At 34.1% G+C, this 144,179-nt stretch overlaps 2 protein-coding genes and 1 pseudogene across 2 annotated transcripts; 1 reads left to right on the forward strand and 2 right to left on the reverse strand.

Annotated features, from left to right (window-relative positions):
- Positions 1-8,539: 8,539 nt before the first annotated feature.
- LOC149533190 (putative beta-1,3-galactosyltransferase 8) lies at positions 8,540-65,016 on the forward strand (annotated as a pseudogene).
- Positions 65,017-66,552: 1,536 nt separating this feature from the next.
- LOC149533191 (purple acid phosphatase 2-like) lies at positions 66,553-94,230 on the reverse strand. Its single transcript, XM_089804916.1, has 8 exons — positions 93,561-94,230; positions 93,240-93,440; positions 92,609-92,720; positions 80,989-81,212; positions 68,331-68,469; positions 67,538-67,758; positions 67,218-67,339; positions 66,553-67,048 (listed from the first exon to the last, which is right to left on the reverse strand). The coding sequence occupies exons 1-8, from the start codon at positions 93,732-93,734 to the stop codon at positions 66,853-66,855; spliced, it is 1,389 nt and encodes a 462-aa protein (XP_089661042.1). The 5' UTR covers positions 93,735-94,230; the 3' UTR covers positions 66,553-66,852.
- Positions 94,231-112,453: 18,223 nt separating this feature from the next.
- LOC149533192 (germin-like protein 9-3) lies at positions 112,454-113,077 on the reverse strand. Its single transcript, XM_089804877.1, has one exon. It carries the CDS (start codon positions 113,075-113,077, stop codon positions 112,454-112,456), a length of 624 nt encoding a protein of 207 aa, XP_089661003.1.
- Positions 113,078-144,179: the final 31,102 nt, after the last annotated feature.

Raw genomic sequence — 144,179 nt, forward strand, 5'->3', positions numbered from 1 at the left:
TCGACGAAGCCCTTAGGGCCAATAGGTGTCCAAAAAGTGGGCCAAGGGGCTTCATTCAAACCCCCCCAGGGCCACCCAAATTATCCCCTAGGGGGCTTCAAATAAATCCCCTCCATTTGAAACCTCTCCAAGGGCTTCATTTGAAGGTTCCAAAATTAGAATTTTTACCAACTCACTAAAATTTTTGTCAATTTTTTCCCTTTTGAGGGCTTAAAGAAGGCTAAACATGTCCATATTCTGAAACTAAATATAGAAAATTGATGTACTCTAAATAAGCTTTCCAATGACTATATTTTTAGTATATATTGTGTTTATCATGATGTTTTATTTTTAGTTTTATTAAATATAAGTTGTTTGGCAATTTCACAAATCTCAATTAAAATTTTTAGGAAAAATAGAAAATGAGAAACTAGTTTTTTTTTTAAATATGTCCATCAAAGATATGTGTGTTACCTTTCTAGAAAATCAAAAAAAAAATCATTTTGATCAATACAAATCAAATTATAAATTCATAAAACATAACCTATGTCTAAATTATCATTAGCATCACTTTGCCACTAATTAAAATCTATAATTTTAAAAATGTCAATTTTCATATAAATCACTTTTCAAAGGAGATGGACAAATAGACTTCAAATGAATTTTTTTTTAAATATTAAAAAACATTGTTGGAAACTAGAAAGAAAATTCTAAAAATCACTAATTTACACCATGCTCAAATTCTTTACACTTTTTTAGTAAATATGCATCTGAAAATGAAGTTTGTTTTAAAGATATCTATTTCTGTGTCAAATTTGGCCAAAAAGTGAGAATCATTACTATGCCCTGACTCAACCCATACTTCTATCAGCAAGAAACTTGGATGGGAAAGCAAAAATGAACTGGTCAATCCCAGGTAGAAATAACTTTGAAACTCTGGCCAAACTCTATGAGATTTGGGGTACAGAGATAATGAAAGCACAGAAAGAAGATAGTAAAACCTCATCAAGAACAATTATTGGCCCAGAAAAGGAACTCCAAACACACCACATCAAATAGCTTGTGGAATCAAATAATGAGCAAGGAGAGTTGGTAGACTATGCACAAGAAGAATAAAGCCAAGATGCCTAACCCTAGAAAAATGGAGGGATACGACCTAGGCAATTCAATGCAAATTAAGGGAGGCAAGATTGTGTCTCAACACCACAAGAACAAATATGCTGATCAATTTCCAAAATATGATGAACCATACATCCATTCCACTAGGGAATCCTTCCTTACATTGATCCCAACTCTGACCATAGACCCATCTTTTAGAGATGTCAGTTAGAACCAAAGTAACAACACCCAACTCGTTGCATAGGGAGCTTCAATCAAGGAAACATCAAAATAATAGGTATCATACTTCACAAAGATAAAACACACACAAATAGAGAAGCATAGATGTGTAAATATTGTAGCACCCCAAAAATGTCATTAGAAAGTAAGGGAAAACTCAAAATACTTCTCAGAAACAAAACCTAACCACTTAGGCAAACCCTAGCACCTCCTTTCATTAATCAAATAGTAGATTTGGAACCTAGTCTCAACCCAATTTTAGAGATCATAGTCCTAAAAAAATTGAGCCCTAAAATCATCCCTAAAGCCAACTCAATCCCTTTAAGAGAAAAATGTAATATGCAAAAAATTTAAGGATCTACTGATCCACAACTTCTCCATTAGGTATGCAAGCCCAATGTTTACATCCCTCTACATAGGCTAGGAGCCCACCCTCTAGATCCCCAAAAGAAACAAGAATTTTGGGCAAACAAAATCACTCCCATAGACCAAGCCCTTAACAACTCTCAACCTACAGAACTCAGGGATACCATGAGATGAAAAGGGACCGAGTAAATAATGCCAAGAGAAGATGTATCAATAGTGCTTTACTAATGATCCATATGGGATTTTTATGTTTAGCCATAATTTCATTAAAATTTGACTCCCATTTACATAAATTTATTGGAAAACCTTTATTAAAATAGTAATAAATGAAAATAAAATCATCCCTAATATTTTTGTTCTTGCAGTGAATATGTAAGAATCTATTAGTCATGGTAGATATACTTACTTGCTCCCCACATAATTCTTATAACCATCTTATGAGTTTGGTGCAACTTTGGCTTCTAGGCCACTCCAATATGTATAGAGCACATGTTCTTGGCACTCCATCCATCTTCTATTAACTCAAAGTAATATCAATGACCAAATGACATTATGGGAACATGCCCATGAGGGACATACCAAAACTAACACAGAGATTAATAAGAAAGAAAATAGAGAAGAACAAAATAGAAGGAAGAGCTACGAAGACACTTTGAAAGGGACAGTTAAAGAAAAATTCCCAAACAATGTTAGAAAAATCATCACGTAGCTGGAAACTAAAATAACACAATAGATAAATAAGCTCTCTAGTAGAGGGGAAGGAAGAAATAGAGGAACTTTTAGACATAATGGACACCAACGTAATTTCCAATAGGATACAAGAAGATGGTACTACAAGGAAAGAGTAAACAACAAAATGTACATAATGGAAAGAATAAGGTTCCAAAGAGAGTTAAATATAGTAATCGAACCAGCAAACAAAAAAATACTAGAAAATGATAATCTACTCTTAGAAGCACATAAAAAAAGAATTAAAAATATGGAACCCAAGGAGGCTATGAATCAGACAAAGACTACACCCAAATAGAGAAATTGGATATGAAAAGGTCTAATGTAGCTTGTAGTCACACAACATCCATAGAAGATCAGAAAAAAAAAAGAAAATCTACCACCAAAAAAAGCAAAAGATCACAAAGATAATAGCACAACCACTCTAGATTCAACAAAAAGTGGGGAAAAGAAAGCAGAGAGTGAAATACCCCCTGCAACTTTAGAACATTGGAAACATATAACAATTAGAAAAAGAGAAAAAGAAAGGAAATCTTACAAATTATGGCAAACTCCAACAAATGGGAAAGATCCCTTTGAAGCGAGCACCTCATAACTAAACAACAAAAAGGATAAAATCATAGGAAAATACAAGAACAATCTAACACTGATTGAGGTTGAAACCTTTCCGAGAAGGTTCAACATGGAAAGTCATAGAGAAACATAGATCTGCAAAGAGGAAGATAATAAGGAAACAAATGAAACAAACATCACATGTATAGCTGGGAAGAGTTCAGAGTTCATGACCCACAAGAACAAAATAAGGAACAAAGAAAGTTAGAGAGTAACATAGTACAAAGAGAACAACATAAAGAAATAGATATTGAGAAGAATGACCTAAGTGACCAACTACTTAAATCATTTAGACAAGAGGAAGAAGACAATGTAGATGAGTCAATTGTAGACAACCTCAAAAATGAAAAAGGGCATATGGACATATTAGGAATAGAGGAAACCTCATAAGGGATAGCTGAACTAAGATATTGTAAACAAATGAAAAATGGGGTAGGAAATATAATGTTGAATTTAGAGCTACAAGAGGGAAAGAAGGGAACCAAACGAAAATTAAAGATATCCTAAATGTATGGAAGGGGAAGTTCCTTCCCACAACACAACAAAGATAACTACGTGGAATGTTAGGGGACTAAATGCCCCTAACAAGAAGCATTTATTTAAGTGCAACTTAACACTTTTTGAGTCAGAGTTAATCTTAATACATGAAACTAAACTAAATAAAGAAGGGGAAAGGTTCAGCAAAAAACTCCAACTTAGGAAATCAGATATGGTAGAATCATTAGGAACTTCAAGGGGCATCGGGATAATTGGGGATCCAAGGAAGATATATTATAGTAGAATGATAGAAACAAACAATTGGATGTGAGGAAGAATCCAAAATTTTAGAAATAACATCCAACTTATTATCATCAATGTCTATGGCCTAATTCCAAAAATAGAAAGGAAAGCAGTATGGAATGAAATCAACACATCTATGGGGAGCTATCAAACAACCAAAATATGTATAGGAGGGGATTTCAATGTTCTATTACATCAAGAAGAAAAAATTGGAGGTTCACAGATAATATCTCTAATTTAATGACTAATTTTAGAGAATGGTTCATAAAGGATAATTTAATTGATATACCTTTGACAAATGGATTATATACGTGGAATGACATAAGATTAGGATTTACCCATATAGTACAGAGATTTGATAGATTATTTTTTAAGGGAGATCTAAGCAATTTTAATTACGCAATGCACTCTTCAATAATCCCCAATGCTAGATCAAACCATTTTCTAGTGAGTTTAGAGATAGAGGAACATATTAAACCCTCAAGAAATCCATTTAAATGTCAAAAGATGTGATTCTTAGATGAAAACTTCAAGGGAAATATTATGAAATGCTAGACAAAAGGTAAATATAAAGGATCAAAGATATTATGTTTTGTATCTAAACTTAAACACTTAAAAGAACAAATATTAAGATGGAATAGAAGTCACTTTAACAACATTTTCAAATAAAAAATAGATAATGAAGAAGAAATTAAGAAACTTAATGAAGAATTAATTAAACATGGAATGGACAATGAAATAATTAACAAATAAAAGGAGCTTTGAGCAAGACTAGAAAACATACTAGCAAAAGAAGAAATCTATTGGAAACAAAAATCTTAGGAAAATTGGTTAACAAAAGGAGGCCAAAACACTAAATCTTTTCATAATAGTACTGTAAACAACATAACTATGAACATAATTTCAAAATTTAAAAAAAAATCAAAGGGGATACAATAGAAGACCCAAGACAAATAACAGACATATTTTTTAACTACTTCACAAACATTTTTAACAATTATGAAAGCTCTAATATCTTCACCCAAAATTCAATGAGAAGAACCACCCCAAAGCTTATAACTAAAGAGGACAACAAACAGTTAAATAAAGGCAAGTAAGACATATATAAAGGGGGGAAAACTAATTTGGGAGCCTCAAAGAGTAAAACTAATTTGGGAGCCTCAAAGAGCAAAAAATACATTGTTAATTTAAGGGGATATGAACTAATTATTAACTCACAGAGATGGGACAGGATAGACATTCCTCTTAACTTATGCTAGGACAAGACATGCCTCCCCAAGGTAGGTATGTTCCTCTCAAAAACAACACAAAAATGAAGCCTTATGGCTAATAGGTTCACTAAATTAATTTTTGAGGGACCCTCCAAGTGTGCACAATGCAAGTCAAATTTTGAAACAGAAGAGCACTTGTTATTCCGATGTTCTTTTACTAGATCATGCTAGCAATGACTATGTAAGAACCTTAACTGGTCTTTGGCTCTCCCTAAAAAACCTATGGAATCACTTCAATAGTTGGCCCAAACATGGAAACTGCAAAATATACAGTAGCCTTTGGAAGATTTCACCCTCTATCCTCATAGGAAATATGGACTTGGAAAAAAATTGAAGAATTTTTCAAAACAAAGAAATGACCTTACCATCCCTACTCAACAAAATGGAAACAGACATTTAATAGAAGTATAAAATAACATCCTAAGAAACTCAATTAAAGAAGAAGCAACATTTGAAGACTGGGATGGAAAGACAAATAAGAATTGGAGTTACCTCATAAATCCTCCTCAAACTTACTCCAAGTCAAACAAACAAGCCATATTAGACTGTAAATAGGAGCCTCCTCCAATAGGCTAGTTAAAGCTAAACTTTGACGAAGCATCAAGAGGTAACCCAAGAAATGCATGACTTAGGTACATTATCCACTCAGATAGAGACAAATGGATGGCTAAATGAGCTAAACCACAAGTGAAAATGTCAAATAACATAGTGGAACTAGAATCTTTGATGGAAAGATTAAACCTAAGTACAAAACTAGGCATAAAAAAATCATCGAAGGAGACTCTCAAGTAATATCAAATGCAATTAGAACAAGAAACTTACTCCAAACTAAAAAATCAACTCTAAACTCAAATATGCACTAACAATTATAGACAAGTTTGAGGCAATCAAGATTTAAAACATTTATCAGAGGGGAATAAAGAGGCAGACAACTTAGCTATTAAGGGAGTTGGTGGTGAAGACCTTAAAATTAATAACAATATATAATCCTCAACTTAAATATCCAAATAGGTAGCAACGAGTAATTTCCCTAAGCCAGGGCTCAAACTATATCCATCAACTCTCAAACTCAACTAACAGTAAACCATATATGCCTTAGATTACAAATGCAAAGAAAAAGTGGACAATCTATACATTTAAAACCCCCATACAAACAATAGGCACATCATACGAATACTGTTAACCAATATTAGATATAGATTAAATTCCCAAGTGGTACTAATAAGAAATCATCTACCTTTAACCTTACTATCACAACTATCATATCCCTTCTTTCAGCCTTGCATAGCCAACTCTCCATGTCGAGACATATATCTAAAAAAAATTGGTAACATAATATGTGAAATATCAATATAAAGGACTTTATAAATTCAAGTTATGCAAAATTTGATCCAATTTGATGAGTGGTAAGGTGGATTTGGAAAGAACAACACATGGCTTAGGATTAATTTTTCTATATATGTGAATAATTAGGTAGAAATCATGATGAGTTTCAAATTCTAGCTTTCATTTTGTGTGTGTCCTTTAAGATGGATTCAAGCTCAATATACTTTAATATCAGTAAATTAATTCTTGAAAGTCCTTTCACCAGACGTTGTAATAAACAAATCTTATGGATATAGAATTAAAAGGTAACCAATAGACTTCTATTAATACTTATCACAGACTCTTGAAACAACCTACCTGCAAGAGATAGTAATTCAAAAATTAAGTATTGGAAAATGAATATAGTGGGTCAATTCCATAGTCAAGTTCATTTATTGGTCTTTTAAGTTCACACTCATATTTCCATATAGTGGTGTTCTACTCCCTTACCCATCCAATGGATAAGTTCTTAATCTTATTCTTCTTACATGCCTAAGTATTATCATTGTTTAGAAATTATACCTTAAAGGCACTCATTTATCATGACATGACAAGTGCTACTAGATACACATTAATAAATTTTACAAGCTTAATAGTCAAATTCCCTAGTACCTATATTTATGGATGGAACCATTCCTCCATTATAATTGCTCCTCTAATGTTTTAACACATAGCATCAAATGGCACCAATTATGTCCCACTCAATTAGATAATAGTGAGAGGGTGAATGAATTAAATCAACTAATATTTAATTTTAAAATTTAAAATAAATATGAAAAAGTTATAACTACATGTCTTCTCTTATTATTGGAAGCATTATCAATATAGAAACTAACACAATGCATAGTAGCAACAAATAAAATGAGTCTGATGAATACTAAATATGATGAATAGAATGATTTGTTGGATAGTCAAGTGGCACTTTTTTATTTCGAAATATTTTTTTAAAAATATAGATTATTTATTGCAAACTAGATCTCTAAGACAACTATTTATTATAGTTATAAAAAATTATTTTTTTAATTTTCAAAATAGATTGGTTTAAAAATATTAAAACATGTAGAAAAATTAAAATAAAACTTAATTTTTCTATACTTCAACTTAATAGAATACAAGTACATTTATGTGCTTCAAAATAACTATTTTTACACTATAATCATGCATATTAAATCATTGACAAGTCTATAGCTATTAATATATAATTATATTATGACATATTATCAAAATAACTTAAAATCAAATTGAAATGATTTTGCATTTACTAAACTTTGTTCTAGATATAAGATAATTTTTTATAACATGACTATTATTTTCATAGTAGCTTCACTTTTACCGATTTTTTTAATTAAAAAACATGATTATTGTTTTCAATTTGAATTAGTAAAATATTAAAATATTATATTGAAAACATTTTTATGTTATGTCATATTAAAAAAGACTAAATTGATAAATAATTAAATTTATCATTATATTTTTTATAAGACTTTTTATGTCTTCAAAGTTGATAAGAAAAATTGTACTATTATTATTATTTCTAAATATAATTATATGAACTCTTTTGAACTCTAATTAATCTATTTTTCATTTTCTTAAACTTTCTAGTATATGTCAATAATTAAAATGAGTCCCAAATATGACGTTAAAAAATTATCTATAAATAATCAAAATGAAAACACAATAACATTAGTCATAGATTACAGAAGACCACCATTTAATAATCTATATCATTATACAAACATAAGTTTGCAGGTTCCATCGAATAAATTATCTCCGAGCCATAATCTTCCGCACTACCATTCTCTTTCCCATTATTTTTACCATTTCAGTCGTTTTCTATTCTAAGCGGCCAGTCGAGCTCCCATTATCTCTTACAAACAATAATAAAACATTGGTCCAACCTCTCAAAACTCTAAACATTTGTCATCTTTCAATTTCCTAGTTACAGAAAGCAGCATGTCCACAAAAATTGGCCACCTTTCTGAATTAAATAAATATATCTGCCATAAATGTACGTAGTATTGACGTAACTGGTCTTAACGTAATGACTAATAATTTAGTATTTAAATGTCGTTCTATTTGCATTCTTATTGTCACGCGTTATGCATGGCTGTAGCGTTGTTGGAACATTTGTTGCAGTTGCATTTGTGTGTAAATTATTTAGGCGTGGGTATGGAGAGATGAAGAATAATATTCAAGTAAAGGTGGAGATTGTGAAGGCAAAGACTAATGTAATAAACTTGGATTTTATTTTGGATGTTCATAAGTATTGAAATTGAATTCAGGTCTCCGTAATGAAACCTCAACATTTTAACCAATTAACTTCAACGTCCTTTTATACATCAAGCCATGATTTTGTTTGACAATTGATGGAAATGTATGAAAGAAGAGAGCCTTCACTTTTGACAGAAATCTGAATAATGTTACGGAAAAAGAGATAAGGATCTTGATAAATGTGATGGGTTTCATCTTGTGGATATATGCTAGGTACTGAACGATGGAGAATGATGAAGTGGTACAAAAATGTATTTAAGATAAGCTTGTGTTACTTTCAATATTATATAAAATTTAGAAAATTTAGTTATGAATAATAAAAAATATACATTATTAATTAAAATTATTATAAATATGGGTGAACAATTTATGTAATAAGAGAATACTATTGTTACACAAATCAAAATTTGAAGAGTTCAGTTAGAAAAAGAGTCAAAAAAGTCAAAAAAAAAAAAAAAAATCAATATTATAAACTACAAGGATAGTAAATTGTAAAAATCTTCCTTTCTTTTTTCTTGTTTCTCACCTCTGCCTTGCTCCAAGACGTTCCCTCTCCCCTTCTTCTTGGTAATGGGGCCTCCTCTGTGAGACCTTGGTAATGTGTCTTGCCTTTCCCTCCTCAACTTAGTGTAGATTGTAGGTTAGGCTTCCCATCCTTTGTGTGGAAGCCCCTCTCCCACCTCCCCACCCACCTTGCTTCTTTCTATGGTTTCAGAATTTGTTGGTCTTTCCTTGGCTGTGCCCCTTTTGGATGCCAAACTATTCTCTATGCTCCCTCTTTGATAGTGCAAGGAGGTTTAATGGGCTCCCCCAAATGTCTAGAATCTTTTGCCTCCTTTACTAAAAAGGTGAGAGGATTTCCCTTTCCCTCTAGAGTAGAAATTTTGAATTTTCCTTAATACAATGCCTCTTACAAGATCAATAATACTATAGTGTAGGTTCCTAATGAAATTTTGGCTGACACGATCAACTCGTTGGGATTGTTGCTTGTGGGCAGATTCTTCTCATTTAGACCCTCTATTGATCAACTCGGGAAATGGATTATGAATTGCTAGTCCCTCAAGACGAGTGTTAAGATTAATGATGTTTCTCATGCCATGTTCCTTTTTAGCTTCATGAACAAAGTGGGCCTATTGTCTAATCTTACCAATGACCCCTAAGCTTATGGAAACAATCAAAGGAATATCTTGTCCCTTTTCAAATGGAAACCTTGGTTAGACACTCATTCAACTTAGGAGTCATTTCTCCCACTTGGGTTCATTTGGGTGGACTCCCATTTGAATTTTGAAATAATGAGGTTTTCAGAGGTATCAGTGAATCTTTTGGCTTACTTATGGTGGTCAGTAGGGTGACTCAGCTTGAGTCTTTCCTCCTTTTTGCCAAAATCTATGTTAGGGTGGAGGTTAACTTTGTGCTACCAACTTATATTACCCTACAATTGAAGTAGCCTATTTTAAGCCTTCCAAGTAAATTTGCATGAAATTCCTCAAGTTGTTCCAACAAATATATATGTAAATTTTGTCCATGCCCAATATTGAGCGATACATGCTCATGGACATTGCAAATGTACAAATATTTAATACATTGCAACATCTTCATTTGTGATGCATTCACATAAGAGTTTCAAAGGCCACCCTAGTGAGAAAATAAAACTTTAATTAAAATAGGTTGGAAATAATAAAAATAGTATGTAAGATCAATGAATTGTTGAATAGAATATGTTATAATAAATTTGTAATGATCTAAAGATAATCTTCTAGATTTATGATTATAGAAATTGAATAATAGAATAATTAATTGATGTAGTAAATGAAAGATAAAAATATAGATGTATAGTAAATTTATTATTATTTTTCAACAATGTATTATGTTATATTTTATTGTTGTAAAATTCCTTTTATAGTAACTTTAGTTTTTAGAAATGAGAGATGTTTATTTTGTAAAATAATATTTATTTTCTTTACCAAGCTCTAAACATATTAACAAAAATATAAGATATGACATGTTAATTATTATTTCTAATAAAAAAATAAAAGATATGTTGAAAGTTAACTCAAAAAATTATTTTAAAAATGATAATGTATTATATGATTTTGAAGAAAAATAGTGAACAGTAAGTATTCAATTTGAAAAAATATATTTTTAACATAAAAAAGTAATATATTATATATTAGCACATAAAAGTAATATAATGAATCTATAAATAATTTTACCAAAAATAGAATTATAAATATTAATACAACTTATAATTAGCCAAATATAAATCAATATGGAGGAAGGCCATGGGAAAAGGGGTCCTCTAAGATTAAATAAAACAAACCAATTATCATTTTTTATATTGATAACCTTTTACAAAACTTGTGCTCCTTATGAGAAACAATATGGTCCACTTACAAGTTTATTCAATCTCCTTATGAGAAACCACACTAGAAACAACAATTGAAAGACCAATATTTACAACTTAGAATCTTCCTTTTACAGTGAGACAAATACAACCAATTATCATTGAGATAAATAGTATAGATAATATAATAGAATAATAAATTAACACAAACTTTTCAAATATTTGATGAAAAAAAATAGTTCATTCTCATTTGTTGCTTGGTGTTTAACTAACTCACTAATTGTGTACAGTGAATACAATAGTACTAGTTTATGACAAGTACAATAAGTACTTCCCCCCAACATTTTATTTTGGATAGTTGTTTAACTTAAGAAAGTTATCGACAACTTAAATATTTTGAATAAAACTTTGATAACTTTGGAACTTCTTTCACTTTTTATTCTCCTTGCCCACATTTTTAGTAACTTAATAAACTTGACCACATAACTGATGGATGAAATGGTCACTTTTTATTGGTATTTTGACATGCTTAGACAACTTATAAACATATAAATTTGAGGTAATTGTACCAGTTGAATTGACTTTCTTCTTCATTAGTGGCCCTTTGAGAAGCCCTTTTTCAGTTTTGAACCTTCTTATTGTCATTCTATGAAGTGTTATTTATGTATTATGAACTATGAAATACCACTAATACTATACTTGTATTAATTGTTCATTTGGTAGTTTGGTGGTGGTTGGTAGATCATAAAAGGTTGTCAACAAGTGAAGATTTCCTAATCATGTGAATAGAACCTATAAAGATGATGATATTCAAACTATATAATACACTTGGTTTAGCTTCTTTGTCACTTCATCAATGAAAAATATCATTTTCAAATTATCAAAAACATAGGAGAAACAATGGGATTCAGTTCACCTTGTATTATTTTCTAAATTTGATGATTTTGGTAGTTTTAATTATGTGTGTAAGAAACATAGTTTCTTATAAGTGCCTTTACAAGGACTACTGAAAAATATTCTATATAACAATAAGATACTCATCATGAAGATGTGATTAAGGATTTTGTTTACTATGGAGAATTCTATCTAGGTATTGGAAAATTAATAATTTCAATTTTTTTCTATTTAAAATTAGGGCTAGTATAACATAATCTATTTCATTTATTTGAGTCTAGTCATATCTAGAAAGTGATCATTTTACTTCATTCTAAGTATTTGCATTACAATCTATAGATCCTATTCATTGGTTTTAAAGATCTTAGTGATGGTGTATTGTATTTTAATGAGAGAGGTGTGTTGTATTGAGCAAGATGGTCCACACTTAATTCCTTACCACCGTAAAAATACTTTAGTGTCACCTATTTCAAATTGGATTAGGTTAACCTAGTTGTTGGCATGGACTGGTATAGATATTCTTGTATGCAAGTAATACATGAAGTGAATGTGAATAAGATAAGAGAATATATGTATATTGTTGTGTATGTGAGTTGGCACAATTAGTAGTTGACTTCTATATCATTTATTTCTATGTTTCTAAATACCAATGGCAGCAACTTTAGTGCTTGATTTATTTTCATTTTGTAAATTTTTCTAGTGGCCATAGTTATACTATCATTGAGCCTTTCTAATTTTTGGATAGATATCCCAATGATAGCGAGCCAACCTATAGTGATAAAATTGGCATTTAGCTCTTGTAAAAACAACCTTATCCAGTGTCACCTTAATCGGTATTCATTTCATGAGAATTAGCTTCCCTGTTATTTCTCACATCTTGGTTTTCTATGTATATTATAGTGTTCATGGTGTTGTTTCTATGTTATCATGTTCATATCTATTACAAGTTTTTTATTTTTCTAAGTATTTACCAAATTAAAAAAGGTTATTGATTTGTTTATAATAATTAATTCACCCTCTCTTAATTATTCAGCTTGCTCAACATAAAGGATATAATTTTATAAAATAAATGAGTAGCAAAGGGATAAAATAGGTCCTTGGGATAAATGGGGGATTGAAATAATACCCTTTCCCTCCAAATGAGGAGTCAAGGAATAAGGACTTATGTTTCTCAAAAAGTATGATTTCACCTCAAATTGCACCACCAAAAATAACATAAAGGCCTCTAAGGATAGGCTAGTGATGCCATAGAGTGAGGAATATAAATAATTTTTAGAATGATCGTGAAAAATGTTTCATTCATTGTTGCATATCACTTGAATCATACAACAATAAAACAATACATGACTTTTAGAATTCAAATTATAGCATTAATTAATCAAGCATGGCCAATAATTTTGTGATTTATACAAATAGAATAATTATTGTATTAATGTTTTCTATTTCTTTAGTTTTTTCAACGAAGGAGTAATTAAGTTGGTTTAGGATGCTCAAACAAAGAATTTTCTTATTTTCATGAAAAATTAGGAGTTGAATTTATAGAATGAATGGGAAAATGAGAAGGTTTGAAATCTAAAATTTCTTTTGAAAAATGTCATGTACATTTTTCTTTATTTTTAATACTTTTTTGCATGTCTCCTATATTATGTCCATTTTAAAAGTTTGATTAAAAAAAAAGATAATGGCCTATTTTAGGTAGAATTGGGTTGAAATTTAAAACGACCCAAATGATATCCATACATGTGTCATAATAATGTGTTTTGTTCACAATTTCAAGGATTTTGTCTTTACCATGGAAGGTTGGTTTGAAGTATGAATTTCCCCAATCATCATCTTGAATATTTAATGGTTTGCTTGTTTGTATTAGAGAAAGAATTCAAAAGGGAGTTAGAAATGACATATGAATAGTGTTTACTTGATTATGATTTTTATGTGCTAAGATTAGATTTGTAGAAAGGAGGACATTAATAATATTATCTTCGTGATAATATTTGTTATATATGTATAAGACTACATGATAATTAGGTTACATGACACCTCTTATAATAATAACTAGTTTGTTTTGAGGGGTAATAAAATGATATTAAGTTGGGTAGGATCTTTAATCTCAAAATATTCATTTGAAAAAGAAAGTATTGAGGATATTTTCCCATACTTCTTAAGTATTTTTACAGTGAAAATAGTAACTTAGTAGTGGTTAATCTCTAGACGAAAGATGAGAAGGATAGATAGGAGTGGAAGTATCATTATGGGATTTTTCTATCATATTAGATTATTTCAACATAATATCATCTCCTTTCACAGTGGTACTAACATAGGGTAGATACACATCAAGAGAATAACCAAAATCATTTTCCAATAGTTCATCCTCAAGAGGGAGGCCACAAAGAGGAGTTTTAAAATTATGTTCTTGCATCAATATGTCCTCATGAGGGAGAGAAGGTTTGGTAGAAGAACCAATGAGATGTTTATAGAAGGCAATTTTTAAAAACCTAAATCCTTATATCACTTTAATTAACTTTTCAAAAAAGGAGCATTCAGGAAGTGTAGAGGAAGTCGTAGTAGAGATGAATACATCAAGAGCTTCATCCATCATATAAAAATCTTCACTCTTAAATAGATCATCAAAAGTAGTCAAGATTTGGACAACAAAATCTGGCATTTTTTAATGATACAAGATAATGTTATGAAACAAAGCATAAAATGAACCAAATCTAAAGACACATAACAATGCATTAAAATAAAATATTTTATTGTTTTTGACATATAAATGCAGGAATTAATCTATGGACAAAATACAATTTTTATGTAGTTTTTTTTACTAATGAAAGAAAAAATTAAATTAAATGCATAGAATGTAACAATGATATGCATACAAAGGAGATTTAGACACCAAATTAAAAGAGTAGATATTGTGAATTGGGATCATTGAAATGTACAATATGAAATGGTGATAAAAAGAGGGATCAATGCAATCTCTTATTGAATATTAGGAATAAAAAGCTACAAAAAATAATATATAATTGATAACACCTTGATAGAAAAGATATTAAGGCCCAAATTTGGACTATAAGTCTTAGAAGGTCAAGGGATGTGGGATTTGATCCAATATCTAGTTTCAAGATCATGAGAATCTAAAGCACATAGATGGTAATATAGGGCCTATAGAATGAAATGAAGTATTTGATTAGAAAGAAAATAAATTAGAACACTTAGAATTAAGTTCTAGCTTTTTTTTTAAAGAAATTGAATTAATATAGGACTCATTATATTAAGTTGAAGGTCCAATGAGTTCTAGGAGAGTATTAAATCAACGTGGAAACTCATACATATGAAATGCGGCTAAAATAGGAATCAAATTAAGGGTGCTTACTTTTGAGGATTGAATAATAAAATTACCACTAGGGCCTCTAATGTATTTGATAACTTCATTTACTCAATGTACATAGCCTTCAGTATTTTCATCTTCAAGGTTTCAAACTTGCGCTTTAGATTTCTTGACTTGATATGCTCGATCTTCATGTATCCATAAATACTAGTAGCAATATTTTAGCATACATAAAATGTAGGTTTTAAACCCATGGAAAAAAAATTATGAATTAGCCAAATTTGAGATAATTTTATTTTTTTCTTTGAACTATTCTCACATACATTGAATTCTTTCAAAGTAGTAAATATTACCCCATACTCTCCTTCCAAAATTAATAGTGTTTTCAATTAAAATTAGGTACTTTGGTACTCTTCTCACCAACCATTTTGGATCTACCTTAAGTGGTTAAGCTTCACTAGAGGAACTTTTCTTTGATACCCATTATTGAGAAAAAATACTGTTGAGTTGGGGCGGCTAAATAAGCACAATTATTTTTTAACCAAATTTCTTTTTTTGAACTAAATTACTTTAACCACTAATTAAAAAAAATTAAGTAATGATTTCATCAAAACATGAGCACAAGATCTATGTGAAAATATTTAGATGGAAAAAGACATGGTAAGAAAATTACTCACTATATCAAATACCTAATAATAATATTTTGGGAAAGAATCCAAGGACCTCTACCAATTTAGAAATACTAACAATGATTACACTAATAATTAGAACAAAAGTTATAGTTTGTAGTAGAAACTCATTGATTCAAATAAATATAACTAAACTTCATGATTCACTACAATGACCTTCCAATTTGAAATTTAAATAATTGTAATGACTCAAAAATGGTCATCTAGACTATGAGCCCTCTTTCTATCAATTTTGCGATAATTTATCAATCACTTATCTTTGATCAAATCATTACTTTGTTATTTATTCAATTATAACTTATGGTTTGACCACCTTATCCCAAGTCTTTTATTTAATTGAAAGAACTTTTCCTATTTTAATTAAGTAAAATACCTCCCCTTTACTCCTAAGTGTGCACAAAAAAATGCATTTTCTTATTTTAAAAAATAAAAAGAAAAGTATTTTTGTCTACACATGAGGGGCAAACTTTTCTATGGGAGAGGAATATTTATTTTCAAAATAAATTTAATTCTCCTCTACACATCTTTTGCCTCTTAAACATATCCATTGATCTTGCTTAGTTGAGATCCTTGTACACAAAGTCAACATGGCATTCATTCTCCACCCTTAATTTTGCCTCTTAATGTCTGTCATTCATTTCAATTTAAAAGGAGGTTCTCTTCTCACTCTCTCATACCTTATTCTTGCACTTTAGTGTTATGTTATCATTTTTCTTTACTCACTCTTGAGTACTTTGCACTCTCTACTTTACTCACATTAGCTTTACTTGCATTCTTATCTTAATTTTATTTTATGTGTAGCTTAACTCAACAACTCTAATTAGGGGTTTTTGTAACCCTTTGTTAGCTTGAATCTTGCATATCATTTAGTGTAGATTGCATCTTGCATTCCATATTTGATTCTTGGATATTGACACTATTGCCTCTGTGTCTTTCAATCTCTTGTTCTATGGTGCACCTTACAAGGGTTTCCTAACTAGGTTCATTTGAGAGACACCATAATATTATCCTTGCACATAATAGATAGAAAGATATAGGTTGTCTCTTGAGATTATCTTCATCATGGGTATTCTTGAGTATAATAGTCTATAGAAGTGTGTTCACATTTTGAGCATACATTTTTGGCACCTAGAATGGGGCTAGACTCTTTTGTTTAGCTATATTTATTTTTCTTTCATTGGATTTTACACTTGAAGGTTTTTAGTTTCATTTTTCAACCATCAATATCATATGATACTTTTTGTACTATAGTATGACACTTTATTCTACTACAATACGATACTCTTCCGATTTTGACTATCATACTTTTACTCTACACTATATTGTATTGCCTCTTGTAGAGCTTCATACTAGTTGAAACCATTTGTCATACTAACCTAAAGTATCATATGGATTTTCTAGGGTGTATTGTATGACTCTATGTCAGTCGATAAAGTATCACCCAGTCTGATCTGTTTACACAATCTGAGTCTAGAGTTTCAATCTACATTCCAAACTTTCTTTTTTGGTCTTCTAGTTTGCTAATAGCGGTCTTGCAAGTTTACTTTAAATTTTTCATGCTTGTTTGATTCCCTAACATTTTTCTTTTTTAGGGACTTATTTGCTTTCTTTCTTTTCTAAAGGAGAAATTACAAAAAGGGCTACTACCACTTGTTTATAAGGTTGTCCAAGCACAAAAACAAAAAATATTTTTATTTTGTCTTCATTTTATTTAATTGTGCTTGCATATACTAGTTGTTTCATTTCATAGCCACATAAAACCCATAAGTAAAGTTCCTTTTTTAGTAAGAGATTATGTTCTTTGCCCTTGAAGAAAATAAAAAATCTTGACTCTTCTTTAGATTAAGAAAGTGGGTGGTGTATTTCACTCTTTAATGATCTTAAGTAACTTGTTTGGGGTCTTTGGGAGAAGCATTAGGGAATAAGAGATTATGCTCTTAACCCTTGTAAAACATCTTAAATCTTGACTTCCTTGGTGTGGATCAATTTTGTTCAATCTCCTATTGATATTTACTCCTTTAAAGGGCATGCTATTTTGTGGAAAGATACCAACAAGAATGATCCAAGTGGGAACAAGAAAAACCTATCTATCTCATAATCATAATGCCCTTAACAAAGGTGAAAGCCTTGGGAAACATAGCAATTGACTTCATTTAGTGAGAGTACTTGTGGGATTGTGACCATGAGGAAATTATAAGGTGAGTATGTTTAAGGTACTCTTGTGGATATGAGGCCTCTATCCCATATATATCAAGTGGAATAGGGGTTTTATGAATAAAATTCTTACTAAGAACCATAGGTTTAGAAGCTACCCTATTCTTTTTCTCAATATCTTGGTGCAAGGATCAATCCTAGTGGACTACGCAAATCACCCTAGGATTTACACTCACCATATGTGTTCCATTATATGTGAGTAACTTGTCTACGACAAAGCCAATATCTATTTTGGGAAACTAACTACTTTGTATAGGAAAAGGGAACATCAATTTGTGAGCCAAGCTATTGACTATTGAGTTGTGACCTTAAATAGATCTTGTTTCGTGTGTTTTCAAATGTGTGAGATTCATGGAAATCTTATTAAACATACATAATTGGTAGTCTCATAGGGTCTTACTTCTTAAGATTTCACAAGTGCTTGTATTGGAAAGATTGATTTGTCTCATGTCTAATTGTTTGAGGATGTGTGATTGAATTACTATTTCTATCAAAACTTACTATTTTACTTTGAAAACTAAAACTCAATAGTGCTACAATAGTCACTCAAGAACACTTGGTCAAAAACTCAATCAACTTAGATATTTTGATCACAAAACATCATAAACTATATTTTAGTGGAAAATTTTCATACTTCTGTAGCGAGGAACATCGTATGATAATCCTAGTGTCTACAAAATATCATACTAGCTTATAGAGTCTGTCTTACTTCTATCTTGTCATCTATCATACTTCCATTGTCAAAGTGTCATTCTCCCTAAAACTAACATTATATCTCTTACAAATCATTGCACGAACCACTCTTCTATCCTACTATAATCTAGCTTATTTTGTTATATCATCCAATTTCTGCATTTAGTTGGCTTGACTTTTAAACTCACTCTTGGCTAATATGAGGTGTCTATACTTGTTTGTACTTCTTTTCTGGTCTGAAATCTGCATGTTTGGGATAGTTTAAGCTAAAGAAAATTACCTTGGCACCTTCATTACACACTTGATTTGGAGAGCTTTTCACTTCTCATTTCACTCATCTATCTACTTGGCTATGTAGCTACTCTCTTATCTCTTGACTCAAGTCATAAGTGTCATAAACTACTTGAGCATTTTTCTTGTTAAGTCACTTTGATAACTCCATCATTATCTCTCTTTGTCAAGTGAACAATTTACTTTTCTGAGTTTGAACTCTGAGTCATCTTGCATTATTCTATTAAGCTGAATATTATCTCTAACTTTTTAGTTACAACTAGGTTTCAGATTAGACAAGGAATTCATCCTCTCTTTACCTTTGAAGAATTACCCCCTCCAAATTGTTGAAAATATAAGAGGAGTAACTGAGAGGGGAGGGGTGAATCAATTACTACTAAGATAAATCCCAGATCCCTTAGATGTCAGTACAAAATACAAACTAAAAAAGTACATACTGCTAAAGCTTAGTAAACACACACACAAAATGTTGTAACACGGTAATAACTGAATTAGCTTGGTAAATGCTTAACATATAAACTTTTAGATGTTGACCATGATTACTATTACTTTAATTGATTTGCAAACATATAAAAGGAAATAACATGAATGCATATGACACCAAGATTTAACATGGAAACCCAATTTGGGGAAAACCACCAATTGCAACTAGTTACTATTTTTCACTCTTCTGAAGTGAGCCCTATTAAAAACCAACATTGTTAAAGGTTACAAAAAACACTGTTAGGTGTGACCCTATTAGAGGATTTAATCACCCAATTAGGAGTGGCCTTGTTAGAGGTCTTGTGACAATTCAATAAAACTGCCACCTTGTTAGAGGATTTGCAAATAGCTATTAAACCAACTCTATAAAGAGATTTAGATCATTGCTACAATAGTTAGAGAGTAACAATGAGATGACCTAATTTAAATGCAATTGATTTGCTGATTACATATGGGTAAAAGCACAAACCTGTGTCACCTTTTATAAAGAAACGTGATATCAAAATGTGACAGTTCAACATTAATGACAAAAAAAAATGGTATTTGTGTTTAAAATATGAAGATGATGTAAACTGATGAAATGTGTAGAATTGGATGAATTTTATGCCTATAATTTTTATAATTTTTTTGAGAAAAAATTTATTCATTTTATTTTCTTTTGAAGTCCCTTTATTAACTGTAAAAAATATAGGGTGTATTCCCATCAAACAAGTATATGCAAATCATCTTTTTTTGTTCTAATTTGAAAATATCTTATAGGTGACATGTACAGCTAGTGAACAAAAATAGAAATAATCATTTTTTATGTATATTTTCTTTTTTATAAGTACTCAAGTTCAACCTCATCAAAATCCAATAGTTTTTGCCTCCTGTCAAAACTTCCCTACCAAATCTATACCTTCTTGAAAAAAAATTATATATTTGTGAAGAGGATTCTCTCCTTTGGAGATATATGTAATTTTTTAATTTTTTTGATATGATTTACTAATTTTTTTTCCTTTTTTGAGGCAGCATCTTCTAAAATGTTGAAATATCGACTTATAATATTTTGAGATTATGACATATTATAACTAATCAAAACACTCAAAAATTTATATAATGATGATATTAAATCTAAGAACTATAAAAGGGTATATTTAGTTTTTGAAAAAAATTGAGTTTTGATAGAGAAATGACATTTGACCAAAACAAGATTTGGTATCATAAACGGTGACACAGATATGTGCTTTTACCCATATCTCTGTTCTAGCTTGTACTTGATCCTTCCTAATTGAATATAGCTTTTTTGCTCCACAAGGATATTCTGCTTATCCTTCAAATTCGCTTCCTCCTCTCATCTCTAAATCTTTAATAACATCTTCATGAATTACACACACTTTGAAATCACAACTTGAACTTATACTTATATCTTCCATTTTGTCAAGTTAGCTCAAATACAACTTAGAATAATCAATATTCAACACCTTAGTTAGGTAGAATCAATAGATAAATCAATTAAGCTTAATATGCCAAAATAAGAAAATCCTTCATTAGCTAACCTAGCTCGGTAGAAACTAACTCAGAAATGACTTCCTTTGTTAACCAATAGAACCTTGGTTAGAATTGCAAACTTGCAAACATCCGTTGGTAACTGAGTGAGCTTGGTTAGCACTAGTTCCATCCAACTTTCCTTCATCAACCGAGTGAGCTTGGTTAACACTCACTTTCTGCAACTTCTCCTTTGATGCCCAAGTGAACTCAGTAGACACTGCCTATTGAACTAGGCAAACACAAGAGTTCTCGATAGACACAAAACACTGTCTTTATTGCCTAAGTGAGCTCAGCATATACTGATTGATAATGATATGACATTTTTGTAACCTCAAAGACAACACACAATTAATCAATTATATCCAATAATCTCCCTCTTTGGCATTGATGGCAACACAACATGTCATAGCACAATGAAATTTTAGATTTAGACTTAGAACTCCCTCTGTCAGTATGAGCTCTTCCTTTCACTAGATTCTATCCCCTATCTACAACTACTACTACCAAGTTCATTTAGAACTTTCTCCCTCTTCCAACAAACTTCTTCTTTGGATTCCTCCCTCTTTGGTTCCTTACTTTATTTTGGTTCCAAAAATTTCTTAGAGATATGATAGTAAACTTCTCCCTCTTTGACAACACATGCTTAAGAAAATGATTCTGTAAATACCAATGTACCTTAAGTACTAATTCATCTACAATATGCCCTTACTAATCGTACACCAACTGATTGATCTTCAAAAGGTTCTAGTTGATGCATTTGCAAAACTTCATTTAGTGAATTTCAAATAGGGAAATGACCCTTGGCTTACCTCTTAGATACACAAATGCATCCTTAAGTAATGGATTGGTGAATATGTCTACAATCTATTCCTTTGTATTAACATATTCCAATTTGACTTCTTTATCATGCACTAATTCTCTTAAGAAGTGATATTTTATAGCAATGTGCTTTGTTTTGGAATGCATTATTGGATTCTTTGATATATTGATTGCACTGGTGTTATCACAATAAATGACTACTAGATCTTTGATTTCTACCTTCATTCCTTCCAACAGTTGTTTGAACCAAACAATGTTAGAACAATTGACTATTGCTACTACATATTTTGACTCTACTATGGAATGAGATGTACAATTTTGCTTCTTGCTTGTCCAAGATACTAGTCTTTTACCAAGAAATAATGCTCCTCCACTAGTGTTTTTTCTATGATCAAGACTTCCTACCCAATCAACATTAGTAAATACTTTCAAGTCCAATTTGCCTCCAAGTTTATACCATAAACCATAGTCTTTAGTACCTTTCAGATGTCTCATGATTCTTTTGATTGCCATCATGTGATTTTCCTTGGGATTTGATGAGAATCTTGTCACTATTCTAATTTCCAGAGCAATATTAGTTCTTCTGTGTACTACATAGTACAATTTTCCAATCATTGATCTATATGTGGTTTGATCTACTTCTTTGGAATCATCATTTTTGGAGAGCTTATGTCTAGTAGACATAGGGGTTCCAATTGGTCTTGAATCTTCCATTCCAAATTTCTTCATTATCTCCTTGATATACTTAGATTGAGTGATGTAGATATCATTTTTTTTCTACTGAATCTACAATCCAACAAAGAATTTTATCTCACCAAAAATGGACATCTCAAATTCTCTTCTCATTTTTTCAGAAAAATGCTTTGCACAAATCATCATTTCCTGTAAATAGGGTATCATCAACAAATATTTCTGCCAACATAGTCTTCTTGTCTAGTCCTTCCTTGATATACAGACTATTTTTATCATTTGTCTTTTGAAAGCTAGTCTGTACCAAGTAATTATGAAGTCTTTCATACTAGGCTCTAGGAGCTTGCTTGAGACCATATAATGCTTTGTGTAACTTAAAAACCATGTTTCTTTTGCTAGGATCTACAAAACCTTCTGGTTGTTCAATGTAGACTTCTTCGTCAAGAATTCCACTCAAGAATATAGATTTGACATCCATTTAATATACTTTAAATCCTCTATGTGTTGCATATGCTAGTAAGGCTCTAACACCTTCAAGTCTTGCTCACCATAGTCAATACCTTCTTCTTGAGAATAACCTTTGCACACCAATCTTGCTTTGTTTCCTAAAACTTTTTCATCTTCATTTAGCCTATTTCTAAACACCCACTTTGTACCAATTATATTTTTATCCTTGGTTCTAGGAACAAGAGTCCAAGTTTTGTTCTTTTCTATCTTTTCTATTTCTTCATTCATTGCTTCAATCCAACTTTTATTTTTCAGAGCATCTTTAACACTTCTAGGTTCAAATTCAGTAAGTAAACATGTACCTTTTAACTTGCCTCTTATCATTGTTCCATCTAATTTGTCTTCAATTATCTGATCACATGCATGATGCCTTCTAACATATCTTGCTAACACAGGCTCTTTGGTCTTTGAATGATTTCCACCATCTTCATCTTGAATTTCAATTTCAAGCTCAGGTCCTTTTGTTTATGACTCGGGTCCATCAAGCTTGATTTGAACTAGTTCGGTAGCCTCTAATTGTGACTTAGGTCCTTCTGGCTGTGGCTCAAGTTGCACTATCTCCAACTTGGTAACTATTGGAGTTTCTGAGGACTCAGGAGATGAAGCTTCTTTTCTCTCAAATAGATTTGGTAGGGTATCAGGTTCATAGTAAACAAATCTTTTGTAATCTTCTAGCTCCTTGTTGCTTTCTTCTTAACTTTTTTTTGCAAATTCATCAATTCTAACATGTGCACTTTCTATAATTTTATGAATAGACAAATTCAAGCATCTGTATGCTTTACTTCTATAGGAGTATCCTAGAAATATGCTTTCATAACCTTTTACATCAAATTTTCCTTGTCTAGAGTCTTTCAATATATAACATTTGTTGCCAAATACTTTCAAGTAACTTACATTAGGTTTGTAGCCATACCATAGCTGATAAGGTGTTTTTTTTAATCTTTCTTCAACTATACTCTGTTCAAGGTATGAACTATAGTGTTGATAGCTTCCTTCTAGTATTTGAGAGCAACCTTCTTTTCAATCATTAGGGTTCTTGCACAATCCATGATGGATCTATTTCTTCTTTCAACTATACCATTCAGTTGTGGTGTACTAAGGGTTGATACTTGTCTTTTAATTCCTCTTTCAAAGCAAAAATTATTGAATTCATAGGAGATGAATTCACCACCTCTATCTAACCTTAAAAATTTCAACCTCTTTCTAGTTTCCTTTTCCACTCTTTCTAGATACCACTTGAATTTTTGAAAGGTTTCTAATTTTTCTTATAGATACATTACTGTCATCATTCTAGAATAGTCATCAACACAAAGAATGACAAACTTTTCTCCACTATAGCTTTCTATTCCAATAGGTCCACATAAATTTGTATGAACAATTTCTAAGACTTCTTCTGACTGATAGTTTTTTCTTTTAAAGCTAGTCTTTCCCATCTTACCAATTTGACAATTCTTGCATAGACCCATGTCAGGCTTCTTCAAACTAGAAATACCTCTTACTCATCTATGTTTGCTTATTTTAACTAGATTATCAAAGTTCACATGACATAGCCAATTGTGCCATAACTAGCTTTCCTCTATTTGAGCAATAAAAAAAGAACAATCACTGAGATCAAGATAAAATAAATTACCTTTTGTTTGCTTGCCAGATCCAACTAGATTTCCCTTTCCATCTAGTAGTTTAGCCTATCCATTCATGAATTCTAGCTTGAAACCAATGTTATTCAACTATGCCACACTTATTAGATTATGCTTTAGTCCTTCAACCTAATAAACATTATCACATATAAGTTCTTTAGTCAATGAATACATCATTTTCCTTTTATATTACAAGGTTCATTGTTTCCAAATCTCACACTACCTCCATCATAATATTCCATATGCTCAAATTTTTTTTTGTCTCCAGTCATATTATGTGATCAGCCACTATCAATAATCCATATATCATTTTTGCTAACATGAGAGATAAGTGCCATCTTATCTCCTTCATCATCAAATTCATCTTTCACAACAATATATACCATTTCATCTTCACTATTATCAGAATCTTTAGCTATAAAACAAGATTTTTTACCTTTGTTCTTGTAGTTCTTGTAGTTTTTGGAGTCCTTCTTACCTTTATGCTTCTTTCTTTTCTTCTCATCCTTGATTTCCTTATTTGGATCTAGCAACAATGTGACCAACTTATTCAAAAAGTAGATTAGAGGAACTTTGTCTTTGTACTTTCCTATTCCTTTGGAATACTTCCTTGCAAGTAGGGCTTCAACAACTTCAAGATCACTATCTGAAATTTCTTTTGATGATCCATCTTCACTTTTTGATTGATAAGACTTTGATTGCTTACCCTTTTCTTTAAGTGAGAGTTTATTTTTAAATGTAGATTCAATATTCTTTAAAGTAGGAACATAGTTATCATAGTAGTCTAGTTCAAAAGTTGTCAATCTTCCAACTAGAGCATCCAAGCCTAATTTTTTATTTGGATCACATCTCATTTCTTGAATAGCAGACACTCTAATTGCATAAATAGGAAGAAGAGTTCTAAGCACTTTACTTATAACAATTTCCTCCTTAATGTCTTCTCCAGATGCTTTGATCACACTTACACTAGCCTTGATTATTTCCACATATTTTGCAATGTTTTCATCTTCTCTCATTTTCATTTGATCAAATTTTCCTCTAAGGCTTTCTGCTTTGGCTCTTCTTACATTTTCATCTCTTCCATAGATATCTTTCAGTTTTTTCCATATGTGGTAAGCAATTTTGCAATCCTTTACCTCATCAAATTCAACATAACTAATAGCAAATGCAATATCAATCATCATGCTATTACGATTCTTCTTTTCAGCAATATCTTCAACTGATAATGTTTCAGTGGGAGTCTTGTATTCAGCATCAAGATATTTGCAACCTAAATCATTGATGGTAGCTAGATGTAACCTCATAAGTCCTTGCCATGCTATAAAATTTTTTATATTCAGCTTGGGAATCTCTCTTTTGTAAGACATCTTGATCTTTAGCTTAGGTCCTTGAAACCTTCTCTGTAAGCCCCAAAAGCCCTAATACCAATTGTTGGAAATATAAGAGGAGTAACTAAGAGGGGAAGGGTGAATTAGTTAATACTAAAATAAATTATAGATCCCTTGAATGTCAGTACAAAAATGCAAATTGAAAAACTGAATACTATTGAAACTTAGTAAACACACATATAATGTTGTAACTTGATAATAACTAAATTAGCTCGGTAAATGCTTAACATATAAATTTTTAGATGTTGACTATGATTACCATTACTTTAACTAAGTTTCAAACATATAAAAGGAAATAACATGAACACATATGCCACTAAGATTTAATGTGGAAGCCCAATTTGGAAAAAACCACCAATTGTAACTAGTTACTATTTTAATCTTTTGAAGTGAGCCTTGTTAGGAGCCAACCCTGTTAAAGGTTAAAAAACACATTTTTAGGTGTGACCTTGTTTGATGATATAATCACCCTTTTAGGAGTGGCCTTGTTAGAGGTCTTGAGAAGATTCAATAGAACTGCCACCTTGTTAAAGGATTTGCAAATAGTTGTTAAGCCAAATTTGTTAAGAGATTTAGATCACTGCTACAATGGTTAGAGAGTAATAATTAGATGACATGATTTGAATGCAACTTATTTTCTGATTATAGATCTTTTTTTTGGCTTGCACTTAATCCTTCCTAATTGAATATCACTTTGTTGCTCCACAAGGATATTATGCTTATCCTTCAAATTTGCTTCATCTTCTCATCTCTAAATCTTCAATAACATCTTCATGAATTACACACACTTTGAAATCACAACTTGACCTTATACTCATATCTTCCATTTTTTCAAGTTGGCTCAAATACAACTTAGAATAATCAATATTCAACACATTAGTCAGCTAGAATCAATAGATAAATCAATTAAGTTTAATATGACAAAATAAGAAAATCCTTTGTTAGCCGATCTAGCTTAGTAGAAACTGACTCAGAAATGATTTCCTTTGTTAACCAATAGGAGCTTGGTTAACACTGTAAACTTGTGAACATTCTTTGGTAATTGAGTGAGCTTGGTTAGCACTGGTTCCATCCAACTTTCCTTCATCAACTGAGTGAGCTTATTTAACACTCACTTTTTGTAACTTTTCTTTTGATGCCTGAGTAAACTTAGTAGACATGGCCTTCTGAACTAGGCAAGCACAGGAAGGCTTGGTAGACATAGAACACTATCTTCACTACCTGAGTGAGATCAACATATATTGACTAATAATGGTATGGCATTTGTGTAACATCAAAAGCAATTCACAATTAATCAATTGTATCCAACACAAATAGGTGTCCACATAATCACCACTTTGAGACTGAACATATCTTTGATGAAGAAGAAGATGATAAAACTACCACTTGATTTGATCCCCTTACCCACTTTGGTAGTACTTTGGACTCTCCACTTGAAACTCCTTGTGTTGAACATAGTTTTTCTTTCACCATGACTAGGGAAGAAAGAAATAGATGCTTGGACAACCTCTTTGCTGATAGATTTGAACAAATAGAAAGAGAGAATAAGGCTTACCTAGATAAACAAATAAGATTTATAGAAGCTATGATCAATGCTAATTTCCTTTGGAAAAATAATACTAATGACTTTCGAGACAATGTCAATGCTAATGTCTTTAGAAATAACAATGTCAACCCTTTTGCGGACAATGGAAACAATACTCCTCCTATGAATCCAAGGTCTCATCTTGATGGTATTGAGTCTCCACCTTGATTTTATCACCATGAACATGCCTCACATATGTCTCAACATGGAAGTGAAGTAGATAATGATGTTATTGATGAAGATCTCTTGAAATTTCATCAAGATGACTATTTCTAAAAATATATCCTCCAAACTTTGGAACAAGATGGAGATCAATACTTTATGCACTTAGTTTCTAAAGGATTTAAACTACCTCACACATTTGATATTAAAAGTTGATTCAAAAGAAATAACTAACTTCTCTTGAGATAACCTTCAAGGTGATACAAGGCTTGAAAATTGAAATGTTCAATTTGAAGAAAGAAATGGAGAAACCTAAGTCCTCCTTTGCTTTAGAATCTATATGTGCACTTCCTTTTGATGAATGTCTTTACATGATGCCTTTCCCTAGAGACATTGAGATCTCTAAATATGATAAATTTGACGGAAATCAGGTTCCACATTATCACATAACAAAATTTTATGCTCTTAGTATGGACTTTAGGCATAATGACACTTATCTCATGAGACTCTTCCCAAGGATTTTGAGTGGTCAAGCTATGGAATGGTTCAAAAAGATCACACCCCCACAAAAATATTTTGATGAGCTTATTAAAAGGTTGATGCAACATTATTCCTATAGCATTCAACATCCCATTACTTTTCTTGACTTGTGCAACATCAAACAAAAATTGGATAAGCCTTTTGTCATCTACTTGCAAAGATGGAGGAAGTCATATTCTAGGTACCCTCAAAAACTTCCTAAAAATAAAAGGATTGATATATTTATTAGTAATCATATACTTGAGTTACAGTTTGACTTTAGAAAGAAAATATTCCTCACATTCAATGACATGATTGAGAGTTCTTTCCACATAGAAGATGGTCTTTTCAAGAAGGGAGAGATACTTTTGAGTAAAGACAAGTCTAATAGGAATTGAAATGGCAAAGACAAAAGAAAGCCTTGGATCAAGAGAAAATACATTATCATGTTGATGATTGTGTGGTTAATGTGTGCAAAGCTAAGGAACCTATCTTCAACTTGGGTAATGTTGTCCTTGCCCTTGCAACTAAACAACAAGAGGTTGACAAGAAAAATGACTCCAACAAGTTTGAGCTCACATGAACTTCAAAGGCTAAATGTAATTTCAATCTTTTGGTTGATTCTTATGATGTGATCCTTAAAACTTTGATTGTCAAAAAAATCATTATATCGCCCGAAAACTCAAGACTCTATGATCCTAATTTTAAGCCTCTATGATGGAAATAATATCACTACTAAAATTATCATAGGAATAAGGGTCACAATACTTAAAATTGTATCAAAATCAAGGATATCATCCAAGACCTTATTGAGAATCAGAAGGTTGGTGTAGATGGACTTGTTAGGAATTCCAAAAACAAGGCTTTCAAGGAGCCTCTTCCTAAATATAAGCAAGGAGAAACAGCAAATGGTAATAAGAAAAATGGCAATGTTAAGATCAACTACACCTACACAAAAAGTGACAACATCATTAATATGCTTGAAATCGTCACTGAAATTATTCACATGGTGAAACCTATAATGAGCCTAACTATGACATTGATGATGAGATACCCAAGGTAGTTTTGAGGGGTATCGCTTCCTCACAAAGACATTTACTTCTAGTGAACTCAAATCCATGGTCATTCTTAGAAGTGCAAATTCTTCTTCACATGGTAAAAGACGTAAACATTGTCACTAGGAGTTAGCCTAAGGTAATCCTTAGAGGTGTGAATACTTTCAAATAGTCTAATATTAAAAAGGGGGTTCCTTTTATAAAAAGGCCTCTACTAATACCAAGTCTACTTACAACCTTGTGGATCAAGTTCAATGTACTTTTGTGCAAATATCTATCTTTGAGTTATTATAGTTATCACATTTGGATAAGGAGATCCTTGAAAAAGAAATATGTATCTAGCTAGTTATCCCCACTGACATGAACATGGATAAATTCCAAACTATGGCTAATTGTATTTCCATTCCACATTACGTATTATTTTTTGAATAATATGACAAATCACTTAACCATCTACATAATCCTACAATACACATTGAGGTCCAAATCTTTCATACCTGAGCCAAACATGTGTTGATAGACAATTGTGTTGGGTTGAATATTTGTTGTTTCATTGTCATTCAAAAATTGGGTCTCGAATCTAAATTTTCTATTCACCCTAGGCAAAATATTACAATAAAATATTACAATGAGGTTGAGAGATCTTCAAAAGGTTTAGTGGTACTACTTATTCACGTTGGTCCAATTGAGAAAGATGTTGTCTTCTAGGTCCTTGACATACCTATTGTGTATAATATTTGGCTAGGAAGACCTTGGATCCATGATATGTTGGTGGTTCCCTCTATGTTCCATCAGTTTATTAAGTTCTAGTTAACTATTACATAAATATCTACCCCTAGGGACAATTATGTGTCTATAGATAGACTCACTACTACTGAATCTTTGGTACAAAATAATGCAACTACCAATGAGACCAAAACTACACATGTTGACTATGAGAGAAAACTCAAAATTTTGAATATTCTAGAATGGGAGTGTACATTCTTGACACTAATGTTGCACTTCTATTTTCCCTTCACTCCTAGAAAACCATCTGAAAACATGAGACCTTCATATTCTTCTATGACATCTTTGTAACTTTTGTCCAATCCTTAGTCTTGCTAAAAGATGAGAAATAGGATCAAGTTTTTAGGGGATAGATCTAGAGTGAAGAAGAGATACGTGATGGGGTCACACTTAATACTCCTATTTCTTCTAGATGCTTTGGAAAGGACTATGAGTTTCTTAAAAGGATGGGATGTCCTAGACATGGTCCCTTGACTAATGATAAATATGATCTTTTTGAGCCTATGAGTCACACTAATGGATGTAAGCATAAGGATACTACTAGCCTAGGTTATGTTATTTATGATGGTATACCTATCTATGATCATGAACTCCCAACTTGAAGTGATTCATAAGATGAAACTTAGCCTACTGCTACTACTACTCCAGAAGATAAGTATTTTTTTTCCCTCTACCTCTATACTTTTGGGAGAAAGTGAACAGCTTAATGATCATAGTGTTGAATAATCTACCTCTAGAAAGTTTGATGATTTAGATGTGGAAGACCCTAATAGAGATCTAATCATTAGAAATATTTCTTGCCTCATAAATTGCAATTACAATACTAATTCTAATGAGTATGAATGAGATTCTCTCACTATTACATAATATTAATGAGGGGTTGATTTATGCATTCTTATGCTGACCAAACTAACATAGTTGATGGGTCACTTGTAGGGTTTGACGATTTGAACTCACAACTTTCCTTTGTGGACCATGTTGACCTTATTAGGGATTATCCTAATTTGGGTATCTTTAAAGAATTCCTTGTAGACTATGACTTTTGTTTCACTAGAGATGACCCCCTCCACATCAACAACTTAGAATCCTCCACTTCACTATAACTCATGTATCCAGGTCTATTTGATTGGTCCTTACAAAATTAGAAATGCAAACTGCCTTCCTTACAGAATGGTCATGAGGTCTCTCGCTACATTAATGCCATTGAACCCATAGTCTCTTCTACTAGTGAACTAGCTACTAGCATGAAAGAAATAGAGTTAAAATTGTACCTTATTCATAAAATAAAAAGAAAACTAAAATTGAACAAGCACTCTAATGGTGAAAACTACATTGTGGCAGTGTCAGGGCTAAAAATAGTAAAAAATAAAGATATATTCAAAGGTGAAAACCTCTTTGATTTTCTTGAGGATGAGGTACTTGGTAGTCTCCCAACTACTTTCAAGAAATATCATCAGTAATGACTATGCATACACAACTTATCAACCTTGGAATGGAAGAATCTCTTAAATTCTTACATCTAGCTTAGTCCTTGTCGACTAAAGAGAAAGAACAATTTACTTAATTCTTCTGAAAGAAAAAGATTAACTTTTCTTGGATTTATGTAGATATTATTGGACTTGACACTAAAATTATTATGCATCATCCATCTATAGCTCCTAGTGTCAAGTTGGTCAAACAAAAATTGATAAAAATGCATCAATCTACCACTCTCTAGATGAAAGTTGAACTAGAGAAACTCCTAAGTGCTAAATTTGTATGAGCTACAGACCATGTCAAATGGATTTACAATAAATATTTTCAGGACCTAAACATAGCACAATTAAAGGATGATTTTCCACTTCATAACATTGAAATGATAGTGGACTTGATTGTGGGCTATGAGATGTACTCTTTAATGGATGGGTTCTCAAGTTATAACTAGATCAAGATAGCTCTAGAAGATCAAGAGAAAAGTACTTTCACTTATGCATGGGGTATGTTTGATCAGAATGTCATGTCATTTGGGCTAAAGAATGTTGGTGGTATATATCTTAGGGCTATGAAAACTATCTTCTGTGACATTGTGCATAAGAATATGGAAGACTATGTGGATGATACTTTAGGTAAATCCAAGAAAATGAATACTCACCTAGATGACTTGAGCTTGATTTTGGACCACATGAAATATTTTTGTCTTAGGTTAAATCTTAATAACTTTTCCTTTGGTGTCACTTCTAGTAAACTATTGGGCTATATAATATATGCTAAGTGAATTAAGTTTGACCTCAAGAAGGTCCAAGATATAATTGAAATGCCACCTCCCTACAACATCAGTCAACTAAGGATTCTTTAAGGATGCCTTCAATTGATCCAGAGCTTTCTTAGCTAGATGATAGATTGCAACTTTTCAACAAGAACTTGCATAAGGGATCCACATGTGGATGGAATGAATAATGTGGAAAGAACCTCATTTAAATCAAAGAGTACTTGGGTAAACCTCTTATTCTCATGCCTCCTATCCCAGGAAAACCTTTGATTTTTAACATCTTATCTACAACTACTTCATTGGGAGCATTACTAACACAACAAGATAAAAATATAAAGGAATGAGCTATCTACTATATTAGTAGAACATTATCTTCTTATGAGGTTAACTACAATAATATTCAGAAGGTCTACCTTGCTATGGTGTTTGCATCTCAGAAACTTTGGCACTACATGCTTCTTCATACAACACACTTGCTAAGATTGGTCCTCTCAAATACCTCTTAAGTAAGGCCACTCTTACTAGTTGACTTGCTAAATGGATGATGATTATCTCAAAATTTGGCATTCAGTATGTTAATTTTTTTGTTTAGTTTCCTTCTTTTAAACCTTTTTCTTTCATTTTTTCTTCTTTCTTATACTTTTTGGTGGGGCTACCTTTTTGCTATTTTTTCTATTTTTTTAGCATTGCATGGTTTTACAAGCTTCCCCCTTCTCTTCTTATAATTCTTGAGAAAGGTCCAGTCTGCATATCTTACTACCCTACACTTTCTTATCCTGATGATGGATCATGTAGTGTGATCCGAAACGTTGATGAAATAAAAAAACACAATCTAATCTAGAAAACTTAGTACTTTACAAATGGATTGTGGAAATCTCTTACTGTTGATAGCAAAGCTATCAAAGGAAAACCTATTGTTAATCAATTGGCTAATTTTCTACTTCAAGACAACACTCCTATGAAAATTGAATTTCTAGATTCATCTATCATGCAAGAAAACACTCCTATACAGATTGAATTTCTAGATTCATCTATCATGTATGTCACTGAGAAAAATTAGAAAATTTTCTTGATGAATCTCACACTCACAATGGTGCTAGTGATGGTATCTTTTCTTTTACCCCTCATAGATATACTATTCCTAAATCCTACAAGTTGTTTTTTCCTTGTACAAACATCATAGCTAAATATGAGGCTCTTAGGAATGGGATTAAGTAATCCATTGAATGGAGGATAACAAAGATATACATATTTGGAGGCTATTTGATTGTCATTAATTAGATAAATAATGACTTCAAAACTAAAGATAACAAATTAATCCCTTACAAGAAATCGATTGATGCTTTGAGAAACTACTTCATTTTTGTTACATTCCAAAAAATTCTTAGAGTTAATAATAAGTTTGTGGATGCTATGGCTACCATGCCATCTATCCTATAGCTATAAGAGCAAAAATCTCTATTTAAGTTCCTAGTGGAAGAGCTACATTATCCTACCTATGATTCCCCTGATGACCTAGTCATTTTCATCATTTTTGTTGATGAATCTTCTTTCTATGTCACTATTTATTCCTACTTCCATGACCAATTCATACTTGATAACTTAACCGTCAATGAGAAAAGATAGCTCACTCACAATGCCTCCCACAACACTCTCATCTCATGTGACTTGTTTAGAAAGAGTCTATATCGAACGCTACTTAGATTCTTAGAGAAGGATGATTCTAAATGAGTGTTAGTTGAAGTCTATGATAGAATTTGTAGGTCTCACTTTAATGGAAATGCACTAGCTCAAAAATTGGTTAGGGCTAGTTCATATTGGCCTACTATGAAAATTGATATCATGTGATATGTTAAGTCGTGTAAGAAATTCAGCTTCATTGTAACATGATTCATGCTCTTGGATGTGAGTTGATACCTTATATTATGCACAAGCCTTCTTAGCAATGGACTCTTGACTTAGTTGGCAAGATTCATCCTAACTCTTCTAGCAAACATAAGTTCACTATCATGGCTACTAAATACTTTACAAATGGGTTAAATTTGTCCTTCTTTCTTCTTCTATTGGAAAGTATGTGTCTCTCTTCATACTGAATCACATAATTTTTCACTATGGTGTTCCTTCATCTATAGTTATTGATAATGGATGGAAATTTAAGAAAAAAGATCTCACACAACCATGCAAGAAATTTAAGATCAAACAACTTTGGTCCTTCATCTACTATCCTTAAGGGAATGGCCATGTTGAAGCTTTTAACAAAACACTTTTAAATATTTTAAATAGAAATGTTCACAAATTAGGAAGGGACTGGCACTTACGTATTAATCTTGCACTATGGGCTTATATGATAGACATACAGACACCTACTAGGGCTACACCCTTTTCTCTCATATATAGATCTGAAATATTTTTTACCACTAGAGGTTGATATTCCTTCCTTAAGTGTCTATTTGAAAGGATTGATCACTAATGAAGACTATAGAGCTATTATAATGCAAGAGCTAGAACTCCTAGATAAATGTCACAAGGCCACTTTTGATCACATTAGAGCATATCAAAAATATATGTCTACTAGTTATAACAGGAAGGTTTATCCTTGGGAATTCCAAGTCTATCCTAGGGATGTCTAATTAGAAATGTGTGATTTCCTAAAGGAACATATTTTGGCTCATTTTGGTGTACCCCAAAAAGTGGTTTTTGATAATGCCAGGTACTTGTCATCTCAAGAATTCACCTCATTCTATTTTATCATGGTACTCTCTTGGCTCATTCTTCATATTATTCTCCTCAAGGGAATAGAAATGTGGAATGAAGCAATAAGAACACGATATCTATTATGAAGAAGCTAGTAAGTGAAAATGCTAAGGATTGGCACAAGAAACTCTTTGAAGCACTTTGGTCTAATAGGACTACCCCAAAAAGGGAATTAGGGATGACATTGTTTGAGATAGTATACAATATAAGTGTTCATGTGTCTTTACCTTTGGACATAGCATCAACAAAATTATAGTCAGTGATCAAATATGAACATTTCCAAAGCAAATTAGAGAAAATAATTATATACTTGACTAAATTGGAGGAAGAAAGGGACAAGTTAACTAATCATATTAGAGAACATCAAATGAGGGTTAAACATATATTCAAAAAGAAAACTAAACCAAGGAAGTTCATGAAAAATGATGAAGTATCACAATGGGACAAGCGTAGGGAGGACAGAGGAGCTCATGGAAAACTTGAGTCTCTTTAGAAGGGGCCTTTTGTGATACAAGAAAAAATTGGTATCAATGCATTCAATTTGGCATATCTGGATGGAGAGATCTTACCATTTGCTTATAACAGACAAGATCTCAAACTTTGCAAGATCTTATTAAATATGTTGTCTTTCTTTCACATACTTTCTTTTTTTGTTTCCTTGCTTTTCATTTCTTTTTTTTGCTTTCTTGTGTTTCACCCTGTCTTTTTTTTTCTTTTACCCTAGTCTTCCTTGTGTCAACTAGAGTCCCAAGTTCTCTGTGTTTTGTAAAACCCAGTCCCAAGTTAGAGCCAATGTTATTTCTTGTTTTCGTTGGGATAGTCACCTTTTTTTTTTGGTTCCCATTTCTCTTGGAACCATTGGCTTTGATCTCACCCTCAATCCAATCCTATCAATTTTAGTGTTTATGAAAGAATTTTCTAGTTATAGTCTTCACTTTGTTCTTTGCCAAGTCATGATCCTTCTATCTTAGTGGGGTATGAGCTATTGAACTTTGTGAGTTTGAACTCCTCAAACCATTTTGTACATGTTGAACCATTTTGTACCAAGTTTTAATCGGTTCAACAAGATTGACATTTTAAAAATAACTTGGAAAAATAAAGGTAGGACTTCACACCTATAGACGTCACAATAAAAGGACATGATATCATGAATTTGAAGATGGATCTAAGTGTATCTAGATGACATGAGCGAAGAAATATTTGGTGCACTAGTCCCTGAGAAAAGAAAGGTAATTATGATGGAGTTTTGTGTGTTCTAAAATCATTAAATGTAGAGCTTGCATAGATCGAGGCCCACAAAATAGAGAAATTTGGGCATGTGTTGAGCCAATTATAACATTTAAATGATGAAGAGATGAAAAGATGTCTATTCATGATAGTTACTACATTGAACCTCATCATACCATCCTATAAGGTGGACAAAATCTAGTTAGTATCCCTGCACTCACATTAATTACCTTTAAGTTTCTCTAAATTGGACTCATTCTAGATGGTAAGTCTAGTAAAAAATTAACTATGGAGAAACATAGAATAGTTAATTCAAGAAGTTCAACAGAGTCACTACTATAGGTTAAAGGTAATTTTCCCATACCTTTTTAGTTGAAGTTTCAATTCTCGACAAATTTTCCATTTGAGGTTCGTTGAATTATGTGGTTCTATTGCTTGAATTAAGAAATGAAGTCATCTCTAAATTTTTTTTTGAAGTTTTTATAGTATGGATTGCAAGGGTCCTTTGCTAATTGATACAAACCTAGTGGGGGTCAATATAAATGGGGTTTACCAGAAAATATAGTCAAACATAGAAGTTGAATATATAGGTAAAATCATGGATAGTAGGATACTACAAGCTGCAAATTTTCCTTAGGCTATAATCATCCTTGAACTAGCTCAAGAATGTGGTAATCATTATGACATTAGGTCTTGTTGTATTAGGAGGAATAATGAAAGCATCCTACTTTTAGTTAACCAAGACATTATTGCCTCTATACTCAAAATCCCACATGAAAACTTTGTTGAGTTTACCCCCACTCAATCCCTTGCTGGGTTCATCCAAAATTTTGAGAAAAATTGCTCAATTATAGCTCAACATTGGACGGAAAATTTCTATAAAGGAAGTTCAAGGCTTCCTAAGGTTTTGAACAAAGATCACATGCAATCCCATATACATTATTTAGTAGTCATGCTACATAGAGTCAGAGGTTCACCTGAGGTGTATCTTTTTGAAGATTGGATGTACCATTTCATAGATATCATTTTATATGGGAAGCAGTATCTAGATTAGGCCAAGATTATAGAAGGATCCTTAAGGAACCAACTTAAATTAGCACAAACCATTAAAAAAGATTTCTTCATGTCCTCATACCTCATCAATTGTCTAGCCTATACCCAAAATCTTTCTTACTTGCCACATGAACCTTAGACCAATGAAGTTTTCATATATAATTATTGTCCTCTTATAGAAGAACCAAGTGATAGATGATTACAAGAAGGTTCATGGGGTAAGTGCACCAAGTTATGGTGCCAAAAGGGGGGTATAAGTGGACACCTTTTTTCTGAAATTAGCAATTTCTAAACTTCAACAAGAATTTGAAGATAGTTACACTCAAAATTTTAAGATATGATAAAAACAAAAGTAGTAGTCCTTTGAATCTAGTTTCTAAACTACCAATTTTTTTTCAAAATGGTTTAGTTTTAGGTCTTTAAAAAAGGGGGCCACAAAAAGTGGTACTGTTTATTCCAAAAAAACATAACACAATACAAAGTGTGGCCCCCCTAAAATTTTAACTTTTTTTTTTGAAATTCTTTAATCACTCTAGTCAAAAGTTACCTAACACTATGTAGTTTATCCCAGATTTTTCGGGTAGTTTTATAATGTGTATTTTTTAATAAATTTTTTAATTAGACACATCCCAAAAATGTGAAATATCTATGTGCTCCCCCTAGAAATGATTGAAAACTAATCTAAAATCAAAACTTCTTTTTTTCAAAGTGTGTAGAATGGAGTCTAGTTTCTAAAAAACTAAATTGTTGCAAAATTCGATGAATGAACTAAAATCTATAGCCCAATTAGTACATGTTGGATTTTGACAAAAAATGGGCATACATTCAAAAGAAATTATAGATGAAAGGCTTGAAATAGTTCAGATAAAAAATAAATTATATGGTTATCTAGCTAACACAGAAACCTACAATGTCATGTAACCTAGTTTTATCGATGTTCAACCATGAGGAAAATTGAAGGAGAGCACACAAGAAAAATCAATCATTTTTTGTATGTTTGCAGCAAAACACATCTCAGACCAGTTTAGAGTCTGCAAACCTTTGAGTTAGATCCCCAAGGCAAAACCAAACCTTAGGCTTGGTAGAATGCAAAGCTTTGAATAGCACATGCACCCTATAGTGCATGCGTGCTATAGCACGCACATGCTATTTAAAGATTTTTAAATTTAAGTCTTAATAGCACATGCACGCTTTAGTACGTACATAGTATAGAGATCTAAATAGTGCATAGAGAGGGAAGGAGAGAGGCAAAGTGAGAGTGAGAGAGAGAGAGAAGAGGGGGGGATGAATGTGTGTGTGTGTGTGTGTGTGTGTGTGTGTGTGTGTGTGTGTGTGTGTGTGTGTGTGTGTGTGTGTGTGTGAGAGAGAGAGAGAGAGAAAGAGAAAGAGAGAGAGAGAAAGTAGGGGATGGGAGAGGGGAGAGAGAGTATGGGATAGGAGAGGGGGAGAGAGTATGGGATAGGAGAGAGAGGAAGTGAGAGAGAGAGTAGGGGTGGTAGAGAGAGTACGAGATGGGAGAGAGAGGAAGTGAGAGAGAGTAGGGGTGGTAGAGAGAGTATAGGATGGGGGAGAGAGAGAGAGATTGAGGGTAGGGGATGGGAGAGAGAGATGAAGTTTGTGAGAGAGAGTAGGAGTGGTAGAGAGAGAGTACGAGATGGAAGAGAGAGATTAAGAGTAGGGGATGGGAGAGAGAGAGAGTAGGTAGTGGGAGAGGGAGTGAGAGAGGGAGAGAGAGAGGAGGATGGGAGAGTGTGTGTAAGAGAGAGTAGGGCATGGGAGAGAGTGTGTGTGAAAGAGAGTAGGGGTAGCAAAGAGAGAAAGTAGGGTATGGGAGAGGGGAGAGAGAGAGTAGGCAATGGGAGAGAGAACAAGTGTCAGAGAGAGTAGGGGTGGCAGAGAGAGAGTACAGAATGGGAGAGAAAAATTGAGAGTAGGGGGTGAGAGAGAGAGAGTAGGTGGTGGGAGACAGAGTGGAAGAGGGGGAGAGAGAGAGAGAGAGAGAGGAGGATGGGAGTGAGAGAGAGAGAGAGAGAGTAGGGGATGGGAGAGGGGAGAGGGGGGGAGGATGGGAATGTGTGTGTGTGTGTGTATGTGTGTGTGTGTGTGTGTGTGTGAAAGAGAGAGAGTAGGGGATAGGAGAGGGGATAGAGAGAGAGTGTGTGTGCTTGAGAGAGAGAGTAGGTGGTGGGAGAGGGAGTGGGAGAGGGAGAGAGGGGGGATGGGAGTGTGTAAGAGAGAGTAGGTCATGAGAGAGAGTGTGAGAGAGAATAGGGGTGGTAGAGAGAGAGTAGGGAATGGGAGAGAGAGTAGAGAGGGAGGGAGAGAGAGAGAGAGAGAGAGAGAGAGAGTAGGTGGTGGGAGAGAGAGTTGGAGAGGGAGAGAGAGAGGGGGGATGAGAGTGTGTGTGAGAGATCTAGAGAGTAGGGGATGGGAGAGAGAGAGAGAGAGAGGAGGGGGGATGGGAGTGCATTTCTATCAAAGAGAGAGAGTAGGGGATGGGAGAGGGGGGAGAGAGAGAGAATAGGGGATAGGAGAGAGAATGAGAGAGAGTATGTGGGGGGAGAGAGAGTGGGAGAGGGAGAGAGAGGGGGGAGATTGGAGTGTGTGTAAGAGAGAGTAGGGGATGAGAGAGAGAGAGAGAGAGAGAGTAGGGGTGGTAGAGAGAGTATCGTATGGGAGAGAGAGTGAGAGTAGGGGATGGGAGAGAGTGTGAGAGTGAGAGAGAGAGAGAGAGTAGGGGGTGTCAGAAAGAGAGTAGGGGATGGGAGAGAGAGTGAGAGTAGGGGATGGGAGAGAGAGAGAGTAGGCAGTGGGAGAGGGAGTGGGAGAGGGAGAACAAGAGAGAGAGAGAGAGAGAGAGGATTAGAGTGTGCAAGTGAGAGAGAGAGTGGGGGATGGGAGAGGAGAGTGGGAGTGTGTGTGTGCGTGTGTTTGAAAGAGAGAGAGTAGTGGATGGGGAAGGGGAGAGAGAGAGAGTACCCAAAGAGAGTAGGGGATGGGAGAGAGAGAGTAGGAGGTGGGAGAGGGAGTGGGAGAGGGAGAGAGAGAGGGGGGATGGGAATGTGTGTAAGAGAGAGAGAGAGGGGGAGAGAGTAGGGGATGGGGGAGAGTGTGAGAATGTGAGAGAGAGTAGGGGGCAGTAGAGAGAGAGTAGAGAGGGAGAGAGTGAGAGTGAGAGTGAGAGTGAGAGAGAGAGAGAGAGTAGGAAATGGGAGAGGGAGAGTGAGAGAGAGAGTAGGGGATGGGAGAGGAGAGAGAGAAAGAGAGGGGGATGGGTGTGTGTGTGTGAGAAAGAGAGAGAGTAGGGGATGAGAAAGGGGAGAGAGAGTAGGTAGTGGGAGAGGGAGAGAGAGAGGGGGGATGGGAGTGTGTGTGTAAGGGAGAGAGTAGGGGATGGGAGAGAGTGTGAGAGTGTGAGAGAGAGTAGGGGATGGGAGAGAGAGGAGAGAGAGATAGAGAGAGTAGAGAGGAAGAAAGTGAGAGAGAGATAGTATGTGGTGGGAGAGGGTGGGGGAGAGGGAGAGAGAGGGGGGGATGGGAGTGTGTGTGAGAGATATAGAGAGTAGGCATGGGAGAGGAGAGAGCAAGCGAGAGAGAGTAGGGGATGGGAGAGGAGAGAGAGTGAGAGAGAGTAGGGGATGGGAGAGAGAGTAGCTGGTGGGAGAGGGAGTAGGAGAGGGAGAACGAGAGAGACAGAGAGAGAGAGTAGGGGATGGGAGAAGAGACAGAGTGAGAGTAGGGAATGGAAGAGGAGAGAGAGTAGGGAGAGAGTGAGAGTAGGGAATGGGAGAGGAGAGAGAGTAGGGGATGGGAGAAGAGAGAGAGTAGGGAGAGAGAGAGTGGGGGATGGGAGAGGGTAGAGAGAGAGTATGGGATGGGAGAGGAGAGAGAGTGAGAGAGTAGGGGATGGGAGAGAGAGTGAGAGAGAGTAGGCGATGGGAGAGGGAGTAGGAGAGGGAGAGCGAGAGAGAGTAGGGTAGGAGAGGGGAGAGAGAGTGAGAGAGAGTAGGGGATGAGAAAGGAGAGAGAGAGTAGGGGATGGGGGATGGTGGGCTAGGGAGAGATTTATTCTCACATAGTGCCTATGCACTATAGTGTGTACGTGCTTTATAGTGCGTACACGCTATAGTGCATATGCACTATGTCAAATCACCAAAAAATGATCATAAAACAAGTTTGGCTCCCTACTAATCCATATTCTACTTTTTTTCTATTGTGCATTTTGTTGCTCTGATAGAAAACACGAGTTTCGAGTTGTTGGAAGTTAGAAACACTATTTGAAGACTTTTTGAAGCTAGCAAACACCAAATTCAATCATTGGATACACAATTTGAAGGCTTTTTGAATATTCTTTCTATAGAAAAGGTTAGTGCAGTTCTTTTTAAATTTGTTTGTTGATATATAGAGACAAATTTGATTATAATTTGACATGTTTTTTAATATATAATAAATTTATTGAGATTTTTATGTTTGAATGAATTGTTATTTGGAAATGGTTATAAATTTGGCAAGTTGTTTGATATGTATTGTGCATTAATTGAAATAATTATAATTTTTATATGTATTTGAATGATTTGTAATTTACAAATTGTCAGTAATTCAGATGTTTGAATAATTTGACATATAGAAATCATCATCATACCAAAGAAGAAAATAAAAACTCAAACAAAGGAAGACAGGGAGGCAGATTTGGAAATTAAAAGAGATAAAATGAAACTACTACATGAACAAAGAAAATTGCAAAGCAATAATGAAGAATTGACTTTCAAAGAGGAACAAGAACCACAAATACAAAGAAACAAAGAGGAAGAATTGGAAAGACAAAGAGAATGAATGGGACTGTTATGCTTAAGAAGACAATTAAATTGTGAAGCTACACCATCTTCCAATGTTGGAGTCATATCATCCTCTCATGTTGAAGAGACACTAATTTGTAGATCCAACAATGTACACACTCCATCATGTCATGTTGAAAGCACAACATCAACATATCAAGTAGTGATATTCCATCTTTTGCAGCTTATTGCCAAGGTACATCATCTTTGGTTCAAGGTATGCAAAACACTCAACCTTATGTTGATGTTCAAAATGTTGACGGAATAGAAGAGATTATGACACCTTCTAGAATTCATTTTAGAAGAACAAAATATTTGATTGATATTGATACTAACATTTTGAAATCAATGCCTGACAAGATTAGCAAACGTACTTGTCAAAGAAAAGTTAATCATATGTGGAGATTATTCTTTGAAGAATTAAATATTATAGGTCAATGCCAATTATTTGTTGAAATGATGAGGAATTTAAAATTTAGGCCTATCATGAAGATTCTCAGCCTAAGAATGATGGACAATTCAAATGAAAAAAGCATTGTAAAGAATCTAATGAGTACTTATGACAAAGTGGGTTCTAAATCACGCACCAAAGACAATAATATCACAAGATGAGTACTTACATCAACAATAGTAAGTACCCAAATGAAGAAAGCTTGACTCATGAGAAAGAAAAGTGAAACATTGAAAATTGGTAGAGGTACTCTAAGGAGAGTCATGCTAAGGCATGAGAGATTGTAAGATCCAACAAAAAATGAGTTATAGACATTTAGCGGTAGACTACTGTGAAAGGATAAAGAAATTAGTGAAGTTTTGAAATCATTGATCGAAGATTTTTGGAAAAATAACACACATGTTTCCCCTAATCAAAGAGATGTTGTAAGAAGGAGGATTGGTAGCCAAAATTGCGACCCACATGTAAAAAGAAAAAAATTGGACTCAACTCAGACACAATTTTTTGTAAAATTTATTGGTATGTATCCTCAAATTTGAATAAGTCAAAGATTTTTTGAGATGGGTAAACCTTTTTATGTGAAGATAAATCACACATGCACAACTTGTTGTTGTAGGATACATATTGAATTTTCTAACCATTTTGATGTTTTTAGGCATATATGTGTGTTTTTGTATTTTAAGTTTGTTTTGCAAGATTGTGACATGAATGAGCCACCAAGATCTTCAAGAGAATTCATATCCAACATTTTATGTGAAATAGGGGATGGCCAACAATTTTACAAGACATCATGCCTAGATGGTACATGCTTATTTTGTGGTTCTTTGACACTTTTATCAACTTGTGAACATATGGATAGTACACATGCAATTGGAAATAAAATAGTAGATTACAAAAAATTTAAGATAGTGACATATGCTCTAAAAGATGAGAAATAGGGTAAAAGATGTGATTTAGTCATTGAAAAGATTCCAGTGTATGAGTTCATGAAGATTTTTTGTGAAAAGATTATTTACGAGTATGCAAGGCATACACATAGAGTTCGATGGCTAGATTTTCAATTCAAGTTGTGCAAGGATACGTTTCCACTAGATACCATTGTTTCAGTTGTAGAATTCACAGAGAACTACACACTACAACCACAAAATGAGATGCAAGAAAAGTATTATACTTCTCAATAGGTTTCCATATTTTTTCACATAACATTCATGCATTCACCTACAAGTATAGAGGATGACATGAAGATTTTGAGGGAGTACCATTTTTACATCAGCGATGATTGATCACATTCTACAGAGTTTGTACATGGTTCTTTTCAACTATTTTATGAAGATTTGGCTATCATTGGCATAACATATCGTCAACACATTATTTGGTCAGACAATTGCGCATCTCAATTCAAGAATGCACGGATGTTCTATTGGTTGAGTAGGATACACAAGTTGTGTAGAATTCTATATATGTGAAATTTCATAGAGGTTGGTCATGGAAAGGGAGAGCATGATGGTGCAAGGGCATACATCAAAAGAGCCTTAGCTTGTAAAGAACTAAAGTACAAAGATGGAGCAATATTGATAGATGCAAAATCCATCATCTAGTGGTGTAATGCTACAATGGGTCCAAGTAAGGAAGGTGAATCTATGGTTCATAGATTTTTTTGGTTAATAGATAATATTAACATGGCACCATATGAGTATTGTTGCACACTAATAGGATCAAGTGAGTTGCACTCTTTTAGAAGCTCTAATGTAGGTGCATGGAGTATCCACATATGAAAAATGACATGCTATTATCCACCATGTGCAGAGGAAAATCGAGATGATTGTAAGTCAACAAAATGGGTGGACAAATGGGATATACAGGTTTTGGACCCAATTAACACCTATCATCCCCCACAAGCACTAGAAATGGTAGATATGGATTCATCTATTGACCTTGATGATTTGTCTGATCTAGTGCAACCTAATAATATATATATATTTATATATCTTTGTAATTTCAATATGTAACTTTATAACTTTCACCTAAGTATTTTCTGAATTAATGACCACATTTTGTACATTTGTCACTGCAGGCCATATTTTTACTATTATTGCACCTGAAGACAATGAAGAAGGGATAGATTATTATTTGTGTCATTGTGTCCAAGCCAAACAAAAATTGGATTACTTAGTTATAGATGGTGAAGGTTTAGAGCACCATATCAATGTGGTGGTTGTAACTGGCACATGGCTTAAATGATATTCTATGAAGAACCATAACTTTTGGTTATTGGAGGATTGAGAAACAGAGAGGAAGATTCTTCATTATTCAAACCTTGTTGTCACATCAAATGTCCACTTGATAAAATATGGCAGAAAACCACATAATAATATTCTTTGGAAAGTTCATGAGTTAGAGTATGAGGGAATACTTGAGACATTAAAATGTAGATCAGATCCATTTGGTTCATTAGATTGAGTAGGGAGAGAGGGAGAGAGAGAAAGAGTGGTCAATTGGATCCTTGGTGTCATTATAAGCTAGGATACCAAATTGAACCAAAGGTCAAATTTGAGGAATTTGAGTTATTTTTAATGCAATAAGGAGTTTGTAGGTCTTTAGATAGATTTAAATTCTTGAGGTCTTTGGGCAAAGATTTAGGTGTCTAGAAGATCAAAAGAAGTTGCGAGGAGTTGGAGTTTCCCTTTCTACCATTCCCTCCAAATTCATTGTATTCCTCTACCTTGCTTGTTTCTACATTGGTATGTTATTTGCATACCGAATGTGGATTATTCCTCACCTAAATACAATGTTGCAACCTCTCCCCCAAGATTGTCCATATACAAGGTGGGTATTGTTATTATGTGTAAGTGGAGATAAGTTTAACTCACAGATTTTATGTTTTGATTTGTTTAGAATCTAGATACATTATTTGAATTTATATTAGATTCTTTAATAGGACCCATTTTCAAATTAGTCATTTGAATAAGTGAAAGTTTAGAATTTGTTGTTTAGATCAAAATGTAATGAAAGAACATGAAAATTGTTAGAATGTGAATGCTTTGTGATGTAAATTCATCATTGTGTGCATGTAACCAAAAACTTGAAATTGGCAAAAGCAAGGATATAATTAGAGAAGTTTCCAAGACTCATCAAGTCATTTAGTAAGCCACTTAATCATTGCTAGAAGCTCAAACAAATAATTCTTTGCATTTGGAACATTGTTACCAATAATGATATTATGACTAACATGCTTTTATCTTTTATTTATTTTTTCATCTATAATTATTTCAAATAAACTCCAAAAAAAAATTATTTTTGAATTATAGACTTATAAAACCCATCTTATAATGCTAGATTGAATTTTGATGTGTTATCATCTAAGATATATATAAATGTATGATAAGTTTAAATTAGTTGAATCTATTGGGATAAGTGGTATTGTAATGGATGGTTTTAAGATTCATTTGAAGAATATGAAGGGGCATGAGTGATGCAAGTCATTAGACAAAAAAATATCTTCAATGGAAATGGAATTAGGAGCAGCAAGAGTTGCTAGTGGAATGAAGATGAATGGAGTGGAGAAAGAAAATAAATCTTCTACCAAAAAAGCATTTGTTTTGATGGGAATCAACACTTCTTTTAGCAATAGAAAATGACGTGATTCTATCTGACACACTTGGATGCCACAAGGTCAACAACTATACTCAATTAAAACACTTGTAACAATTATAAGTTTTTAAATTTGAATATTACTATGTCTTGTTTGAAGCCCATGAATAAAATGGGAAATGGGAAATGAGAATGGCAAGGGAAAAGTTGAAGAAGTTGGAGGAGGAGAAGGGGATAGTGATAAGGTTTGTGATTGAGCACAGTGCTACACCAGTTGGCATTTTGGATCATGCAATTGAAGAAGAAGATACAAAGCATAATTAATTCCTTAGACTCGAACATGTTGAAGGCTATCATCAGCTCTTAGCAAAGACCACGATCTACTTCTATACAACACTCACTAAATGGGATGCTCATTTCTATGTTAAAGTTGATGATGACGTGCATGTCAATCTAGGTACATTCTCATCATTCATGGTTTAATCTAAATAGTATATTTTATGTTATAATTACTTTAGATAGTTCATGTGTTTTTTTTTTGGGTAGAACTTATTTGTTGTTTTTGTTTGACACAGGTAATTCTACATAAAAAGCTAGTGCCATTTTATATGTTGTTTAAAGTTGATATCTATCTTTAAAATCTAACATTTTTTAAATGTGTGTAATATTTTAATCCAAAGATAATTGAGAATTCATTGAGTCTTCAAGAACTAGGTAAAAGGTATTTGAAAAGGTGATAATTTGGCCTTGTCCTTCGAAAAGTTTGGAAGTTTGCCAAGGAAAACTAAATTTTGACCTACTAGGATTTCTAGGCCTAAGTTAGGGATATTGATCTTTTGAAGGTGTTGGGGCCTTGAAAGTGCATGAATCCTAGTGGTTTAGTCCTAAAAATTCTGAATCAAGTCTAAGTTTGAAGTCTTGAAACCTTTTTACTTGTTTTGCCTTAATTGGTCTAGTTGAGGGCAAGTGTCCCTAAAGCCATATTTTGATCCAAGTTTGCCAAGAGCCCTAGGAAAAGGGAAGGACCTTAGGAGAGTGGAGTCCACTTGGATAAAGTAAAGGTCATCATTCAGCAAAGGCTGGTAACCAAGACATCATCCTAAAGTGGGTTTGGGTACCCTTAGAGGTTTAAGAACCAAGTGGCAAAAGTAGGTTGTGTGCTTTGCATTAGTAAGAGTCATTAGACCTAGGTGTGATAGCTAGGGTGTAGGAAGTCACAATGTATTTGGAAGAGTCACTAATTGGCCTAAAATTCAAGGCATACCTTACCATAGGGCAATCAAAAAATTAAGGGATAAGTCTCTAGCTTAGGGAAGGGTCCCTAGCATGGAATTGCTAAGGGATAGCCCATTTAACAAGTTCAAAGTGTTAGAAAGTATTTTGCATGTAGTAGAAGTTTGAATTATATAGGTGGGCATAGAAAAGAGTAAAGAACATACGAAGCAAGTGAATTGAACAATGCACATATTGTTTCATCTTAAATAACTAAGTATATTGAGATTTGACTTTCTTTAAAAAGGTTCAAAGGTAGATTGAAGGTCATCATCAACATTATTTTTGTTTAACATAACCTTTCAATATGTTGCTCTCGATTTTTGCTTGGTAAGAATTAAGTACAAACCTATAGAAAAAACCATTTGCATTGTGGCTCATGTCTCTTAGTGGTGCAAGAGAAATCTCACATGGAATGATGAAATAATGATGTTTGGACCCCTTAGGTTCACCTTTAACCCTTTTGTGTGGCCCATTAGCAATTTGGGTATATTATGAACTCATTGCTCAATGAGGTCACAAGGGCACAATTTATGTAATTTGAATGAAAATACTTATAATATAGGGTCTATTAGTTGTGTTGGCTCAATCTAGACTCATTTGAATGGTTAAAATTCCTTTTAAGCACTAAAATGTAAAAAATGCATTAAAAGTGCAAAAGTTGCTATGCAACTTTGCAACTTTTTGCATAACTAAGCGAAAATGCTTCTAATCTTTCCTCCAATGGTCAAAACCTTTCAAATATGGTTGGATTAGTTGGGGAAGACCTTTATATATCCCTTTTGGGAGGGTTGAAAGTACAATGTACATTTTTAGCATTGAAATCAATAAAAAGAACCTTGTTTTTTGCATTTTGGACTATTTTTCTATATGGTACAATCATGTACATATTCCTAGGTATTTGTGCTTGGTATGGTTGGATAGATATTTGAATAACCTTTCTAATGCAATTGGTTTGAGGTCTTCAAATTCTGTAAAACTCAATTTATTCCGATTTTAGTGCTGACAACCTGAAATTGAAGGGTTTCAAGGGTTTTGATTAAAATCAAGATATAATGTGAGATTCCACCATAGGAAAATTATGGAATTTTTTGGAATCCTTGTATTTTTAATGCACTTTAAGATGATTTTTGTTTTAGGTGATAAGAGGTAGGGAGAAGGAAGGAACATGATGCCCTAGATGCATATACCTTGTATGCATCAATATACAAACCTGTTGTCCCATCATTTTAAGGCCTCAAAACTTCATATTATGGTTTGTAACTTGGTAATCAGAATATTTGGATCATTCCTCAACATCTCCAATTTGTCTCATGTTTTTAGCACGTGTTTAAATAGTGCCTCCTTTGTAAATGTGGCCTAATTAGCCCTTGTGTCTAAATGTTGTCCCCACGGGTTTTGACAATTTTCTTGCTAGTGGGATCTCTCCACTTTGGAATCTGATAGTACATTAGAAATAGGAATTAATCTCAATGTTAGTCTTTTTTTTTCATGCTAAGTGTACAAGTTGCAAACCTAAGTCTAATTCCTTGGGCAATTAGGAATCCAAAAGGTTAATGAAGAAACTATGTCCTTTTCTCAGTTTGGGGTCTTTAATCCTAGTTGATATGCCTATTCTAATGTAAGAACATCATTTCTTGAGTCTGAGTTCTTGGTTCCATGTCTAGTGGAGGTTTCTTGTATTAAGCAATATTTGTTGTCAAGGTGAAATTGTGGGGTCTTGAGCCTTGTTTGGGTTGTCAAACCTTGTTAGGTTGTACTCTCCCAATCTACCTTGTTAGTACCCTGACACTTACATCACTTAGGCCCTTTTTTAATGTCTTTGAATGCCCTTGCATTATCCTCATAGTTACTAGTGTATAGGTCGATATTTGAATCTCAACATGTGAATAGTTTGTCTTAGTTATCATATGTATTCAAGGTCCTTGACATCAATTACAAGTCATAAGTTACATGCATTAACAAAATTCAATTGGGTCTCACAAACTTGATTGCAAGTTTTCTCATGCCTAAGTGATTGGCAAGCCTTAAGACCCAACCAATAAGTCATCCTTCTATGTTGATAGGCATGTATTGTAATCAAGTCTCTAGGAATTTATTGCAAGCTCTTTATGCATCTTCATATATCATTGGGTTAAGTCTTTCATCCCTACAATCTAGTCTTAAAGACCTAATTACATATCACCCTCTTAACACAATCATAGTTAAGTATTTGAGATTTGACTACATATCAAGATGTATTGAATTTACAACTTGTAATGTAGCTCTAGGACCCAATTACATATTGTATCTCTTCTACACTTGCAATCAAGTCTTTAGGTTATGATTACATATCTTCTTTATAGACACTTGTAGGCAAAGTGATGCAGAGCAAGATGGGGCCTTCCAAGTTCTATGAGAAAATACTTTGAACAATGTGTTTTCCCAAAGGTTTATGAATGCAACCTTAAGGCTTAAGTTTCCCAAATTAGGTAAATGACTTATCCAAAGACTTCTTAGTAATATAATGGTTTTGAATACCTGAATACACCCCAAATAACCAATTTACCAAATACCAAGAGTCTATCTCTAAGGTAAACCAATCATCCCAACCTATTAGGCCTACAAGCCCCAATTAGCCCTCAAATGTTGTCCTCTTGCATTTTTCTCCACATATTTCCATAACATCAAGAAAATAAATCAATATTAAGATACCTATTTAGCTTCTCTATAACATATCAAAAGATGAGGTATAGTTGTTTTGGACCAAGTATCTACTGTTACACTATGGGCCACTTTTTAGGCATAAAAACCCCTCCATTTACAAAGGAACTATATGTAATAATTATCTCCCAACCATAGAACCTAGTAAAGTATCTTAATATGATCCTAAAGTGAGGATTATTCAATTGGATTGAACCCATCAACTCTCTATAGGTGCTTTTTATGAAACCCTCACCAAATAAGGCCAAAAACTAAAGCCTCTTCAAATCTAACCAAGAAATCAATTTCAGGACCTATTAGTTGATCCTATACCATATTTATGATAATTAATTTGACTATTTTACATAGAACCATGGCCTCCTTTAGGCAGATCTCTTGCTATTATACCTATGGCATCAAATTTAATGCATTTTCATACACCCAAGCACTCCAAACTTGTCCAATTGGATGATCATTGGTGCAGGGAACCAAGGAAAATAGATAGGTGTCATCCTAGTTGTGAATTAAGAACAAGGTTGCAAAATGATGTAATAAGACCCAAGATGTAAGGTCAATTGGACTCTAGGTGCCATTATAAGCCAAAGTGCCAAATTGAATAAGGGGATAAAAAATGAGCAATATAGGTGATTTTTCAAGGAAAAAAAGATTTTTATGTTTCTTAGAAGGTTATAATGGTCCTTAGGGTCATTGGGTTAAGTTTTAGGTGTCTAAGAGTTAAGATGTCAAAAATTGCAAAAAATTGCAAAAGTTGTCAAGCAAAATTGCAAACATGCTGACAACTTTGCAATTTTGTTGAAAAACCAAGTGTACATCACAACCACCATTTGAAATGTGGTTATAACCATTTTAATGGAAGCATATATGTATGAGATGACTATACAGGCCTCAGTAGGTGATGGTTGTACAAATTTGATGTCTTTTGAAGCAATAAAAACCTGATTTTCTACCATTTTTTCTGTGTTTTGTTGTTGTACAGACATGTACAGATTGACACATGTGAAAATTTGATATAGTTGGATAGGTATTATAAGTATCTTTCATTTTCATTTTGTTTGAGGCTTTGATCTATTCACTTGTGTAGGATATTGCCATTCTATTGAGGGTTGTCAAGGTTAGCCTGTAAATTGACTAGATTGCACTTATGGCCCTCTAACTTGCAATCCAACTATGGGATCTTGATTCCATTTGGTGGGATGCAAGTTATGGGTGTATCCTTACATATTCTAGAGTTTCAGGGATAGAAAAGTTGGTTTACTATTTTTGCTTGTAGGCCCTAGGCTAAACATCATCATATGTTCAGTCTGGTTTTGAAGAGAAATTAGTGTAAAACTCTCAAACTTGTTGTAATGACCCAAGTGAAGGTTCAAATGGATTGTTAGCATGGTGAGGAAGAGTCCCAAGTGGTTTTGTTGATTCTATGACCCCATCTCTTGATACTTGCCTTGGAAAGCTTGCCTAATTAGGCCTATTAAGATTGTGAACCTAGTTGGTGTTTAGGTATGTTGGAATAGGATCAGCCCATGAGTCTTTGGAATCTTCAAGAATATAGAAAAGGGTATCCAAAAACGTATTTTTTTTGCCACATTGTTTGGGGAGTTTGGGAGTTAACCTTGGAAAACTAAAAATAGACCTACTAGGATTTCTAGGCCTAGATTTGAGAAATAGGTCTACTGGTGGTGTGGGAACCATAAAACTAGATGAATTCCAGTGGGATAGGACTAAGTATGACAAAAAAAAAGTCTTTGTTTGAACCCCTGAAAGGATTTTTCCTAATTTTTCCTATTTGGCCTAGTTGAGGGCTACTGTCCCTAAAGCCTTATTTTGGCCCAAGTTTGTTAAGAACTCTAGGGAGAGTGTAAGACCTTGGAGAAGTGGAGTCCACTTGAATAGATAGAGGTTAGCATTGGATAAAGGCTGGAAACCTTGTTTGGCATCTTGCAGTGGGTTGGGTGCTACTAGGCACTTAAGAAGGTTTTGGTGGATTAAGGCTATAGACTCTGCACCAATCATCTACATCATCTGATTATTCCCTGCATTAGTATGCATAATTACATATGATTCATTTTAATAATCCATCCCCAAGTCACAGTTAGAATAGAAAGGGGATGATTACATCATTTTGCTTGAAGGAAACTAGTGCAAGGCACCAAGGCAAATGGATAGAGGTCCTAGAAACAGAGGACATGTTTAAATATATTGTACATGGAGAGGACAACATGATGGTACGAACTGGTGAACATTTGCATGAATAAAACTCTAATTTTCTTCCATTTTCACTATTTTTCTATGTTGTACGAAACTGTACAGATTGGAAGAAGGGATTAGTTGACATGTTTGGATAGACTGATGAACTAGGCTTCATTTTCTTTTGGTTTGAAGGATTTATCTTTCCATTTTTTCAAATTATTGTACTTTTTGTTCAAGTTGCTTGTTTGGGGCTGAATTCGAGGGTTTTGTCAAACATGTGCCTCTAACTTGCAATCCCACAGTTGGAATTTAATGCCACTTGGAGGGATGCAAGTTAGGGGAGTGTACTTTGATATGGTAGAGTTTTAGGCCTGGGGGAGAAGGTTTCATATTTTTACCAGCCGGCCCTAGGTTGAACATCCCTATGTGTTCAGCCCAGATTTGTAGGAGAAGTGGTGATTAGATTTCCAAACCAACTGATCTGACCTAGGAAAAGGGTGAAATGGAGATGTGGTATGGGGAGGAAGAGTTCCATGTAGTTGTGCTGGTTCTATGAACCCATATCCTAACACTTTCTTTGGAAAGCCAACCTAATTAGGCCTATTAGGTCTATGAACCAAGTGGGAGTTAGGACATGCTAGAGTAGGTTCAACCCAAGATATTTTGGAGTCTTCAAGAAACTAGTAAATGGTATTTAAAAAGGTAATTTGTTTGATACCTCATTTGTAAAGTTTGGAAGTTAGCCATAGAAAACAAAAAATTGACCTACTAGGATTTCTAGGCTTAATTTTGGGAATTTGGTCTTTTGGGGGTGTTGGAATCCTAAAAGTGCATGAATCTCTATGGTATGAGCCTAGTGATGTTGATCCTAGCCTATGTTTGGAGTTTAGAAACCAGATTTCACATTTTGCCTTATTTAGCCTAGTTGAGGGCTAGTGTCCCTAAAACTTATCATTGACCCAAGTTTGCTAAGAGCCCTAGAGAAGGAGAAAGACTTTAGAAGAGTGGATTCCACTTGGAGAGATAGTGGTCAGCATTGGATAAAGGCTAGTAAGCCTGATTGGCATCTTGTAGTGGGTTGGGTGCTACTGGGCACTTAGGAAGCTTTTGGTGAAAGAAGGTTGTAAGCTCTACATCAGAAACAATGTGAAAATGACTATCTATAGCACTTCGTCTAAATAAATGAAAACTTCAAATTGGACCTAGGTGTGGTAGTATGAGTATTGGATGCCATTTATTGCAAACTTGCAAACACAAAGAGTTTTATTGCTGCATTTCACCAATCTCATTGTGTCCATGGTCATTGTTCTCTTTTCATTCATGTTTGGGGGTATGTCCAAGGTGCAGAGCACCAAGGCACTTGGTTTATACTTTGTTTTTCTTTTTTTTTTTACCTACTTAGGCTAGAATAAACAACTCTTGGATGAGAAGTCCATGGTTGTCAAAGAAAGACATCATTTTGTATGGTTAAGGCACTTTATGCAATTTATAAACAAAAGTTGCTCATTAGGAAAATTCAAAATTTTTAATATTTTTGGTCAAGAAATCCTAGGGCTGAGTTTTTTTTAGTTGGTTTTAGGTATGTTGGAACCTTTTCCAAGTCCTATAAGTGGAATCAAGTGAAAAATGTAAAAATTACACTTTTTGCAAAGTTGCATTGTTAAAAGTTGTAAAAGTTGGTCAAATTTGCAACTTAGAGGGAAAAGGGTTACAACTATTAAAATATTGGTTCTAACCATTAAAATATCAATAGGAGATATATATATCTCATTTGTGAGGTATGGAGAGCATTAATATACAGATTGGAAGAAGTTGCAAAGAATGAAATTTAATTTTCAAGTCATTTTTATTGTTGTTTGCACACTACACAAAATGTACAAGCTTTTAGACAAGATGTGGTAATTTTTAAGATATATCTTTAAATCAGCTTTCTTTTGCTTCTAGTCTCATCATTCTACATGTTTTCTAACTCAAGTTATTGCATTTTTAGTGAAACTAGGTTTTTAAGACAACATTTTGGTGCACACAGCAAAAATGGGCCTCTAACTACAATTTCCTTGGTTGAAATTTCATGCCCACTTGAGAAATGGTAGTTAGTAGGGTCCCTTTTAAGATTCCAGGATTTCAAGACCGGAGGATGTGTTTTGTGATTTTTCCAATCAAGCCCTAGGTCAAGTACCATGAAGGATTTGACCTCTTGTAGCATGTTGATTTGTGAATGGCAGAAGTTTTGGAATTGATGAAGGGCTGAGCATTTGAAAATAAGTTATTTTAGTGTTTTTGAACCTTCCTAAGTATTGAGTTCATTTCCATTACCTTGTTTCCTACTAGTTTCTTTGTAAACCAATCATCTACTTAACTAGGACATGTTTGGGAACTAACAATCTCCATTTAAGTTGAAGTCTCCATTTAAAGGTGGCAATGAGTTTTTTGTTGTTCTATTAAGATCATTAATATATTTCAACAAGAACTTTGAGGGATCATGCCCAACTTGAGTATCCTGGCTTCCCAAGTCCTATAAATGCAAAGTTGCAATGTTGCTCAAAAAGTTGCTTGAGTAAATGGAAGTTTGGAGAGTTCTAACTATCCATGCTCAGGTATATGAGCATGGGAAACATTTTTTTGAAGGTTAGAAGATTTCCAGTCAGATTTGCAATTTTAAGCAACTTTTACAACTTTTGCAATTTTGCACAAAAAGTACAACTAATGCAAAGTTCACTAGATTTCACTTCTAGGACTTGGAAAAGGTTCCAAACTATTAAAAAAAAACCAAAAATACCTAATCTTAGGCTATCTTGACCAAAAACTCAAAAAGACTCAATTTGGCCTAATTAGCAACTTTTGCATATATCTTGGACAAAGTGGCCTACACATAAATATCTTGCTCATATCTCTCACCATTCATCGTGGGATCGAACTGTCTATTTCATTAGCTCCGGGTGGATGAATAAACCCTCACCCCAAGCTCATCCCATCCCATCGAGCGCTCAAACATTTTCGAACATGCCAAACCCAAATGTCCCTAAGGGTCACTAAATGTCATAAGGCAACAATCTTTGATGGGGCATATCTCGGAGCTCGTGTGAGGTATGGATGTGATTCTAGGTGCTATAGGAATGCATTGTAGAGACCTACAATAACCTCTCTCTCTTTTTGGAGATCTTACTCCATTTTGATTTTGCTATGCCATCTCAGGTGATGCTGAAACTTGTAGTGTTGGCTAGTACAAAGTTGCCAACTACCAAATCTTCCTCACCATTCATTGCGGGATCGAACTATCTATTCCATTAGCTCTAGATGGCAGGGTAAACCCTAGCGCCAAGCTCATCCTATCCTATTCTATTGAGCGCTCGAACGTTCTCAAGCACGTTGAACCGAAACATCCCTAAGGGTCACTAAATGTCGTAGGGCAGCGATCTTTGATGAGACATATCTCGGAGCTCATGCAAGGTATGGATGTGATTCTAGGTCCTATAGGACTATGTTGTGGAGACCTACAATAACCTCTCTCACTTTTTGGAGATCTTACTCCATTTTGATTTTTTGATGCCATCTTTGGTGATGTAAACTTGTAGTGTTGGCCAGTGCAAAGTTGCCAACTGTCAAATCTCCCTCACTATTTTCTATGGGATTGAACTGTCTATTCCATTAGCTTTGGGTGGCTGGGTAAACCCTAGCCCCAAGTTCATCCCCTCTCGCTGAGCACTCAAACATTCTCAGGCATGCCAAACTAAAACATCCCTAAGGGTCACTAAATGGCATAGGGCAACAATCTTTGACAGGGCATATCTCGGAGCTAGGAAAGGTATGGATGTGATTTTAGGTGCTATAGGACTGTGTTGGGGAGACCTACAATAACCTCTCACTTTTTGGAGATCTTACTCCATTTTGATTTTGCGACGCCATCTCGGGTGATGTTGAAACTCATAGTGTTGGCCAGTACAAAGTTGCCAACTGCCAAATCTCCCTCACCATTTGTTGTGGGATTGAATTGTTTTTTCTGTTAGCTCTAGGTGGTCAAGTAAACCCTAGCACCAAGCTCATCCCATTCCATTGAGTGCTCGAATGTTCTCAGGCACACCAAACCAAAACATCCCTAAGGGTCACTAAATGCCATAGGGTAACTATCTTTGATGGGGCATATCTTGGAGCTCGTACGAGGTATGCATGTGATTCTAGGTGCTATAGGACCATGTTCTGGAGACCTACAATAACCTCTCTTTCTTTTTGGTGATCTTACTCCATTTTGATTTTGTGATGCCATCTTGGGTGATGCTGAAACTTGTAGTGTTGGCTAGTACAAAGTTGCCAACTACCAAATCTCTCACCTTTCATCGTGGGATCGAACTATCTATTCCGTTAGCTTCAAGTGGCTAGGTAAACACTAGCACCAAGCTTGTCTAGTCCCGTTGAGTGCTCGAACATTCTCGGACATGCCAAATTGAATCATCCCTAAGAATCACTAAATGCCATAAGACAACAATCTTTGACGGTGGCAACTAGATATGTCATTTCATCCAATGATGGAGACTCATGATAGAAGGTAAAGGGGTGATCATACACATCATTTTGAACATATTTTTTTATGGTAATAAGGTAATCCTTGTTTTTAAGGTCAAGGAACTTGAGGTCACCTATAAACCCAAATTGCCTTAGTCCTAACAATTTTCTTTTTTTTGTTGTTTTTGTTAATAAGTCAACTCAATAAGTGTTTTGAGAGTCATTACAACTTATATAATTGCATGTTATCATTGATTGGAGTTAGTGGAAGATGCTAATGATCTTCTTGGTTGTCTTAATAGTCATTTCATGGGTTTGAAACATATCCACTTCCCTTTGTGAAGAGTTGTCCAAAAATCAACAAATTACATGGTGTTGCAAAGAAAATACAATCATAGGATGTTGGAAGATTGTTTTCACTCATAGGATGTTGAAGAATCTCTTGGAAGGTGGTGTAGGAGCACCCGTTCAAGGCTCCCACCATATCATTTTTGGTGTAATGAACTTCTCTGAAGAAGTATGTGAATACAATAAGGGCATTTAGCTCATGCTTGTGTGTCCAAGCTTGGATAGGTCTTAAAATTTCCTCTTTGGTCTTTGTTGAGAATGGTACCTTGACTTTGGGTTGGTATCCTTCTTAGCTCTTTGTTGGGGGGAAGTTAATTTAGGATTTTTTATTGCATTTTAGGCATGGGTGTGCATTAAAAGAACCTTTCAAGGTGGACTACTTGATTAGAAGACCAAAGTGCATGAACAATGCAATGTTATGTAAATCTGCCACCTTATGGAAGGGATGTTATTATGAGTTTGGAAATTCTTAGGTGAAGCAAGATAGTGAAATTTTCACTCCCAAGGATGTTTTGGGAAGGCATAGCATGGTCTTGAAATGTGAGTCAAAACAAGAATACCCAAGAAATAAAAATTGCCCCAAAATTGCTTGCAATTTTTTAAAAGCTACTGAGCAACTTTTTCCAATTGTTGCTAAAAGACCTACTTTGTGAAGAAGCTTTGAAAAATCCCTAAAACCTATCTCTAACCCGAGGAGAAACCTATCTATTCTTGGAGGAACCCTAATCAAGGGTTGGCAACTCATTTCTTGTACGAATCCATACTGTTGGAATGTATGCAGCAGACTGTGACTGTTTTAACACATATTTTACTAGTTTTTAATCTTGTTTGGAGGAAAATCACATGGCTATTATCATTTTGTTGCATGTTATAGTTTTCTTATTGTTTTTTTTCCATTTTCCATGCATTAGTTATAGTTTGTGACCAAGTTTTGAAAGGTTTTGTAAATTTCTTCAAAGATACCTGTTTGCTGCCAATTTTGGAGTTGTATATCATGAAAGGGCTATAAGTCTTGTCTCCACCATGAAAATTACATGGTCTTCTAGATTTCAATGCTACAGACCCCAATGTATTATATTATGCAAGAAAGTGGCCTGAAAGTGAGTGCAAAGAATTCTTTGATGAAGCCCTAGGCGAGCTAGGCAATGCCCAGCTAGGGACTGTCAGCAAAGAAAGAGCTCTCAAGAGCAAAGCTTGAAGAATGAAGACTTTCCCTTCTGAGGGATTGAAGAGGGGTATGAGAAGATTCTAACTTTTGGAGGAGGAGTCTTGATGAAGTGTGGAAGGTGTCTTAAAAGTGGGGACAATAGGCAACCAAGAAAACCCTACCAAACCCTCAATTTTGCTATTTTTGTTGTATGGCCTGTGGGCACCCTAAGAGCCTAAAAATCCTTGAGCATGGGTCCTATGTATCAATTGTTCTTAAGGCCAAAGGTGTTGAAACTCTAATACAAAGGAGCTATCGGCCCTAGAAATCTGGGTGGAGGCCTAATTAGGGGCTCTCCTTGTAGCCCTTTTGTGAAGAAATCTTGAAATCGAGTACAAACCCATTGTTGTTATCCATTCAAGCATAGTAAAAGTGTTCCAATAACACCTTAGGACATCATGGAAACCTTGGTTGGATTGGGGAGTGTTTTGGTACCCTAGTAGACCTATAAAACCTTTGGAGGGATAGTGTTCCTAGAAGAGTAAGAGAGTGATGCTACAGGTTTGGATCAGTTAATCTAGTGAGGAGGTTGGGCAAGGTCAGGGGATGTTCTAAGTAGCAAGAGATCCTATAGATCACATAGGTGTAGAGAAAACACCAAGATCCACATATGATATACAAGGTTGCACGGGGACGGGAGTACTTGGGGTACTTAGAGTATGGGTACGAGTACATTTATTTTTTATAATAGGGCACGGGGTACTTGGGTATGTCAAACTTTATTTTTAATTATACTTTTATATTTATAGAAAACATGAATTCATGAGTCATGACAATGATTTTTCAAATCAAGACCATGATAAAGTTTGCAAATGTAATGTATTGTTTTCAGTTTCGGATTTGTTATATGTTTGTAATAATAATTTATGATAAATGTTTAGATGCATAACATAGAAGGCAGACTTTAAACATGAACAAGAAGATCATAAATCATATGACAATGACATATTGCAAATGATAAATTCCTGGCTTTAACACTGATAAAGTTTATTGTTGATCAATATTGTATCAAAGTTTCAAACTGATTAGGTATTGAATTAAGCTTGATAAACAAATAACAAAGAAGGAAAACTTTAAATAGGAACAAGATCATAAATCATATTACGATGACATATTGGAAATGATAAACTTATGCTTGAATAGTGATAAAGTTTATTGTTAATCAATATTCTATCAAAGTTTCAAACCGATTAGGTATTGAATTAAGCTTGTTAAACAACGAGCTGATACACAAAAAAAAAAACTGAAAAAAAATCAGAAATCTCAATCAAGGTCCTTAGCTATGATGCTTTCTACTAAGTACCTAGTACTTGGGATACGTGTACCTGGTACTTGGGTATGTGGGTATGAGTACCAGTTGTGTGGGTACAAGTAACCATGCAACCTCATAATATATTATGATAACCAATAATGTCATACATGAACGAACATATTATATATTATGATAACCAATAATGTCATACATGAACAAACATATAATATATTATGATAACCAATAATGTCATACATTAACAAACACATAATATATTATGATAACCAATTATGTCATACATGAACAAACATATCATACATTAACCAATATGTCATAAGTCTAATAATGTCATGCATCAAATATATGTCATACATCAAATATAAAATGTCATATATACATCAAATGTATATCGAATATGTCCACTGACATAAAATCCAACATATATGTCCATTGATGCCTATACAATGTGTCTATCAACTTTATCTTCTCCTTCACATGAGGGGAAGGAAACAAATCTCTAGAGGTCTTTTGTCATTGTGTGGAGGGAGATGATGGGGATGATGGGGTCTTCCTCACACGCTTGCTCATCCTCTTGTTTAGGCTCTTCTCTAACTTGAGCTGATACAAAGTATATATGAATTAATAATTATTATACATTGAAATCAAATATATGTACACACAAAATTAATTATTTTCTTATTAACATAATCAGATTTCCACAATCCATTAGTATGTGAGCAATGTTTCTGGATTAATTATTTTATTACCGCCATCAAATAGTCGCTCTGCAAGTCCACCCCAAAGGCTCGCAAATGATCAGGTGTAACAAGACCCTACAAAAATTCAATCAATATAATCACTTATAAATAACATTAAAAATTTTGATACTAACTATTATAAACAACAACTAAAATAGCTCAGTTAATGGCTCTAAACTAGCCATAGTTGTAGCCACTCCATGATTGATGGATTGTCGAAGATGAGGAATCTCAGATGTGAAGAGTTGCATGTCATACAATACACGTTACATGTAACATGAAACATGAAACAAATATAATCAAATGAATTAAATCAACATGAAACAAATGTATCTCTACAAAGCTTGTATCATGCCTAGGCTCGGAGTCCATAGTGAATGTTGATGGTCCAGTAGAGAACTAATGCACATGCATAAATTTTTTTGTCAATCCTTCATATCATTACTCAATAAATATATGTATTAATTTAAATGATTAAATCGATACATACCTTTGGACTTGTCAACGAGACAAAAATGGGGCCGGAGGATCTCTACTAGGGTCGCCAACGCTCTGGCCCTGAATTTTGAACAATGTTAATACATGCTAATTAATTAGTCATTCACTATACATATGAAATGTGATCAAATTAGTTTATTATAATTGTAATTTACCTGTGTGTCAATGCCAAATATCTCATTCAAGAACTGATTAGTGACTAGTCCATCATCCATACTATCTCTAGCATGACTACCAAATGTGCATAAGGATTCACATGATGTACACATGTGGCTACAATGCACAGAAGGCTCCTTCTCAACTAATGGACTCATGCAACGAATGAGGGTTTGCATCAAAGCATTAATAGTCCCTAGAGTGTTGGCCTCTATATGTTCCTTCACAACTGAAGGAATAATCAAATGCTCACCTTATGGATTGACAACAGGTGCCCTAACTACGTTAGAGTCATGACGTGCCCCTGGCCTCTCAAATGATGACACCCCACCTCTACTCTGAGATTCTAATATATTAAAATAATTGGGGATCTCCCTAAGGACAATTCACAATACAATTTCCTTAAGAGATACATTGGGACCTCGCGATTATTGCAGGGAGGGGCATCAAAGACCATCCACCGTCTATCCCAAAAATTATTTCTAATACCATGGTGTATGCACCAATGGATGGGGAACCATTTAGTTGTCTCTCTAATAGTATTTTATTCACCAGGCTTTCTAAACAATGCACAAATGCTACCTTTTGGTATATCATTTTTTTAAACATCTTGATATGATAATTTGTTTACATAATTTTTTTTTGTTCCTCTCTCTTAACACACCAAATATCTAACTGACCACTAATAGAAGATACATGGGTCATAATGGACTCGAGAGAGGATGCCAATTGTGCTCTTATTGGATTGGTTTGTCCACAAGCTTTCAACCTACCAATGAGTACTTGTAATTCATTTTTCCCTCTTTCTATTTCATTTATTATGTTGTCTTGTGTGCCAGGAGGAGGTCTTCCAATCGATGCAAGTTGCAAAATTTCTTGTTCTTGTTGTGGAGGGTTTTGATTCTCATCTTGTGGAGGGTTTTTGTTTGGATCTTGTTGAGGGTTTTGGTTTTGATCTTGTTGGGGATTTGCTGGTTCATTATTCACATTTCCTGATAAAAAACCAATTATAATCTAAATAAATAAACAAATTTAAAGAAAAATTGAAAAAAACCTACATAACAATGCAAAAGCAAGGGTAGAAAACATACGACGTGATCTCAATCTCGAACTTCGGCAACAAGGAGGCATTTTAAGGAGGCAGGTGGCAAAAATCTTCAATTCCTTCAACTTGCGTATGCACTGTGGCTATGTAATCCTTGCAAATTGGAGTGATAGTGAAATGGGTTGCGAGTCTGCAACCCATTTGTAATTATTTTTGCTTTAGAAAGCACGTACGCACTTTTTAAAACTAGAAAAAAAAGGGTGTCATCTTTTTGGCACCACAACTTGGTGCACTTACCCCATGATTTTTTCATCGGCAAAGTGTGTTTTGAACTGGTGGAAAAAAAGGAAGAAACAATCTCACAAGAAGCTTTGCAACTCGTAAAAATATATGGTAGCCTATTTAGCGAATTTCCTAGATTCACATACATAAAAGAGGGAGAATTTGATGAAGAGTCCTTGAGGTTGCTTAGATATGCTCTAGATTGTTTTGTTTTGGCTGAATTTTGTCGACAACTAACATTGGTAACAATGAAATGCTTTCCTGAGGATAAGAAAGAAAGCTTATTTCCTGTAAAACTGGGTAACCTTTCTTGTAAAACTTTAGATGATGCTTTGAATATCAGGTCCGTTTTGTGTGCATTTGATTCTAAGTTCTACTTACCTAGACAAAGATTCAATAACAAGAGACTTGCAACAAGGATGTTAGAATTGGAAGAACAATTCTCACCCATATACCACTTGGAAGATTATTGGGAGGACTGTTTGGATGAAAGGGAAATTCAAACAAAAAGGCACTCCAAGTTGGTACTACCGCTGATCTCAACCTTCAAGCTGAAATTGAACTTCAAAGGAGTCCAAGAGGATGGTTCGGCCTTATTAAACCTGGCTGCTTGAACTCAGTGGATCTTCCTTTACCTCCTATCAATTGGTTCAAAACAAAAATCGTTTATATAATGCAAAGAACCCAAGGTGTTCTTGATTACACCAAGGCATGGCTTGAGAAAAAAAAGAAGGATCGTCCCAACCCCAAGTTGAAAATACCAATCAGGCATCTCCTTCTTCCTCTAGCACTAATTTAATCTTTTTTGTTGATTCTGAAGATAACAAGAAGGGTTCAAATGTAGTAATTTGTGAAACAGTTTAAGATCAACCAATAGTTCAAAGGACAAAATCCAAGTCTAGGTTCTAGAGACAAAACATCATAGCAGTGCCACAACAAACAAGGATAGACTTGGACCAAGAGCAAGATGAGGATTTGGCAAATAGCAAACAAAAAGTTCAAGCTACTCTTGACAATGTGTCATGAGTCCTAGATTCCTTGAGTACACCTAGGAAGGACCATAATAGGATTAAACCTTTTTCAACCCTACCCAATTGCTTAACTAGCTCAATAAGAAGAAAGAGGAGTTTAATTCCAATCTAAGTTCCTCTCAAGGATATGGCAAAGAAATACGTTGCTAAAACCCTAAAACTAGAAAGGATGAAAAACTTTGCTCGCTTGCTAACAAATGCTAAAATAGGAGAAGTAATAGCTGAAGTTGTCTGGTATAAACCTAAAGATCCTTCTGCAAACCTAGATGTTAGAGATTTTGAGATCACCAGAGTAGGTTTTGGGGTGTTGAATAGAGAAAGCAAGGAACATTGGCTAAATCACTCTACTCAACATATGTTGATTCAGTCCTAGAAGGATACCAGAGAAAAGATAGAATTGAAACAGATAATCAACACTATGGCTGAATATATTGAATCATTGGATGGTTCAGGCGTTTTACCTCTAGTCCAAGCACCCTGAGGTTTCAACCCAACATCTTTTGATTGCAAGAGATTCTTGAGTCAAATGCAACATGGTAAAGCCTTAGTGATAACAATAGAGATGAGTGGATAAATGGGGTGATCCACAAGGGAAAGGATTTCTTTTAGTAGTGTGTAGTGATATTTAACAAAACTGATGCCTTGCTAAATAAACTAAAGGCACAACTACCTACTTGGGAAATAGAGGAGAATAATTGGGCAGTAGTAATCACCCAAATCTCTGATGTAGAAGAATATGGCATGGGGAGATTGTTCACCTAGAATTCATTCAAAATAGTAGATACTGGCATACTAAATGTGATTAAGGGGAATATGATTTGGAGATGCTCAATTTTCAAGAAAGTCATTGCCAATTCCCACAACATTGAAGCCGAGATCAAGCACATGTACATGGGATTCACAAAGGATATGAAAGTAATCAGCCTCGATGATATATTTCAATTTGATGCAGGGATCCTAGAAATTGAACTTTTTTTCAAACCTTTTGAAGCTCACCAAAAAACGATCAAGGAAACAACAAATTTCGCACTGGCAGATCTTGCAAAAGTAGCACATATTGATTTTGTGCTAACTCTTTGTATGGACCGCTTGTCTGAATAAACAGTCCATCTCAACCTAATGAAGTTGGATTGTGACATGTGGAAGACACAGATTTTGAGCTTAAGGATTGCCAATTTGAGTGCACTTCATTAATTTGTAGGTGTCTACTACAGCTGGAAATTGACTAAAGATGCAAGTGGCAACGAGTATAAAGCTGAGAATACGAGCGAAGGTCATGGTTCACTGGCCTAGTGGGCCTTTATCTTTTATGTTTTAATATCTTTGAACTCAAAGACTACGTGTCTCTTATTGAACTTTTCCATTTTATTAATTGTTTTTGTTTAACCGTCAAGGGTGGTTGGGTTTTCAAGGAGACCCCTCTGGTGTAATCTATTTAAGACATGTCTGAACAATGATTAAGGGTTAGAAAAGGATAAGAGGGAGAAAGAAAAACATACTAGTTTTTTGGCTCTTTTCTAGCAGTTACCTTTCTTTTTGAGATGGTTAATAAAATTAAATAGTATTTAGCATTTGAAAAATATTTGTTGTGGAATTATGAATTATAGTGGATTAAATAGATCATTAAGTCAAATCTGAATCTATGTATTTTGATTTGTATCTAGAAATGTTTCTTTGAAAACACTCTCTTGAATGCTTATTGATCAAATTTTGAATTTTCGTCGAAGGAAGTTATTTGATTCAATTGTCATTATCATTTTCTAATCAAATCACAATCATTTCAATACATGGAAAACTCTGCATTTCTTTGATCACTTAATTATTCTTTATAATTTGTCATCATTAGTCGCTTGTCCAAAAACAAGTTGTGTTACCTTCAATTTGTTTTCTGGTTAAAAGAAAAGTTGTGTATTTGGTTGAAGGATTTATTGTAAATCCTATGGGGAGTTGTACCTTGTATGAATTCAGAGGAAAGGTAGTTATGTATACATCTTCCAACTGTTGTGGCTGATTGTTGTCTTTTTATTTAGGGAATAGAGTTATTTATAAGACACAAATTGTGGAGACAAATCTGTTCGCCAACACAATTGTTAACAAATAATGGAAAAGCAGAAAACAAAGGAAGAGGGAAGACAGAGCATACCAATATACATGCAGCAATAATCTACAGAATACACAGAGCCCACTTGAGAAACTAGTTAAGTTTTATTAATCAATCACCAGCAACTATCTACTGCTTCTACAACACATTCCTAAACCATACATACAGAAAACTTACATTGAATGTATAAAATATATGAGTACTCAAACATGGCGCCAAAACCCAAATTGAAAGACCAAATTGCATGGCAACATCTGGAAGCTTCTCAAAGTCAAACTTCATAATAAATGCTTCAACTACTCGCGGGCAAACTTTTTGCATGCGTTATACACAACACATTGGAATCATTGATTTCATTTGAGATCAATGGTTCATATTGATTTTGGGAGAAACTTAAGAAAGCTAGTCATGTGAACCCACATAGATCCAAAATGCTGCCATGTGTCTGGGGTAACATTATGTGTTATCCCATCTCAATGACATGTTTTGTTTACATCTTCATTTACTTCACACATATAACAGATTCTATTTATAAAAGGAAGAATCAAGAAACTGTAAATAAATGTCCTAATTCAATATATATTTACTCTAGAAATGATTCTCCCAGTGAAGTTGAAAGGTTCTTAATGAGCCCACCAGGGATCAAGTCTCACTTGTCTCATGGCTCTGACATTAAAAAGGGATGAGTCTTGGACAAGACGAATTTGGCAGAATCGAAAGGACCTCCATAGAAATATAGTTATTTTATTCTTGAAGGTAAAAGTTTTTTGAGAGGGTTTTCAAAGGACCCACAACCTTGTACATCAAAAAAATTATATGATGAAAATTCAAAAAAATAAAATAAAAAACTATTTGTGATAGCACTGATTGTTCATCAGATTGCCATTCGAGGAAATCATAAACAAGCAGCCATAAAGTCAACTACTGATGTTTCAAGATTATGGCGAAGTGTTGTTGACCAGATGAAGTGCCTTATTGAACATTGTAGTTATGAAGATGCTTGTAGAATTACAAAAAAATCATTAGCCTTAGATTTCTGATGTAGGTTCAATGTGAGGATACCAATGCCTATTGTAGAACCACTGGGAATCACCCATTACAGCATCTCCATCTTGATTACGATGCCATGAGTAATGGGCATGAGTTCGGTTTTTAATGTCTAACATTGCATGACCAAAACTCGCTTCCCTGTATGCTGAGTATTCAGGTTGAGGTTCTGTATATCTGCAGACAAAACCCATGCAAAAACAATGAGTGTTTTAACATAAATCAAAGACTGTGACAGACAAAAGAAGAATTTTTAAACCTACAATTAGTATGAATGAAATTTGTTCTGGTAATGTCTACATGAAGCAATATTTGACCTATGATGTTAGCCACTTTTCCAACTTACACTGCTGCAAGGCCTTCCATATTTCCTCCATCACCAATAGTAATGTATACTGGAGAAGATGAATTAAACACAGGTGTACACTCCCCATTTGTTATGTTATAAGCTATGTTTGATACCCGCTTCTGCAAAATAAAAAATTGTGGCTATTGGTTTTGAACATTCCAACTATTTAAATTTAAGCAGAAAATGCAGTTGGAGAGCCACAAAAAACAAGGGTTACAGGAAGGCAAGCAAGAATTCTATAGAAAGAGGATGGATTATATGCACTTAAAATTTAGAGAATTAGAAAGCTCATACAAATTGATGCAGTTGAAACTTACTGATCTCTCATAGGCATGAACATGACCAGCGAAAACAATATCAACCTTGTATTGTGTAAACCATGATTCAAATTGAACTCGCATACTCTCCCCTTCCATGTAGTGGTAACTATTGCTATTGTACCATGGGGTATGCATGAGAACAATCAACCATGGAGTTTCTGATCTGTTAACCTTTGGAAGCTCTTGCTGAAGCCACTGATATTGGGGAGTATATTTTCCTGTACATTGAGCAATTTTGTGAATCTAATGTCTTGATGAAAAAGATATTTGAATCTGTTGTTCATAACCATAGAATTCAACTTACATTTACAATCAATTTTAATGCACAAACTCTAACATAATGTTGGTAAAGCTCCTAGAAGAACATAAAAAATAAGAAACACACAAGACATAAGAGATGGCAATGCAGAAAATATGTCTCACCATATGCTTTATTCTTGATCAAATGTTAGTAAGAGTGCAAGTTGGCATTGCTTATAGATATATCATGAACTATAGAGGCACATTTTAAAGGAAGAATATGCAAACTCATTCGCTGGCCTTAAATTTGGTGGTAATTTTCTTATAGATATAATATGACCTATAAAGACACCCATTTTTTATGGTGATTTTTTCTCTCACTGAAATGTCCATACATCTTATGTAAAGGAAGCATCTTATAAAAAATAAAACTTGCCTGGATGTCTAATGTTTGTCAAGCAAGCTATACCACTTTAATATAAAAATCATAAATGAGAAATGAAAAGGAACAAAATAGAAAGCATTTAACAACAATTTAAAGAAAGCTCACCATATGCTGAGTACGAGGAGAGGACAATGATGTAAGCCGATGCCCGCTTAATTGAGTACCAATATGGAGCTGTGCTTAGCGAGTAACGATATGGGACATGATATCTATGACTGTATGGTTTGAAAGGTTGTATTTCACCCTGATATATGCAAGACACCAAAATAGATTAGAAAATCTGCAGTGAAAAACAAAACAGGGAGCACCTTCACTTTGGTCAACAAATTTCCACTCAAGAAAATCATGCATGCCAATTATCTAGATTGTTAGAGCCAAAAAAAATTGAGATGAAGATTATAATCTTTATCTTGCAATGTTTCCATATCTGTAACAGGTAAAACAGGTTGAAATGATGCACATGAGCATGATCAAAATGGCTAATATTAGTAATGCAAAATATGCAGTAAAATCTCAAAGAAAAGTTGTATATTTCCCTCACCAAATCCAAGCAGTTTTAGAAGTTTATTTTCCTATTCTGTGGAACTTCAAGTCTAGGATTGTACGGATAACATTCCAAGCCTTTATAAGAAATTAAAGCTAGTTAATGAGTAATTTTGTAAATGCTGCTGCCGCTCTCATGAACTTTTCATAACATCTTTGAGAAAGAATCCTCCAATGATTTCAGCTCCCTTGCTAATTACTGATGAAATGATGCAGATTATAAGATACACATGCTAAGGCGGTGGCCATTCATCTTCAACCAATCAAGCAATTCCAAGTCAGCATGTCCAAGATCATCCAATCAAAATCAAATTTCACAAATGGAAATGTGGAAGGGATTCAATAAATTACTACAATGAGTTTTCTCATTGGTTCATCCTTAATATGATACATATTCCGAAGTAATATAATTTTTTCATTGGAAGATATTAAATAATTGTAAGTGGTGATTGTAACAAAACCTGGCTAGTTTCTTTAAATTATCTGTCATTGATTTCAAATAAATCTGAACCCTTCATTAAAACTGAGAGGTCCATATAAGGCTACGCATTCTCATTTGAAATTTATTAGTCATGGAAGTAGTAGCAGCAGGAGGAAAAAATCAGAAATTGCTACCAAGATCATGTTGAAGTTGATAGAATTTTCATTGAAGACCCGCTCGGTCTTTGTGTTTTATCTCAAAATTTTGTCTGGTTTCTACTTCTCAAGTTTTAGTTGAAGTTCACTGAATATAATAAAGAAATGTGAAGATAAATGATATATGTCATCTGGATATCTTTTTTTACCTGTTGATTGCAAGTTACAGTGTAAATTTAGTCTGAACTTCAATAAATACTAAGGTCGATTGGGAATGTTCATTTGGATTGTGTCAGTATTGGGCATTCCGATGAATGATTACAATATGAATATCCTTCATTCTCCCTTTGGAGATTGCATCATCTTTGTGTAGTTGTTTCATTTGGTGAACAAAACTTGGTTAAAGGGATTCATTTATGCCAGCATTATCCATTGATACCATTGTCCTTACGAATAGAGTAGAATTCCTAGCTGTCCACCCAATTTTATCTTTATTTTGAAGTTCCAATAGTTAATTTGATGTCCAAGTTCTAGCCACTTTGAAGAAAAGAGTTAACTGATCCAAAATGAATAGTGTAAGCCCCTTTGTGATTACCAGCAAATCATATCATTGAATTGAGTTATACCAACATAAAATCGCTAGTACACAAGGTAAACATTGGAGTTGCTTTATTTGATCACACATTTGTTATACTGTTTAGTATTTGAAGTTTCCTTGTCAGAGAGAGGATTGGATATTTAGTATTTTATTCTACATGTTGGAGTGGTCATAGAACACACATCAAGATGGCCCTATAAAAATCTTCATATCTTTCAACCTACATAACCAAATTGGTGCGGCTACTGTTTTTCTTTCTTAGTATCTTTTTGTATAATCTAAGAAAGGAAGGAAAATCATGGGAATGCAAGGTTTCTTCAAGCCCAAGTTTTCAAAATGATACTCAAGTTTAATAAGAAGGTTGCTATCAATGCTAGCCAATGGTGTTTCCAATTTAGAAAGACCTGTTCTCAATACACATCTTGGTGATTAATATTTTTAGTGACATTAATCAATTGGTTTTGTTCTCTGAGTAAAAGTAGAAAGGAACTTTCTTAGGAAAGAAACCTTCTAATCGCTTCACTCATCCAATCCTTTCTGGCCCCATTTTTCTTTCCAAACTTCCATCAAAATTGATTTTGATCAATCTAAAAAGAGCAGGGGTCCAAATAATTCTATTCAGGACCTTGAAATTCTGGAATTCGTAACAGAAAGGAATTTGCCACTTTTTTGTTAGCCCATTATCTTGTATATAAGGAGAGAAAAATATATTTTGACAATGATGACAGAGGATATAGCCAATTCTTTAATTATGAGCATGAACCACATAGATCAATTGTTTACAAGAGCTCACAGTGTTCTCAAAGCTTATTCCTGAACATTCCTTCAATACAAACTAATTTTTTTTAACAGTGGTGATAATTGATGGCAGAGTTATGATATTAGCATTTCATACTCTGCAATGACCACCTCTTAATTTTGTTTTCTACACAGTAGCCACTTTTGAATCTAGTGTAATATCAGTCAGGCAGAGCTCTCAAAATATGAGTTGCATATTAATGACTTCTTGTTCAATTTTCCTTCCCATTCATGATAATGATTTCTTCTGTTTCATGTTCAGAGGGAATCAGTTTCAGAAATATGACATTTGTGTCTCAAATTTGTGGCTAAGAAGCACTAGGGAGAGAAAAGAATTCCAAGAAAGCTACATTCCAAAGGCTAAGTTGAATGTTTCCATGTTCAACTCCCATTATACCCTTGTCCCCACTATAATATCCTAAGCGACATGGGATAAGATAGAAGTGCATGAAAATGTGGCTTATGTTTGGATTGTGGGGAAACATGTGTCCTTAGTTGAGGGCTTGCTCTTCCCTTATCCACTATGTCTTCATGTTTAAAGAGAAAAAAATCTCCAGGTAGTTATGATCTAAAAAGGACCCAGTTTAGTATTCCATTGGATTTTTTTGGAACTGGGATTTCTTTAATGGTGCAGCAGGTTTAAGGTGGAATATGACATCCACAACCAAACTTTGTTGTGTCAAAAGATCTTAAAAAATGACTACTTCCACAATTTTTGGTGAAATTGCCAATTCATCAAGCAGAAAAAACGTAACCGCTGTGGAAAATGAACAAATGCCTCACTAGAAGTAAATGTGTCAAAGCTTGTATGCATCCAGTGTAAATCCAGTTTTTAACTGTTCCTCTTCTTTATGTGGCTTTCAAGACTTTTTAGGTTCCAAATGTGCTGGAAAACCATTTGTAATTTCTCTGGGATATTTTTATGCAGTTCTCAGAATTGCCGTATCCTCTTGGACAGTTGTGAGTTGAGTTCTGGTGAATTCTCTGTTACTGTTCCATAGCAGCAGTAGAAAAAGTGGTTTCGAGAACATGGGGGGGCCACTTGGAGTCATCTCTATTGTTTTGAGTTTCTACAGTTAAAGACTAAGAGATATATTTTTATTGTTATACAATTTGGAAGCAGTGAATATATACTCACATTTGATGCAGGTTTTACCCAGAAGAGATTCCTCCTGGTTAAATGCGTTTCTTATGCTGTTGATTCTTTTTCTTTTAATTTTTTATATTTTCCATGTTCACTTTTTGGCAATTAGTTTATGTGTAATATTAGACTAAGAATTAATATCCATTGTTAACAAGCTAGATATTTGAAGTGAATGCCGCAAGCCATCTAAGAAAAGCATTTCTCTTCTTTTAAACCAGTAAGACACTTATTACACTGTTTTCTAGAATGGAATATGTCATTTAAAAAAATATGAGAGGGAATTCACCTTGTTTATTTGCATCCTTGAAATTGTCTAATATTGTGTTAATATAAGCTTGAGATTTATTTTTCTCCTAATATGATTGTTGAGTATAGGATAGTATCATCCACAAATTGGAATCATGTGTATCTCTATCTACCTTACAAAACAAGCAGTTTGAGACTCCATATTATTTTCCTTCTTTTTCTGCAATACCCAATAGATAAAGCTCAGAGTTTATTCTTGATGATGAAACTATATTGGCTTAGAATTTTCCATTACCCCAATCTACAAGAGGAGCAAAACTCATGTCTGGAATAGCTCTTCATGTGTGATGCCCCACCATAATACCTTCTCAACCATCCGTCAAAGAAAGAGTATAAGTTAAATTAACCATGCATTGATGATCAGAAAATTATCTTATTCAAAAACATCACAATTTTCTAAATGCACAAGGTACTCGATTCCACTCTTTCACTTGAGTAGCGAATTAAGTCATGAATTTTTTTTTAGATGAAATGACTTCCAATAGACATGTTAGATGAAGGTGCATGTGGCTAAAGCAGTGTGTAATTATCTTCAAATGCAGTGATCTTTATCAAAGAATTGGGCAGAAAATTAGGTGATATGATAATTAATAAAAAAAGTGATTAATTAGAAGGTATAAGAAGTTGGACCAATTCATTAGGAGAAGAATCATCAAAGAGAAAGAAATCACATGTCGATTTGGAGGAAATATGTTAGGGAGAGGCAATAGAATGGCTCCCACAACCTAAGCATACTGCCTCTTGTGGGATGGATGAGAATTCCTACAACTTGTGGGTCAAGGGGTTGTCTTGGTTGGGGATTACATGCTCGTGGGCTTAGTTGTGAAGAAAAGTCTTTGTGCATCCTATCATGGCTTCTCTCTAAATCCCTAATATGGTTAGTTGTAGGAAGTGAATGTATGGGTTAGAAAGGAAACACATTAAGGAGAAGCAGCAGACAAGTTCCTACAATGTAAGAACATCACCCCAGGTTGGATGAACGAGATTCCCTACTACTTTTCCGAAAAGGGGTCAAATTGTCTTATGTTTTATGCTCTTAGGCTTAGTTGTGTGCCCTAACATGCCTTGCCTTCCAATCCCTACTATGGTTAGTTATTGGGAATTAAATATAGATGAGATCCAAGTAGTGATACTATTCATCATTTCTTTTAATGTCAATTTTTCTTAATCTTTAAGTTTAATAAATATTATATGATTTAATTATGGAATATTAGTTCCAAATAAATCATGTTGTTGGAATTGTAACATTACCTAAAAACTAGGTAGACACCAATAAGGGACATTACAATTGTTATCAATATGATCCTACCTACCTGAGGGTCAAGAGGAAAACTATATGCGAACAACCTGAATAACTCAGAGGACATTAGAGAGAGAAAAGAGGAAACTTGTAGCAAGCAACAAATCTACTCAAAAAAATATAATGAATGAAAAAAAATTCAAGCTGCCATAGAGAAAAATTAGAAGATGACACTACTCCAAAATATGAACAACACAATCAGAAATATTTGACCCAACCAAGATAATGGGAGGGATGTCACCTCTAGTCACTTAGAAAATTAACATAGATATTCATTAGGGTCAACACCAAGACTAGCTAGACCCTCCTCCTCACCTAAAGAAAACACAAAAAGAGAAAGAGAAAAAAATTGACATACTAAATCATAACTTAGATGAACTAGCTGAAGAATATTCAAGACTTGACCCTAAAGTTAGGAGAAGCATCCCATTTAGGGAGTATTGTGAGGCTGGATCAAGAAGTAACCATCAAAGGGAGAGGGTCAACCTAACAAAAAAATACATCATAAAATAGGAAAATCCACTCTCCCTATCTCTAATGGCTTAGGGAAGGTAACCATCCATTCATGGATCCAAAAATTGTATGTATATGTATCTCTTAATCCCATGATAGAAGAAGGTACCTCAAATTTACCATCTCACATTAAGAAGAGGTCACACACAACTGGTGGTACCATGGCTCGATAACTCAAGGTCACCAACAAATAACAACTTATGATGACTTCACCCAAAAGCTTGTTGAAAGATTTGACCAAAATTACCTTGAGAGATATTCAAAGCATTAACTCAATTAAGACAAGAAATATCATTGAAGATTATGTGGTAGAATTCCAAAGGATTCTGGTCATGATCCCTAGAATTACTAAAACCATCTTACTTGCCTATTTAGAGAAGGACTATCAAAAACTATTCTTGGCATACTAATTGCCCTTGTTTCTTCCAGTCTCCAAGATGCAACCTTAAAATCCCTAACTTGAGAAAACAAAATAAGGGATAAAAGTCATTCCAAAAATACACCATCAAAAGATAAAATGTTCTATAAGAAAGATGGACACCAAAGAACATTTCTTCAAAGAAACGACCCTAATGAGCATTGAAGAAGCCTATGTTTCAAGTGCAAAATAAATTTGGAGTGTGGAGGCATTTGTAAAATAAATAAGCTTCGAAAGAGAAATATGTGTTAGAAATAGAAATTGGAGTTGGGACATATGTGTGAAAAAAGAATCCAAGCATGCAACATAGAGGTAATATCTAATGAAGAAGTATAAGGATGAAGAAAGTGAAAAAGAAGAAGAAAGTGTGAAAGTGAAGAACATGGAACCTTAGCCAACATCTCAAAGCATTCAAGTATCATCCTTTCCAAATTTAGAGCATTCTACAGGGACAAAGAGTAACCAGTCTTGTGGATAGTGGGGCAAACTTTATTGACAAAAAACTTGGTTACAAGAACAAAATTAGAAACCAAAAAATTACTGTAGCCTAGAGTGATGGGTCCATTACCCATTGCACGAGAAAGATATCAAAGCTAGGCATCGCATTGGGGAAGCATTCAATCAAAGAATAATTCTACATTATAAACATGGGGGACACCGATGTCATCTTGGACACCCCATGGTTGAACTCTTTGGGATGATTCTAACTAGAAGTTTGCAAAATTGGAACTTTTTTAAAAACTTAGTGGACAAGAAATCCTTTTAAAGGATTCTTTGACAGCTTTCCAAGGTAGTCTTATCCAAAATAATGGAAAGGACCTTTGTGCATGGACAAGTGGAGTAGAATCCTCAATGCATGATTCTTGACATATCTTCAAATCAAAGCAAAAAAAAAACATACATACTTATCCAACACATTTTAAAGAAATACAAGAAGGTATTTGGAAACATCCCCTTCGGACTTTCTCCAAAGAGAGGTTTCAACCATCCCATAAAACTTGAAGAAGGGGCTAAAACCATAATTACTAGACCTTATAGGAAGGCCAAAAAAATCATAGAAGAGGTAAAAAAAAACATTAATAGACTTCTCAGATGGGTCACATAAAAACTAGTTCAAGTCCTTCCTCCTCAATAGTATTAGCAAAAAAAATGGATGGTCATATACATACGTGCGTAGATTATGGAGGCTTGAATACAAAGACTATAAAAAAAACATTATCCTATTTCTAGAGTCAAGGAAATGATTAATGAAATTTATGGAGATAAGTGCCTTTCTAATATTTACTCAAGATCTAGTTACCACAAAATTAGAAATATGGAAGTAGATATCCCCAAGATAGCCTTTAGATGTCATTATGGAGACTTTGAATTCTTGGTCCTACCCTTTGGTTTAAACAACATCTTAGGAACATTCCAATCATGCTTGAATCACTAATTTAGGAAGCAACTAAGGAAGTTCCTATTAGTATTCTTTGATGATATTTTGATTTACAACGAAAAATGGGATGAAAATTTCAAAGACACTGATGAATTTCCAGGAATTGTTGAACAAGAATCTCTATATGCTAAAGCCTCAAAATGTGAATTTGTGTTAGAAGAAATCTTATATCTAGGACATAAAATAAATGCACAAGGGGTAAGTGTGGATGAAGAAAATATTGAAGCTATAATATAATGGCCAGAATCAAGAAATTAACCCATCTAAGGAGATTTTTGAGTGTATGCATACTGATGGTTAAGGGTTTTCTAAATTGCTTCTCCATATATGAACCTAACTAAAAAAGGAATCCTTGCATGAATGAAGTGGATCCACAATATTCTGAAATACTAAAGGAGATAACAAGTTCTTGTCCTATCCTAATTGTTCTTAACTTTACATTACACTTTGAATTAGAATGTGATTCTTCTAGAGAAGCCATTGATGTGGTACTCATGCAAAACAAACATCCAATCACATTTAGAAGTGCAAACTCACAGAAGCTGAAAGATGTTACTCCATTTATGATAAGTAAATGCTATCCATTATGCATGCACTAGCCAAATTTAGACAATCTTTGGCCCGTGAAAAGTTTATTATTAAAAGTGACCACAAATGCTTAAGGTTTTTTCTAAATCAAAAAGATTTAAATGACTGTCAACAACAATGGTCAGAAAGTTACAGAATTATAATTTTGACATAAAATACATGAAGAGAAAGAACAGCATTATAGCTGATGCACTCTTCCATAACTCTACTTATGCTCCATAAACAACATTTTTGTAGATTGGAAAAACTCAATTATTTCTGAATATGACAAAGACCCACAAGTAAATGATATGCTAGAAGGAAATCTACAAAATGAGGAATATGAAGTAGTAAAAAAGCTCATTCTATAAAAAGGGTAAGATATATCTTGTACTAGGCTCAAGGATGAAAGAGAAGATCATTAGAAAATATCATGAAAACCCTTTAGTGGGCCACTAAGGATATTATAATACCTATAGACAATAAAGAGCGAAGTAACTTTGGAAAGGTTTTAAGAAAGACAACGTAAAACATGCTCAAGAATACAGAAATTTTCAAAAAAAAAGAAGATAGAATGAACCTATCAAATAGACCTCTTACAGCCATACCCAATTAAAAATGGGAAAGTGTCTCCATGGGTTCATAACCAGGCTTCCCAAATTGTGAGGAAAAGTTTGTATAAAAATATTTGTGGACTTCCTTACCAGTTATGCACAGGTAGCCAATGTTTTCTTCAAGAAAACTTTCATATTACATGGCTTATCTAGAAACATCATCAATGATATAGAGATCCAATTCCTTAGCTTTTAGCAAGAAAAATTCTAGATAGCCAGAATAGAACTCACACCAAGTATAAGTTATCATCTTGAAATCGGTGAATAGACAATGATTGTAAGAAAATGGTTTAAAGGATATCTAAGATACTCTGTTAAGGGGAAACAAAATGTATGGATCAAATTTATACCTTGGAGAATATTGTTATAACACCACCCAACGTATGTCAATAGGAACAAGTCTCTTCAAGGCCTTGTATGGGTATGAGGCAGCCTCATTTTGATCCTTCAACAAGTTGTGTATCATGAGTCAAAGACTTTGTACAAAAAAATGTGGATATTATGAATGCACTTATAGATAATCTACACTAAATGTAAAACCAGCAAAAGATATATGCTGATCAATAAAGGAGAGAAAGGACATTTGAAGTTGGGGACTTGGTTTTTGTAAGGTTAGTCTAAGAAGCCATCTACCACAGCAAGTGGGCTCATGAAGATTAAACCTAGATTCTATGGAATATAGAATATTTTCACAAGGATAGGAGAGGTTGCGTACAAGTTGGAGCTATAGTCAAATAACAGAATCCATAATATATTTCATGTGTCTCGATTCGACCAAGGTGTTGGGATAGGATGTTACTCCATGCTAAGAGTTATCTTCGCTCAATGATGAAGGCAAGTTAATTTTGGAGCCTGAAACCATTCTTGATATGCAAGAAACAGGATTGAGAAATAAGTACATTCCTATGCATCCAGCCAATGGAAGGGTCTACCTTCAAAATGCCACTTGGGAAGAAGCCCAAACCTTTGATTATCCAAACTTAAAATTTCTTGGCGAAAAGAAATCTTGAGGAGGGGAATTGGCATGCCCCACATAAGACCTTCTTAACCATCCCTAAAAGGAAGAAAGAGAAAAATTAAATTAAACATGCATCAATGATCAGAAAATTTTCTTATTCAAAAGACATTCTAATTTTCTAAATATTTAGCCAAAAGCCACACAAGGATTCAACCTCACTAGTTCCTTTGATCGACAAAATTTAAGTCTTAACAAAGCATTAAACAAAACAAATTTCAAAATCCATGTTGAATGAAGAGGCATGTGGCAAAAAATCAGCATATGATTATCTATAATACAATGATCCTTATTAAGAATTAGGCAGCAATTCAAATGATAAGATAATTAATAAAAAAGTGATTACTTTGGAAGTGAGGCATCCCTTGCAAGGCAGAGGGGTGTGACTACTTATCCTTAGAGGATATAATGAGGAAAGCACGTGCCAGAAAGGTGGCTATTTGACAATAATAGTGTCATAGGGCAACTTAGAGCGTGAGCGAGAGGAGCCTGGCCTACCTTCTTCTCTATCTTTCTCGCCTAAGAGTGTTAGTGAGCTGACTAAACTGCCTATCTTGTCTTTTTTGGCCAACTTGAATGCATCTCTAGCAGATTCTATTAAGTGTACTTAATAATAATGCTGGGTTGGGAATAAAACATCTGCCTGTGAAAAGGTTAGTGATAAAACAACTGCCCAAGAGGTGGAAACAGGGTGAGAAACACATTCCCGTGAAAAGGTGGAGGAAAGGGGGAGATGCATCTCAATCCCGACAATGCATTAGGAGAGGTGTCATCAAAGAAAACATATCAATTATACAAATCTGCAATGAGTAATCAGCAAACTGGCAATTGAGCAAGGAATTGGTATGCAATGTGGATGAATGATCTTATACACACATACATACATATACATATATATACATACAAACACAAACACATACATACATACATACATATCTTTTATATGCTTTTGATCAAGATACTACTGAATTTTCTGTTTTATTTATGTTTCTATAGTGATGAACTTATTTTTTCCTTTCCCTGCAAGCAATCATATATGAAATTGAATAAGATATGTTAGGGAGAGACAAGAAACTGGTTCCCACAACTGAAGCACATCACCGCCTGTTGGATGGACAAGAGTTCCTAACACTTGTCGGTCAAGGGGTCAAATAGTCTTCGTTGGACATTCTGCCTCTTGAGCTTAGTTGTGACAAACAGTCTCTAGGCATCCTATTATGTCTTGCTTCCCAATCCCAACTGTGGTTGGTGGGATGTGAAACTATAACCTAGAAGCAATCATTTATGAGTTAGACCAGAGACACATTAGGGAGAGGAAGAAATTGCTCTCCAAAATGTAAGAACATCACCCCATGTTGGATAAGTGAGAGTTCCTACCACTTTGGGACAAGGGTCGAATTGTCTTGTTTGGGCATTTTGCACTCTCGGGCTTAGTTGTGATGAACTATCTTCAGGCGTCTATTATGATTTTCCTTATAATCCCTACTATAGTTGGTTTTGGGAAATGTACTACAGATTAGATCCAAGTAGTGGTACTATCCATCATTTCATTTAAATGATAGTTGTTAATTTAGTTTTGAGTTCAATAACTATTAGATGATTTAATTATGGATATAAGTTGTAAACAAATTATTTTGTTGGAATTGTTATTTTGGATGAAAATCAGGTACACCCCAATAAGGGACATTACATCAATGTAACTTGGACCAAGGAAGTACTGATGCAAGAACTTGCCTAGGCCAAGACTTTTTTTTCTGAACCCAAAGGAAATCATAGTTTTGAGAATCAGAGTCCAAAATTAATTTAATAACTCCAAATACATTTTTTGAAGGCTTTGGACATATCCATTGCTTTGAAGACCATCCACAAATTAGGATTTTGGACCATTATATTAATTCTTAAACTGTTATGGAATTGTCAATAATCTACTTTCCTAGGAAAAAGGCAGTTTGGTTCTCTAAGATGGTCATACAGACATACTTCTTGAGTCTGCAAGCTATGGTTTTAGCTATAATTTTGTAGATAATATTATACAAGACTGAAGATTGGTAGAAAACTAATGAGGTCCCCTTTTTTATGTTCATGGATGAGAACTAGCTTCATAGCGATCATTTGCTTAAATACTTGATTTTGCATCTAGATTCTTTGAACACTTCCAGTGGTCCTTCCTTTAGAAGATTCTAGGAAGTAATTTCAAAGGAAACTTGAAAAGCATCAATTTCATGAGATTTGTCCTTGTTGAAGAACTGAGGAGAATATTCTCTTCAACACTTCTTCCTCTTTTATAATTGAATCATTGACCCAATAACAGATTATTTAGAGAACATTCTTGCTCTGTTTTTCATGTGCATTATCGTTTCTTAGAGAAAATTTTCTTGAAAAAGTATGTTGAAGTACTATGTTTCATAATCTGTGATCATTATTATGTGTCCATCAGGTACTGGCCATTGACATGTCTGTCTTGAACTAGTTAATAGAAATAAATTGCCTTTTCATACAAGCTGTTAAAGTCAACAATGTAGAGAAAGGGCAAAAAATTCCCTTATAGACCATCAGGAGTGAGATGAGGACCACATCATCATAAAAAACAAAGAATGATGTAATAAATGACCATCCTCTTAGATTACTATGATTGCAAAGAAATTCTTTATTTTCATTTACGCAGATACCAAAAAGACCTATATTTTCATTCTTGGCAAAGCTCACAAAAAAGAAAAAGAACAGAAATTTCTTCTTTGAAACATTAAAAAGGTGAAACAGGATGACCATATCATCAACAAAAATAGATATTGCAGTCAGATTCAAGACATGATGTACATGAATTTGATGCTTAATAGAACATTTAAGCTCAACTATGTTGATGATTCTTAACAAAACTATCCAAGCTAACTCCAATGATAATTCTAATTCCTTACTGAGATGTGTCTACTTACAATTTCAGGAGCAAAATCAATCTCATGATTTCCTGCTGTCCATATCCATGGTTGGTAAGCTGCACTTTTTTCAACAAATCGCCCCCAAGTATCCCACCTTCTGTTGTCATGCAATGGATGGTCATCTGCATAAGAAAGATCTCCTACAAAAAGGAGTGTCTGTCCTTTTGACTTTAAATAATGGTGAAAGGTACTATTTGAGTCAACTGTTTGACCAAGATCTCCTGCATATATACAACTCTTATATCAGCCAAAGTAAAATGAAATCAAAAGAAGTGTCTTATTTCAAAGCAAATACTTAAACAAATGATAAGATTTATGGTTAGTCTGCTCATGTACAAGCTATTAGCAAATTAGGGTTTTTGGTCTTTTTCTTTAAATGAATTGTGATACAGAATAGTAGGTTCAACGCATGATATACTCTCTGAAAAAATTATTCCACAAGCTAAAAGTTGTTATTGTAATTTGAAAATATATATGCTGTTAATAGCTAGTTGGGTCAAAGGACTTCCATATAATTCTGAGAAAAATTCTGGTGAGGCACCCCTATAAAATCTATTTAATTATAAAGAAGAAAACCATTGCTTGGGGTGTTAAGATAAAGTTGGCTTTGTGGTTGTTCCTAACATTTTGTGCAGAGAGAATGAATTCAAAGTGAGCAAAAATTTCAATGTACTTCATAGTCAATAATGCTTATTCGTTTCAAGCTCTGTAACCCTTTTGAGAACATTATAAAATGTAATTTGGTTTGTATTTTCATGGAATGCAGACCAGCTAAAAATGAAAATTGACTTGTGGGTTAAATAATTTGGAAGTATATAAATGGTAAGTTGTCCAAGTTATATTATTTTTCAAAACTAGCCCTTCAACTATTGTTCCCTTAAAGCATTCAAATCAGTATAAAAGATTCACATGCACTCTCTTTGTATTTTATATTTCGTGGCCCCAGATGAATATTGAGCTACCAATACCTTCTGTATAGAGCTGTCATGTTTTGTCCAAAGTATTTTAATAGAGAGTTCACAATTAAAATCCATAATTTTCCAGTCATCTTTTTACCAGCCTGAGAACTCAGATACCCATGTATGCACAACATGCCAGAGTTAACCATTTAATTTTAAAAAATTCAACAAAATGATGTGAGAATCGTATAAGTTATTTTCTCTCCACTAGCTCTTGATTCCATATTTATAATTGATCACTACTGTGTTCTGAACTTTACTTGAGTTTGTCAAATTTGAGGAATAGATTTTAGATATCATCTCAAAATTGACTTTGTCAACCACATAATAATTAATCTCTGAGCTTTTATAGCAGGTGGTGGAAAATAATAATTAGTATTCTTACATGTTTGGACAATTTTCACAAGTTACTGTCACTGATGATAAAAACAGAAGCAAAATCTTATTTACAAGAAGTTGGTTCAGAATGTTACGTGACTATGGAAGATAATTCAACAACAACCGCTTGTTTGGACTCAAGAATACATTTTGGTATAACAACGTCTCTTATTGTTCCATGGAGACTTGTTGGAGAGTTTTGGAAGTAAGCATTAACAGTAACACCTTCAAAGGCTCTTCTTGATTGAAAAGGTTACTACAGAAGATTGTATTATATCAACTGGCAGAATTTCTATATCACTCTGAAATGTAAGTATGGAAAAGAATACTTCCAATTTTGGGTAGAAGGTTTTTGAATCCTCAAAAGAATATGGAGGCCTTAGATTGGCAGGCATAAGAACCTTACAGAAACTTTACTTTCAGTATAAGCTATTAAATTTAACCATAATGGATCAGTCTTTAGTCTGGAGAGATGATGACTGCATTCTGCCACTTGATACCACTCTACCATAGTACTGTACTTACTAGATGAAGAAATTTTATATTAGACATCATGAAACTCCAAGACACATATATTGTTGAAATCTTAATGGCACCATAGAATGGCCCAACTGCAAATTTTCAATATCTCCTAAATGATGAATCGTGGAGAAATTTAGAATGTGTAAATTTTCTAGGAGTGTTTATTAGCTAGAGAAAATGCCGAATAGAGAAGTTGTAGGATGAACCAAGAAGAAAAACACAGATGGGTTGAGAAGAGTCCACTGTTAGAAAGCTTTTCAATTTTTGATGAGCATACAGTGATACCATCAGCTAATAGATCTGTGAATGCATGTAAGTTTACATATACAGAGTTATTTTGGCTCTTGCCCAAGCAATTGGGAGGGAAATGAGCAAAAGTGAATGAAGCATTATATAGCACTCCAGTATATCAAGGTGAATGCAAGCTCTTCCACATTCTAAAAAACAAGAAGAAGTTCTCTGTAAACACTTCACAGAAAATCATCTTGGAAAAAGAAATAATCTTGTGCACTTTATAAATGTTTTATCTGATTATCATGTAAAAAAAAATGCATTAGCATTTAAATTGAAAACTTGAACACAATTATAGAGCCCTTGTCAGAACCAAAGGATCCTAGTGAATGACCAAAAAAGAACAGATTTATTTCCACTTCATTGAGTTATTGGTAACCACGCTTGGCATCCAAAACATAGCTTGTATGGTAATTATACCATATAGCTTGACCAAAGGTTCAGAGCTTGTATCATTTATGCAAGCTACATAGCTTTCGATGTTCAAATTAGTAAGAGAATAGATAGTCTATTAAAAAATATCCTGTACCACTTTTATGTTTGTGATGCATTAGTGAACAAGCAAATGTTCTGTATTTTTTGGTTATAGTTTTCCACAATATTTGAAACTATATAATTATATCGATTTATTACTACACGATATGTGATCAGTACTATCCAGGCTTACTTTCAGTAAGACTTTAACCAAGGTGTCATTGACATGCTAGCTGTTAGGAGAGATTATATATTTATTCACTCCAGACAAAATTTGTGAATGTGTAAGCTGTATTTTATTAAGTGGAAAGAATTTAAAGATAGTCAAATAGATACAAAGAAGAAATAATTGAGTGGTAAACAAATCAAATAGACTGGATGCAATATTTTGCTTCCGTACATGAACCAAAAAATCTTTCCCCAGACAATTTGGTAACCAAAGGGACTTGGTATGTGATTTGGAGACTGGTACGGCAATGTTGTGATGGCATACAGATGGCAAAAGCACTTGTATAGGCAAATGGAGGGACACATGCATGGTATCGCAAGGGGAAGGGAGTGAGCCGTACGGTGTCATAGAAAGGGCCGTACTGTCATTAGATTGGTGTACAGTGAGGAAGGATGATGCCGGATGGTGTGGCCGTACGATGGTCCGTACAATGGGATGGCTGACAGGAGGGCCGTACAGTGGAGGCCCTAAGGCCGTATGGTGTCTCTGCTAAATTCCAGAGGTTGCGTGCAGACAAAATGATAGCGTATCGGGTGACGGCTAGGTAGGTCGTACAGCAAGCCGTATGTGAGTGGAGAGGGAAGACAAGGAAGGTATGGAGTGTGGGAGAGTGAATGTCGTATGGTTAAAGAGGGAGTCGCACAAAAATGTTTGGATGCCACATGATGAATGCAAACATGTACTTACAAAACACAAGTAGATCAGACACAATAATTGAAAATTGAATTCAAATAATCCCTTCAAAATATGCCAAAAGATGGGGCTCTGATTTGCCAGATCCGAGTGAAGAATTACATGCAACAATGGAATAGGGTGAGGGCTAAATCCCACCGAAACCATGAGAGCCAAGTAGGGAAGATCTTTCACTTCCGAAATGGCGAATAGTGGAGAATCCGCAACAAGAATTCGCAATATAGAGAAAATAATCCAAAAGCATGCCTACAGACTACCTATAAATCGTGCTTAAATACCTATCGGAAAAATTTCCGAGGGTGTACAAAGATAGCCGACGGCGACCCAAACTACGAAAACAAAAATAAAAATGGGTCTGAGATACATTAAATCAATCGGCCCATTACAAAAGTTTGGTTTATTATTTATTTTACAACAAGAACATTACAGTCCTCCCATCCCAAATTTTGCTTGTCCTCAAGCAAATGCAATGCCAGGTGTTGGAGAATGTGCTCGCCTTCCCATGTCGCATCATCCAACAGTAGGTGTTGCTAGTGTACCAAGTATTCTTTCACAGTGCGGTTCCGTAGGGCTCTCTCACATACTTTGAGGATCTCGGTTGGTTCCAAAATGAACTTTCCTTCTTCATTGAGTGGCGGAAGGTCGGTAGCAACTGTGACATTTTTCCCTATAGCTTTCTTCAGACAAGAGATATGGAAGACATAATGAATACGGCTACCCTCCGGAAGTTCAAACTCATAGGAAACTTCACCAGTGCGGCAAGTTACACAATAGGGGCCATAGAATCGAGGTTTCAGTTTCTCTTTTCCTCTTTCCTTTAGTGAGGATTGTCGATATGGCAGGAGCCAAAGATAGAGCAAATCCCCCACTTTGAAACTTCTCTCTATTCTGTGTCTGTCTGCGTACATCTTTTGTTGATTTTGTGCCCTTTGTAGATCTTCCTTTAAGCATCTCAGAATGTCTTGTCCCTCCTGAAGCTAGTCCCTTGTCCTTGGTGCACAACTATCACCCAGAACTGTGTCGACGAAGGAAAGGGGTTCGTACCCGTACAAAGCTTTGAATGGTGTCATTCCGATGGACATGTGGTATGTCGTATTGTAGCAATATTCCCCTAGATGGATCCATTTTATCCGCGCTCATTGTTGTGCCGAAACGTAGTTTCGAAGGTAGCCTTTGAGCCATTTGTTCACAATCTCTGTTTGTCCATCTATCTGTGGGTGGCAACTTGTACTTGGTGATAATTTTTTCCCTGCCATCTGAAATAGTTCTGTCCAGAAGATACTGATGAATCGTCCATTTTGATCACTGACGATGTTTCGAGGTAACCCATGTAGATGAAAGACTTCTCTAAAGAACAAATCGACAACTTGTGCGGCTTGAAGGTCGGAGGGGATGGCAAAGAAATGTGCATACTTTGTCAATCTATCAACCACCACGAAAATACAATCCTTTCGTTCACCTTGGGAAGCCCTGTTATGAAATTTTCCACTTATGTTTGAGAATTGGCAAAGGTTGTAGTAGCCTGGCAGGTAGAGTATGTTCGAACTTGTTTTGCTTGCAGACCGTACACTCTCTTACATGCTACAACATGTCCCCTTTAAGTCCTTTCCATGGAAACCTCTCCTGAAGACTTCTGTAAGTTTTGAGAAAACCTGGGTGTCTAGCTAGTGGTGAGTCATGTACTTCCTTCAAGGTTTTTTGCTTTAACTTAGATTCTGCCACCAAATATATCCAGTTTTTATAGTAGATGATATCATCCACCACTCTGTACCAATCATTGTGAGTGTGGCCATCCATTATTTCACATGCAAATGTATTTTTGGAATATTCCACTAACAGATGTGCCTTTCAGTCAGTTGAAATCTGGTCTAGCGAGTAGATGGTGGGTTTCTAGGACAAGGCATCTGCAACTACATTGTTTTTCCCTTTCACATATTCAATGTCAAAATCAAAAGCTTGAACCTTGCTTACCCATTTTTGTTGTTGTTCATTCAAGTCTCGTTGCTCTAGAAAATATCTCAAATTGTTGTGATCTGTATGGACGACAATTTTGGCAGCTACTAGATATTGCTAGAACTTGGTTAATGCATGAATGATGGCCAACATTTCTTTGATGTAGATAGAATATAGGCATTCTGTTGGCGTAAGCTTCCTGCTCTCATAAGCGATCGGGTGTCTATCTTGCATCAGTATTGCTCCAATGCCTCCTCCAGACGCGTCGCACTCCAACATGAACGGTTGGGTGAAATCAGGTAGTGCAAGTACGGGACAAGTGCTCATGGCCTCTTTCAGCTTCTCAAAGGTAAGTTGTGCCTTTTTGTTCCACTGGAAGGACCCCTTCTTTCTCAGATCCGTTAAGGGTGCGCTAAGCTAAGAGAATCCTTTAATGAACCTCTTGTAGTAACTGCACAGTCTGAAAAATCCTCACAAATCCGTGAGTGATTTTGGGGGAGGCCAGTCGAGGATAGCTTGAATCTTCTCTTGATGCACTTAAACCCCATATTTACTGAAAACATGCCCCAACTACAATATTTCTGTCATACCAAATTCACATTTGGACTGCTTGGCAAACAAAGACTATTCCTCCATGATACTTAGGACTTCATTTAGATGCTTCAGGTGCTCCTCTCATGTCCTGCTATAAATAAGAAGATCATTGAAGAATACCAATAAGTACTTATGCAATTATTTGTTGAAGATACGATTCATGCATGATTAAAATGTGGCAGGTGCATTGGTTAATCTGAATGCCATGACCATAAATTCATAATGTCCGTATTGACAATAGAAAGCTGTCTTCTCCACATCTTACTCCCTCATGCGGATCTGATGGTATCCATAACGGAGATCTATTTTTGAAAAATAGATCGCGCCATGCATTTCATCCAACAACTCATTTATCCTTGGAATGCGATAGCTGTTCTTTATTTTTTTTTGTTCAACGCGTGGTAGTCCACACACATGCGCATCATCCTGTCCTTTTTGACCAAGACCACAGATGACGTGAATGGACTAGAACTAGGACGGATCCATCCTTTCTCTAGCAATTCCTGAATCGTCCTTTCGATCTCATTTTTTAATTTCTTGAGATGGCAGTACGGTGTGGTTATGATCAGCTGTGCCCCTAATTCCAACTTAATAGTGTGTTCAAACCCTCAATGAGGTGGTATGCCAAGAGGAATATCCATGAAAACTTTATCATGTCTACTTAAAATATCCTAGAGTTTCTCATCCTGTGGAGGTGTTGACGCCCCTTTATAGGTTCTGTTAAGATAAAACAATGCGTAGCCCACCCAACGTCATCATGCCAAAAAATTGCCTTCATCCAATGTGCAGAAACTTCCTTCGGACCTTCATTTTCCATTCCTCGGAGGACAACCTTCTTTTTTGAAACTCTTAGTGTATTCATCGAGTGTCTCCATCCACTGTATCCCAAGAATAACTTCCATGTCAGCAAGGTCCACTATGAAGAAATCCTTAGTTACTATGTGATTCCCCATTCTGATACTCGGCTGAGGAACAAGGTGCGTGCAAGGCAGAAAAGTCCCTCCGGTGACCTTGACTTGAAAGTCTGCGTGGGCCTCCATAGGTAGACTTCTTCGATTTACCAAGGATGAGTTTATGAAATTTAGAGTAGCTCCGCTATCCAACATCACCATAACCCTTTGTCCTTGAAGGGTACCCCGTACACAAAAAACCGTGCACCTCGGGCTGCCAGCCAAGGAAATGGTTCCTCCGTGTTGTACCAAGGCTGCAATTCTCTCCGTATAGTTTAAACTAACCATGTTGGTGTCATTGTGGGGTTGGTTATCTTCGACCAGCATTTCTTCCTATTCGTCCTCATCATCAGACACGACCTCAATGTAATGGATCTTTCCCTTTCCGAGGCATCGGTGGCTAGGCTCCCAAGGTCCCTTGCAATTGTAACACAATTTCTTCCTTCTGAGTTCTTGTCTGGTAGCGTCATCCACGATGGCTTCTTTGGTGGAGGTTTGTCCCTCGAAAATGTCGGCAGTTTAGAATGTGAGTAACTTCGAGAGGATGATGTCGATGATGATGCCATACTCCGTGCTTTATTGATCGCTTCTGACAGGGTGGCAGGATTGAACCCCTTTAACCAACCTTTCAGAGGTTCTGTCAGTCCATCCATGAAGAGCACTACCCGTCTTCTTTTGGAAATGTCTGTGACCAAAACAAAGAGTTTCTGAAATTCCACAATGAACTGATCGACTGATCCAATTTGTTTCAGTTGTGCCAAATCTTTGAAGTTGAGTTCCAGATCCTTACCATCAAATTGCTCTATCAATCTCTCCATGAATTCTGCATAAGTATTTGTTTAATCATGTCCTAATGTGATGGTGTCGTGATGCCACCATTCGTGCGCAGCTCCTTCCAAGTGTAGCGTGACAAATTTGATTGCTTCTTCTTCTGCCATAGGATTCAGCTAGAAGTAAGTATTAGCTTTCATTACCCACGCTTGCACAGATATGGAATCGGATCCATCAAATGGAGACAGATTTACCTTACTCAACTTTCTTCTAAGATCATCTTTAAAACATCCTTTGTTTCCACCTCCTGAATATCTCATTCTCAGATCCATGTAATCTTTGTAGGATATATCTTCTTCAAGGTTTGCATTCTTCCAATCTTCTCTTAGTTGTTCTTGCATCTCTTCAAAGGTTGGTTGTTTCCCTCCATGTTGTGCCTCTGTCTGTGATAGAAAAGTCGGCATGGAAGGTTGAGAGCGTGCTGGATGAGGGTTTGATTTACTTGACACCTAGTCTGCGCTATGACCATTTTGTTCCCCTAATATTTTGTTTTCTGCCAACTTCTTGAGAGTTTCTTCCATGAGTCACTGCGTATCAGTGATCTGTGCCTGATTCCTAGCAAATTTTCTCAGTAGTGCCACAAGTTCAACAACTGTCGATTCCGGTTTGGCAACCATTCAATCAATGGAATGTGTCCTTCTTCTCTTCCGGCTATAAACTCTCATTCACTGTCCACAAGCTTGCAGGATCGAAGCACTCTAATTCCACTGTAATATTTTTCTTCCATACACAAACCAGAAAATCTTTCCCCAGACAATTTGGTAACCAGAGGGACTTGGTATGTGATTTGGAGATTGGTACGGGCATGTTGTGATGACGTACGGATGGAAAAAGAACTTGTATAGGAAAATGGAGCGACGCACACACGGTATGGCAAGGGGAAGGGAGTGAGCCGTACGGTGTCACAAAAAGGGCCATACGGTCGTTAGATTGGTGTACGGTGAGGGAGGATGATGTCGGATGGTGTGGCCGTACAGTGGGATGGCTGACAGGAGGGCCGTATGGTGGAGGGCTAAGGCCGTACAATGTTTCTGCTAAATTCCAGAGGTTGCATGTAGACAAAATGATAGCGTATCGGGTGATGGCTAGGTAGGCCATATAGCAAGCCATACGTGAGTGGAGGGGGAAGACAAGGAAGGTACAGAGTGTGGGAGAGTGAATGTCGTACAGTTAAAGAGGGAGTCGCACAGAAATGTCTGGATGCCACATGATGAATGCAAACACGTACTTACAAAACACAAGTAGATCAAACACGATAATTGAAACTTGAATTCAAATAATCCCTTCAAAATATGCCGAAAGATGGTGCTCCAATTTGCCAGATCCAAGTGAACAATTACATGCAACAACGGAATAGAGTGAGGGTTGAATCCCACCGAAACCGTGAAAGCCAAGTAGGGAAGATCTTTCACTTCCGAAATGGTGAATAGTGGAGAATCCCCAACAAGAATTCGCAGTACAGAGAAAATAATCCAAAAGCATGCCTATAGACTACCTACAAGTCGTGCTTAAATATCCGTCGGAAAACTTTCTGAGGGTGTACAAAGATAGCCAACAGCGACACAAACTACGGAAAAAAAAATGGAAATGGGTCCGAGATACATTAAATCAATCGGCCCATTACAAAATTTTGATTTATCATTTATTTTATAACGGGAACATTACACTGGATGGTTTTAAGATGAGAAAAAATGTACCCACTGATATCTTTGCTTGAATCTAGAGGGTCAACATGACTCAAGCCCTGACAAAGAAAAACAATGGAAGTAGGTACTCAGAGAAAATATTATATGTGACAATTGACTTAGTATGCTGTATTTTCAGAGATGTGTTTTTTCAAAACAGCTGTGTAAATAGAGAAAGTTTTAATTATATTTCTTCCATTGTGATTTTTCCCTTTTCCCATAAATGTGCGCAGATATTAATAAAAGGAAGAATAAGGGATAAGGGAAGATTTGGGTAACTGTTTAGTGTTCTTCTAGCACCATACAGCTTTAAAATTTGTATTTACAGATCCCATGTTGACAATGCAAAGGAACATAATCAAAAGCATTTACAATAATCTAAAAAAGAGTTTCCATATTTTTAGTACAAGGAGGAAGCAACATATTTGTGAAGGAAAATAAAGGGATAAGCAAGACAGTAATGGATATGATACCTAGAGTTTTCTTCAGAATTTGTAGCAATAGACACTACAATGTGGTTCGAACCAACCAAAATTCAAACCATGAGGTCTACAAAGAGCAGTATGACAAGGAACATGACTTTGTGGAAGAGGTTCCACAGTTAAATCATTTGGAATACCATGAGTGAGAGCTTATAGTTTATTGCCACATCAAGAAAGGGTATTTTTAATGATTTGGACAGATTGTACATGCCCTACAAAGATATGATGCGGAACAATATCTCTATTCTAGCTGGTCACTTTCAGTTTGGAAAAGTAGTTATCAATTTCTAGCATTATGTGTATTGTTCCAAAATGAAATTGTATGTGATAAGTTTCATCCGTGCATGTAAATATTCTAGCACTAGCAACACATAAATATAAAATAAGTATTATATACACAAGTAGTGGTAGCGAACTGCCCATGTTAAACATCTCCATGGACCTTTTAGGTGGTTTCTAGATTAACAATGGTAATAATTATTTCTTCACCTTGTTATTAAATTATTTTAGTGAGATGTGTGCATTGATTCCATTCAAGAAGATATTAAGTGAAGGGGCAACCCAGGTTTCTGAAACTTCATGTCTACTGGGGATAAAAACTACTGGAGAAATATTTGGACCATTGTGTAAAGAAAATGGATACCAAGTTCATGTGTTCATTGCAGTTCATCTACATTGAAAATCAAACCTAGGTTGTGAAGTCAGTGTAACAATAAGGCAATATTACTAGAAGAATCCTAAGAATTGGGATGAAAGTTTGGCCTACATTTAGTCCTTAAAAAACAAGGTTGTCCGCCATATACAGCAAGTTAACATTTTCATTTGTCTTTAGCACATGGAGATGGATCATCAACTTGATTTCGCTTGTCTATCATGCAAATCCAAAGGCAAAAACCTTTCCTGTAAATGCATTTAAGAGGGCACCTGGCTACCTCTTTTTGATTACACAAACCCAATGTATATAGCTCTTTCCCTTTTGGACATCAATCTCAATATTATACTTCCCAAATAACAACATCGGTCCTTCCTTCTCTAAAAAGATTTCAGCCAGTGAGGGTGTCAAGCACCAAATGGCTTAAACATCACACACTAACACTTCATTCTTAGTCTAAAAGTGTTAAATAGTCAAAGTTGACTGACTTTTTTCGAGCTTAATTTTGTTCTTAGTGTGTGATGTTTAGGGGTGGGCACAAAGCACCCATTGGTTAAAAATATTTAGAAGCACATGTAGTGACATATTTGTTAAATGAATTCTTCCTTCAAAAGAAGTCACTAGGGCACCACATACTTCTGAGTTTAAACCCTAGTGCAGGTGTTCACCTTCCTTCACATGTTTAAAGTCAGGGCTGTCTTCTCTAGTTTTCAATTCTCGAGGACTGTTGGGAATGGGTTTTAGGCTATCCGTTGGAATTAGTTAAACCTAAGGCTACCCTGCTCAGACTATGTTTAATAACCTGGAATACTCTCAGTTGCAAAACTGTCATGGAACTAAAAGAACTAAATAAAATGTAATTAATGAACAAAAACTCAAATAATTCATGACAGCATTTGATAATAGATAATTTCGTAGACCTACCAATAATACCAAATGTATACGGTGTGTCGGGGCCAATTCTTGGTGGCGTTAAGAAAGAAAACTCCCGTGTTGTGTTTCCCAATCCAATCTTATAAAAATATTTGGTATCATACTGCAATCACATTAGGAACAAAAAAAAAGTTAGCAAGACTCCAAATAAGAAATTGTCTTCTAACATCAGAAAAGTTATCAAAGACAGAAACTGTGAAACATTAGAGCAGAAACCGAAACTTGACGGAAAAATCGAGCATTAAAGAAAAAGAAAAACAGAGCATGAGATTACGCAGCCATTAGGTATGTTTTTTTCACATGGCTGAAGATTAAAACTTCCCTCCATTTTTCTCTGATTTTCAATCTAGACTCATAAGTTGGACTGGTAATCAGCTAAACACTAAGGAATTTCGCACTTTTATTTTACTCAATGGCCCACTTTCTGTCTCATAAACTTCCCTCCATTTTTCTCTGATTTTCAATCTAGACTCATAAGTTGGACTGGTAATCAGCTAAACACTAAACAATTTCGCACTTTTATTTTACTCAATGGCCCACTTTCTGTCTCATCCAACGAAGAAAGCAAGACTAATTGTTGTTTTAATATGAATGAACAGTAAAAGCAAAAAGAATCGCTAACCTTTAATTTCTTCACTGTACAGTGATGAATGTAAGCCGATGTATAGTTATAATAATTGTAGCTGGTAACAATCCCGTGTGCTGAATACTTGTACTTGGATTGCTCAGTACCATAAAGAACGGTATTGGACCCAGGCTCAGACGGTGTGACCCATGATACAATTATACTCCTACCCACATGGTCTCCTTGAGTTATGTGAACCTGAATTCCCATTACAGAGAAAATACACATAATGAAATGAATGAAGTAGACAAAACAACTGATTCTTGAGCCATTAGAGCCTTAAAAAGCAATATGTGAAAAGAGGTGAATATGAATTACCTGTTGAGGAGCATTATAGCCTTCTGGAATTGCAAAAACATCACTATCCATAGGCATGTCCACAGATGCTTCAACTTTTCTCACATAGCGACTCGTTATCCCACCAAAACATGGCATAACAATCAATTGCATCAAGAACAACAAAAATAATAGGCGATTCAATGGGGCTTCCATTTTGCAGTGAAATTCACAAAATTCAAAATTTTCAACCTATATCCTTCAGTGGGCACAGCAAGAATTAGTCAATAAATATGCTTTGCAGATTGAAGATCCATCTTAAGAAAGGAATTGTGGAGAATATTCTCAATGAGTTGACTTGAAGTTGCCGAACTGCGTGGAATTGCATGCAATTGTTCTGCTTTCTTGAATATCGAAAAAAACATTGCATGTGAATTTGGGTTTCAAAGTTTGACATTTTTTAGTTATGCTTATTGACCAGTGCCCAATGCCGTTTTTTAATATTATGTAGAATGGTCTTCTAAATTTGCAACTGCAATTAGGCAGCATGCTTTGAATCAGGATAGGATAAATTTAAAAACTCCATAGTTTAGTACCATATAAACTAAATTAAAGAGCCCCCTAAGAGTGTGCTCTACGAGAATCACGTAACCTTGGATTTTAAAATGGGAAAAAAGTGGAAGTTCTAGCTTCTGAAAGATTAAAACAAGTTGTTTACATGAACATCGATTCGGACATAAACCTACCATACGTGGACAACATGCATAGAGACAAAAGGCCGAGGCTTGTCAACATCATAACAAACTGACGCATGCAAAAAGTTTCCATCAGGCCTGACGTATTTGAATTCTCATAAAACTCTTGGATCAGCAGCTGTGATAGAGTTTAAGATGATATCTTCCAGCCATAGCTACAAAACATTCTCTTGCGTCTTCTAGCCTTCGACCCCGAAACTACGGTTCTTTCAGTTGGACTTCAATTCAATATATTGTATTACTAGCGCCTGCACTCAAAAGAAGGTAAGGATTAAGCTGATAAGAAATTTATTTGCATGTATAATGTCTCAGCGTGTGAATGATTGGGATTATGTATTTCTTTATAACTAGTAGTCGCATGCTTTTGTACATGCAATGAGTGCGCTGATAGGAGATGAGATTTAAGAGAAAAATGTAGAATGAATTTGTAAATATAAGTTTTTTAAAAATGAAAATAAAAAAATAAAAAAATTGAAGATTACTACATAGATACAAAATTTACAATATTTAAGAAATTTGAATATTGCTTAATAAACGTGTTCAATAATTTCAATATTTTACAATTAAATTCAATTTATCAAATATGAAAAAAAAATCATTTAAATAAAAATCCATCAAAAAATCTATTACGAAAAATTAATAAGAAAAATACAAAAAAATAATATAAAAAATAGTGGCATATCTGACAAATATTCTATTGACTAAATAAACTATAGAAATTAAAAAAATAATATTTAAAGAAAAGATTAAACTAATAAAAAATGATAATTTAAAGTAATTTAAAAACTAAAACCAAAATCAATTTAAAAAATCAAAAGTTTAATAAATAGAGATTACAACATAATCTACTGTGGTAATTATTTTTTAAATAAATAAGGAAAAAAAAACAATAGTTAAAAGTAGATATTTAAATTATAATCTTATGTAAACAAATTAGATTATTAATAATTTTTAATTTAAATAACATAATATTTACTAAAATATTTTAAATAGATTAATAAATATTTTTTTTTATATTAAAATTATAAATATTAAAACAAATCATTTTAAAAAACTTATCAAAAATTCTATTATAAAAAATTAATAAGAGAAATACAAAAAAATAATATGTCTAATAAATATTCTATTGACTAAATAAATTATAAAAATTAAAAAATAATATTTAAAGAAAAAATTAAACTAATATTAAAAAATAAATAAAATAATTTAAAAATTAAAATCTAAATCAATTGTAAAAATCAAAAGTTAACTGAATAGATCACAACATGAGCTAATGTGGAGATCACAACTAATAAATAGAAAAAGAAAAACAATAGTTAAAAGTGGAGACAACAATTAATAAATATCAAAACAAAAGTTAAAAGTGGAGGTAGATAAAATTGGTTGGTAAATAATTAATAAGAAGAATTTTTAATTTTCCAGCAAAACTCTTGCAAATTTTTCTTCAAAAATTAAATTTTCAGGAACAAAGTTCCCACAAATAGCCTATCAGCTAAATAAATTAAAATATATATATTTGCAATATTTTGAACAAGAGATACATTGAGTCATAGTTTCTAGCTAAAGTTGACAATTATAAAGTAGGATGAAGAGAGATTAAGATATAGGAGAGAGGGAAGAAGGAAAACAAATATTTAGCATCTTGTATGTTTATAGTTGATGGAAATGCCCTACAAAGCTTGAACTAATTAATAATCTAATTGCATTAATAGTGAAATAGAGCATAAATGTATGATTCATTTGGAATAGTTGTGCTCATCCATTGAAGATCATTCTTTTTTTATTATTAAGGCTTTGGAAGTGCCAACTAAATCTCTTTTTTAAGGCATAAAGAGTCTTGAGGTTTAGAAGAGCCACAACTTGGAAGAGAAAGTAGAAAATATAACACATAAATTATGGTCTTAAAGACCCCTAGGCCTATCCTCGGCACCATTCAGTTTGTGTATTTTACTCTATGGTCTTACAAGCCTAGTACTAGGATAAGTGCACTTATATAATGTGAAAGGATAAAAAAATGAAAAATATATAGCGCGCGCGCACACACACACACACACACACACACACACACACACACACACACACACACACACATAGTTGGTTGCCATCCAATCCCCTTGCATATTTGACTCTACACCAAGCTCTATAAAAATGAGTGTAAGGAGAAAACGAACCAAGTCTCATAGTTATTATATTACCTTGTTCGAAAAATCTAAATTTTTTAAGACAAGAGATCAAAAGTGTCATAGTTCTTGCATATTGCTTGATGGTTATAGAATTGTGGTGGAGTAGGAATTTAAGGTGAAGGAATTGTTTTTAATAATCTAGAAGAATGAGAATGACTTTAAATACTTGTAAATTAGCATTGAGTGTATTAAAACAATGAACTTGGATAGATCCAATCACAAATCCTCACACTAAGAACTTGAACAATTGTGGGTTGTACTACTAACATGGAATTTTTCTCTCCTAAGTTGCCACATTAGAGGGGTACCTATTGGACAGAACTCTACTTAGGGCTTTATCCAATCTCAACTTTTTTTCCCACAACCACGAGGAATGAATCTTGGTAGGTAGTTGTACACATAGGCTCCACCAACTACATGAAGTTGCAATATTTTATAGTTTGAGCTTAGATATGTGTAATAATAAATTTGAGGGAAAATATAATATAGGTAGAATGAAGACACTATATACTTGGTCCTTAAACTATTTCATGATTTAAATGTCATCTTTTTTGCCTCGATTCTATTAAGATTGCTTAAGAATATTTGGTGTACTTTTGATTCCTGTATCAAATGTAAAGAATTATTATATTCATGAATAAATGTTTCAATTAGATGTCATGATTAAATATTAATGTAAAAATTAAATATAAAAAAATTCATGATCAAATACCAAAACTTTGATTTGCAATAATATAACTATAATCAAATGCAAAATCTTTGATTCTCAAGCCTATTTTTTTTTCTACCTCTTAGTAGTCTATTATTTGTAAATATTTGTACTTTATTCAATATATATTAAAGAAAAGAGCTTTGATTATCACTATCATAAGTAATTATAAATGTATATTCACAATATCATATGTATATTGTTCTTGAACTTAAAGATCACAAATATGTGTAAGATATCCCTTAAATCCAAAGATCCCATAATACCATAAAATACAAGTAAACAACAAATCTTAATATATTCAATTGAAATCTAGCTTACTTGAATTCTGTTTCTCCAATCCACTTTCAACTATAACCAATCTGCAACTAATAGTCACATGTCACAACGTGGCTATAGATTAGTTTTCAAATAGAGCATATGGCATTTTTCACATGTGCAAGTGTCTTGTTCGTGCTTGGACATCTTGAACTCTTTTAAATTTGGAGTTGAATCTTTTATGCAAATAGATTTCTTTGACAAAAGACTAGGGAAGATTGAAAGCAAAAAGTTTGATGACATTGCTTTGTTGTTTCTTCTCTTTCCTCTTCTTCTTCCTACCTTTTCTATTATCACATGGATAGTCATATAGTCCATGCCTAAAAACATTTCTTCATCCCATGCAATCATGCCATGCATATCTAGGCTTCAGAGAAAATGTGTGCAGAAATATTATGTGTACCCCTTGAAACCACAAAGAAATCGTGCAAACACACTATCAATTATGCCCTAAGAACACTATAACCCTTGTCACATTGCAGCAGTACAACTTGTGGCACTAATCTTTTTAGGATGACTTCCTCTCAGCAACACATCTATACAACATGTCAATTAAATCCCCTAACATGTCGATCAAATAATCTAAAATTCCTATTCATCCATCTTGCGATTCCAGTGGGGTTTCCAAGTTTATGAATAGGGCAAAGGCAGAAAAAATATACAGTATCTTCCTAAAAAAAATAGAGTAACCTCTACAAGAACTTTCTCCACAACTAACCCTTGCACGTCTACCTACTCCTATAGACACCACCAAGGTATGTTTGATTTTTTTTAATGCAATATCTACAACTAGGAAAGATTTAAGATTGTATTGACACTTAATGTTGGCCACACAAGAATTATAATTTAGCGAAACATTTTTTTTTTTGGAAAAAGCAATAAAAATTCATTAAGACAAAAAGGATTACAACAAGGAGCTCTACCCTGAGCAACAAGTTCATCAAATTCTTGCACCAGTTCAAAGGGAAGTTGCCCCCTATTCACAATATTCTAGCCCACAGCATGACTAGAAGCCTATTTGGCCAAACAATCTGCAACTTTGTTTCATTCATGAGGAATGTAAGTAAACCTAATGAACTCAAGAGAGGTACAAAAGAGAAGAGTCTGATTAACAACAGTGGCTAGCTGCCAACTAACATGCTCAAGCTCTTGTGAGGAAAGCAAGTTCACCACCACTTGGGAGTCAGACTCACAGATAATCTTGTGCCATCACCACAAACAACACTATTCCACAACATATAAAATGGCCTGAGCCTCCATGAGATTGTTAGTGTAGTCACCCTTATGCACTAAGAAAAATAATTTAACTAGTAGGGCCTGGATTCCCCCGGGAAGAACCATCAGTGTTAATTTTTAGAACTCTATGGGGAGGCGGAGTCCAATGCCCCTCCTAATTCACCTATCCTTTCCTCTATTGTCATGGCTGCTTGGGCACTCTTTGATACCATTAAGCTGCAACCCCATCCTAAAATTGAAAATTGAGGTGATTGCATATAGCAAGATCAGTCAGATCCATACCCCCATCTAGCACATTTAGTGGAACATTATTAATAGTCTTTCAAAAATTTGATTGATCAAATATGTATATGCTTTTGATGAAATGTTTAGTTATGTGGATGGAGAGTACAAAGATGGAGCTTTTGATGAAAATTGGTAAAAATTGATTTCCTATATGTTTTGATGAGCTAGATTTTAATTTGCATTATGTCTATTGGTTTTCTTTGACTTGGAGTTTGATAAAGATTGGGGATATTGAGCTTTTCTTGTGAAATGCTTTGAAGATTTAGCATACTTTATAGGTTTTCACAATAATACAAAAGTAGTGTTAGTAGATGGCTTTATATACTAGAGCACTATTGGAATTATAATATTTTTTATTGATATGATTATCTTGGGCCCTTGCTACTAGATAGATTTTTCATATCACCAACTATGGTTTGGATCTGACAAGTGCGTTCAACAACACATGTTGGCACCCATGACAACAATAAATGATGCATTTTATTTGAGCACAAAAGATGAGCACCCAAATTCATTGAGGAAACTATAATCTCTGATGGTGCCCCAAAAAATAGTAGGAGCTCTGTTGCATATGGTATTACTCCAGTTGATTTTGTAGAATCTACTTTATCAACTGTAGAACCAACTGGATCACCACAAATTTTACACAAATCCATTCTACCGACTACAAATAGAGAAATTGTAAAGAAAAATGCAAGTTATTCAGCAAGGGATTCAAATTACCAACATGAATGAAGGGATTAACTAGATGATCTAGAGTCAATTCTAGCACATATACAACCTACTGGTTATTTTTCAAATTTTTCTTGTAGTCAATTAGATAGTCTTTGGGCGAAACATTATAAATTGCAGCGGAAGCAAGTAAATTTCAATAATGTCTAAGCCAATGTTTTAATTTTTTTACTATCCTATTGTTCATAACTTTTTCCTATTCTAGATTTGATTTTGATGGCTGACAAATATTGATTTTCATTTACCAAAGATTTGTTTTTATGGCTAAAATATTTGGGTTGAAGAAACATGTGAGTACTTTATGGAAAACTTATATCACATCATGCCTCCAACAGGTGTCGTCATGCCTCCAACAGATCTTGAATGCAATGCTATCCATATCATATTGCCTCCAACAGATGTTGTCGAATGCAATGTTATTTGTATCATATTTTTATTAGAGAATTTCTTTGATGAAAAGATATTTAATGCAATGCTATCTGTATTAGATTTTTATTAAAAATTGATCTGTTGAAAAGATATTAGGAACTTTTAGAATATTTCATTGATTGCATAGTGTCAACCTTTTCAAGTACCAATAAATGTGTAAGTTTAAATGTACTCAAGTTTACAACATCAACTTTACAAGTAAGTCACCAATAAACTTGTCCATACTATACATTTTTAATTGTGATGGATATTCATCAGAACCATTTTTTGAAAATTATTTTGGGATAGTTGCTTTCTAGTGTGAGACAAATTTCAGTTATAAGTAACCTCATAGGAAAAGGCTATCAGCTTATTATTATTATTATTTAACCAAATCACTTCATTTTCTTCTACTTTCGATAGCAATAAAGAAATCAAATTCTAAAAAGGTTAAATTTGTGTCTTCAGATGTCTAATATCAATCTAAAAATAAAATCAAAGTTCAATTTTTAAGAATTTGAAATAAAAATATATAATTCATAAATAAATAAATAGGATTACATGAAATCTAATTTACATTTTTTTCTATGTGAAAAAAGTGTAAAAACAAACAAAAATGTCATGTAATTCTATTTTTTTAATAAATTAAATGTTTTTATTTTAAATTTAAAAGGATTTTAAGTTTAATTTGATTTAATTATTGTTTAAATTAATAATATCGTAAATATTTTAAATTTCAAGTTCAATGTTATTTTTTGTTCATCCTAATTTTCTTTCTAATAATTATTAATTTTCAATTTAAATACAAAATTTATCATAAGCTAATTTTCTTTGTACTAATCATTTTTTTTTATAGTCTTGAAAGATATATAAAAAATCAATTTAAGATTTTTTTTTGGAAAGTAATAATTTAAAATTACTTAGTTTTCTAATGTGATGTAATTTCAATTATTTTATAAATAATGTGATTGTTTTCATTAAAATAAAATAGAGTACCTATTTCAATGATTGCACTATCAAAACTATCAAATCAAATTGCAAAAATACTAACTAATCTAATAAACAACATTTTACCTCAAAAAGTCCTTGGTTTTGATGATTGCAATCTAATATTAATTATTGAACAAGTTAGTGACAATCAAAGATCTTCTCATACACTCATTGATTGGTGAAATTAATCCTTACAAAATGAATGTATTGCTGGAATTTGAAAGCTTCTAAATAAAGTAACCAATGATGTTTCTCCTATAGTACATTTATAGACTAACTTGATCTTAAGTTGACACTAGTTCATAAGATATAAGACATGGATTATGAGTCTATGACACATAATAAAAATAAATTCCTAATAATGTCATAATGGAAGACTGAAATAACTATAATGAAAAAGCAAAGAAAATGGTGGTTACAATTATAATGGAAGTAATCCACATGCCAAAGAGGTATACTATAAATAGGATTCTCATGATGTCACTAGATAGAGGTGTCAAATCACATTAATATTCATTTTGGACCTTTGTCCTCTTTGGTTGTAAGAATATAGATTACTTCTAAAGTACATGGTTGCATGAAATACACATAAAGTTATAAGTCAAATACATATATTATACATAAATTTATAACTTAAGTCAAAGGAGAAAGTGTAAGGAAACTTGCAACAAAGAATATAACCATTTCCACATAACCCATAATAGATCTGAAATAAACATGCAATTGAAATCCACATGCAAGAGAATAGACAACATACCCATAAAAAAAAATGTGAAACAAGATATACCCTGGGAAACCCTCATTGAGGGAAAAAAAATCTAGCCTCCAAAAGCACCCATCACCATGTATTATTCAGAAAAAATACCATTGCAATACAACCATGGAAGCTTTCAAAGCCATAGCCACAACCAAGCAATCCATGTGAACAAGCATGAAACCACACATCTCATGCCATGCTTCCAACCTTCACAAATGCTCCCTTGGCTAACCTATCAAGCCTTATCCCACTCGACTCTTGCTTCTTCTTTTTTTCTAACTTCTTGCCAACAACAACTACCCTTGTGGTTGCTTATATAGTACCAAGTCCCACAAAACCACCAAGTGGTATTACATAAACTATGTGTTAAAACTATGTACCTAACCCCTTGACCCTTTCCCCAATATTAAATAATTACATGAAATATTATCACAATGTTATAATACAAATCATCAAGTATATAATGTTGCATGTCCATCTAGATGCAACATTACATAATAAAATAAAATAATACAATATAACAATAATATGCAAGGTGTGCAACACCCATTATCTCAATAGAAAGATTCCCATGTTTCTCAGAATAAGGATGTAATGTCCCCATCTTTTTAGCAACTCAATAGAGTTCTTAGCCTTTACATTCTTTGAAGGCTAAGTGGAGAAATAAGGAGAAATTAGTTAAATTAATTTCTTATAAAGTCATTAAATAAATTAAAATTAAAAGGTTACTTTATATTTAATTAATTTAATTTTCTAGAAGCACAACTAATTATTGTACTAGAAAGGGGGAAGCTTCTAGAGGGTGCATTTTCTAGAAGTACAAGTAATTATTGTGTTGAAAAGGGGAAGCTTCTAGAGAGTGTAATTAAATTATTTTTTTTTTTCTTCTAGAAGGGTGAAGAAAAAGAATAAATAGGGAGGGAAACCTCATTGTTGAGCATTGAATGTGTTGCCATCTACTCTTCTGGATAGCTTGTGGAGCCAAGGGTTTCTATAGTAATTATATTGAGTGTTGGGAACGAATACTCCTATTGATTTGCATAACTAAGTTGGTGAAATATCTTCCAAAGGGTTGTGGGTATTGGAGAAGACAAATTGATCTTTTCATTGTGCCAAATTTGTGACCTAGGGCTAACTTTGTGGAGTAGGGAATAAGTTGGAATTTGCTACAGTGAGTTGCTATAGGAAAATTGATGTTTTTGGAGCAATTCTAGGTTTTTATCTACTACATTTTGCATTCTTTGAGAGTAGATATTTAGGGCATTGGTAGGCTTTGTAAAATCTATTGTAATCTGATCTATATTAGAGTTTTATATCAGAATGTGTTGCACTAATGTCTTATTGATGTAGATGAATATTTTCCTATTTATAATCAGTGTTATTAAACAATAATTGCATCTTCATTGTTAGTTGTTTGGTGTGTTTTTTGGAAGCATATAAATTAAAGTTTGGCATTTAGAAAGCAATTAGAATTTACATATGCAATATATCTCTTACTTGCAAAGTGTTTGACAAAATGTCAAATAATTGAAATTGAGAAGGATTTAGTGTTTCACAAAGTTATAACCTATTAGGGTTATTACATTGGTATCAGAGCTTTGATCCTATCATCCTGGAGGGTTGAAGTTTCATATGTAGCTAGAACAATGAGGCCACCTTAGGGTTTACGCTCGTAGGAGATCAAAACAAGAGAAAAATTAGTTTGAGAATATCCCCATAGAAGAAATGGGTGACAAGGGAGGAGAAGAGATGACAAGAAACAAAGGAAACAATGGAGACAATGAAGAAAGAGAAGCACAAGAGTTCTTTAGACATTTGATAGTAGAGCAGCGATGGATGGCTAAAGCTTTATGAAAACTTACTACAGTAATACAGAAGATGAACCCATCAATCAAACAAAACCAAGTCCTAGATGTTGACATGAGTATAGTACAAAGAGCTTCCTCCTGGACCATTCATAGATCTACACACCCTACCTTTCTTATAAATAAACATGAAGATGATAATGCTGAAGGAGAGGCAACATTTGTAGATCATCTTATGGCAGCGAATGTTGAAAGGGAATCATTAACACCAGAGGTTAGGGAACACTTGAGCTTTGATAGATTTGTGAGTCAAAGGAGAGAGCATCACAAGACAAGGAAAGATCAAAGGCCAAGAGACCAAAAGAAGATCTAAAGCATGTAGCCAACAATATCACATTACCTATGTTTGATGGAAGTCAAAAAGTTAGAGCTCAGTCTTGGATTCATAATAACCTACGACCCATGATAAAGTAGAATGACTTTATGTTTGCTAGTTCCAATAAGGTATGGAAAAACTTGTATGATGAATTTGATAGACATGCAAATTTGAATCAAGAAAATAGTATGACAACCTTGGGTGATGATTTTTCTACATCATCCTTACAAGAGGTTTCACAAGAGGTTATGGAAGTGACCATGGGTGTTGATACTCAAGATATTAGTACCTTGAATAGATATATCTCATAAACACTTCTAATTTTTATGACATTAGTTATGAAACCTTGCTTCCACAAGGGCCAAATGCTATCCCTGAGATTTCACTTGGTAGTACTCAAGAAAGGGGTATTACTGAAACAATGTATGATGCAAATTCATGCATTGGTCAGTCTAATTCTTCAAATCAGACCTTAGAAAATGAGTTTGAAGATTCAGTTGTTGGCATGCAGCCCTAGGATTGTGAGCTAGAGGAACATGTAGTTGAGTTATCTATTGAAGGACATAGAAGCAGTACCTTGGATGTTGATATGTGCATGGATGATATAATACAACATAATGTGTCTAATTCAGATTCATTTCAGTTAGGGAGCTTGCTTTGGAATGGGCAATTACAAAGACCTCATCATTTGATTAGGCCACTTAAGGTGGATATGAAAGTTGATCCTCTACATTGTGGAGTAGCCTTTAGTATTTTGATTACACATGTTGAAGGTAAAACTTTACAATGGCATAATATCATTACTGATTTGTTTGAGGAAAATTGTGTTATGCACCACCATTCTCCATATAATGAAAACATCAACATTATGATAACATCCATTGATGGCAGCCTTATGCCTATTGATAAATTGAAAGATATCAATTATACAAGAACTAGTTTAACATACTTTGGCAATAAAGACATGAAGAAGTTTAAAGAAATGAATGATGAATGATTGCAAAAAACTAAAAATGCTAAATCATTGGCTACCAATGCAAGACAAAATCTTCAAGAAGTTAAAGGAAAGGTCAATGTCCTCAACATAGCAAGGAAAAAGAGGATGGATAACATTAGAAGAATCTTAATTCAAACAAATAATGAATCTAAAAAGGTACCTGGATTCGACGAAAACAACAAAGTTGACAAGTCTGGTCAATTAAAGGATTTGATAAAGATTCAAAACATTAAGGAACAAGAATAGTTTGAGGGTCCTTCATGTGTGGCTGAGGTTGCTCATAGCTTGGAGACTCAGTTGAAGGTGAAGAAGGATGAGATTATTGTAGCATTATCTCATCATGACATGATGCACAAACAAACTGAGGATCATATTTGGTTAGTTCAAAAAAAGTTAGATCCAAAGGGGGAATTAGCAATACCCCTAGATAGAGAAATGCTTAATGATTTGAGTAGAAAGAAGTTTAGTTTTTAGTGCAAAGGGGCACATGATGCAAGCCATGATTGTCCATTAAGGTATAAGGGGAAGATTAATTGTGTTATGTGGGCATATAATGAGAATTTTGAATCTAAAAATTTAGATCATAAATTTTATCAAGAAGGGTCTAACCTAAGTAGGATCACAACATAAGGAAGAAAGGGCTGAAAGGGAAGAGTCAATTTAGCTACAGGAAGCACATCTTACTAACATATAACTTGAGGGATCCCTTAGGATGCGTGGAGTTTTATTTGGGCAGAAGATCATTACCTTGCTTTATACAAGAGCCACACATAACTTCATTGATGCTTGATTGGTTCAAATATGCAACATACAGATGTAGGTCTTTGAGGGTATACCAGTAAAGGTTACAAATGGCTACACTCTTAGGTGTGATAGGAAGATTTTAGATCTACCCATGCATTTGAATAAATTTGAGTTCAATGCAAATTTTTATGTTTTAAACATGGGAGATGTTGATATGGTATTGTGGATGACATGGTTCCATGACATAGATTGTGTTTTGATGCCAATATATGAGGAGCAACAAAAACATGTTGATCATCTTGACATACAACAGTTGAGGCTATTTGTGTTAGTTTTTGTGTACAACAAATTGTGGAGGGATTATATTCTGCATCTTGATACAAGTTTGGGTATTCTTGGCAAAGAGACCTTGCTTGTCAAGGAATATAAGTGTGAGTCAAGCTCTAGAGAGCTATTGTACTTAGGACACATCATTAGCACACAGGGAGTATGCATGGATCTAGACAAGGTTAAGGCAATCATTGAGTGACCTACACCTGAGAGTCTCATACAACTTAGAGGAATTTTGGGCTCATGTGGTTTTTGTTGCAGATTTGTTAATGAATATTGACGACATGCAACACCACTTTCTAATGCAACCCATAAGGGTTATCTCAGGAACTATATTGTAGGGCAGAAAAAGGGATGGGTTAAGTGGATGTCTTTGTGAATATTTCTATTATGTTACCTACCATCTTTCTATTCAGATGACACCATTTATGGTCTTGTATGGTTATAAGGCACCCAACTTTCTTAATTTATTGTTCAGTGATAGTAGAGTGCCTAGTGTTAGAGCTTTGTTGTAGGTAAATCAAAATATCATGAGGGCTCTCAAGGAGAATATTTAGAGAGCACAAATCCAACAGAAGAAATATGCAGATCAAGAAAGAGTTGAAGATTCATTCTAGGTAAGATATATGGTGTACTTGATGCTACAACCTTATAGATATTCTACACTAAATAAGAATGGTACATGGAAGCTCAAGCCACAATACTATGGACCCTTCAGAATCATTAAGTGTGTAGGTGAGGTAGCTTATGAATTGAAGTTACTAGCTAACACTAAGGTCCATAATTTTTTTCATGCATCATGTCTCAAGAAGGCTTTAGGACATTGTGTGGTCCCTTTTAAAATTCTACCACCCTTAGATGATGAGGGTAAGTTGATTTTGGTGCCTAAGGCTATATTGGATGTTAGGGAGAAATAGTTGAGGAGAGGAGTTATCAAGGAATATTTGATCAAATGGAAGGACTTGCCAGTTGATGATGCTACTTGGGAAGGTGAGGAAATTTTGCAGCATCTGAAGTTGACATTGCTTGAGGACAAGCAATTTCAAGAGGGGTAGACTGTAATGCCCCCATCTTTTTAGCAACTCAATAGAGATCTTAGTCTTTACATTCTCTGAAGGCTAAGTGGAGAAATATAGAGAAATTGGATAAATTAATTTCTTATAAAATCATTAAATAAATTAAAATTAAAAGGTGACTTTATATTTAATTAATTTTATTTTCTAGAAGTACAACTAATTATTGTATTGGAAAGGGGGAAGCTTCTAGAGAGTTCATTTTGTAGAAGTACAACTAATTATTGCATTGGAAAGGGGGAAGCTTCTAGAGAGTGCAATTAAATAATATTTTATTCCCTTCTAGAAGGGTGAAGGAAAAGAATAAATAGGGAGGGTAGCCTCATTGCTAAGCATCAAATGTGTTGCTATCTACTCTTCTAGATAGCTTGTGGAGCTAAGGGTTTCTACAGTTGTTATATTGATTGTTGGAAATGAATAATCCTATTGATTTGCATAACTGAGGTGGTGAAATATCTTCCAAATGGTTGCAATTGTTGGAGAAGACAAATCATTCTTTTCATTGTGCCAAATTTGTGGCCTAGGGCCAGCTTTGAGGAGTAAGGAATACATTGGAATTTGCTACAGTGATTTGCTACAGGAAAATTCATGTTTTTGTAATAATTCTAGGTTTTTATCTACTACATTTCGCATTGTTTGAGAGTAGATATTTAGGGCATTCGTAGGGTTTGTAAAATCTATTGCAATCTGATTTATATCAAAATTTGTTGCCCTAATGTCTTATTGATGTAGATGCATATTTTCCTATTTATAATTAGTGTTATTAAAAAATAATTGCATCTTCATTGTTAGTTATTTGATGTATTCTTTGGAAGCATATTTAATAAAGTTTGGCATTTAGAAAGCAATAAGAATTTACATATGCAATAGATCTCTTCCTTGCAAAGTGTTTGACAAAGTGTCAAACAATTGAAATTGAGAAGGATTTGGTGTTTCATGAAGTTATAACCTATTGAGGTTATTACAAAGGGTAGAAGTATTTCCCTTGTTAAGAAGAGTATCTATGTGAAAGGTAAGGAGGGAGGAAATAAGAAACATTTTTTGAAGAGTAAGGAGACTCGTCTTGTTATCAATCATGTTGACCACCATGTAACTGGGTCTAAAGGAGATCAGTATTATCATGATAGTAAAATCTAGGCCTCAGAGAAGGACAATATGTAGACTAGTTCTACGACTTCCTCCTTGGAATTACTACATAAGACTAAAGAAAAAAATAGATGTTTCTATTTCTATGGATAGTTGGGTGTATGATAAAATCTACACCATTAGAAGCAAGGTTAATGTTGTAGTGAAGAGGCTCAAGAAAGAAGCAAATAATAGGAATTAATTGAAAGGAAAATATAACAAAATCCTAGTGCACTTCAATCTCTATGAGGGTAAACTGAGGAATATACTTAAAGAGAGTGATGGGAGGATTAATTGTTATTTGTAGAAACTAATTTATATCATGGGCAAGATCAATGTGGAAGGTATTGAGCTCAATGTGGAACTAGGAAGTAATGATAGTGAGGTGGCTTCTATTGAGGGATTAGGCAAGAGAACCAAGGAAACTCTTAATAGGAAAGCGAGAACTTCCTTGAAGGCTTAAAGAAATTGAGCACCACCATGGACAAGGTGAATGCAATGGGGATATAGGTTGTCAAGACTCTTAAGGAGCTAGTTTGATTTTAGATCAAGTTTGTTTATGTCTAGGTAGTCCTCTATTTTTAATTTAAATAGTTTTTCAATTGTCTTTTGGATGTAGGGTAGTTTGTTAGTTGTCTTTCCTCTAGAATTGACTCAAACTATGGTTTTATTATAAATATCTCATGTAATATTTTGGACTAAAGTTTTGGGTCCCCTTTAAAACCCAATTTTACCTGAATCCAAAAATTATGAATTTTTTTTTGTATTTGATAATTAGTTAATTAATGAATATGTTGTGTTAACAAAAAAAAAAATTGATGTCACTTACAAATGAATTAAATTTTGAAAAGCTAAATTAAAATAGGAAGTGTCATTTGACATTAAAAATTATTAAAAATGTAAATTAAAATAAAATAGAAAATGGTATTCTCAAATATTTTCAAATGATTAAAAAAATAATGAAATATGTCAAATGACATATTTAAAGAGAAAATGAAATTTGAAAATGAAGGTACCTTTTGGGAATTTGAGGAGACATACTTGAATTATAAACAATTTATTGTCACCTAGAAATGAAATAATATTTGGAAAAAAAATTAAAATAGCAATTTTCATTTGGCATTCATATATATTAAAAAATAAAAAAATTAAATAAAATATCAAATTGCCTTCTAAAATATTAAAAATTAAAACTCTAATTAAAATGGAAAATGTCAAATGAGCTTATATATAGTCCTCATTTGTGGTTTTTACCATTTATTAAGATTTAAGATTTCACTATTATAATATTAGCTCAAGGTAATTAGTTTCAATTACTACATTTATTAATTTTACTGATTTCAATATTTGAATTACATAATGATTTTTAAAGTAATTTAATAGATTAATTTAAGAAATAATGTTGAGAGGATACACTCTTTTAAATGAGAAAAATGATGTGACCAATGAGGTAATGAGGGGAGGGTTGGGGGGGGGGGGGGGGGGGGGAGAGAGAGAGAGAGAGAGAGAGAGATCTAAAACTAACCATAATTCTAACAATAATTTTAAACCATAACCTAAGTCTTAACACTAACTCTATCCCTAACTGAGCAACCATAAAATCTAATTGTAAACTTTATGCCAACTAACATTAACCATATACATGTATACCTTAATATGAACCCAAATGATCTATAATCTAACAAATAATCCTAATCCCAATCCCTAGTCATAATTATAACCTTAGAACCTTAATTATAACCCTAATCACAATTGTTGTTATAAATATGTAGCGAACCATTTAATGACAATTTTATGGAAAGAAAATGATCAAGTATATTAATCATTAAAGTATATTTGAATGTTCTAGCCTTCTCTATCACATGATTAGCTCTCTATTAGAACGTATGTGTACAGTTACATGGACACAACTATGATCCATACAAAATGTACTGTTGATCAAATTTCAAAAATAGAAAATGCAATGGACTTTCACAAAATTTCCATGATTTTTTTTTATGATTTTCATATTTTGTGGTAGAAACCAACAATTTTTTAAAAAAGAATTATTGTATTTTTAGAAATCTAAAAAAATAAGTTTGACTACTTTTTTGTTGTCTTTGGTACATTTTACCTAGAGGTTAACCAACATCTATCTATACAACCTTCTTTTTTTAGAGCAATATAAGACCTCCATTTCAAATTGTTGTTAATTCATTTGAAATCCACTACTCAGTATTCATTCTTATTCTTTGGGAGTTGATTTCAAGAGTTATTTCTTATATTACTATATTAAAAATATCATACATTTAAATAGTGATGAAAATTTTAATTGTAATCAATATGAATTTCATGAAGAAAGTGAAGAAAAAGGAAAACACATTGGGTTTTCATTTATTCAAACTCATAAAAATGATTATGATGGTCTCTCAAGGACCAAAAAAAACAAGAAAGAGAGAAAGAGGGATAGTAGCAACAAGCATGATGAAAGAAGTGCCCGAGGATTAAGCTTTGAGGGATGCCTTGAGCATGTAGATATCCTCTCACAACTACCTCTAGATATCCATCATCACTCCTTCATCAACTTCCACAAACTACACATCATAACCAGAGAAAACATCCTAGTCACAAAAATCCCCCATCCTCAAAACCAAATCCTAGGGACAAACCCAACAAAAAAAGGTACAAGCTTGAAGCATGACCCTGTAAAGTGGTGAAAATATGCATTCGAAAAAGACAAAAAGAAGAAGGTGAGAATCAATGAATGTTGGAGATGACCTCAATGGTAGTCATTCCTCCTACATGATTTCCAACCATTGCATAACAATTTTAGCTCCCCACTCTTCAAATAAGGAAACTTCTACCGTGTTAATAAGTACACAAAAATATATAACTATATGAATTTCTCACGGTTCAAAATAAATAATTTTTTTTTTTAATGCTTTGTTTCTTTTAATTTTAAATATATAAATACAAGTTGTATGTGGCATTTATCATATGGCAGGTAAATTTAGTACAAATAGTAGTGACATGTTCTTTGTTGTGAAAAAACTATATTTTTTGTTTGATAAATTTATTTTTTCTACTCATCAAAATAAAAAATAAATACAAACATTAGAAATCATACTTAGCTTTTAAAAATTCACCATATGATTGGCAGTCTAATTTATAAAATGGAATCAAATGATTCCAATAGTATTCTACCTTTGGTAGGAACTAACAAGTAAATATAATAACGTGTCACATTTTCCATCATGATGTATTGTTTAAAAATTTAATGTCTTAACATTTATTACAAAATAAATATTGTAAAGAATTATAAGTAAAAAATAATAATCCCTCAACCTACCTCTTCTTGTCAAAGCCTTTTGCCACTATTACTCTCGGAGTCTTCATGGACTCTAGCCCTAGTTCTGCCTCGAAGAATGCGAACAAAAAGCCCTTAAGTAATAGGAAAAATATCAGCGTTATTGACTTCAATACTGATACTAGGCGGAGTAATAAAGCTAGGAGGAGGTCCAACAAAAGGCTTAAAAAGGAAAAAATTAAGACACCCCCAAAACAGGAGGTGAGTTTTGAGTCCATGAAGAGTGAAAGGAGTTCCACTTGAAGGAAGAAGAAGGTTATTTTCCTGGCTTAGGGGGTAAGGATGTTGCAAGCCCTTCCCATGGTGTCGAAGTCTTTGCTCTCCCACCATTCAAATATATACATATGATTTCAGCTTATGAAATGTGCATCTATAGCCAATGGACATTTCTACAAACACTTGGCATGCTAATGACTAAAACACACAATTACAACTTGACTTTTTAACAAACAATTGTTTTGCAACCTTATAACTCTTTATTTCAATACCATAAAAGTAAGCTCTTTGAAAACCATTCAACTTGACCAACAAACCACAAATCCATTACAACATTACTTTTAATAAATTAATATTATTAAACTTCATATTAAAAATTAAAGGATCACACTCTAAATTTTAATACGGTAACCCACAATAAAGATAAAAACAATTAATGGTTCCTTTTATTTAACTTTGCATAACTGCACAAATATGACGATCTCCATGGAAAGCAGAAAAAGTGTCTGCAAACAAACAACTGAAGTGGGAATCGTACAAGCCTTGAGGTTTAAGCTTTGAGGGACGCCTTGAGCATGTCGATGGTTTTGGCGTCTGTCTTGAAAGACTTGGCCAGAACATCGCTGGTTATACCACTCGTAAACAGAGCAGAGGGCATTGAAACGGTGCCTGCGTTGGCGCTCCCAAAGGCGGAAATAGCGAAAGCGTGGTTGTATTTGTCGTTGTTCAATTGGAAATGGAGGAGTCCCGCGGGAAAGACGAAGAGATCTCCGGCGAAGAGGGTCTGCGTGAAGAGTTTTCCGGTGGTGTCGACGAGTCCAATCTGCAGAGATCCGGTGGTGAGATAGAGGAGTTCGGAAGCGCGAGGGTGAGTGTGAGGAGGGTTCACCGCGCCAGCAGCAAACTGCAGCACAGCCATGGAAACGCTAAGCCCAGTCAAAGCAGGGAACTCTGCCATGGATGCCTTTGTTACTTTGGCGTTGCTCATCCCGGTTACGTTGTTGCTTCTAACCTGTTGGAGTCCAGTGAAGGTGAAGAAACTGCCATCCACATTATTCTGCCCCGCAGGGAGAACAAAATCAGAGAGGATGTCAGGATCAGATGCGTATGTCGTTCCCACAATGTTGAACGCCAATAAAGTGACCATAATAAAGCAGGCTGTGTTGAACTCCATCTCTCTCTTATATCACTCTTAATATCACAACTGATCAGAAGCACTTGTTTCACTGCGCAAACAAGGATTTCTGATTGCTGGTTTGAGTAAGGAGTGTTAGAAATCAGGTATTTATAAAGGCAGGCAGAGTAGCGCCTTAACAAGTTCATTAACTACAATTCCGCGTCCTTCAATGCGCAGGCCGGTCGGATTCCTCATTCATGAGAATAGTTTAGAGAACGAATGTCGTGTTGGACTGAGCGTCCATTCTAACGATGCAATACAGGCCTGCCGTTTACAAGAAGATACCGAACGCGTTCTACACTTTTGGGGATATATATCTGTCTGTTCTTCTTTCTTTAAAGAAAATTTGCAATATATACTGTTCCGTTAAATTGTTCTATATTGCTTGCAATCTATTCATGTACACTTTTATATTGAAGATATTGCAATATATATTCTTTTATTAGATTACTTAATAATTAGTTGATAGGCTTTTTTAATATATATTCTTTTATTAGATTAACTAATTTTCCTTTTGGAGTTCACTCCAATCAGAATTTGACTCCCCCTATAAATTGACTGCCCATAAATGGTTTCAGATGGCTGGTACATGGCTGGTACATGGCTGGTAAATGGTTTACATCACATTTATGTGTAATTGAAAATGTTATTCAAGATTAACAGATAATATCTAATGACGGAGAAATCTAATGCCACGAATCTTCTTACATTACCGTCATATCTTTAACTTGTTATGTACTCAATTTATTGTCAATGCTCATTGTCACTTCTTTACAACTACATAAATATAACACTTTACAATTGCATATCCTTCGACTCCAGTGATTAGTTTAGTACTTAATGCTGAGTAGTGATAACTTCACTTAATTCGATTTAATGCCTTGACACACTAATTAACATAAACTCCTTTCAATTATTATTTAATTTAGTGTAAGAATAATTTCCTTGAATGCTTTTTGTGCATGCATTTATGTTCAAAAATTAATTTGGATATCATATTCGATCTCCCATGACAATTCTGGTCTATCACAGCATTTATAATGATTTAGTCTTTATTTAGGTGAGTTAATAGCATACTCAATTCTAGAATCATGATCCTTTTGGGCTGCATATGGAGTCATTAAATAGTGAACCACTTTTTTCATATCTCTTCCACCATCCGTAATCAACCACGACTCATCGAGAAGACACTGTCCAGCTTCAAGTTTGTATCCTCCTCTTTTGCATTTATGTTGGTATGCTTTATCAAAGGAAGTGCATCTTCACATTTTGTTTCTTTGTTTTTCTCCATTTTCATAAGAAGGGCTTTCTCTATTGCAAGAACAATTTTATGTCAAATATACAACATAAGCTTAAGTATTTTCTACTCTACATTTGTTTGTTGACATTTAAGGGTATAAATATTTCTTGTTCTCCTCTTGAAAATTCATCGAACTATAGGAACTACTATACTAATAGTGATAGGAGTTATAAGCATTTAGTATTCAAGGAAGTGCACAACTGTATTGCTCACATTTGTGTCCTACGGTAACCAACAATGATCCTCATAGCATATGCTTGTAATAGTTTACCCATATTTGGCACAGATGCTCTAATTTTGCTTCAAAAAGGTAAAAGACACCAAGCCCTTCATGAAATCCAAACGTGCATGCATATCATAACAATGAGCTCAGATAGGAATAGGAACCTTTATAATTGTTTGGGCAAGACCAACATCTTCACCAAAACCACAAAATATGTGCAGTCTCTCTAGATCTTATTCACTAGTAATATGTAGTTATCCAAGTGGCATTCTTCTAAGCTCTCCTTTCCTTTAGTTTAACTATAGAATACCCCTTTCTAACTATTCACCAATGCTGATCTCTTGACCATGGAGCAACAAATTTGTAGCACAAGCCCTTATATTATACATCTTATATACGATCGATCGGGCTCTTTGATACATGCCAATAACATTGGAGTGTCTTTTGTCTGCCTGGGAATTGTACAAACTTTGTTTGCCATAATTTTATGTCATACATACACTTGATCTACTATTCTAATGGGCCAGTAGGATGCCCAACCGTGCAAGCACTATGCAATAGTGACAGACAAGAATCCTACCTTTTTATTTAGAGCTAGTATATATGTTTGCATCATTTTTTTTTTCCATCATGTGCTAATGTTGTTGGAGTGGGATGGGGAATGTGGAGAGGCAAACACTCTTGCTTGGATATAGCTATTTCATGTAGCTAGTGGGCTTTCTTAAATTTAGTCAAGTAAAATTCAAATGCCACTATAAATTTAGGCACCCCGACATTTCCATTGGCTTATCCTCGTAGCTTTGTTATTCACAACTAACTTTTTTGTTCTACAATACCTAAAGAGTCTTCAACTTATTGCTTTCTTAGATAATGTAGTGAGGATTGGTGACAGTGCCCCAACTCTTATGACTAGTGGGATTACCTATGATAGTATGGCTTGTAGGCATTCAAATCTTTGGCCTAGTTCTCTCATTTCTCATCCTTTGCTTCTACAACTTGATAATTTGATCCTTAAATTGTTTTGTATACTCTTTTCCTCCTTTAATTCTTCCTTCATCACCTGCACACTCAAAATTTATCTGGGAAATCAAATAAAACTTTGTAAGGGTGCATAAATGCATATCATAGTATAGGGATACACAAATGACTTATTTACTTTCATTATTCTTAGGAGTCTTGTCAACCAACCAATCAAATTAAACTATTAAAATATAATGGATAATACTGTTAAATAATTTAAAAATATGATGTCTATGATTTCTCATTGGTTAGAGCAATGGTTTAAGAAAAAATTAAAAAATTATTACAATACCAAAATTTAAAAGCTTGGTATAGAAAAATCTATAAATGAAGGGTCAAATTTATTATTTGTGTTCTCTCTTTTAGTTCCACATTTAATTTGCAAGAAGAAACATGTCTATACTTCCAAAATATTTGTAAAATTAGGTATAGGGTTTCCTCCTCAACATTAAATTTGCAAGAAGAAACATGCCTACACTTCAAAAATATTTGTAAAATTAGGTACAGGGCTTCCTCTAGCAATATATATTTCCATATACAATTTTTAATTTTAATTTTTATTATTGAACACTATAGTTTCACACAAATATGTAAACAATAATAATATAGAAAGATTACTAATAAGTTTTTTTAAACGATTTTCTTTGCCACTCTTAGTTACACATTAAAGGTGAGAAGAAATATGTCTCGATTTCTAATTTTTTTTTGTAAAATTAGGTATAGGGTTTCCTTGAGCATAATGTGTTTCCATATATAGATTTTTATTTTTTCTATTAAATAATTATGTCATTGATTTACTAAATAATATGAATTAAAATATTCAAAATTAAATATTCATTTCATTCCATTTTATTTGAAATATATCAATTTCATTTTATACTTTTGTTTTCTTATCTTGTACTTATTAGAGTAATTGAAATGTTTTTAAAATCATGATTAAGTTTAGTTTTCGTTGATTTGTATGCACAAATATTTTGTATGTTATCTTATTATTTTGGTTTTATTATGAGTTATGTGAGAAAAAAATTATTATTTTTCATCATTTTGTAGCATTACATATTTTTTCTATTCTATTGTCCACTTCTCTTTCATGACATTAAAGGTGAAAAATGTAAAATTAAAATACTTTTTCTCTGTAATAATTTAAAACCAAAGAATATCTTGTGCTAAAATAGGAGATTTGTAATACGGTATGTGCATCCATCAAAGCATCCTCCCTACCTATGCTAAAATAGGAGATTTGTAAAAGGATATGTGCATCCATCAGACCATAATAGATAAATGACTTTTGTCATATCTGGTTACAACTACCCTTCTAGATTCCTAAACAAAAAGTGATTTGTAATTTTTTGGAAAAAAGTTAGAATTTTATTTTAAAACTGCAACTGATACATGTAAAACTAGAATCTTTAACCTTTATCAACACTCCTTGCTTATCTCAAAGTAAGAGCTTTGAAACATGGTATGGACATTCCTCTAAACCCTAAAAGGTAAAATAATTTTATTTGGAATCGTTATTGCAAAAATCTTGGTAAACATGAATGCAAAATGGGAAACGATAGATGGAACAAAATGGCTAAAAGAGATTTCAAGTCTTGCAATACAATGATTGTAATATACACATAAAATTGGGCATTGCAACGATGCTATCAAAATCTTTGAATCAATTATACACAACCATGGCAACAAATACAAACCAAATGCACATTTACACAATCAATTTATAAAGTTGTATATGATATCAATTGATGCATTCTTAAAGTTGTTATGTCATTCAAAATATCAATATTTCAGTTTAGAGGAATACAAATTTCTTTAAGAAGAGATTGGAGGATGGTGCAACAACTATAATTAAATTTCTAATGATTCAAGTTAAAAGTTCTCATGCAAATGTTTTTAAGAGATTTGCACTTGGAGTATTGATGCATACATTAGGAGGAAAAATAAAATCACATTCTTTGGTTGGGTTATATTTCACTTGTAAGTTAGTATACATTGTTTCCTTACTACAATATTTTGAAAATAGGGTGAAAATAAAAGGTATGATATGTTTGTTAATTGATATATTAAAATTTCAGATTTCAAAGTGCTCCAATTTAATGGAATGCAAATTTCTCTTAAAGGAGGTTGTAGGATAGTTTTGTCATTAAGAAGATTGCTTATGATTGCAAATTAAAGTTTCCATATAAGTTATTTTTCAGAAGATAGACATTTATAATGTAAGTGATGATATAAGATCTCTTTCAATATGTGTTTATGTTTTAGATAATCATTAGGTTATGGAAAAAATATAAGCTTCATATTGTTGAACTTGACCAATAAAAATGTTATTGAAATTTATTAAATAAGAGTTTTTAAAATAAAATAAAAGGATCATATGATTTTTTTATTTATTACATAAGTTATATAATTATGTTTTTTTACAAAATTATGTGTATTTTAAATGCTAATAAAATAATCATTATTGTCTTCCTAATTCTTACATTCTTTTATTAGATTATGATTCTCCACAATATCATATTTAATTGAAATGACGTTGAAATTTATTATGTTTGTCATCATAAATTGATATTTTTATATACTTCATTACATAATTCATTATCGACCATCCCTTGCACCTCCTATAGGTGCAAGTGCTAGTTGCAATATATTTAAGAAGCGTATTATAAAAATATGGTTGGTCGATATATACAACTTACATGTTTTAAACTATAGAAAATTGATTCATTTGAGTCATTGTATTATGACACTATATACTATAATGTGTGGTATTATTTTATTATGGTCAATTGTAGTTCTTTAATAGCATTTATTATTAATAAATTAGATAAGTTCGGCCAATCTTAAACATCACACTTTAAGGAAGAAATTAAGCTTGGAAAATAAGTCATCTTTGGGGTATGTGTAGGATCATGGTGTGCCAAAAAGTTGCGATCTAAAAAATCTATAGTTTTGAAATATCTCAAACCATTTCAAAATCTATTCTAACTCTTTCCCACCCACCTTGATACTAAATGAAAAAAATTAATATCTTGATAAGGTCTACTATATCTTTTGATACCAAACCTATATGGTCAACTTAAAAAATATCCAAAAAATGTGCTTTTGGCTTGTTTTTATATGATTTTTACTTCAAACATGTAGCTGACGACGTTTTTTCCACCAAAATTTGATGAAATGAAAGGGGTTTCTTAAGGATGTTCTTATATTTCCATAAATGTAAGGTTTGTCAAATTATGAGTTTAGTAAGTAACTATTACTTGTTTTCTAATGGATTTACATATAAAGTGTTGACTGACACACTACTTGAAAAAAAAATATAACTTTCAAATGGTACAACATTTTTTAAATTCAAAAGATGCATCACATTATATGTTTCCTCTTAAATAAGGGAAAAAAATGAAAAAATTGAATTTTGCAGAGTTTTGAATTAGTTAAGTTGGCCAGACATGATACCTTTTTTATTCCAAAGATACTAAAGTCAAAAATTAATTAATTATTATTTATTTAGAATAAAAATACCCAAAAATATGTGTCACATCCAAGCATGAGTCTACTACTTATATCTAGAATATTATTAAAAATATTATCATTTGATTTTGATTAAGGTGGTCAAACATACATCTACTTCTTATTTTTGTTCTAACATTTTTGTAATATTGCATTAAAATTAAAAATTTTGACCAATCAATTTTTATTTTTTTGAGATAAGTCCTAGTAGTTTAGAAACTAGATTCAATTTGCTAGATATTCTTTTCTCTCAACTTTTTGATATAAAGTTAATAACAAGTAGAAAATTGCATGTCAAGTTTACATAACCTTGATTTTTTAATTTTTTATTGCCACTTAAGGGCATAGTTTGGTTGACCATGATCTTGCACATACCCTTTGACTCATTAACACTTTTAATCTAGGAACCAAGCCTTAGTTTATGATGTTTAAGTCGCCTGCTTATCTATATTGTTCATGTATTCCACTTTATGTGTTATGTTGATTATTTAATTAGACATGTTGGTGGTTGTCCAAACATAAGGACTATTTTGTGATTATGATTATGGATATTAAACACTAGTTTAGAAATAGGGTAATTTTATTATGAGCAATATGAAATGCAAGCCCAATTTTGGTTAATGGGTGGTTGAAGATAGATAACAAAACATATAAATCTTTTTAATATTACTAAAATACCTATTATTACTGAGCTAAAGTTTTTATATAAATTTTTTATTTCCATAAAATTTATAAAAAATTAACTCATCTTGATGGGAAAAGAATTTACTTATAATATAAAATATCTTACATAGTTTTGAAATTACTAAGATAACAAATAACATTCATTTCTTGTCAATACCATTGTTTCTTTGTTGTGGTCACAACTTTACATGCACTAGTACATTTGGGCTCATTTTTCGACCTTTATTGGTCAAAATTTTGACCCATTTTTTGACCAATCTTTGACCAAATTTGACCAACGAATTGGTCGATAATTTTTCAGTCAAAAATTTGACAAACCTACTAGATGGTCAAAATTTTGACCAATACGTTGGTCGAAAAATGTCCAGGTTGTTGAGCCATTTTTTGCCATTCATTGGTCGAACTTTCGACCAATGCTTGATAGAAATCTGTGGGGCATTGGCCAAAATTTTGACCAATGCATGGTAGAAAACTAGATGGCACTGGTTGAAAACTTTTTGGTCAAAAATTTGACCATCCAGTAGGTTGGTTGAAATTTCGATGAATACAGTGGTCGAAAAATGTTGCCGTTGTCAGGGCATTTTCTACCATCCATTGGTCAAACTTTTGACCAATGCTTGGTAGAAATCTATAGGGCCCATATCATGGACAGCGATATCATGGACCCACTTCCCGTGTACTAGGTATGAAGATTTCTGATCGTGAGATCGAGCTGGGATCATAGGGTGGCGTTGACTCGCTATGAAGAAGTGCTCGAAAGTTAAGTATAGCGAGTTAGCGAGTGTGGCCGACTACTATTGAAGTAAAATTATTGTCCACAAGATCAAGTCTAGATTGATGACGCTCATTGACTCACTATAAAGAGATGTGCAAAAATTAGGTATAGTGAGTTAACGAGAAATGGACCCACCATTGTGTTCTTAAAGGTTATTTCAATTGTCTACCACACGATTAAAGTAAGATCAATGATCATCGCTAGCTCGTTGTGGAAAGGTGCTCGAGAATTATGTATAACGAGTTAGCGAGTTGATGACACGTATGCGTAGTCATGCATGGGCCCGGTTTGAAGTGCTAGCCTTGAAGGAAAGGTAGAGGTGGAGGTGTTTTATTGGCTTGACTACCAATGTGTTAAGAAGAAAGTTGAGTCAGCTTAGTTGTCATTCCCAGATCGTAGGATTTTTCAAGGATCAATGGCACAAGTTTAAAAAAGAAAGTGCGACGCCACTCTATTTTTTTGTTCAGCGCATTTATGATAAGTGAAAGCTTCGCGTGTGGGAGAAACAGAGTATAACACAGAGATTTTCATTAATTCCAGTCCCACGCGAACAAAGATTGCAAATTTTCTAAGCACAAGAGCCTAATTGATTGTGTCGTGTTAAGCCTGGTAAAGACGTGAAACTATTCTTCTATCATTCGAGAGAAATTTTAGAAGTTCAGAGAAGAACAAGTTCAACAAGTCAAGTAAGTACTCATATTATAACCTCTGTGGCATTCCAATTCTCTCAATACTGTCAAAATGCCTCCTAAGAAACCATTCTCTGGGCAAATTAATTATGTGGATAGGAATGTCCATGATGATTTATTAGAATTACTCCTAGAATCTACTGTACAACCTGCACAAGTTAAAAAGTTAATTTCCTTAAACCCTAGGCTTAAAATTGGTGATGGCCTATATGACAAGGGGAACTGGGTTAGGGATGCAACAACTACTCAAACTGGCCTTATCTTGTTTAAAAAGTGGTTTTCGGAAAGAAAGTTGTTTGCCCTGCATGGTAATGTCTGGAATTTTGATTTGGGAAAGTTAGTAGTCCCAAGTGTTTTCATGGATTATGATTTTCTTGAAGCCATTGCTAAGAATTATGACCAAGCCATTAGGGTTGTAAGAAGAAAGGATGGTATGCCTTTGGTCTCGATTATTCTTGAAGAAATTAGAGAGGTTTTTCACCTGGAACCATTATCAGGCTACCATGTGCAAATCAATATGCTAGAATTAGAGAATGAATATAAAACATAGAAGGATGTAATTAGGGGAGGTGCACCAAGGGCACATATTGGTACAATAGGAACTTTTCCAGTAATTACTGTAGCCTCTAGAGAGCCTTTTAAGAAGAGTCTTTTCACTTTCCAGGCTATAGAGATATACAGGACCTTATGCCGAGTTTTTGGTGAAGATGAGCAAGAATTTATGCCCATTGGTTTCATGTACATGATGGTTCAGATTGCTTCTTTTGGTGTAGATGTTATTTTTTATTTTGCTTCCTTTTTGGCTAAAGAAATTCACATTGGTTTAGTTGGGATTGCGAAGGGCAAGGTGGAAAAAACTTTTGGTCACTACTCTCTATTAATGCATATGTTTTTGTTCAAAGTAGTGACATATTTTGGTAATGAGATGGAACTAAACAGAGAGGAGAATGGGGAAATACTTCTAGTCTAGTTGTGGAGTGCAGATATGACCTGGGATGCAAGTAATGCTAGTTTTGTCAGATTTGATAGATATTTTGCTGCTAAATTGAGATGCCTCATATTGAGTGACAATCCTAGAATCCCTAGGGTACTAATGAGTCTCATCAGGCCTATGGATAACCCCCATGACTTGAAAGTTTCACATAATTGGGGAGATATCATCCCCTACCCTATTTCTACTATTTTTAGAATCTATGGTTCCAAGGGGAACCCTCATGTTTTGCCTTACCAAGTTCCTTTGAAGGTGGGAATGGCTGAAGTTTCATGGCAGTTAGGGGGAGTGGAAGAAATGTTTTTGTTGAAAAGGCGATTAGGGTCAATTTTCCCTACCTGCACAGTGGCCCATCAGTTTGTGATTACAAAAGGGGGATGAATCTTTTTGCATAAAATTTTGGAGAAATATATGATGGATGTCTCTCATCCCCGTTTTTGTGATTCTGAGGGATTTTTCAATCAAATGTTGAGGCATAGAATCAAGTTGGGACCGGTCAAGCACGATTCTTATTATCTAGAGGATATTATAAGGAATGAATTCTCATTGCAAGAGCAGGAAACTAAAAAAGAAAAATGGAGAGTTTATTCCTGGGTCTTAGAATTCATTCATTATTTTGATAATAAATATGATCCTTTGGATAATGCTATCATAGAGGCTGACAAAATAAGTAAGCTCATGAATACCTTCCCAAAAATAATGGAGGTCATGAATGAAAAGAAACAATTTTTTATTGATTCATATCCTAATAAGGCTAGAGAGGTCATGAGGAGGTTGGCTTTCACTCCAAATGTGAGAACTGATAAAATAATTGTACAAAAGAGGCCTAGATATACTATAATTCAGAATAAAAGGGTTCCTATAGACAAGGGCAAACAAATAATAGGATCTACCAGTATATCCCAAGAGGAGAGACCTGAAGAGCCTAGTCCTAAGAGGCAAAAGGTAATGACAGAAGCAAGGCCTCAAGATGAGGAATATTCACCCACCCAGTCCCCTTTGAGGATTAGAGAAGAGCAGCTCACTGGTGAAAAGGTTGAACAAATGGGATCACAGGGAGATATTTTTATTACTCAAGAAGAATTAGATGAGGGTAACCCTCCAGAACTTCCTCTCCCAAGTTTGGATCTAACAATAGCTGATTATAGAGGTAGGGAGTTGGACCCTGTATTAGAGTAGGCAAGTCATCAATTTTTGACTGATGACAGTTTTGTGAAATCAAGGGCTTTTCAACAGTTTGCATGGAGGACAAAGATGAACGTTTTTTAGGAGAAATGTAAAAAGATGAAAACAGAGCATCCAAAAATGGATGAAACTTCCATGCAAAACCAAATTAAAGAAGAAATGATTAAGGAATTGCAGAATATAAGCCCTGAGGAGGGGAGGAAAATGATAAAGGCATCTAACATTTTATTATTGCCCAATTGGGATATTGCGGATGCATTAATTTTCAATTCTATTTCAAGTAGATTGGAGTTGCAAGACCCAAATAGAAGAGACTTCCAAGGCACTTCATTCATTGAAGATCAAGCTGCATTGGTCAGTTGGTCATTGTGAAAGGGATCTAGAGCCACACCATCACAATCAAATGAGTCTGGGTTGATGGGAAATATACTTGTAAGAAGGGTTGCTGACACTTCACATGTACAGGCAACATATTGGAATGTGGATTCTTCTAAGTTTGTGTTGGCCACTGCTAAGAAGGAGGAACAGGTTATGTCTGAGTTACAAAATAAATATGAAACACTTCTTGAGGCCTATAATAGGGAGGTAAAAAGGAGAATTGAACTTGAAAATAAGGCAATGGGGAAATCCACAAGGCCAAGAATAACATACCCCCATCCTCCAGTGGAACCTTTTAAATCCACCCCCCTTCTAGAGATACCAAAAACACCTCAAAGGCCTAAATATTATACAACTAAGGAATTTGAAGAAGAGAAGAGAAAACTATGGGCCTTACATGTAGAGTTAAATACACAATATGAGGATAAGCTTAGAAAGGCTCTAATGTATTTAGCAGACAAAATTGAGTGGCCCTTATTCTTTGATCAGTTGGTAAAAGTAATAGATATATGGGAGGAATTGAAAACTCATGATGATACCCTGAAGCCTATTGTTAATAAATGGGGAAGAAGGGAAAAGGAAATCACCCTTCTATGTTATTCAGTTATAAAGTCTTCCCATGACCATGTTGAAAAATTGTATGACATTGCTAATGACCTGTCAGATTTTGGTAATAGGAGAGTTGCTCTGCAACTAAAAATTGTTTCTTATTTGAATAAGTCCAAGAATCAAAAATTTGATCTATTTCCTTATGCCTTGGATAGAAAGAAGAAATTGAAAAATAAGGAAGAGTGGAGTAAAGAATTGGATGACCTTTTCTATACAAGGATAAATAAAGTTATTAATGAAAAGGGGCATGCCTGGTGGGCCACCATGACAGAGGAATTGGTTAAAGTCCAATTATTTTTTGATTCTTTGAAGCAAGAATTTGTTGGTTTTGAAAAGGAGGCTAGTTATATTTTAAAAAAGAAAAATGATATCCTACAGTTCAGCTGGCCGGATGATATACAATTTGACACTTGGATGGCAAATCTTCTGTTGGACAGGCAGTTAGAGGAGGACAATTCAGATGATGATGAGAAACTAGAAGGCGAGGTGCAGGTTATTGACACCTCTGCACCAGAACTGAAAAAAGAAGAAGGGGAAAAGGTAATAATGCCTGCTCAGGTTGAAAGTAGTGAGAACCCACAGGAGAAAACTGATTTGGAGGTATCACAAGATCATCCTTCTTTGGCCAGCTTGGTAACCACGTATTCTGAGGAGCTGGAATAATGAGAGATAAATTAGAAGTTTATGATTCACAACAAAAACTAGAACAGGCCTACCTGAAGGAATATTTGATATGCCTAGCATTCTGTTGTGATTGTTTTTGTCTTTTGTATGATGCTTTGTTCCTTGGACACTTGTTAGATCACAATTGCCCTTTGCTTGTTGCAACTCATGCTATATAAATGAGTTTTCAAGGCATTGTGATGGTCCGAGACTTGTGCAATTTTTTGTTTCTTTCAAGAAGAGTACATATTTAGTCGGTCCAATAGTACGCAAAGGTTTTGAGTTTGCTTCCATTTTACTTTCTAATAAGCAAATTGAAATGACAGAAATGGCAATCTATTCTAGGCATTCAATTGGTTTTCTATTAGTTATTGTATTAGTCATATGAAAAGGATAATACAAAGGGGTATTTACACTATATCTATGGATCATCAATTTCTGTCTCTAGTTTATGGGTTTGTTTACTTTGAAGTCATTTAAATAAGGTTTATTTGGCTAAATGCAGTCTAGATGGGTTGTATGTTGGTTTTATTTTTGCTTTTAATTCAAGCAATTATATAAATGCTTCAGTAAATCAATAGGGTTTATGAGTTCATAAAAGGGATATTGCATAAGAATGGAGATGGGTGATTGCAGTTGATTAATTCTTATACAAGTTATTTGAATTAGATCTCCCGCCAATAGTCAATTTCTTGCCCAATGGATAAGGCACTGGTCGTATAAATCAGAAGTAAACAAGGATGAATTCTGCTGCTACATATCAAATCATCCTACAAAATCAAAATTATTTTCAATCCTGTTCATTAATTATAAATGCTGGTCTCAACTCATTTATATCTAATTCCTGAGTCTTAGATAGCTACTATTTCCAGGAATATTTGTAAATTTTAGGAGAATTATGACCAGATTTGCTGATAAGGGATGTGTATAAGTTTGAGAGCATTGAAGAATTGAAGTGAGCTGTGTATGTATGTGAGGGTAACAAAGGAGAATCAAAATGAAACTAAGATAATTTCATTTTTGAATTCTACTGCACCGTGCACTTGTATAGATCCTTTCTTGTTCCTCTTTGTGCCCACCACTTAGCCCACATTATTGAGTGTCCTATACAAGAAATTCTTATAGCAAGCAATTTACCCAAGATTCTTGGAGTTGTTCCACTATAAGATATGATGAAATCATGAACTAATTGGCTATTATTTAAGAAAATGAGAAACACTATAAGACACTTTGTAGTGCTGCAATAATAGCCAAATCACCAAAGTAGGCATGCTTTTTGGATCATATTCTCTCTCAGAAAAAGATGTAACATGCATTTTGGTTGCAAGTGATTTCTAGGAGCTTGGGGTTCACTATCAATTCCAACACCTTCAACTAAAATTTTTGAACAAGTCAAAAGTTGTTCCACTATAATGATTACTAATAAACTTTATCATTGTTCAAGTAAAAATTTTATCATTAGCAAAAATGGTAGATAATTTTGTTTATGGTCTGAAGGAAAACAAAGACTGCTTGACAATAGCAAGAAACAACACAGATGACTTAGAAATAGTCTATCACAATGAAAGACATATTTTACCCATCATAACACTAGCAGTGCTCTACTCTCTCATTTTTGGTAACAGAGACACCCCCCAAACATGAAGGATTCACCCCCCAAACATCTTCAAACATGAAATGATCCACTGTCTATTAGACTGGTGTCTAATCCAGGCTAAACCTCCATCAACAATTATCGTCCAACACTGCACTTGCACCAAGTTTTCCCACACTCTTGCATTTGGTTAATATAGTACAAATAAATTATCACAACCTCATTGTCTCCCACCAATAACAATGACTACAGGTGGTAGGAGAGAATCTACATTGGAAACTTCAAAATAAGTACAGTTGATTGTGCCTAACCAGTCACTGGTTTGAATGCACCAGTCTATTATTCCTTACTCAACCCGCAATGAAAATTAAAAGAATGCGTGGACAAGATAAAAAAAATAATAAAATATTCTCACATTAAATATTAGTCAAAATGCATTTGATACATCATAGGAACTCACTATTCCATGGGACAGAGACTGAATTGCAGAGAACAAGATTATTTTATTGATTATAATTTTTTCACAATGCCTTGTCTCACCACCCCAACTCTACTTCTCCCCCAAACACTTGACAAATCACTTCTAAATAACCAAACAACAATAAACAACCACTGCTGTCTAACTATCTGACGGTTACCAGTTAGTTATAAACTGAAATTTGTTGTTTAGTTGACACAAAGTGTCAACTTCAACAACTTACAATCATATATGCCTTTAATATATTTCACTAACCTTTTCAAAGGTTTTATAACTTCACTAACCCTTCCAAAGACACCTAAAACCCTTACGAGCTATACTAGGCCTAAAGACACCTAAAACCCTTACAAGCTTTTCTTTGCATTTTTTCTACATTTTATACTTTTCTTATAGGTGGACATGTCTATCACAAACATCCAACATGTCTGTCCTTAGACTTTATGGCAAAAACCCTACAAAAAACACAAAAAAAATAAGGGCATGAACCATCCAAACATCTCTAATAGCTTGTGGATATCCCAAAGATGCATAAGTGCATGACTTGTGAAAACCAAAGAGATAAGACTAGCTTGTATAAAAAGCGAATAACCAAAATGATTTTATGTCTGTGTTATGTTTGACAATGACAATGATATTTGGATTCAAGTATGAGGAAATTTGTATCAATCAATTCATTAAATATCATTTGAATACAAAGAAGATTTTAAGAGATTCAAGAGCATAATTATAAGCCAAATTTGTGGAAGACCTAAATCAGACCTAAGTGAACAGACATGTGAAGGCTTATTTTGAATATGATGAGAAGATCTAAGGCAAAATTTTAATGAAGGTATATTCCAAGTTTAGAGCATTTATTGAAAAACAATATTTCAAATCTTGGTGGATCATTCATAAGTACAAGGCAGATTTGTTGAAGACCTCGAAGGAGATCTAAGTCAAATCTACCTACATTATAAACACTTTGCATTTCAAAGGTCAGTTCCTTCTGCATTGCAGGATTTGAGGTTGGTGTCTCTTGCTAATTGAGTCTACACATTTGTTTGAAGTTATATACATGCATACGTATATGTGTGTGTGTACATACACACACAATTCACCTACAAGGATTTCCATGCTAAATAGTATATGCATCTTGTCTTCTTTTGTTAGACATCAACTATGTGAATGCTTTCTACATTGCTTTCAGTTGACTAAATATATATAATAAAATATGCAGGTTTCTATGCCAAACTAACTCCAATGTGGACAAATATCTAATAATTGGGATTTAAACTAAGCAAGAACTATATGTTCAAGGAACCAAAAGATGACTGCAATGAGACTATTACAAGAAAAAAAACTTCAGTCTCGTTAAAGAGAATTGGCATGTGTGTTTGAAGACTTAAAATTTGAGCTTCACTTGGTTTCAAGAATACTATAATATTCTCTACTTAACAAGGCCAACCACGTGAAGGTGGAAGCTCATCTGGCCTCACCCCCTTCCCCCTAACATCAATCTAAAGTACCCATTATCATCTAATTACATACTTCATTCATTCATTCATCCATTTATGAACTATAACATTCAATCAATACAATCACATAACATTCATTAATATGATATAAAAATCATTAATACACAATACTAATCAAAAATTCATTAACACATAACAATATTCATTAACATAAAATAAAAATCTATATTAATACGCATCATTCATACATAATTACTTAAAACAAAGTTCTTTCATTATCCAACAAGGTTTATCAAAGAAGATTTTTAAAACATCATTTTTTTTTTTTTTTTCTGAGCTCTTTTAAGAAAAGCACTCATAGGGACATCCATATCTGCTTCATTCTCCTCCTCTTCTGGCACATGTAATGTCAAATTACGATGACTCCTTCTCTTTGGAGAAGCAGGAGGTTGCTGCACCAAAGGGGGCTCTGTTGCAAGAACAAGTGAATGCGATAAATTGGCATACTCTTTTTCTTTTTCTAACTGTTACAAGTTTGTAATTAAGTACGAGTACAACATAAAATGCATTTTTCTTACTTGAAAATGCCACATCATGTACATTAACATTTTGATCTGCCACCGCGTCAACATGTTGAACACTTGGAACATGGTCCAATCCTTCAGCATGATGTTCAACATGCTCTGAAATATTCAAAAAAGGATACACGTCAAATTCCAATTGAAGATTTTAAATTGTATTCATAATTGCATAATTAATTTCCAATAGCAAATTAATACCTCCACCACTATAATGCACATCATGGCCTTCATCAGGAGCAGGTTCTGTGGTAGGATATGAAGGCTGCAGTAAAATGTTATGCACATTGTTATGTAGTCAATTTACGTTTAAAACTAATACCAAAAAAGAATCTTCTCAACTATTTAATTTCATTTACTTTTCATCTAACCAATTTACCTGTGAGATATCATTTGGTGCACTGGATTCTTGGGCAAGGCTTACAGATTCTTCACGTAGGTGTGCAACCACAACTTTATAGCCGTCCTTCAAGGCAATTTTTCTATCTTCATCTGTGACATCCACATTGAAATTTGTGCCCTATGGTTTTTTCTTGATAACGTCAGTTTTCCATGTATGGTTTCATTAAACAATACTGTTTGCAACATTATATTAAAAAAAAAAACAAAATTCATTGCTCTACTTACAAGTCGAGACTACAGATTCATATAGCCACTAGAGCCAAGTTTGTGTTGGCCAACCTTTTCTATTCTCGCTTTTGTAGCCACGGATGTGTCCTACAATCTATGAACAATTTCAAACATCTTAGATTATATATTTACAAATATCAATAATTAGTGCATGATTACAATGTACTTAATACTATAATGACATACCTCTTTTTGCCCTGTGCTGCTTCATTATCTCTATCTTCACATAGAATTTTCTCCTTTGCATCTTCTATTATTTCATTGCACTCCATTGGTGGAATCATGGGAGGACGGTCGTACTTTGGGTTATCCTTAAGACCCCTTCTATATTGATCCCTCACAGTCTTTATATGCTTAGCTGCTCTTTTCAGAAGTAGGCCAGTGTCAAAAATATTTTTCCCAAATTTCTCCTCAATGGATGCAATCAACTAATTTTTTAATTCCGCAGCTTGTAAATTCTACCTTTTTAAAAACAAATAGATTGTTAGATCAATAACTTTAATATATTACAATAAATAGAAGAAAATAAAAATTATGTAGCAATGTTATGAAACTACGTACCTGTTACGTATGGTGGGTCCAAATAGTCTCAATGTCATATGAAAAAGATGTTCAAAGAAAGCATTATTACCTACAAAAGAATACAGGAATTATTAGTCCAAAATGAGTAATGTAAAAGTAAACTAAATTTACACTTTAAAAAATATCAATTTTAAAGCACCTGGAAGCTTTCGTTCTCTTAATGGAAACCTAGTTTTCTTATTCAGCAACAATGTCCTTTCATACGAACTAGTACTAATCACACGAACTACTCCAGGAAATGGATCAGCTTCAGTAGTACTGCTCTCTGTTGCTCTATCAACTAAAACATCATAACAATTAAATGACAATTTTAGTACTACTCTTTATTGGTCTACCTCCTTGCATATGTCCATGTCTCTCTATGTGGGGCTATATATATGTATGTATGTATGTATGTATGTATGTATGTATGCGTGGTGTGTGTATGCATGTGTTTGTGTGTATGCAAGCTTCTGTAGACATCATTTAAGCACTAATGTGCTACTTCGTTGTTCATCAACTTGTAGAAAGACATTACAAAATATAGCACATTACAAAATATAGCAAAACAAGGTTTTACCAGTTCTACTAGGCATAGACGATGATGTTTGCATGGTCCTTGTTGCCGATAATGTAGCAGACAATAGTGGACCGCCAACCGAAGGAGGAGTTCGCACTTCATCATCAGCTGAAGAATAGAATATTTTTAGCAAAGACATTTGCAATGGATAAAGATCAAATGGGATACTAGTGAGAAACGTCAACAAAGAAAAGGTAAGTGTTATAATGTTGATCAAAACAAACAAAGTGTTACTTACACGAAGGTACTGTGAAACAACCCTGACCATGTTCAACATTTTATGTCGCAACTAGCACATATGTCTATACAAGAACACATAAAATTAGAGATCATGATCCATAAGATACTATAAAATATTAATATCTATTGAACTTCTATTATTACTTTAGTCGAATTACTGCTTACTTTCAAAGATTGCATTCTACAGTCCAATTCTATTCTTAGTGCCTCTTTCTCCTCACTTCTGTCACCCTTGATGATAATTTGAACAAGCTTATCAGTGTATCTTTATGTAATTTTTTGGGTGATGAATATAGGATCAGTACTAAGGCCAATGTCATGTAGATATGACGCTTGTATTTTAGATTGCATTTGATCAGCGATCATTGTAGCTTTTTCCTATCAGTTGTGACATCAAATATTCGTATACTTTCATCAAAATAACTCCAAAGCCATAAAGAAAAGAACATAATAATAGGACATTTGTTTCTATATTAACATTAAAATTTACAATAATGTTTACCTCTACTAAATGTGTCTGACATGGTGCATCCATATCGCCCTGTGAAAAAAATTAGTAAGTCTTAGAAATCAGCAGGGAAATTAAAGTAATAGACCTACCAAAAAAATATTACTAATAAAGTAGATTGTATATGTAAATCATTTGTCTTAAGTTAAAAATTTAGCGTAACTAATGTTTATATCTAAAAAAATATTTGGCATGTTCTACTTAATGTTTATATGTGCACATATGGTTTGGAAAGAAATATTTGGTCATACAAGACCCCATCATAGTTGACATTGATCGTACCTGAAGATTTCATTGATCATCATAATCATCATCTATGTCATCATCATCATCACCATCATCATACTCGTCACTTTGATCATCGTCACCACCACCATCTTCATCACCATCATCATCCTCTTGATCACTATCATCATCATGACCATCATCGCCATGATCATCACCATCTTCGTCACCATGATCATGATCGTCATCAACATCATCATCATCATTATCACCATTATCATTAGCATGACCAAAATCATCACCATCTTCTTCTTCTTCATCACTGGGTAACTGTTGTTCCTTATAATCATTTACTTCCTCTTGTGCTTCTTCAATATCTTCTTCTTCGATCACATTATACTTTACCGGCCTTCCTCTTGGGTCATGTCTAACAAAAAATGACCAACCTGATTTGTCTAGAACACCAAAGTAAAACACTTGCTCGCATTGACTTGAAAGAACATAGGGCTCATCTCTGACTAGCTCAAATGACCTTGTATTAATCATAGTAAATCCACTGTCATGTTCAATAAAAGTCCTATCAAGATCATTTCAATTCAGTTGTAACCTAAACCATTTGACGACAAATAGAACTATTTTGAATGAATTAAAGTCGCACTCAAGTATATCATCCAAAATGCCATAGTATCGATTTTCAGATTATTGAGGATGTATGTCAGTTCTAGATGAAATATTAGTGACCACAAAGACAACACTTATCCCGAAATCACACGTTTTTTTCATTTCAACTAACTTTTTTGTGCAAAATTTATAGCCATGGTAGTACATAGCTTTGTGCTGTTTGACCTGCAATTATTCAAACATGTCAAGAATCTTCTCATTGATCTATGAGTTGATATTAAACTTATGTCTCATGATTAGTAATCTTATGCATACCTTTGTATCTCTTAAGCCATATATTAGATCAAGTACCATTGGCATAACATTGGGATCTCCATTACGATGAGCTTCTTTAACCAACGATGCAACACCATCCCATGTTAATGAGCGACCATTTTTTTGAGACTATTCAATCCACACTGTCATCCAATCAAGATTGTTTGCAATATACAAGTGTAGTGCATCCCACTCATGACCAACTATAAAGAAGACAATTACACCAGTTAGAAACAACTTATATATATTGATGATGGATAAGAATTGTTAAATTACAAAAAAAAACTTATAATTACCTCTCACCCTCGTCAATCTACCTTTCCTCGTCAGGTACTCCCCTTTGAATTTGTCATTACAGTTGGCATCCCAAATGTGATCTAGATGGATACCTGCTACAAACTTTGGAAGATATTCACTGATAACACCATGGTTTGGTATATCATATATCCCTCTATCATAGAACCCTTAGGATGTGCTCTTTGTCAAACCATGCCCTTCATAAATTTCAAATGCCTCTCAACCATCCACATTGATCTAACTTGTACAGGTCCACACAATTCAATCTCCTCAACTTGATGTATGAGGTAGTGTTCTTGAGCATTGAAAAACGTTGGAGGTAAACACTTTTGCATTTCACACATAAGCTGTGGAATTTTTCTCTTCCAATATTTTATATCTTTTTTATCAATTTCTTTAGATGATAACCACCTAAATGAAATTCAACACACAAAAACACATAGAGGAGATTTCAAATAAAATTATACAATAGATTTCAGATAAAAAGCTACAAATCTAAGAAAAAATACTCTTCTAACCTCATGTATTTTCCAAGATCATATATAACTTGTTTAATATTGTTGTCAAACTATTGTGGAAGGGATAGAGGTAGGACGAACTACAATCGTTAAAAAATGATCATTTCAATATATTATTAAATAATGCAATTGGTACTACATTCAATCTTATAAATATACTGTAAATAGAAAACATGACTTACCTTGAGGAAGGTATGCCAATCATGTGTCTTCAACCCTGTCCCAAAATCACCTTTCTTTGATAGAAGAGTGCTTATATTTGTAGCAAATCCTGTTGGAAATTTTGTTTTTTTTATGACTTCTTTTAATGCATCACTTTGTTGCTCCATTAATAATCAAGGAAGGGCACTTGTATTTATGCGATCTCCATTCCTATTTGATTCAATGAAAAATTTTAGTGTATGATTAGATTCATGAATGTCAGTACAAATTTTAGCAATTTGTTCTCTATCATACCTTCCATCCAACATTTTCCATAGTGTCTCTGTTACATTCTTTCCAATATGCATAGCATCAAACAAATGCGCGATTAGGAAATCCTTGTAGTATGGTAACCTACTAAATTGAGTAGGATAACTTTTCATTCCTCTAGGAAGTTGGTCATTGATGCCTTGATGACCTTCACGAGCATCAGTTACAGCATTAGTAAATATAAGACAATATAAAAATACAAATTGTAAACTTTGGATGACAAATTGGACATTACCTCGACGATTTAGTCGATCGTATTCCAACTTCCATAAATGAGGTGTCATTCTTTGTGGCCTTGATGATGTCTCTTCTTTCCCATTGAAAAGATTTTTTTTGGCAATTCGACACCTATGATTATTGTGGAGAAAGTGTCTAAACTCATCAAACACCTGCTTTCCTAAACTTCTCGAATGATGACATTTCATCTTCGAACCACAAACTGGACATGCAAATTTTCCCTTTTTCTAAAGACCTAAAAGATCATTTATAATTGGATCATGTACAATTATCATGTGCAACTTAAGCATTTGATAGTAATGTGTAAGCACTATAACAGACCAAAAATATGTGATCTTAACAATATAACATACCGCAAAAATGAGTTAGCCCAGGGGCATCATGTATTGTCCATACAAGCATTGCATGTCCTATCGGTCTAGAGATGTCATACATAGTGATGTCATTCCATAACTTCAACAACTTGTCAATTAGGGGATCAATATACACGTTCATATCTTTAACTTAATATTTACCTAGCAATTGAATGAACATAAACATTATGTAATTATTATAACCATTTTCATGCACTATTTATAAATTAATTTAGATAACTATAAAAAGAAAAATACCTGGCACAATCATTGACAACATTATGTGCTCCCTCTTTATGGACATCCAAGGAGGAATGTTATTGTTAATAACAAAAATAGGCCATACTAAGTAAACAGATCTCATATCTCCATATGGATTGACACCATCCGCCGCCAATGAAAGTTTCAGATTACGAGGTTCTTCTTTAAAGTGTGACCATGTTTCTTCTATCTCTTTAAATGCAGAACCATCGAAAGGCATTCACATAATGTCATCCTGACTTCTATTGCATGCATGGTAATCCATAAATTGTGCCAAGCTATTGCACCTGAATAACCATTCCAGACATAGAATAATGGGAATGTACTGAAGAACCTTGTGAGGAACTTTTTTTGTTATTTAATCTGACCAATATCTACTAACATGACAATCAGGACATTCTTTTGCAAATTCATGTTGTTTATGATATAGAATGTGATCATTGGGACATGCATGTATTGTCTGATACTTCATTCCAATCTGATCCATAATGTTAGATAATTCTCGGTACGAACGAGGCAAAATGTTTGATGGTGGTAACAAAAACTCACTAATCAACCTACAACAACAAATATGCATTGTTAATATAATGAATAGTAATTGTATGCTAACCTTGAAGATGACAAAAATGACATACCTTAGCATACGTGACATTGCTACATTGGATATGCTATTCATAACCTTTAAGTTCACCAACAACACTATAGCCGATAGTAGAGTTGTTTGGGAGCCTGGGTATAAGGGCTCGTGTGCCTTCTCAAGTAAAGGTATATCAAGACCATCTTCATCATTATTATCAGATTCGCTAGTACCATCATTGTGAGCCTCTTCATCACTTGCCCCAATACCATCTTCTTCAATCATGTCCTCTGGCACATTATCATCTTCTTCCATGGGAGCATTATCCTCAGCTTGGATATTCACACCTCCATGTTCCTCCAGTAGGAAATCCACATTCAGCAATGGATGAAAATCATGGCCCCCTTCAACATGACCATATTGCCTACAATGACTCTGGGCTGTTGTGATTAGAATTATTTGATTCTTTAAACCCTTACAATTTTTGCAAGGATAATAACATTTATCAGGTTTTCTTCAGAATTGAGGCCACAATGCAGCCATTGTCTCATTATTTTCTTCTAGATTCATATTGTCAGGTGTGGTCTTTCTTCACAGGAAAATATACCTACAAATAAATTGGACATCTAACATGGTCATGTTGGTTATCTTGAGACCTTAATGTCTTCTCATGCCTTCAACCTTGACCTTGATGCTCCTACATCATTCTCCCAAGGATCAAGGAAAGTTGGATCATCATGGAATTGAGTAGGCAGACCTTCTAGGAAGTTGCAATACTTCAACTTTGTAAGTGTCACGTCAATGCAATGGGTACTAAACAAAAAATTTAAGTTGATGAGAAATGGTTGTTATGAATTCAAATTGTAAGCATCACCTCAATGCATTAGGTATTAAACAAACAATTCAAGCTGATGAGTATCGGTTTTTATGAACCACAACTCATGAAATATGCATTAAGTCCATACCTGTTGTTTACAATGAGTATGGGTTTTTTTCCTAAGAACATACCTGTTGTTTACAGTCAGTAAGTTTCTATATCTTCTAACAAATTTGAAGTAATGAGCCAAAGTTACACGATTGAAGATGATCATTGTCCCCTCAAAGTGCCATCGTTTGATAAATTGTTACATTGAAATATGATCTAGAAAGGGCCTTTCCACATAGTATGTTGGCACTATTTGGCAATTATCGATCATGTGGTTATTGCAAAGAGGCTAAGGACCAAACATGGAATCATGGAGATAGTGCACGGATGTAGAAGGAAAATTTGTTGCTCTACATTATTTTTAAACTTGATCTTAATACTTTTTATAATCAATGGCTTGGCCTGCAGCAACAAAAAATTCTTAGTATATGCATCTCAACATTTAAAAAATACATCAAGCAATTCAGGTCAGTTACAGTTTGTAAATTAACTGGCATTTGTTTCTTCTTTAACATATTCGACAATCAAGTACAATTAATAGGAATACAAGAGCAAAACTTGGAATTCTACTAATGTCATCAATGTTAATCTTGGGTACTAGTACAAAGCCAGTAAGAAATCTGTAGTTGTACCAACCAAGATATTTACAAGACTTGATCACAAAAGGTTCATTTAGCAAAAAACAACTTCAAAAATATTGTATATATACAGTCTTTGACACTGTCAAAGGGAACAATTATTTTAATGATGTTTTACATAAGAATTGCTAGAGGAAACGATAAGCATGAAATATATTCAAGTTTTGACACTAAGGAATTGAAACATCCACACTTAGGAATTGCCTAGAGTATTTAAAGAGTGTGTATCACACAAATGAAATTGGTATAAATGTTACAACCACCAAATTTGGAGGGCATGGAAATTCAGTCATCACTATCCTATGTAGTACACTTAATTTCATATGTTGGAATCATTTTGTGACTTGTACACATGATAGTCCAATAGTTTTAATGTCATCTTCATCACAATTTTTCTATGATAATCTAATAGTTGCAGGTGGCATCTTCGTCACAATTTTTCCATGATAGTTTTGTTGGTCTGAATTTTTGCATAATCAAATTCCTTTGTCCAAGGTATAGAAGAATTCAGATTGTGATCCACCTATGGTGAATAGGGTTTCTAGCCAAGTCATATTTTGTAGGTCTTTGAAGCAAATTTTTGTCGAAACCCTAGGTCTTGTTTTCTTTTAAATTTTTTGAGCACGAAACTAAAAATATGCGAAGATTCCCATCCTTTTCAAAATTTTTGCACCGTGAGTCACATCTTTTCTTTTGTGTTTCTGAATGCTCGATCCCTAAAAGATCTACGACAATCTCTATCTCACTATGAAAAGATACAAGTATTTTACCCTTAGCGACATAGCAACCATTGCTAAGTTGAAAAGCGGTACCGTCAAGTGGAAATATGGTGATCAGAGATTGTATTGTTTAAGATATATTTCATCACATTTACAACAGACATGTAGGTACAAAAGGCATCAACAAAAATGTTAGCTTTTTCAATTAGTTGCTTTGTCGCTATCGAAGAAATTGGGCACTTTGCCGTTAGCAATATGACGCCTTCACCAAAAATAATGTCCGGCAGTCACTTTTAAATTTTTCGATGATCGTAAGTTTTTTTAGGCTGCGTGGTGTACGTGCTATTTTATTATGTGTCAGATGCATTAACGAGGGTAGTGATGACTTCACTTGCCTTTATCTTTCTAACCCCAAATTTTGATGAGTCACCAAAAATTGCTATGTTGCTATCAGAGAATTGGTGTCTCTCGCCATTAGCGACATAGCGCCTAGATGGAAAGTAGTACAGTGACAACTTTTCAGAGTAAGTGGGTCCCAGAAAGTACTCCATTAGATATCAATTATAAATCTTTGGAACACGCTGGCATCTAATGGGCTACATGTATACGCCGGGAAAAGAAAAGACACTAGGATTAGCTATGTCACTATCAGGAACTTGTTCTTCTTGTCGTTAGCGACATAGCGCTTGGCTGAGAAATAAACAAATATGGGCCCCAAGCAGCAGGTAATATAGCCAGGATTTCATCACGTCATCAATGATTGGACCCATGCCCTGTTCAAAAAAAAATGAAAGACTGATCATCAGATCTATCTCAGATCCATGATCGTCGCTATATGGCGAGTTGCACGAAGGTTACAAATAGTGACATGGTGACAAGGGGCCCACCATATTCCTTTTGAGCAATGCATCAAATGTCATCCGCATGATCAAATCAGGATCAATGATGGGCGCTATCTCGCTATGGCAAGGTGCTCACTCTTTATGTATAGCGAGATAGCGCCTAAGTGACACATGTCCTCAAAGTTCTGTGGGTCTAGTTCAGAGGCACCAACAATGAAGGAAAGGTACACATGGAAAATTTTCATTGGGTTGACTACCAGCTTGTCAAGAGGAACATGAGTCATCTTTGCTTACATCCCTGGATCGTAGGATTTTTCGTAAATCCACGGTGTAAATTTGAAAATAGAAGGTGATGCCACCCTGTGCATTTATGAGAGATGAAAGCTTCGCATGTGAAGAAAAATAGAGTATAACACAAAATATTTTCTTAATTCCACTATACTCAAACAAAGATTCAGAGCATTTCTAAGCAGAAACAGTTGTTGAGAAGACCGTGCTGGATTCGGTAAGATTGTGAAGCAGTTTGTTCGCAGAAAGATTGTAGTAACACTGAGAAGAACTAGAGAAAAATTCAAAGTAAGTACTTGCATTATAATCCTCCTACTATTTCAATTCCTTCGAGAGTTAAGTAAAATGGCTCCAAAACAGAAAGCATTTTCTGGTCAAGAGAACTATTTCGATAGGAATGTCCACGATGATTTGCTTCCCTTCTTCCACTATTGAAATTGTAGAAGTTAAGAGGCTAACTTCATTAAACCCTAGGCTGAAAATAGCAGATGGGATGTATGACAAAGGAATCTCATTAGGCCTATGGACAACCCAAGTGGCTTGAAAGTTTCACATAATTGGGGAGATGTCATTCCATATTCTATTTCTACTGTATTTAGAATATATGGTTTTAAAGGAATCCCTCATGTACTACCCTACCAAGTGCCTTTGAAGGTAGGAGTTGCTGAGATATTGTGGCAGCTGGGAGGAGTGGAGGAAGCCCTTCTATTGAAAAGAGAAAAGGGGTCAATTTTTCCTACTTGCACAGTGGCTCATCATTTTGTAATCACAAAAGGAGGTTGGCTTTCTCTGCACAAGATTTTGAATCCTTATAAGATGGCCACTTCCCATCCTCATTTTTGTGATTCTAAAGGATTTTATAATTTGGCTATGAGGCAGAGAATTAAGCTTCGTAAAATTGAGCATGAATTTTATTTTCTCGAAGACTTAAATAAGGAATGAGTACTCCTTGTAGGAGCAAGAGACTAGGAAAGAAAAGTGGAAAGTCTTTTCTAAAATTTTGGATTTCATTCATTGTTTTGATCCAAATTATAGTCCTTTGGACGATGCAGTTACAAATGTAGATAAGATGAGAAAACTTGTGAATAATTTTCCTGAAATAATAGAGGCAATGAATGAAAAGAAGCAATTCTTTATTAGGTTCTACCCGAATAAGGCTAGGGAAGTAATGGGAAGATTGGGTTTTACTCCCAATATAAGGGCAGGTCAATTAACTATCCAAAAAAGGTCAGGATATACTATTGTTCAAAATAAAATGAATACAGTGGACAAAGGCAAACAAATAATTGAGTCCACTAGTAGGGTTTTGGAAGAGAAGCCTACTTAGCCCTCCCCTAAGAGGAGGAAAATAATAAGAGAGGAGGATTCTCATGTTGAGGAGTATTCACCTTCACAGACCCCTTTGAGAACCGAGGAGGAGCAGCTCACTATTGAGCAAATTGAACAAATTGGATCACAAGGGGGAGTTTTTATCACTCAAGCAGAGATCGATGAAGGGAACCCCTAGGAACCTCCTATGCCAAGCCTCAAGCTGACTGTAGCTGATTTTAAGGGAAGGTAATTGAACCCTGTTTTGGAACAAGCCAACCAACAATTTTTGTCAGATGACAGTTTTGTAAGGTCTAGGGATTTCCATCAATTTTCTTGGAGGGAAAATATCCACAATTTTGAGGAAAGATGTAAGAACATGAAAATAGAGCATCCAAAAATGGATGAAGCCTCCATCCAAAACAAAATAAAGGAGCAAATGATGCAAGAATTCCAAAACATTACCCCTGAGGAGGGAAGGCAAATGGTAAAAACTTCTAACATACTATTGTTGTTGCCTAATTGGGATATTGCAGATGCATTGATTTTCAACTCTGTTTCTAATAGACTGGAGTTACAAGACCCAAATAAAAAGGAATTTGCAGGGACTGCTTTTACTGATGATCAAGCTGCTCTTGTTATGTGGTCATTAAGAAGAGGATCCAGGATTGTATCAACACAACTTGATGGTTCAGGACTGATAGGGAATATTATTGTGAGGAGAGTTGCTGATACCTCACACATACAAGCAGCCCACATGAATGTGGATTATTCTCAGTTTGCCTTGGCTACTGCTAAAAGGGAGGAAAAGGAAATGTTTGAATTACAAAGTAAATATGAGGTAGTTGTGGATGCCTATAATAAAGAGGTAAAAAGGAGAGTTGAGCTTGAGAACAAGCTACTGGGAAAATCCACCAAGCCTAAAATAACATACCCTAGCCCCCCTGTTGAACCTTTCAAATCTACCCCCCTCATTGAAATACCAAACACACCCCAAGGGCCACAGTATTACACTGATGAGGATTTTGAAGAAGAAAAGAGTAAACTGTGGGCCTTACATGTAGAGTCGGAATCTAAATATGAAGATAAACTAAGAATAGCTCTTACATATCTAGGAGACAAGGTTGAATGGCCACTAATCCATGATCAAGTGGCTAGGGTGATTAACATCTAGGAGGAGTTAAAAGAAGACGATGAGGCTCTAAAGCCTATTGTGAACAAATGGGTGAGAAGGGAGAAAGCAATAACCTTATTGTGTCTATCTGTTATAAATAATTCTCGTGATCAGATTGATAAAACCTTTGACATTGTTTTTGATCTTGCTGATTTTGATAGCAAAAGGATACATTTACAGAAGATAATAATAGGCTACTTAGACAAATATAAGAGCCAAAAATTCAATTTATTTCCTCATGCCCTAGATAAGAAAAATAGTTTGAAAAGAAAAGAGGAATGGGCGAAGGAACTTGATGATTTATTTTGTTTAAGAATGAATCAAGTCATAAATGAAATAGGGCATGCACGGTGGGCCACCACAACAGAAGAAATGGTGAAAGCCAAAATATTCTTTGATTCTTTAAAACAAGAATTTGTTGATATTGATAATGAGGCTGATTATATAATAAAGAAACAGAAGGATATTTTACAATTCAATTGGCCAGATGACACATTATTTGATAGGTGGATGGCAAAAATGCCTTCTAGTGAACAGTTTGATGTAGATGAAACTGACAGTGATGAGGTGCAGGGTGAGGAAGTCCAAATCATTGATACCATCACTACTCAAACCCAATCAAAAGAAGAAGACAAGAAAAACTTGTCACTTTCAGTTGCAGAACCGGGACCACAAGATGCCAATACAATTAAAGAAAAGGAAAAGGTAGAAGTTGTCCTTACCATGTAGAATGAAGGTGGTGGAAGCCTACAGGTGGAGTTTAATGTGCCCTCGTCAGGACAAGCTTCATCATTGGCTAATTTAGCAATTACATATGAAGATGAATCAGATCAATAGCCAACTCAGCAACATCAGAACATGTAACAGAAGCTGACCCACTGAAAGGAATGATTTGATTTCGATATCTTCTGTTACCCATAGTTTTGTCATTTTGTGATAGGTGTATGTAGATATTCCTTGTAAAAGACACCTGTCAGTTTCTCTTAGCCTAAAGCTTGTTGCATTTCACACTATATAAGTGAAATTCCAAGGCAAGAGAAAAGGTTTGAATTCTATTTGCTAAGTGATACACTTAGTCTGTTTTTGGTCCACCATTTTTGAGCAAAAATTCATGATGTATTTTCTCTATTAGATCTTAAGAATACATGAATATAGAATGATCTATGTTTCTTTCTGAAGGTCATTCTGAGTCTATTGTAAATTGTATACAATTTTCAAGGAAAATTAATACAAATTATGAACTATCCCCATATCAGTTCTTTCTAAACTTTGTCTCCTTTTGATTACTTCGTTATCTTGATGTTGTATAAGTAAATGCTTGTGCAATTGAATGCAGTTCAATTAGGTTGTATATCTATTTATCATGGTTGTTAATTCAATGGATTAAGTAAGAGGTTTGATGAATTTGATAAGGTTGCTGCAGTAGTGGAAAGGATTTTGAATGACGATTTCTGATAAGAATTGCTGATAAAATTTGTTGTAAAGGAACAAATTAGATCTAGAGATTTGTAGTAGACTCTGAACCCCAATGGATTAGGCACTGATCAAATTTAATCCAGCTGAAAGAGAAATGTGTCACACATGATTGTCAAAATGCAAAATTATAATCAACTTTACTTTTATTTCCTGTAGATCTTCAAAGTTGGCCTCTACTTGTTTGCATGGAATGTTTTAGCTTTAGTTAGCCATTATTGCTGAGAACATCTGCAGACCTATAGAAGATTTTTGGCCATATCTATTATATGTGATGTGTTTATTAAAGTATCAAGAATTGTACATGTATTGGAGAATTTGAGATGAGAATCAGAATGAAACTAAGATTATTCTCATACAGTTTTCCCAGTCTTGTATCATCCCTGGGTATACCCACCCTGGTTTTGCAGAGCCACAAGAGTAGAAAACCACCCTTCGTTTTGTTGAAGTTTGGCCCAAATGGTGTGCACATACAATTGATAATAATAATTGGCTAGTCTTTAGACTATGTGAGTATTGTCATCTTGGTATTAAGCATTTTGTTGCTTAGTAGTTTTAAAACACCAACAAGTTTGTTGTTCATCCAAATGGAAACCCTTGTAGGAAGACATAATTGCAATGCAACAATTAAATGTAATGTTGAAATATAGGAGAGAGATTATTTTGGTTGAACTAGAAGATAAATCATCTTCTAAAAAAATGACAGAGACTTCGGTGAAGGATCCAAAGTACATCAATTCAATTATAGTCTAGTAAATTTAGGTGCCACCTTCATCATAAGTTTTTGAAGATAGTCCAGTATTTGTAGGTGTCATCTTCATCAAAAAATTTCCATGATAGTCTATTAGTTTGAGGAGTCATCTCCATCACAAGTTTTCCATGGCATACTTGTAGTTAGAGGTGCATTGAAGACATTTTATCACTACATGAGCTAGTAGTAGATGGTGATTATTCATTATCATCATCATCATCTAACATAGAATCACATGAATATCATGTTTTATAGCCCACATGGCCTAGGTATTGAGGGTAAAACTCCAAGCACTAAACACACCAGATTTCAAATTATTGTCTTTATGTGTTGATGTTTAAGTTGAATGTTCTAGAGTTGAAGAGAGAAACACACTCAATTTTTTTTCTTTTTGTTCTTTTTTTGAATATGAAACTGTTGTCTAAATGATACAATATAATTATGTATTATTAAAAC

This window comes from Cupressus sempervirens, chromosome 10 (genome assembly GCF_028749045.1).
Source record: "Cupressus sempervirens isolate cs-2001-9-10 chromosome 10, ASM2874904v1, whole genome shotgun sequence".
Lineage (NCBI taxonomy): Eukaryota > Viridiplantae > Streptophyta > Pinopsida > Cupressales > Cupressaceae > Cupressus > Cupressus sempervirens.

Coding starts and splice junctions, on each gene's coding strand:
- LOC149533192 (XM_089804877.1), bottom strand. CDS start 113,077: ATGGAGTTCAACACAGCCTGCTTTATTATGGTCACTTTATTGGCGTTC.
- LOC149533191 (XM_089804916.1), bottom strand. CDS start 93,734: ATGGAAGCCCCATTGAATCGCCTATTATTTTTGTTGTTCTTGATGCAA. Junction 81,213..92,608: donor GTATACATTTGGTATTATTG/GTAGGTCTACGA, acceptor GTATATATGCAG/GAGATCTTGGTCAAACAGTT. Junction 68,470..80,988: donor TTGATTTTGCTCCTGAAATT/GTAAGTAGACAC, acceptor TGCATATATCAG/GGTGAAATACAACCTTTCAA.